We start from the raw sequence: 144179 nt of genomic DNA on the forward strand, positions 1-144179 counted from the left end.
TTTTTGTTTTTAATTTTTTTTTTTATTGAAAGTGATAATGGTGTCTCTAGTTATCTCTTGGTATTGAGCTGTAAATATAGTTTTGGTTTTACCTGCTGTAAAAACTTTTGCTGCCGTCCAAATACAGTGGAGGTGAATGAAATTCCATCAGTGGTGCCAAAAGCACTGAAAAAAAGTGCCATTTTTTAATGGGGAATTGGGCAAACTGCCCTTTTTAGAGTACGAGAGATCCCTGCTGAGATTATGATCCTCTGCAGCAGTTTCACAACAGGTGACCAGCATGTGAACCGGGTTACAGGGAAGTTCTTAAACTCTTATAAAAGACAGTAGGGAGTCTCCAGAATAGAAACCACTTCACATGTTGAGTAAAACAAAACTACAGGATACCGTTGTCAAGGAAGATGATGTCAAGTGCATCTTTGCCACAAGTCACACACGGACACACACTATCATTAACAGTTGCTGAGCTGTTATTTTCTATCAAACAACAACATAATGAATAAACACATATTCTACTGACTGCTTATCTGACCTCTTTGACTTTGACTTCCCCAGAAAAAGATGCACCATCAGCAAAGTAGAGGGGATCCATTCCTTCATTTCCAGTCTCCCCTCTGTTTTTGACGTACAGTACAAACGTTTAAACTTTTCTTTCTGTAATTACCTGTTCCAATTACAAATGCCACTCTTGAAAACAGGAAATCTTCTGCTGTCATTACGACTCACAGCTCTACTCTATACGGGCAGTAATAGACATCAAAGGGATGTTGAAAAGAGAGACACTGACTTCTGACAAGGTTCAAGGTATGTTGATAGTTTGATAAGTGCAGATTACCTGTGCTGAAAAAACTGTCACTTCAAAAGTGCAACTTTGCTGCTTTCATTAGGTGCAATTTCTGTCTTTTCCTTGTCAGACTATTCAATAAATAAACAGAGCATTTCCTGTTTCTAAGGTGACAAGGTGTGTGCATGACCACCCACAAGTCTTTTGGCATGTTTCCCATGTTTCAAGTGTATGTGGAAATTCTGTAAAATCTATTTTCTTTCACTGTCGTGCAAAAACGCCTTCAGGCTAATATATTGTCATCTTAGTGATAATAACACTCTAATTGGTCTGATTGTCTCCTGAGATTATGCGAGTCGTTAGGATTTGGCATCGTGTGCAGTTAAAATAACACAATGGGACAAGGTAAAAGAGAAAATCATGATTGTGGGACTCCCCACAGGAGTTGGGAAATGTAGAACAGACAAGGCTTTTTAATGACTACTTGATTTCTCTGCATCATAACCTCTTCTGCCTTTCCTGTCCTAACGCAGTGAACCAGTGAATCCATTGGAGGGTAGAGCTGATGTTTAAGGCTAATCATTACCTACCTACAAGACAGTTTATTACCCTAGGGTTTATTAACCAAGTCACTATAAACATTGTGTTTATTTGGGTTTACAGACTGACTAAAGATGACTTTGATCACTCAATTTGTCTGACCACAGAAAAGTTGGCTTGTGGTTGATGCAAAGTGACCTATGATAGTCTTTCTTGCATAGTATTGCCTCAAAGTCACCATGAAAATGAGTTATTTTCCCACAGAAAGTTCCTCTTTTTTTTCTAAAGCAAGCGCTATAATTAAGCAGTCTATTTTTGAGAGGTTTAGAGTGAACAATTGCTCGGTTAAGAAGCCTCCTTCTTGCCCAGAGGGTAAGCTAATCTGTAATCATGCTAGAACCAGTCCTTTAGAACTGTGTCACTGAATTGAATATAGAAAGCTATGGATGATCCATTCATGAAGTTGCAGTCTTCTTGCAGTCTATTTAATCTTTTTTTGTTCCTTGAAGGAACATATCCTGTGAATAAAAGTCAGACAGACACCATCTTAAGGCAATCACAAGTCCTTTTAGTCATGTTTGCCTAAAAGGAAGCTGCTTTCAGACTCCATACAATATTTTTCTTTCATTGAAATTTCATTTCATTTCCACCTTACTTCTCAATTTCTTTGGCGCTCACGCTCCCCCCTTTGTTTGACCAAACAAACATAATCTTGCAGACAGGGTTCAGTTGGATCATCAGTGACCCCAGGCCATAGCAGAGAGACACAGGATAAAGTTGTCAAGCTTGTGTCAAGACATTTATTCACCTCAACATAAACATCTGGAACCTTTGTAGGCATGGCAGCATGCTCTGCACAAATGACCCGACCTCATTTCTATCAGCAACCGAGGTTATATGCACAAAATGCTACTATTAGTGAGACAATTGCACAAACCTTCTGCTCCTTTTATCACTAAGCTCCCATTAGCAGATGTTGAGGGTCTCTGTCAACTGATCACATAGGCAGTATGAGAAACCAGTCTGGACAAGAAAGGGAGTCCTGGATTACTGTGTAACCACAGAACACTGAAAACAGGGGTCTTAACTGAATTGAATAATAAATGGCACCGTGTAGAGCAGAGACAATGTATGCAGAGACATGAGGTTTAGGGTGCAAAGGTAAAGAAATAAAATGAGTAATGCATTGAGTTTGAACTTAATGTAAAGACAGTGGTTATGAATTGTTTATATGTATTTTACCATTCAGGATATCATTGTTTCTATTATTGCAGTAGAATAGGACTATTTTAATCCATCAGTGGGAATGGAATGCAGCTCCTTATACTGCAACTATTAACCTTAAAATAGTATTCAAGGGTTATCAGCAAATCACATGACAACAACTTCTGCTCCCACTCAAATGACTACATAGTTTTGGTATAAATAAACTAACAAACTTAATGTGTTCACTGTAGTGTGCACTGTAATTTCTTTAGTTTTTTGCAATTTTTAAAGTTGTGTAGTTTTCTTATTATCATGCTTTAACAAAGAGAATGAGTCAAGGGGAACAAATTGCCCTCCTCTAAAACACTGAAAGCATCAGTATTGTACACTGAAAGGCAAGGCTGCCGTAATTCTAAGGTATCAGTCAGCAGGAGAGATCACTTTTCACTGCTGTGACAAAAGGAGAAGGAGGAGGAAGGAGGAGTTAGGAGAGGAAATATTGCCAGTGCAGCCAATACAGAGCACACCTCCTTCTGCTCTCCCCCTTTACTCTTTTGAATGGGGCACTCCTCTTCACTTTTCCTCTCTGCCTTGTGGAGTCTGTGGAGACAGCTGGAAAGTGTGTGTGGAGTGGTTGTGTGGACATGTCATAGTTCACTCTGGGAGCTTAATCAAGTGGGTGGATGTGGTCAAGACTTAACATTATACCTAAGATGAGGACCCAGTTTGGAGTTTTGTTTTTGTTGGCCTTGTGGGTGGCCTACTCTGATGCTTGGTTTTGGTCCTGGACTGGTACTACAACTTTGCCACCAACAATGGAGAATGAGGGATCTGGGAGCCCTGCAGGTAGTGGAGAACCACCATCAGAGGATATTGCAAGGGTTGGAGCGGAGATAATTGATGAGGGACATGGAATCCAAAAGGTTGTGCAGACTCGGGATGAGACCACTCAGGCTCCTCAACTGACCACTACAACACAACCCAAGAATGAACGTGTATCAGAAAAGGCACCAGCAGGGATTTCATCACGCATACATAAACCTGGTAATGGCACCTCTTCACTAAAGGGTATGGGTTCTGGAGGATCTGATCATTTAAGGTTTACAGAAAATGTTTCAGGACTTGGACCTGGGCTTGGGTCTGAATTGACATCAGACACTGGGTCAAGTCTTTGGCCTGGCTCTGGATTCAGGTCTCAACCTGAAACTAACTTAAGATCTGGCTTTGAAACACAGGGGTTTTCTGAGGAAAAGCAAGACGGGGAAGTCATGCCCACTGATTATAAGTGGTTAGATAGTGAAGGCAGTGCAGTGTCCCAGTCTAATGAGGTAAAATTGAAGATTCAAAAGAGTCAAAAAATTACTCATAATGGAAAAGATGAGGACCATAATCTTAGCACAAAGTCAGATTATTCTGTCAAAGTCCCCAGTAAAACCAGAGTACATAGACACAGTAACGTTAGTTGGAATGCTAATGACTTTAATTTAACAAAGTATACCCATGAAAACTCCACCCCAGGAGATTTACAAACCTTAATTGTTGGGAACAATTTTGTCGACACTACCCAGGTAACGAAGGACAACAAGCTACTGGAAGTTACTCAGTTACTAGATAGTGAATCAATAGCTAAGCACAAAGCTTTGCCTAACCAAGTGTTACAGACTATACAAATTTCTTTGACTAGACAGGCACTTTCTACAGCCCAAATGCCAACCAATACCCCCAAATTAATTACCCAACTACAAACAACTAGCAAGAAACCAGACACCACCTCAAGACACATAGCTACCCAACCTCAAGTGCCAAGTCAGGCACCAGTAGCTAGCCAGAAAGGGACGACCAGACAAATTGGTCACATCTCAGATGCTACTAAAGCATCAATAAGTGAGAAAGAGCCTAGCCAAGCAACTTTAATTAGTCAGACAGCTGTAGAACTGGCTGTAGAATCACCACAATGTTTGTTGATAGATACCGCTCTTCCTTTCTGCTCCTCCATGGTTGGGGAACAGTTTGTTGTCCCCAATTACCTCAACCAGAGCACTGTGGAGGAAGTCCAGGTACTCCTTAACAATTGGGAATGGCTATTGAGGTCACGTTGCCACCATAGTTTGGAGTGGTTTTTCTGCCTTCTCTTGGTACCAAAGTGTGGCTCTCTGGTCTCGCTGCCTTGCCGGAGTTTCTGCGAAGTCTTGCGGGACAGTTGCTGGACACTCTTGGATGAGGGACGCCTCCCTGTGGAGTGCCACACTCTACCAGACGAGGAGGATGATGGGTATCAGTGCTTGTCAGTTAGAAACCAGAAAGGTAATCACTGGTTCAAATGAATCTTAGTTTTGGGATTCATTTTGAACCAGTTTTCAATATCCATACTCCCAGTTTGTCTGGTCTTACCACCCACTCCCTAATACCCACCCAAGAAACTGACATTTATCCCTGTCAGCACAGTCAAAGACATTAACAATATATTGGGTTCCATGCACAGCAAAATGGTTTAGGAGATAAATAAGCATGTTTCATGTTCTGGCTACAGCCTAACAAGCATGGTGCCAGCCCTCCTTAATGTTGCATGTATGTGTTTCCCTTATCCTTTGGATTGCATGTCAATTACTACTTGAAGGTAAATCATTTATACACACACACACACACACACACACACACACAGATAGAGAGATAGAGAGAGAGTTCAGTGGGTTTGTGGTTTATTATAAAACCAACTGAGGTACATTTCCTCTATATACATTCTGTATCTTATCCCAGAAAAAAAGCCAATACATCAACAGACATACATAAAATGTGATGATGATTGGCATGATTGTTTGTTTTGTTTTTTTGATACTGAGAAAATTGTACTGTAGCTGTGTTTGCTTTTTATATTAGCCTTAACACATCTGAAATTGCAAGCAGAAAGAGAGGCCCATCTTCTGTAAACAAGTTGAGCATGAAATACGGTACATAATTTAGCATGTAGAATTGCATGTCTCTTTTGACAGTTAGTTGCTTGCAGGCAGTTTGGTGTGCATTTCATAAGGATGTCATGCATGGGAAGCAGTCATGTTTGTATCAATGGTTTTCATTGGGTTGTCAACTCATATAGCTGTACTAGTTAAAAGTATTCATGACAAATGTACTTGGGTAACATATTTTAACAGGGGAAACTTTTAAAGTAAAAGAAATGAATCACCACTTAATGCACTTGTTTATATCTGATTTGGAGTGATGTAGATAATCTAGTTGTTGTAATTAAATAACTTGTTGAAGAAGCCGTTCATTTGTGGTTTGAAATTAATCTTTCAAACACGAGTGTAAAAAATGAAGGGTTATACATTTAATTAAGGTTTTACATCTAGTAGTTATATGGTAATTTATGGTTAAATTGATATAATACAAAAAAATTTATAGGACCCACGTGCATTTGAGTATGTGCTCCTAAACTAATAAATAAATAAAATGTTTGCCCTTGGTGACTAAAAAAAATGATGGAGAAAATGACTCATATGTTTACTGCTACTGGTGAGTACTGATTCATGTGAGAACCCATATCCTTAGTTCTACATCAAACAATCGAACATGAGAAAATCTATTTTTGCAAATGAACTTCACCCCACAAATTATGAATTGCTTTGAAGCCTAATCCCTTTAACTAGGCTGCTGTCCTGTCCTGCACTCTCAGTTCATATCACTGATAGTTCAAGACTGTCTGTTTACCGCTTTGCTATCTTTCTGACAGGCTGCTTCATTGATAGACATGAGTGGACAAGTTGTCTGTTGTTCCAGAGCTAAGAGACACATCTAGGGTCAAATAATAGTTGTTTCAATGGTTTAAACATGTTTAAACAAGATTTAGGGTTAATATGTTTTAAGTGTTACAAAAGTGTAGTGTTGGCTTTTCTGTTTCTTCCTGCCTAGCTTCACGCTTCAGTTGTTTGATGTAAATGTTAAATAAGGTGTGAAAGGTGTTTTTATCTCTTCCAGAGCTCAAACAAGATCAAGTTATATGTTATAGCTTCTAGACTTTGCAGTATTTGACATTGCACATAGACCTTAGGCAAATGAAAAAGTTATGATCTTGTTGCCATCTTTATACCCCAAAGACAGGTTTTATAGTTTCTCCAGAAGCTGGTTTACCACCAAAACATGCTTGTGCCTCAAGGTATCACTCAAGTGCTTTCAGTTACTCTAAATCATTCTGGGATAGACAAAAAAAACAAAAAACAACACAGTCAAGACCATCTGGTATCACTCATTCAAACACAGTGGTCTTAACAATCTACTAACAGACAGAGTTTGTTACAACGATGGTTGAGATAAAACCCTGAGGGCTAAATAGACTCGTAACAAATTATTTCGCTATCGGGTTACTCTGTCCCTGTGAGGTCTAATGGCCCCACCAAGTCCTGAAGATGACTGATACATTTCAGAGTCAATTAAATGTTGACTATCTAACCCCCACGTGTTTTCTGTCAACAAAATGCCTAATGTGCCTATGCCAATAACTGCAGTAGTCAGTTGTCGTACTGGTAATTTTTGTAAAGTGGTTAACAAGTTAGTGGACTTTAGCTCAAAGTTGAACGAGGTCACACATATATGACCAAGATAAGTGTGTTGCTCACAGAGCTCCGTAAAAATGTGTGCCCTGAAGTCAAAATGCCTGATTTCCCAGTTTATTAGCCAAATAATATTATCTTGGGAATGTTTTCTATTGCATCTACCCACTTATGAGTCCTTTGACCTCTCAAATCCACTAATCAGAACCCCTACTATGCACATCTTGCTTGATGTGTGGGAGGAGGACATATTTGGACCCTTATTCTACGCTACTCCTACATCATTTATATATGACCTGTCATTCAAGAATGTCTCATGATATACTTACATCTTTTTGGTTGGCATTCTGCGGATGAAAGCGGGCCAACGACATGGAAAAAGAAACACAATGAAACAGTTTCTACACTAAAATATTTGTATGTAGCCTAAACATGTGTGTTTGTGGGAGATTACTGTGGGAAGATTGCAGAGATATCAGTGTGCGCATGGTAACTTTGTAAGAAATCTGTTAGATGTGATCCTTTAGCCACAGGGGCTACCCCTGTGGTAAAACAGGATTGTTAGGGCACAATAGGCCTTTTAATGATGTTTTTCCATGGTTACCGGTCTCCTGCTTGAAAGATGAGCAGTCATTCATATCAGGGTCTAGAGGTCAACTGCAATTTATTTTGGTTAGTTCCTGATGGTAAAACTTTATCCTGTATGAGAAACTTCATTACTCTCTGTCAGTTTAGGCTGTTTAATTGAATTAAATGAAATCTTGTCACTGGTCACCTCTGCGGTGGTCTAAATGAAAGGGAAGGGAAAGGAAAGAAATAGAAAAACATGAACATGATGTTTTCCTGTTAAGATGTACACCCTTCTTGGTATCTGAATGCATGTGTACACGTAATTCATCTTTTGTAGCATGTTCACCCTTTTGGTGGTCTGACACTGATTTGTAGCACGGTTGGTTCCATTGAGCCGAGATTGATATTGTATCTCATGACAGAAAAGCCCAAAGTTGGCTTCAGTTCTTCAGTGTGCTGCTTGCCAAGGAATCATTTTGAGCTGGCTCTCCGGGGGGGGGGGTTCCAATTATGGGCACAGTGTAGTCTGACTTCTTTGCTGCCAGAAACTTGTTGCCCCCTCTGGTTTGTGTTGCACTAATCCAAATAAGAACTGATGAGGCAGTGTTGCAAAACAGTACTGAAGCACAGCGATGCTTCAAGTTGGATAATAGGCTAATTCTGACACTCTTAAGATGTTTTTAACAGTTTTTGAAGGAGAGCAGTGCTGTCTCAGCGGTCTGAATAAGCTCTATACCTCTTTGGAGACCTTTCCACTGTGCTGTGAACTATCAGTATGTAACAATGGGTTTGTTTAAACCCTGCACCTTCCCTTAAAAGTTTGTCTCTTACAGGTAGAGAGCTTGAACAGTATCATATTACTCCTTCCCCAAAGAGTAAAGTGCACAGCTTGTGGTAGACCCATCTTCCTCTTTGTGGTTTGAGAATTACAGCTCAGTCTTCAGAGCGAGCCAACATAAAATCTCCTTCCTGGACTATGATGTGGTTTTTTTGGTTTGATATCTTTTTCCAAACATTCTGCATCATCAGGTCAAAGATTCTGGCAAATCTTCCCAGAGGTTCACAGAACATCCTTTGCAGAAAGAAAGGACAGTTTATTCATGGTGTTGAGCACCATTACAAATGACATTCTTCAACCACTAACTAGGCTAGATATACATGAAACCGCAAGATCAAACAGGGCTCAAATAAGCAGAAAGAAAACACAACCACCATATCATGACCAAATTTAATTGACTTCACTTTTAAATCAGTTAGATGACAGACAGTTTATGTTGGGATGTTAATTTAATGTCCCCAGAGGAGAACTCTGACACCCCAAACCCAGGTCAGACCACTGACCAGAATTTTTGCAGATTGAAGGGAAAGATCATTGCCCTTGTCAGCAGGCCTCAAGGGATGTTTTAAATGGTGATGGAGCATAGTCAGAGAAACCACAAGGTTTTCTCGGACTGTCCAGATGTTCAAATGTTTTCTCATGGATTATACAGGATCCTGTACTTCCCAAAGCTGTATATACATTCTTACACTGTATATACAGCTTTAACAACAGGGTATCACAAACTCTGGTACCCCATCCTGGAATGTTAGAAAATGAAAAAGACTAGCGTTCCTGGTCAGCAAGCGGCCTTCTTGACAAGACAAACTAGCACCATAAACCCAGCACCGCTCCATTCATCAACAACCCCTTTCTATGGCTAACTGGCCTTGAAGCTGTCTGTGGCTAACAAAAGCTATTTGGAAAACCTGAATTGAGATTGCACTTAAAATGCTAATGGCGAACTCTTTGTATACCCAACAATTTTTGATCTCTGAGAAGGAATGACTCACTCGTCCTTTGCTGACAATGCAGGCACATTGAACAGACAGCAAAAGCATTCCTTTGCAAGCCTAAAGCAGGTCAAACCTTTTCATATGCTTTAGATCCGGTAATGAAATTGTCTCTATTTATATTTACTCGCTTTCTTTTTCTTAACAGCATCTGCCTCAATTACACTAGGATACCTTTTTTTTTTTTTAGATTTATAGCAAATTCATTTAGTAGATCATCGTCTGGTTCACATGGATGTCTCTTCTTTCAGTTAAATTCTGAACATAGTCTAAAAGAGTGCACATCTGGTTGCCGTGAGTGATGACTAATAGGTGAGATGTCTCACTAATGAGGGGTTTGGGAAGCTTGTAACAGGAGTGCAGATGTGAGGATGTCTGCTGTTCATTTCAGCATTTCATTCATAAGGAAATCAGATGTTTGAATTAAAGGTGAAAGAGGTGGCCATACATGCTGAAGCTGACACACAATCAGGTTCTGTTTCAGAGATGTTTCTTACATTCCAACTTATTACAGACCTTGAAGTTTAATCTGCACATAAATCACATATTTTTATGACCAGCTGCTAATTCTGCGTGTTTCTTGCAAGTTGTTGAAGAAAGTAAAGTGCAGCTATTAGAGACATTTTCTCAGTACAATCATTATTTTTCACAAAATAACTTTTCAAGAGTTATGACACATGCTCAGTCATGGACGGTTTCTATTTAAAAAATGGCTCACGTCAGCTTCAGCACCTGTAATAGGAGGATTACAAATTAAAATGGCGTGCTTCCCCACTTGATAAATTTGACCACTGACTTACTAGAGGTTTTTTTCTCCAAGTGTCTTTTTCAACCCGATTCTGGCAGAGATTGTGCCCCTAAGTGGGAGCCTGGTTCAGACATGTGAGCACAGGCCTGCTGAGGAGACCCATGAGGTTTCTCATTTTGACTTTATCAGAGTTAACATCTGGTTGGCCTGGTGTCTATGACATTATTGGTTACTGCCATCCATGCAGGAGCCAGGGATCTACAGTCTACGTAAAGTGTTCTGAACCCTTTGTATCTTTTTGCATTTGTCATTTCATGATTACGCTTATTTGTTTTATGACAGGCTTTTAAAAGATATTCATATCCAACTATCAGCCATCTTTTAATCTTTCTTTTTCCTGCTAATATATGCCATGTGGGATATTATATAATTTCTACAGTCAGCTAATGTAGGACATTTTGTATCGTGTAAGACTTTTCAACTTTTTTTGCATTTATGTCATACATTGCAGATTTGGTAGGTATCTCTGGCACGTCTTTGTATTTATATATTTTGGTGACAAGTGTATGATTAAATAAGTAGACATTACAATGTAAAAACAGTTTAGTGATGAATCCTCAGAAAAATGTTTTATTGCTGTCTTGTACAGCTTGACTGGGCTCTCTGTTAGCTCAGACTCAAATGAAAGCATCTTTAGTTCTTGGACAGCTGAATATTTAGATTCATGTTTGTGGTTGTACAACACAAAGCAGGACCTCGGGTTCAGCTAAACACCTTGTGTCTTTAAGCTTTCAGCAAAGGCAACTGCAAACCCTGCTGATCTCCAGCACTCAGGGCAGTGGGGAGGCTTTGAACCGAGCAGTAGTGCTCGCACATTAGTCACCAGGTGGTAAACCAAAGCATTTCTTCAAAGCACCAGAAACTATGTCATGTGTTTTCCCAAAACAGCATTTTTTTTTTGTTTTGTTTCTGATTTGTGAACGTCATTTTCAATCGAAGCAGAAAGGTTTAGTCTGAAGTTTGGTGCCTAGTAAAAGAACAACCATCTCCACAATATGGATGTATACACAGCTCTTCATGTCTCTTGTATTCCCTAAAAGCCTCAATTATTATGCACTGACCTCGCCAGAGTCACCCAGGGTGATGGAAGAGTGAGTAGAGATATGCAGGAGGCCCAGCTGTTGGTCCCTGTGTGCCCTGGAGCAGTGACATTTAGCAGATGTCACACAAGTCGGAAGAGTTTCTTTTTTCTGTTGCTTTTTGGTGTCTTCAGGAATTTGATGTATAGATCTTTATGCTTTTCTGCTCGTAGAGGACTGATCACCATTTTTAAATGCACACAAGAAGCTTGATGCAATTTTCTGTCATAGTTTTACAGAGGTCATATATAGTGGCTCGGGCTCTGCACATTTTTGTCTCTCTTGTTTCTGACTTTTTTATTACTACGTTAAATAAAGAGGCTATATCATAATATAATATATATAACTAAATATATATATTTTTTTTCAGATAAATACAACACATTTTATTGTTAACACATATGGACTTACATTTAAGTTTGGAGCTGTTAAAGCTGATAAATGTATCAACTCTCAAGTCACATCTTGTTCTGTATTTTCTCGACTATGTCTTTACATCTCCCTTCAGTTTAGGAAGTAGAAGTTTGGCTGGTTTTGTCTTATACAGGCCTTGCGATGTTAAAGTGATCGTCTTTTATTAGTCACACATGATCTAACCTTTGCCTTTTTTTGGGCATGTTGATATTTTCCATATTTTGGTTTAGAAGTTATAAAACGGTTTGTTTGTTCAAGGTCCCCTGAGCAGATGCTTCGACTTCTCTTTACTTCTCATAAAGTCTTAGTTTGGTCAGAGGTTGTTTGGGTAACTTTGCATTTACGTGTAAAGAAATGTCAAAGGGAACAAATCATTGACCAATTATAGTACAGATTTTGTTCTAGTGCAACAGAGCCATGCAGTAACAGCGGTTGTTCCTGCATCCATCCGGCACATTCACTTTAAGTTAACCCCAACAGTATAATACAGCCTTGTCTAACATTTGCCCTGCCATGCAGCCTTCCCTTCTAACCTCCAATATATTTTATACATATTGTGGCCTCACATCTTCTTTCTCTCCCCTTCTAGAAGACAGTGGTGTCTCCCTGCTACAGCTGATTGGGGATCCTCCTCCAAGTGAGATCACCCAGGTCTACGGGCCCGACAACAGCCCTGGCTATGTCTTTGGTCCTGATGCCAACACGGGTCAGCTTGCCCGTGCCCACCTGCCAAGCCCATTCTACAGAGACTTCGCCCTCATCTTCAACCTGAAACCCACTTCTGACAGGGGAGGTGTCATCTTCTCCGTCACAGATGCCTCACAGCAGATTATGTATGTGGGTGTTAAACTGTCAGCCGTGGAGGGCGGCAGCCAAAATGTCATCCTGTACTACACAGAGCCCGACTCACAGCGCTCGTATGAGGGAGCCAGGTTCCGTGTACCTTCCATGAAGGATACCTGGACTCGTTTTGCCATCGCTGTGAGGGATGAGAAGGTGATGTTCTACCTCAACTGTGACATCGACCCTCAGGTGATGCGTATTGAGAGGTCTCCTGATGAAATGGAGCTGGAGGCTGGTGCCGGGGTCTTCGTTGGGCAAGCCGGAGGAGCTGATCCTGAAAAGTTTCTGGTGTGTACACAGGCTTTGTATGTTTTGAACAAAACAATATTCAGGCCACGAAATCAGATAATTTCATAGAAAGATCTGACATATTTATTTTGAAAGTAGATAAAGAAATGTTTTCAAGACGCTTCTGCGTTCAATAAACCAGAGTAACTGTGTTAGAGTCAGAACACTGCACATCTTACATTCCCAAACTACTGTGATGAGATAGGACTCAAAGTTTTGGCACAGTATAGTGTTTGGATTTTCCACAGTCAGTCACATGAATCACCTTGGCTGAATAACTCTCATATGATTTGATTGCTCAGATTGGCCTTTTCTAAACCATAACATTAATGTCTACATCTCCTCACCATCTTCTTCAGAGTACACAGCAAATAATTGGAAGCCCTCACAGCTAGGATGTAATTAACTTCAGTCATTTGACTGCTGTAAATGTTGACTGCAACAACTGCTGACCGTAGAGGTTATAGCAGTTCATCCACGACTACATGAATGGGCAAAACATGTAACCGCAGACATACTATCAGTGCTGATTGTTAATCTTGCTTCAGTGCATGCAACTAATTGTTTTAAAAAGATAAACTATGGCTGGGCTGTAGGTACAGTACCATTTTTTCTAACACAAATCAAAATAAAAAGGGTAAAACGACAATACTCAACGCAAGCCTTGACTGATTTATGTGAGAAAAACTGCATTTGTAAATGCTAATTCAATTAGAATCTGGAGGAAAATGCTTGATTTTACATCATTTATTTAAAGGTGATACCGGAATATAAAACCCAGGTCCCTTCGGGTAAGGGCATATCTTTAATTCATGCAAAATATGATATAGAAAAATACATTTTTTCATCATACAACCCTCAATATGACCTTGTTGACTTTCTCCTGTTGAGTTATACTTTAACATGATACTGCTTCTTTTCTAAGCTGTTTTCACTGTGTCGGTGTTGCAAAGCACAGCACAGAGTCTTGGTGCCTATATGTACAAAAATGACCTCCTTGTTCTGTTAATAAGGCTGAATTGAGGCCATGAAGCTTTCAAGGTACACGCATGTTTGACCAATTTCACAGGCGAGCCAGACAGATTCAGATATTCCCTCTTTCAATAGCAACAGGTATATTGTTACATAACAAAAAGATAAGAAAAAACATATTTTGATTCCAAATGATTTTTTCCCATCTGGCTTGGAGCATGCAAGTTTTGAATGTTTGCTCAGCTGAATCATCTCCCGCTTCTCTAACACTTGTTGATCTTTTTTTATTGCTGTGTTTGAAGACAGCTGCTTCTTTTGTTGTAAACCTCTTTATAACTCTATAAATCAGACAAGCCCATTTAAGGTATTCCAGATATTTTGTCAGAAAGATGTTTTTAACTGCTTACTTAGAAAAATCTTTTCAGGACTTGTTGACTGTTGACCCATGCATGGCCTTAAGCTAGAGAGGTCTTGTGAATTTAATTTCACTAATCAAATCAAGACTTGGCAAGCTTCCCAGGCATCTAAATATTTACATTATGCATTTATAAAACGGACATTCCATTTTGAAATGGGATTTCTTTAGTAGATGTCCCTTTGCCACCAGCAAAAACATGCTGAGAATTATTGTGAAGATCTAAAGCAGTGAGTTTTAAAATATAGCATGACACATCGACTAAACATTGTACAGAAAAAGTACCGCCACTAAAAGCCTGTGTAGAGTTTAAATGTCAAAGAGCCTTTGCTATTTATCTTCAAAGCTCTTAGAAAATCCATTTCACTTTTTTTTTCTTCTCAGGACATAAATGTGTCCTGAAGAGTCGACTTCAAATAACTCAGCAGCAGAGAAAATACCTCTTCACACAGAGCTAATGGCCCTTTGATAGGCAGTTAGATAGCATTCATGGTATCTGTGCGAGTATCCTGTGTGGGAACATGTATCAGATCTTGCGTGCGGGGCAGAGATAGTGGCACTTCACAGGCTAAGACTGGAGACTTCAATGACCCCTCTGATTTTGTGGAAAGGGGGAATTCCCTGAATAGTATTACCAAGCAGCAAGTTCAGAGATAAGCATCCATATTTGTGTGATGAAAGTAAGACATCATATGTGTGTATGTGTGAGAACAAGTGCTCCTCTGACATTATATATATATCATCAAACATCAATACCCCTTGTCCTTGTTTGCAACAGGGGGTGATCGGTGAGCTGAGGGTGGTGGGAGACCCCCGTGCTGCTGAGAGACACTGTGAAGAGGATGAAGATGACTCAGATGTGGTGAGTCCCATTTTGAAAAAAATCAATACATGTAAATGAAATATTGCAGCTGAAATATTGCATGTTAAAAATATAAAACAGTTTTTGGTGGTTAGACTGTCAGCACATTTTTTATCTAATTGATTGTTGGCAAAACCTACGGTGACCAGACATCCTGGTTTCAAGCTGGCTGTCCTGAGTCCCCACAAATATTCTCTACAGAACTATCCCAGTTTTCACCACAATTAAAGCAAAAATTATAATACTTGTTATAATACTTTTGTCCCGCTCATTATTACCCAAGCTGATATAAATACTGCGCACCATCCATCTGAATTCAACACTTTTTTAAGGCTTGTGGCTGTTTCTGACAGAACATGTCAGTATGTGCAGAAGAAAAGTTGGTCTACTCCTTCCTTTGTAAAATGCTTACCAACGAAACTGTTACGCTCATGACGTTCACAGTAACAAGGCACAGCCTGTCAAGTCGCATGAGCAAAAGTGTGAAGAATTGATTACATTTATCTGTCCTGACATAGCTCCAATCTAGCATAACACTATTATTCCTAAAGCAGTAATAATCAAGTGTCACTCCCAAGGCCCAAGGAGCATAACAGTGTCAATAACTCCTTATGTTTGTGGGGTTTGGGGTTACATTAATACAAAAAAAGACATGTTTCATAACCAGGACTTAAACTGTGTAGCATTTCATCTCAGTGAGAAGCGATTCTTGGATGCTATCAGAGTGCAAGCTAATGTTTTCAACTAATTAAAGGCAGCTCTGACCTATTCTACTACAGATAACTAGTAAGAACATGAAAAATGCTGGTTTTGGATATCTTTTGAAAGGATTATCTATTGGTCAGATTTCCCTTTTCCTGAAACACTTTAGTCATCACGAGGTTATCATTTTACTTTGCCTGAAACAACATTTTCAACTAACTTGCAAAGCTAATGTTAGCTCGATTAGCTAACTAGCTACACCTGATAAAATCGGTCGCAGTTCACTTCAGCTGGCAAAATTCATGGTTGCTAGTTAGAAACATCTGGGGGCTGCTTCAGATGAAATTCTTACTGAAATCTGGGACCACATTCAAATATTACTAAGAATGTTGATGGTTATCATTGTGCCATGTGAGAATGCAAAGCTAAAGGTCAGTTCTGTTCAGATTCGTTCTTACACTGGAAAAATCTGACTAGCAGAGAAAACAATTACTAAGAGGTAACTGTTCCGTGAAATTATAGCAATAGTAAATCTGTAACTGATAAGAGCCATTTCACCGGCTGACCCTGACCACCCACACACAAACACAGGTGCCTCTCTGCAGCCCACCAGCCGCCTTTAGTGTTGTTTAGTAAAACATTGCCTTTGCAGCTGTTCTGCTTGCTGGGACCACCAAATCCTTGTACTTAGTGACAGAATAAAGTTCAAGATTTTACCGCTTGTTGTCATCAGATCTTTAGATGTCGTTTGAATTAGACAAGAAAATCACATTCCAAGTGGAAATAACAGGTTTCCTATTTCAGGATGTGTCTTTTATCTCAAATGATAACCTCACACACAGCTGTTTTCCTGTATAGAGGACACATTGAATTACCAACAACCTTTGAAGTATATCAGGTACTATAGCTACCTACTTAACGGTATTGTACATTGTTTGATACAACAAATATACCAGCATTTGACTTACTGATTTGAGTGCAGAGACCTGGACCGCTGACAATTTAGAGCATTCAGTCTGAGCTGCACCTTAGTTTTAATCAGACAAAAGCCTCACTGAGATTCAGTCTGATCTGTTTTAAGAGGTGTCTGTCTAAAGATAGCACAGACAACTAAAATAATAAGGCAGTAAAACTCTCACACAGAGCACACAGAGCACAGAGGTTATGTAAGTGAATATGTATGTACTGTACACATATTCAATAAAACCATTGCTCCAAATTGCTAAACTCATGAACTGACACACATGATGCAAAGAAAACACACACAGTTAAAAGATGTTACACGTTTGTAATTGTCAATGCACCGAATAAAATAAAAAAAATGACATCTGGTGGATATTAAATTAAATTAAAAATGTATGATTTGTCTCCTCAGGCTTCAGGGGAAGGAAGTGGATATAGGGAAACCAGACCCTCAAATGAAGCCAAGGAGAAACCTAGATGGACGGTAAGGAACTGGAGCTCTTTTATTCATTACAAAATGTTCACCTGCTGTTGTTTATTCTTCCTTTTTAGATTTATTGTCAGAGTATGTTATGTTTACATCAACATATAATAAGAAAATAGGAATTGATGTTTGTTGAACGAACACACTTGGACCGTGGAGGTGAGGGTGAGCTGAATTGGTTGCAATCTGTAACTTTTGGATCTCTGGTATACTTTCTAAGCTCAACTACATGATGCGTCATTTATACCACTACTGGTTCTTGCAGTTATGTGTGCCCCACTTATTGTTCTTGATACTTTATGTTGAAACATTATGGCTGCTCTGGGATAAAATACGTTTGATGTGAAATTGTAACTCTGGAGTGAAAAAAGAATGAGGAATGCAAAGGAGGATTCGAACAGCTGATCAAGCCTGACATCTATACCTGGCCAACAAAGATTATTAACAGCAGACATGCTTCTGCAAATGGAGTCATCCCAGTGTTACCTAGATATGCCACTGATGTCTCAAGTTACTCGGTATAAGTGAGTGAACACTCATCCCTCAAGAGAGATTAAAAACTGCTGAGTTGATGTCTGGAAATTGAGCTGCTTCTGTCTTATACATCTGGGGACAAAGACTTTTTACATAGAAAGTTTCCTCTTGTTAGAACAGAAAGGAAATGACCTTGGAAAGGTAAAACTGAGTTAACAGTAAAATACCTATTTCATAAAATACTATTTTATTTAGTTACAGCTGCCAAAATAGAAAGTAAAGCCAGCAAGAAGAATTATGAGTTTCGGATTGTTATCTTTTAGGAGATTTGCCCGGTGTCAGGTATTCGTTTGCGTGCTCTGGATAAATGTAGCTGCAGATTTATCACCTGGATGAAGGCCTAACCCAACACTTGTCTAACTTCATCAAATCACTGCATGTATCTTTGTGTGTCCTCTGTCTATCCCCCACCCTTTGTCATTCCTCGCCCTGCTTTCTGTCTCTCTCACACTCACACACAATCAGATTCCACAGACACTCACTCACATCTTCCCACCCTCAAAGATAGCCATACATGCTGAAATGTAGCACTACCACCACCCTGCATCACCACCACTACCTCTGTGCGTGCATGCACTCCCACTCACAATTATAGTGGGGAGTTAGAAAAACCAGATGTCTATTTGGACTCGATGTGATCCAAGACAGAGCCCCCCCACTCGCCTCAGGGCTTTGTTATTTTGACTGGTTTCTCAATCAGCTATGTACAGGAACTGAGAGAGGTGGAAAGAAACTTAGAGAAGGAGACAGGGAGGGCAGGGTCAGGTACCTCAAGTCGGAAGTCTCTTCATCATTACTGCCTTATTCCTTATACTGCCTTGATGCCTTGCAACTTTTACAAGGGGCTTTTCCATCTGTTCAGTAGGCATTTATTAGCATCATGTAATATGCAATGTAATGTAAAAGACAACAGCTGGCATCTAATTCCTACCTGCCGATGTTTTTTCCATCTGATGTCAGAGAGAAGAACCTATACTCTTTACGTTTGTCCAACCAGTGCAATTAAAGCAAGTCTGGGCAGAAACAAGTTGGAGGGAGAGAGAGAGAGAGAGAGAGTTGTACAAGTCAAACTTTCCATTTTGTCATCCTGGAATTCATAGTGATAGATGGCAGAGTGAGTCAGTCATCCTTAAGGGTGTCATCGCTGGAAACCAAGTGTGCCCTTCAGCAAAGAGGAAACGGTTCACAGGCCTGATTCTAAGTGGATACGATGCAAAAGTCTGTAATGTCATGTTTAGATATGAAGGTGTTGGACTCTAATCGGAGATGTGGACTTGTGACTGGACCTGGACTCGTCTGACTTGAGGGCAAAATGCTGATGAGACTTGACCTGGTGACCCATAAATATTAAAAAAGTCATCTGTAGTTGTGCCTTTTGGAGCTCTGCCAAACTGTCATGAATTATTAATAGCACAAGCAGGATGTGTGCAACATCTCCATAATCTAATGCACACTTTAATTTGCAGCTACCTGCACCAGAATAAAATAGAGAAAACCAAATGTAGGTGAAACAAATCAGCCTTTCATTTATAAATTAAATGTAAATGTGTATATTGCATATTTTCCTCTCCGCAGCCATGAAAATAACTGATGCACAAATCATTATTTAAGTCATTTGCTAAATATTTCAGGATTATTATTCATGCATTTTCACATACTGAATTCCTCACCAATTATTAGAAATCACATTTTCATTTCATGCCGCCCGCACTGTTTTAAACAAGACTGTGGAACTGTGAACAATTCAAATGTTCTTGCAGCTGAATGATTGATGATCTGCATTGCTGAAAAGACAGTTTGGAGTTACTGTAACATACCCGTCACCTGTGTATAATGGTTCATTCAAGTTGTAAACACAGCGAGGACTCTACAGGGTCACTGTAGGTAGACACTGTAGGTGTCATAATCCTCAGAGTATAATCTAATAAAATCAATCAACATTAGCAACAGTAACTCTTTATCCTCCTATAAATCTGTGTTCTTCTGTCATTTAAAATCCATTCATTTAAAGTTAAAGCCCTGTGTTTGGGTCATTGGTGCAGTGCTCTACACAACACTGAAAATATTCATACACTGTAAAAAATAAATAACTTAATACAAAATGGATGACCACTGCCTTAAAAACAAAAATCACAAGACCTGTGAGTTCGGTTTGACTAGCTTATTTGTTACTAGGCTTAAAAACAGCTCTTACTCTAATTTCTGAAGGCTACATCAATGGAACAAGCCGAGTCAATAAATACATTCAAATTAAATTACCAAGTAATGATTAGAAGAAACGGAGAGGATAAAAATGTTCACAAATCAATGTTGTGAGATTACTTAAAACTCTATTATCCGAATACAGGCCTGGAGAAATGCTGTCGTAGCTCGGTTAGGGGTTTCATGAAAGACAGATGATAGGCAAAGGCAAAGTCATGTTTGCATGTTTGATATGTGATGCAAAAGTTCAGTACTAAACAAGTGGTACCTGATGTGGGTAAGAGTTGTGCATTTAGGTCTTAATGAAAGGCAGCAGCACTTGGGGAAAAGATGTGATAGTTTCTGTTCTGATCAGGATTGCACTTAATTATCAGATAAATTGAGAGTTGCTGCATTTTATAAACAGTCAGGCTGTTTTTATTTCTTCCTTAGGCCAGCCACAAAAAATGTGCAAATTCCCTCTGTGATACTTCACAGGGCATGCAGTGGAAAAAAAAAAAAAAAAAAAACTGCTGCAGAGGTGGAATACGTTCATTGCCAAGGGAGCTGCATACCTGCTCTTAGATTCGGGGGGTCGCGTGGTTCAAATCCATCAACAAGATGTTCTAAAGATCGGAGCCTCCCACCCGTCATCCCCAGCTATGAAGCATGGGTGAAGGAGTGAACAAGCAGGGTATTCTTTATCACATTAATAGATATATCAACTTAGAACAGTCAATAATGGTCTGGCCAAATTCTTAGCATACTCAATGCCATGCAACACAGTAGGAAGAATAGTTCCCCAGAGAGGAAACTGGTTAATTATCAACACTAGCTTCACTTGCCCCTTCAGCCGCCCCCTGTCTTACATTCTTTATCCCACTCCTTTTGAATTCCACAGGTGACAATTCGAGGTGTGTCACCGGTGAAGAATGAGCTACAGACGGGGGGTATTTGTATAATTTCCAACCCCCCTCTCTCCTTTTAACCCAAAGGCAATTCAGGAGCAGAAGTCCCCCCCCCCCCCCCCACAACCTTACTCCTGCTGCTTCCGAAGATTATTGGTAGACTGGAAGATGACCCGTCTTTCTTTTGTCCAGAAAAACATATTCTAAATATACTGAGACATTTTTTTAGTACCACTATTACAACAGACGTTAAAATACAGTAGTGTAGCTTGACCCTATTCACCTACGGACGGTTCACACAGGAGACAGGTTTGCAGATTCAGATTTCAGATCATGGATGCATTAGAAGGAGGTTGCATGGTGTACCATAATTTGAGAACTGACAAAAGACAGTATGCAAGTGACGAAAGGATTATGTTTGTTTTCTAAATCCAACCTGATTGATTTGAGCATGGAGTTTTCTAATTTAGCTGCAAGTTTAAAAAAAACAGGGTTTGGAGTTGCAGCAATGAGATGAGCACACACCAATATGCAAAGATGAATACTCATGAAGGTTGGCGTATGTCATTTCTACTCTGGGTGTCGCTGTAACTCCCTGGAAAAAGACATTTTGCAACAGGGAGTGGAAGCTGTGTTCCCTGACAGCTTCCATCATGTTCTTATAAAGAGTTGAAGGCATGAAGATGCCTGACAGAAATTAACACATACACTGCAATTACCAACAACAATAAACATTTGCCAAAGGAAAAGAAAACTTCTCTCTCCTTGTTTTGCCATGCACACGTTGACTCAATCATGTACGGGAAAACAGTCTCTTCGTTAGGAAACTATAAACACTAACAATTTAATGAAGTACTGAAACAGGAGTTTTTTTCATGGGATTGTTTTGGATTATTTTTAACAAGCATTACATTTTCTCATGCACCGACATGTTTCTTACATTGTTTTCGGGGCTTTTCAGTGCAGTGGGGGTGTATCAGTGGAAACAGATCCATAAAATCTAAAGCAGGCTTAGTGTGGCTTCCAGTAAATGTCATCCATTGCCCTTTTTAAATATGTATCTCTCTCTCTGTTGAATAAATTATTTCCTCCAGACTACCCCTCCATCTTCACGGCCCATTCAGCAGCCACCACTGACCAGGAAAGAAGAGGTGTCAGTTACAAAAGAAACAGGTGAGTTTATCTGGACAGTCAACACTTGCTTTTTAATATGAAATCAACCCAACCATTACCAATCACTCAAGTCAGATCTTTCTGATAGCGGATAGACATCAACACTAACTTCATCTGGAATATTGTTTGTGTCTCTACATTGAACATGAGACAGTTTTGTCAGTCAAACGTTTAGCACACTTTTTTTTTACATGAGTGTTTTTACAGATGCCTTTGGCTCTTACTTGTTTTTCTGTCTTTCATAAATTCATGATGTTACTTTCAAAGGTGGAAAATGGGTGCTGTACCTCCACATGTTGGCACGTGACTTAGCCAACCTGTAGGGTACGGAGGGGAATGTTTCTGACAGCTTATGGAGTTGCAGAGTTCATATTCTTTGAACAGACATAGCAGAGCTAGTCAGCGCTCCCTAGAAACAGATTCACTGACATATGTCTCCATCTAGTGGACATAAGAAGGGTGTGGAAGTTGAGCACTGAAGTGTGTCTGTGTAGGTGTTAGGTTAGTAGTCAGTTTTCGTTCGGAGCAGAACAACGTTCATGTTTGTTGGATGAACCAGTGTTAAAGATGAATTGAGTAAACTTTATCCTCATTTTACTCAGTGATTAACCCACAAAGATGGTGAAACAGATTTTTGTTGACTGTTATGTACAGTAGTTAAATCACACAAGTTATTCCACAACTGGTATCATGTAGGACATAAATGACAAATTAAAACCAAGCATGTTTAATTGGAACAATTTAAACAAAAAAGGCACAAAGCTTTTGAACAAGGTGGGTCAATTCTCCATGCGATATAAAGTGTACAGAAATGTGTCTGATGTAGCATACTATGGAACTTATCAGTCATGATGGGATGGTAATGTCTATGACAAAGATCAGAACACTGTGAACACACTGTACTGTATGTTAAGAACATGTACGCATCAGTTGCAGGGCAAAAGCAGTTTGTTAGGTGTGAGTCAATTTCAAATTGGATAAAACATTACATGTAGTGATTATTACTTACATTTATTTTAATTGTACAACATTTTGATTTGCAGTTACAGATGTATGTTGACATAAATAAGGCACCTGTAAATTACAATATTAATTGACAAGTATTCTGTTGCTACTGTCTAGGTAGAGGTTGTTTTCTAAATTGTCTTGTTACTGATTATAATAAAGAAAACAATGCAGTGTTTTTTTTTAAATGCTTACAAAGTCAAATCTCTTGTTGATCATAGACCAAATTCAAACATATAAATTAAAATAAAATGACCTCAGGAGCGTCCATGTAACTGATTTGAAATAGTATTACTCTGGAGACTCACTTTAACACTGTCTTTTGCGTTGTGTTCAGCAAGCGACTCCCAGCATGTTTCATTTTCTGTGGAGTCCAGGCCCGGACTTCCCGGGTCACCAGGTGGGTCGATGGGGGTTAAAAACACAGAGCCAAGCATCCAGATCTCCTGTGTTTGATTTCCTTTTTATTTTCGGCCTGATCGTCTGCCTACTTCATGTGTACTCCTCACGTAGGACCTCACATGGATTTGGAAGTGCAAGAGTGCATGAATCTGTTTTATGCTTTGGAGTTTTTGCGGGGTGGTGGACATGTTTGTAAATAAGTCAGAGAGGTGGAAAATTGGGCTATTTAAGCTGTAATCCCCCCCAAAAAAATACATGTAAAAGGGAAAAAATAGATGCACTCAACTGAAAAAGAGACAGAAAATGAAATGGAAAAAGGTTAGGAGTAGATTTTGTAAATCTTTATATATATATTAAGGATTGGACAAAGAGGACTAGTATTGCATGCTAGCTTAGGCTAGTAATGCTATGTTATGCGTGCAGCATTAGATTTTTCAGTAAATATGTTATGCTTATACGTCAATTTAAAAGCATGGTATCCATTTTTTGCTAAACTCGAACCCTTAAACCAAAATACTGAATAAGCTGTCTTGAAGCAGACGCTATTTCGCTGTGCATGTCAGCAGAACTGAAAAAAAATTGGTTGCATTTCATACAAGAGGGGGGAAGAGTCTGAGGTCAGCTCAACTTGCACCAGAAAATAAATCTCACGATGGTAGTGCATGCAGGTGTGGGAAGGTGCCACCTCAAACCTTTCACATGGCCTTTAAATTACAGCCGTGCACACTGGGATTCTTGCTCCATCAAGCAAAAAGTCATTTTCTTTTCCTCTTTTCTCCTCTTCTTTTGGGTGCAGGAAATGTCCTGTTTATTGTTTGGGATGTGGGATACGATCATTAATCATTTTTGAAAGGTCTTTTTCATTGGGGTATTAATGACTCTGTCCTTTTTGTCGTTGTTTTCAGGGCCAGTTGGGGCTAAAGGAGAAAGGGGTGACCGAGGGGATAGAGGAGAGAAAGGAGACAGGGGTCCTATTGGGCCGAAGGGAGAATCTGGTTCTGGCTCCAGCTCACGAGGTGGAGCCCGTGGAGAAAAGGTTTGGACCCTTTTTAACATTCTACTCTGATAGTGCATGTGTTAAAAAAGTAATCGTTGTCATGCAGTTTGAGAACCTTTTTTTTTTTTTAACCTAGGTCGTCCTTCTGAAGGTCGTTACGGGCAGTGAGTTAGTTGTTAAAAGCATGAGCAAGGACAAGAGCAGTGATATTAGGTTTGGTGAAATACCCCAAAGTACCACTAGGGGGAGCTGCAAGTCCTAACACATACGTAATACATACAATAACATACTTTGTTATACATTTTGTAACCGTCTGTACAATTACAGATAAACTATGTATGGAGTTGTTTTGTCTTATGAAAATCAGGAAAATCCTTTAAAGTGAGGACATTATTATTGGCCTGACATTTATATAATGATAGATTATTTGTATACAAAAATCTGAGCCACTGGTGCCATTTCAGCCAATCAAGATGTTGACACTGACCTGGCACTGTTTCTTCTTTCAATTTTCAGGGAGAACCAGGAGAAAAGGGAGCAAAGGTAAGTAAAATGTCCTCTCATAATAGAGTCATTTTTAAATAAAGAGTGTTGGCACTTCATCTGTTTCATACATTGGCTCAACAAGTGTCAATGACCTCAATTAGACCAATGTTTCTTGTCATCATGACCATGAGAGGACTGCTGCAAGATTAAAATAGAGGACTTCAGTGGTGTTGATTTCATTGTTTGGATTTCAGTAACGTTGAAAGTTGAGTTGACAGACAATATTGTATTTCTTCTGTCTAATCAGTTAACACTGATGCTTCTTTACCTCCAGGGAAGTGCAGGCTTTGGCTACCAAGGAACGAAGGGAGAGCCCGGCCCTGCAGGGCCGCCCGGTCCTGCTGGGCCTCCAGGGCTTGCAAATGAGTATTCAGTCGGCAGTGATGGATCAGTTGCTTCCGGGGTCCCTGGACCACGAGGACCACCAGGTGCCCCAGGGCCCCAGGGACCAGCAGGAACTGATGGAGAGCCAGTTAGTGGACTACAGTTGATTCTTTATATGAAAACACTAAAAGCAATATTGCTGTGGTTGATCCAAAGATTGCCAGTATTTCTGTTTCTTGTGGGGTTAAGAGTTTCTTTCCAAAGTTTATAAAGATTATCCTAAGTAAAATAAAAATAAAAATAAAGCGTACAGTTATGTGGAAATAAGAATGATCAAGTACATTTTTTGTCTAAGAGGACTTCTTTATTTCAATTTCACAGGGTGATCCTGGTGAGGATGGAAAAACTGTAAGTTCACACTAATCAATGTGTAAAACTTTTTTTGTTGACTGTTAAAGTAGATACTTATTCCTTTACACTTGAAACTTTACTTTTACTTGTTTTAACCTCTAGTACCCTAATGTTATGGTTTCTTCAACACAGGGTCCTGATGGACCACGAGGCTTCCCAGGAATCCCAGGAGACCCTGGACTCAGAGGAGAGAAGGTTTGATGCTCAGTAAAATCAACATAATATTTACAAAGTACACAAGATAGATAGAAATCTTAATGACTTTTGTGCATACAGGGAGATCGTGGAGATGGTCAGCCTGGTGCAAGGGGACCACCAGGACCACCAGGACCCCCAGGACCTGGACTCAGATCTGTGAGTTAATTTTGGCCTCCATCACATGACATGTATCATATCCAACTTGTATCAGACTGACTTTGGATCATGTTTTGAATAAAACTGAATTCAATGTATTTCAGACTTTTATGGACATGGAAGGTTCAGGGTTTCCAGATTTGGAATCTATTCGGGTGAGAATTTGAATTTTAAATACGTCTCTCAACTATGTAATAGATTACATCATCTTTGTTGTTCTACGACTGTAACAAGAATCTAAAAACACCATAGATTGTTGTAAACTTGCTAAAATTATTCTTTTCTTGTTGTTGTAGGGACTGCCAGGCCTGCCAGGTCCTCCTGGCCCCCCTGGTCCTCCTGGTCCTTCTACTGCAGGCACAGGATTTGCTTCTGGGGCATTTGGACCACCAGGAAAGGATGGAGCACCCGGTCAACCTGTAGGTGTCATTATATTTGTGTCCACTAACAAAATAATTCTCTCAACCCCTTAAACTGTCTGAATCGTGAATAAAATGTTCAGTCCAATCAAATCAACAACTGCTGATTATCTGATCTAATTCCTTCTGACTGTAGGGCTTGCCTGGTTTGCCAGGTACTGATGGAGTTCCAGGAGTTTCTGGTCCCAAAGGAGAAAAGGTAATAATCTTGTGAAAATGTAAAAAAAATCTAAAAAAAATGACAAAACTGGATTTTTACCATCCATAGAACTGAATATGGGTCATAGTGTAGACACGAGATGCATCTGTTTCGAGTATTGAAATTATAATTCAGTTTCAAGTAGGGCTGGATATCATATATCATACAATTCCAACAACCACACAGATGACCAACACTGTTAGTTGTTGCTTAGTCCAATCTATGATTTGAGCATTCTCTACATTACGCTTTATGTGTGTTGGATCCATAACAGTGAGACGGCTAACGCCTCCATTCTCTGCAGGCCAAACAGAAAACTGTGTAAGTGGGTGCCACAAATGTCTCAGCAGATGTTGAAAATGAACAAAAACTAATGCCTAGTGGGAATTAGTGCTAACATTACCAATCTAGGCTAACCAGCAGCCACTTTCTGAGCGGACGCATCTCTTGCCAGCTTCTACTGTCAGTCCACTCGAATCTTACTTGTTGTAAAAGGCCACAGTAAATTATTGATTATACAAAACCAGCATGTGAGCTTGGTGAAAATTGGGGGAAAACAGCTTGGATCAACCGCTGTTATCCATGCTAGCCATGGAAGCCGGCAAAGCTTAGAGTTGAAGGAAACCTGAAATTTCAGACTGGCATTTCTGTTGACACATTTTGTCTTTGTCTAGGGTGACTCAGGCGAGTTGGGTCTTCCAGGAGCAGTTGGAGCGAAGGTGCGGATTTCTAACCTTTATAACTTTAACGTTTTCTTTTTTTTTTCTTCTCTTTTCTTTTCTTTTCTTTTCTTTTCTTTTCAATTTTACCTTTACAATGACTAGACCCTACATTTCAAGTCAAGTTTAAGTCAAATCAATTATTTTTATCGCCCAAGATCAGAAATGACAAATGTCACAAGGGTCTTTACAATCTCCAATACACAACCCATAGCGTTGTAACCAGTATTAAAGAATAATTTCTTATTAGAAATAATCCTGAGGCAAAGTTACATAAATTGAAGTAGCGGTGTGCTTCTGGAACACCAGAACTGTGTAATTCTCAGTGATAACTGCCCATTCAGTAACTAGAATCACATATCAACTTTCATCCAGCTATTTTTGAAGCTTTTCTCATTCCTTTCATTTCTCCAGCAAAACTCCTACCTTTCTTTTCTCACCAATCTGCTGCCTCACTATTTATCCTCCTCCTACTTCCCTAAGTCTCCCCATCTGCAGGTAACTGGGCTCCAGCACATAAGCCATCAAAGGAGATTTGTGTCTTCTAACAATATGCAAATGTTTGTCAAATATTCTCAGCCACAGACATGATTTAAAGTTTAATCTGGCTACTGAGTGCTGGCTATGGTTTGGTTTAACGTTTGGTGACATCTGACTTTGATCCCGGTAAAATGAGCACGGGTGTTTGTGCAGTTACATTATCCTATTGACGTACATAGAAAATGATAACTGAATGCTGCATGACACAGGCATTAGTAAGTTTGTGTAGCATGCATGAGATTCCTGACAATGAATTTAAAACATCTACACTATATTTCCAGTGTTAGATACACTTCACTGGAAATATTTGTATTTTTTTAGAGTTTGTATTTATTTATTCTGAACAATGATTTTACTCCTGTCATTCCTTCACACAGGGAGCTCAAGGAGAACCTGGTTTAGCGGGACCTCCAGGAGATACCGGACTGGCTGGTCTTCCTGGACCAATGGGACCAGTTGGCCAACCTGGACCTCCTGGACCTCCTGGATCAAGTTATCGTGTTGGATTTGTAAGTCCTTTGTAGCTTTTGGTTGAGTTGACAAAAAGTGGCTAAATTTTAGCTTTCTAATTTGTCATAAAATCTTTGTTGGTGTTTGAAGGATGACATGGAAAGCTCTGGTGGAGGTTTCATCAACGGACTTCCTGGTGTCAGAGGACCAGAAGGAAGACAGGTCTGTACTATGTATTGAAGAAATACTTCAGGTCCTGTCTCATATGACAAAGTTTCAAATAAGCCACAGTTCCTACTTGCTGCAATTCTTTAGTTGCTGTTTTTAGTCTCTATTACAAGCCAGAGCCAGTTTCTGATCCCAGATCTAATCAGCAGCTTTCTAGTTCTACTGTGGTCAAGCCATGTCATGTACAACAGAATCAGGTGCAAGATGGAAACTATTCCAACAGTTTTTAGTAGCATGTTGCAAATACTGTACATTTGGAAGACATACATGAGCTTGCAGATAACCAGTGTACATGTGTTTGCTTTCAGGGTCCTCCTGGCTTGCCTGGACTACCGGTAAGTAACTGAAGTTTTCAAGCAATCTGTCATGAGTTGGCCCTTTTGCTCCGCCTCTCCAACTCTGCTTTTCTGCTTTGAAAGCAAATTATTAGATGAAAAATGGTTTTGTTGTGAGTGTTTTGATGTGAAATTAGTAGAAGCATGAGGTCCTTCTGCCTTGGACTGGCAACAGGCGAGTGTTTAGCCCTTGTACTCCATCACAGTTTATTTAACATTTAGGTTTGGTTATCAGTGGTAGACTTATCCTTGTTTCTCTCCTTTGCTGTCCTTCCTCATGCCTGTTTTAGTAACCAGGGTTGAGAAAAACAGGATGCGGTTTAATTGATTACTGAGGGGAAATAAGGTCAATGTGCTGTTGAAAGAAAGAAAGAAAGAAACACAAACAGGAAAAAAATAAACAATATAAGCACACAAATAATTGTGGGCAGTAATATAGTAATAACTTTCTTTTTGTGTGTTTCATTGATTTTTGTTTTCCGCTGATGTAACCTGATTGTACCTCTGCAGGGTAAACCTGGATTCCCTGGTCTACCAGGGCCGAAGGGCAATGACGGTTTTATGGGAAGAGATGGACAACCAGGGTTGGATGGCTTCCCTGGACCTCAGGTAAAATCACTCTAGATCTGACAGTCTTACAAAAAAAAGCTATAATGTTACGAGAGTTAGATGTTTGACACTGTGTGATGAAACATCTGGTTTACTCCAGCCAGGGTCAGGTACTTGACTTTAAATGATAGGTTTGTGATGATTTGATTAGTTTCTTTTCATTTGAATTATCTTATTTAAGAGCTTTATCAAATAATAATATAACAGAAGCAGTACTTTCAGGACATATAGTGCTTTCACCTTTTGTTTTAGGCTCTTTTGTCTCATCTCTCTTTAATTTTACAGGGACCAAAGGGTGACCATGGTGACAAAGGAGAGAGGGTAAATATCATTTTTAACTCTAAATATCTGCTCAGTTATACAGTATATGATTGTAAACACAAAGCAGTTGTCTGTATGCTTATCCAATAGTATTGCACACTCGCCCCATCTCACTTCTGTTCATTTCTTTGTAGTTCTCTCAGACCTTTAAAGAAAAAAAACCCACAATATTCTTCAGGTTTAATACAAAGTGGAGAAACATTTTCACATGATTAATTTCCAGTCTTGAAATTCTTACTAAGTGGGGTGGTTATTTATCTTTTTGTTGCGTGTGTTGTCTTTTTAGGGTGACCCAGGACGAGATGGAAGCGGGCTCCCAGGTCCACCTGGCCCACCTGGCCCACCTGGACAAATCATCTACCAGACATCTGGCAACGTAAGTAACAAAAAGCACACACAGTGGAAGACATTCGAAGAAGCAGCAACATAATGAGACCAGCAATATTGTTTGAATTTATATTGGCCAATTTCTTCTAGACTGAAATCCAAAGCTAAGAGCACTGTAATCAGTACATCCTAATCATTTTCTTTGTGCCACTACAGTCGGATGGTTCCATCGGCAGTGTCGGGTCTGAGGTTTGTATTCATGTTTCCACAGTAACACTCAAGCCAAAATACAGCAGGGACATCTAAATGTAAGATATATATAAAGATGATTGTGTGCTTCTAACCATAGAGCAGGATGACAACAGAGACATGACAAGATTTTATACAACATAGTGAAACGTGCAATTAACTTGTGTTCGTGCAATTATGGAGGCACTGTTCAAAAGACACATCAGCGTTGAGTGTGTCAAACTTCATGAGAACATGGGGTTGTCATCACCGTCTGACCGTCCTTTTATCAAATATAAACATAAAACAACAAAACATCTGTTTCCAATTGAGTATAATATTAAATAAAGGCACACTGAGTGAAAGCTGCACTCATTTCACAATCGACACTTTAGAATAGGCTCATCAGGGCCAGAATAACTTGTGTATGTAGATTTTTCTTGGACATTTTTGTCATTTGTAAAGTTAGTTAGCAAAACATAGAACAACAATCTGATGAAGCAAATGTATTGTGTTTTCTTGTACAGGGGGGACACGGTTTACCTGGTCAAGCTGGCTTTCCTGTAAGTTTCCCTGTTATGTGTTACATAATTAATTTACCTTAAACCATAAATGTGAACTGCGTTCACTTGTACATAATTTGAATTTGACTTTCTGGCATTCTGTGTAATTCTCTACAGGAGAAAATTAAGAAACACAGGATTGTGTCCTGCTTTGTTTTGAACCTGTTGTTAATGTTATGGATGGATTTTAGCACATCTCATGAAAAGATCCAAACTGAAAATGTCTCAGTACTTTCCAATTTCCTGACCTTGTCTGGGGCACTCAGGAAGAACATTCAGTTCTACTAATTAAACGAATCTTTAAAAAAAAGGGTCATAAACGCAAAGTTTCACTCTTCATTCTAAAGGCTCTGAAAACCTTTTTTTTTCGTCAATCAGCTTTATTGGAAAATTGTTAATAGGATCAATTCATTATATTTTTTGATTTAATTACTGGTTCAAATAATGTGTGCTGAATTTTGATGAGAGTTTAACATTTAGCATTTGGATTAGGGACTGTGTCTTTAATCTGACAGGTCTTTATTGCTCTTACTTTGTGACACTGTACAGACCTCTTCACATGCACTGCATATCTTCAGGTAAAGATCTGGAAGCAAACCAGATAAGTTAACAGTAGAGTTTGGCATCCACAAAACTATGCTTGTTCTACCGTATTGGCACTGAATCAGCGGTCCACTCTGAAATTGAGCAGCTTTACTTTGTAGACAGAGACTATAGAGACTTATCATGAGGGCTTGAATTGATCAAGGGGAACAAAGACTTTCCTGCAGCCACTTGTTATTTAATAAATCTTATATTTATTGTCTTTATCATGCAGGGTCCTATTGGACCAAAGGGTGACAGAGGAGACCCCGGCCCTCCAGGCTACGCAGTGAAGGTAAAATCTTTATTTGTTTGTCTAGCTATTCATTTAGTCACTCGTCACCATTGAGGTACAGCTGTAATTGAGTCTGTATTGTCTTAATGCTGCTGTTCAGGGTGAGAAAGGCGAGCCCGGGTTAATAATCGGACCTGATGGAAATCTTCTGACACTGGAAGGGCTAACAGGTGTGAAGGTGAGTCTCACTGCAAATAGAGACACATACACACACACCTCTGTGTGCATTTGTCTGGTGTGGTTGTCCATTTGTTGTTAATCTGCTTCCTTTACCATACCTGTAGGGAGACAGAGGACCAGCTGGACCAGTAGGACCCCCTGTAAGTGTTTGAGCCAACATCTCCACTAATGTACCAAAGTGGTTTAAAATTTAAAATGTATTTCTTTCAGCTCACATTGTCTTTTATTTCCTGATTTGTTTCTGTAGGGTCAGTATGGACCTACTGGATTAAAGGGTGAAATTGGAATGCCTGGAAGACCTGTAAGTATCCATTCCTTACTGTCTTACACACTATTCTGTGTTTATTCTACATAATATACTGTACATTCATTTTGCTGACCTGTTGTATGTAATATTAATCAATGATTTTCTCCTTTTAGGGTCGCCCTGGTGTAAATGGATACAAGGGTGAGAAAGGAGAGCCGGGAGGTGGTTCTGGCTATGGCTACCCAGTAAGTGTTATTGATATTATCAATGCTTCAGTGTTTTTTATTATTTTATTTTAAACAAACCAACAACAACTTTTTGACCTTTTTTTCATGACAAAGATGAAGAATCAAATGTTAGTGTTGTGCTATCGGACATTCAAAAAAATGTATGTGTTCTGGATCAGGCTTTTTTAAGACCCACACTCACCTGACCCAACAGTGCACCACCTAACCTGCTAAAATACCCGCTAATCCACGACCCAAACCAGACCCAATCCGAAAAGTCTCAACTTTATGCATCGTAGTAGCACAATTGTTAGAACTGAGGACCATGGTGTTCTCCAAGGGGGTGATCCTGCTGCTGGGACCAGCCAGAAGCTGCCCAAAGCTCTCTCTTTTCTCCCTGACCCACATTACTACAGTAGTGGGAAGATCTCAGCTGAATTAAAATCAAAATAGTTGCATGGGAGAAGGGTACCGCATCAAGCTTGTGTGATTTCGTTTTTAGTTTAAAGATGCTGTTTTTAACTTTGTCAGTGCGACTGTGATAAATGTTGAAATATGTTGATGTATGTAAATACGCCATCCCTCAGAGTATCTTTAATTTTAGTCAGAGCCGTGCATTTCTCAGATTTGTCAGTGCTTGCAAGGAGAATGTCTTAACGACAAAATAAAAATACAGACAAGTCAATGTTATTGTCACAAATATCCAAATACTGGTATTGATGGTTTGACAGTAATGTCACTACTAACTAATGTGAGTCATTCTGTATCTACACACCAAACACTATGAAAGAGTGAATAACGTTGTTCTCATCAGGGAGTCCCTGGACCACCTGGACCCCCTGGACCCCCTGGGCCAGCCGGTCCCTTCGATCGCTTCAATGTAAGTACACAAGACCTCAAATTATGCACGTTGAACTAATTTTTTAACATTTATATGTCAGAATGAGAGCTAAACTGTATCATATCTGAGTCATGAAAACATTCAAACAGTCATTATCTGGAGCATTTTGTTCTATTCTGTTTCTGTGCCGAATAGTTGCTTAGATAATTTAACAGAAACCTTAAACAAACCTTTTTCTTTATCGTGGCTGATGCTGGGAATTGCCTAATTGAGCATTTTTTTCACTCTCCTAATAGCGCTATGATGATTCTTCAAGGAATTACCCAGGTATGACCTCCAACACACACACCGTTTGTCATTTTAGCACTATATTGTAAGACAGGGATCAGAATGGAGAAGTAAAGTACATGTGGCAGTCGAGAAAGAGAGATTTAGAAAGGGTTTAAAGTGTCTGCAGAGATAAACAGTTCTATCTTAATTTCAGTTTGATCCAGCTGCCTCAGCCTGAAGGGGATATAGACTCCATTGTCACGAAATTAAGCTGTCAAGTCTTACTTGTTTGAAGAATGACTTGATAAAACACAGAATACGTCACTATCAGTGACACAGGGTGCTAGCAGTTTTGCAGTGCTAATGTCAGACACACTTGTGGGATGTTATAACTCTAAAAATGATGTCCTGTTGCAGCAACTAAAGGTGAAAAAGGAGATCGTGGTGAACAAGGAGTTCCAGGAATCCCAGGTAAATTCCAGTTTGCATAAAATATACGTGATGATCATACACACACATCCACTGCAGGTTTTTTTGAGTGAATTATCATACTAAAATCACTAAAACATCTTTGTTTTTTTTGTTTTTACAGCCTCCAATATTGACTTTTTCACACTCATGGTAAACAAGCTCATCACTACGCCTCCAGTCAGTTTCATCACTATGGTGAATGTACTACAAGTCACCTAAATAATGTTAAATCTATTTACAACAGAATGAACTGAAGGGAGAGCGTGGAGAAGCAGGTGTGAAGGGAGAAAAGGGAGAGGCTGGTGGTGGATATTATGACCCACGTTTTGGAGGAGCACAAGGCCCATCAGGGCCTCCTGGCAAACCAGGCCTGCCGGTGAGTTCTGAGAAGTTAATGGCCCAGATCCTATATTGCATGAGCACATGAGCCACTATTACACATAAAAAATGTGATGTTCCATCAATTTAGATTTCTCTCTTTCATGTTAGGGTCCAAAGGGAGATGCTGTAATAGGCCCTCCTGGACCTCAGGGCCCACCAGGGACACCAGGCATTGGTTATGATGGGCGTCAAGGTCCTCCGGGACCACCTGGACCTCCAGGACCACCCTCATTTCCTGGAGCATATAGACCCAATAACCGTAAGTGGCTTTCTCTATTTTGAAATATTCTAAAATCTCTGAACTACTGAACTTATTTTTCCTACAACAACTCCATTGGACCATTCATAAGCCAAATCATTAACCAGCTTTTGTTTTCATTTGAAGCCGTCAGTGTCCCTGGACCTCCTGGTCCTCCTGGTCCACCTGGAACTCCTGGTCTCTCCGCTGGGGTAAGTAGCAGCACTGCAGTTTAATAATCCTCAGACTGTGACTATGTGATTGTTAAGCTGGTATTGAAAATAAGTTATTTGTAATGAGCAGTCCACACCCTGGAACAACTGTTGCAAAATGTTTCTTCATTTTAAGAGCAATGGGCAGCAGTTTAGTCATGTCATTAGAGTTGAACCAAAGCTGACCACTGTGTATTTGTTTTCCACAGGTTACAGTGTTGAGGTCATATGACACAATGCTTGCTACTGCCAGACGACAGACAGAGGGCAGCCTCATCTACATCATAGACAAAGCGGACCTCTATTTGAGAGTACGCGATGGACTGCGGCAAGTCATGGTACAGTAATCAACTTTGACTCAAAAAACATGTAATGCAATTTTATTATAGGGCTAAATAACAGGCATTTAAACCATGTACTATACCATAGAGCTTTAATACAATTTTAAGACCTTATTACCTATTGTGTGATACAGTTCAGATGAGGTTATTTATTCATTGTGAGTTGAGACATCAGCAGTAATATTTTTCTTTCTCCTCTCAGCTTGGAGATTACAATCCCTTCTTCAGAGATCTGGTAAGTCCCACAGAAGAAAGATACAAAATAGAATAAACATTCACTTTGTTCACTAACGTTCACTAACGCTCGATAATGTCACTTACATTTTAATTTAAAAGGAGAATGAGGTTGCAGAAGTCCAGCCTCCACCTGTGATCCTGTACCCACAGTCCCAGGACCAGTCCCAGAACAACGGAGCTGGCCATTACTCCCAGGGTGGTTCTGCCGTAAGACCTATTGAGCCTCCGCCACAGCCACCTGTAGACAGATACCCTCCACGGTATGATCCCATATTCCCAGATCCAAGAAACACAGGTCAGACAGATGGAAGATTAGCCACCCATCAAACAGAGAACAGATACCCCGTGACTCCGCAGCGTAGACCCCATCCACCTGTACCGCAGCCTGGTGGTCATGTGGAGGCATCAGGAACAGGAGTGAGTATTTTACAAATGTATATCATCTGTAACTTATCAGTGAACATATATTCAGGGTTGCACACGGAGAGACAGTGGAATACATTTTGCAGAAATGCAAAAATAAGGATGCAGTATTTTATCTGATAGCAACAACCATTAAAATGTGAGACATAAACCTGCATCTTTCTCATCAGCTACATCTCATCGCCTTGAACACCCCTCAAACTGGTAACATGCGAGGAATACGCGGGGCAGACTTCCTGTGCTTCCAGCAGGCTCGTGCTGTAGGCCTGAAGGGGACCTTCAGAGCTTTCCTGTCCTCCAAGCTTCAAGACCTCTACACCATCGTCCGCAGGACGGACAGGGACAGCCTCCCCATCATGAACCTCAAGGTGAGATACTACTACTGGGGAATATATATATATACACACACATATACATATATACACACATACTCTCTCTCTCTGAAACAGACAGCAAAGGTTGTTCTGTTTATACTTCAGTGGGTGTCTGCATGGGCTGAACCTCACAGATGGACAGATTTCAAATTTTATATCACATAGGTTGTAAGGCAATGTGTGATTTTCATTTTAAGTCCGATGTTATTGTTCTGTTAATGGCAGAGGTTTAGTACTGTATTTACAATATGCTTAATGAAGAACGCATTATGTAGGAGAAATTTAATACAAGGCTTCATATTTGCTTCCTTGCAGGACCAAGTGTTGTTCAGCAGTTGGGAGTCAATCTTCGGTGACGAAGCGAGCAAAATGAGGCAGAATGTACCGATCTACTCCTTCGATGGTAGAGATATCCTCAGGGACAGTGCATGGTGAGTCTTTGGGCATCATTTTGATCATCATGTATTCTTAGCCTTTTCTTTCTTTGATGGTTTTCTACCTGTGGGCACACACTGTATTCTGACATTTGCGGTTCTGTTTTCCTCCAGGCCAGAGAAAATGGTCTGGCATGGATCAAGCAACAAAGGACACCGTCAAACAGACCACTACTGCGAAACATGGCGGGCGGGTGACCGCGCTGTGACTGGTCTGGCATCATCACTACAGAGTGGCCACCTCCTGCAGCAAACCTCCAGTAGCTGCTCCGGTTCCTACATCGTCCTCTGCATTGAGAACGCCTTCACGTCACACTCCAAAAAATAAATCCCGTCCATCCATTTTTTTTATTTTTTATTTTGTTCTGGGCCCTTGCTACAATTTTTAATTCCCTGATGACACGCCTTGTGAGTACGTGGCGTTCGATGAACTGGCCCCTGTGGCTCTTTGCCTGGCAGAGACACTTTGCATTGTCTGCTCCTCCCTTCCATAATCGCCAAAGAGATGGGTCGAACAGAGGGGTGTTGGTCCTTTTTCTCGGGGGCATTGGCACATATTTTCTCCAAGGGGTGAAATCAGAGCGGAGAAGCTAAAGGTGTTCTCATATTGTATCCATTTTTTTTTTTTTAAATTCTGTATATTACATGTTTGTGATTTTTATTTTGTTTATTTTTTGACGTTATCAATGTTTTACCTTTTGAACTGTTTATAATAATGCTATATCCATCCTGTTATTGTTTTTGTTTTTTTTAACTTTAGGTATTGATCATTTCCACATTTTTTTTTTCCAATTTCATTTTAGAATTGTGGGTTATGACGGGGTACAGCAAACTTTTAAAGACTATTTTAAATTTAAAGAAGATAATAGATATTTATTTTTAAATGAAGTTATGTAAGGACAAAAAAAATGATTTGGAGAAAAAAAAAAAAAGCTAAATACCCTCATTTATATTCTACACAACACAGACCATTTAATTCTTTTCAATAGAGCTTCTGATCATAAACTGTGCCTTATTACACAACCTGGACTGCTTTACAAAATGAGCTCATATAGTGAACCACATTTTTTTTGTATGCCTTATTCTACAAATATGTAAATGTTACAGCAGTTCTTGCTCAAGTGCATCCAGATGCTCTTACTTCACACTAAATTTAAATGACCTTGTTGGACACAGACACTGCTATAATGAATAATCCCACATTCAGAGGGCAAAATTCCTTCTAGCGGAAATTGAGTCCTTTAAATCAAATGATGGTTTTCCCTCTTTCCACTTTATAAAAACCTATCAGTGAGTAAGCTGGAAGTGATTAGTTTGCTGCTAATCTGTTGGAGTGATTGCTGTCATGGGTGTTAGTGACAGGAAAACCAGTATGTTAAGGAGACAGTTTTTGCAGTAGCCTTGCATTGAATTTCAGAGACTAACCGGGACCTTAGTGCTACCGATGACATTGACTGAACCTGTGGATTTCCATTTTTTACAAATTGTGCTGTACTGTTTCTCCCAGGCACTGAATAAAAGTCTTTTTCAACTACTACAGTAATATCATGTACTGTACATAGGTCTGTACAGTGTGTTAAATTATTTTCTTTGCTGCACCACTTCATGCAGACATCTGACAACACTATGACCTTGATAAGGTTTCACAAGGCAGCCTTGACCTGCAGTTTTATGCCCTCCTCAATGAGATGTGCTGGTGGCATTGACTCCATCACAAATCAGTGTCTCCGGTGGCAATAAGAGGCACTCAACACACCGGTCCATTTATCTTCATTGTGAATCTACACCTCCAAGGTAATTCAATTTAACCATGAAATCATCATTGATAATACCTCATGGAGGTTTATTAAGGGACTTTCTATAACAGTAATAGTGATATCTACCACTTTCATTAGTAAAACAAAAGTACTTTAGAAGCAACTGAAACTTATAGCAACATTGCATAGAAAGTTTTATTTTTTGCATTTTTGCAATTTAGTGCCCCAAATATTACTACTTAGATTACCTGCAAACTTAACTAGCAAGTCCCAGCTTGGCATCTGTCTTTTAGCCAATGACTAAAAGTCAGTCCCAGATTTGCTCGGTCATTCTCTCCTTTTGTCTTCTTAGCTTCCTCAGTCAATGTCCTCTTGGATTTTTTGTCCTTTGTCATTATGTCTATAGAATCTGCTGAGTCCAGTTACATTGCCCACTTGCCTAACGCGGGTTGTGCTCCTTGTCATCATTCACCTCATAAATAAAAAATGCCCTTTCCCTGTAGTCCAGAACACCCGTAAATGTACAAACACTAACACCACTCTGAGTGCTCTGAGTTAGCCACTTTGGCTAACAAACTGAGCTAACATTAGCTAACAGCATCTTTAGTTTGCTGAGGTTTACTTTACTGTCCATTAGGAAACTCCTGGACCCAGAGCATTATGTTACATAATATATGAACAAGCACACAGGGCGCAAAAGTGGTAATTACCGGTACAGAGAAACCTGATTAGTCAGTGTACATATTGTAAAGTTACATATTGTAAAGTTTTAAAATTGTTGTTGTAAGTTTGGAGTTCAGTTGCATTGTTGGTACACTAGGACAACAGTCCTGAGTTGCATGAACTTCTCAAGTTTGATATTTTAAAAAAAATAAATTACCAGGCAATCATGAATACATAGCTGTGGTTTGCAAGTAAAGTGGAATTTAAAAGAAAACCTTAGGTCACCAGTCATTGGTGATGGCTTATGAAATCCTCTTAAATCTCTTCTTTAAAGTTGGGAGGCGTTTAAGATAATATTTGATTAAGTAGATTAATTTGAATTATACAGAGTTGGCCTAATTTAGTAGTTACTTGAAAAATGAGAAAGTTTCTTACATTCAGGGACAGTTAATGTGGGCAGCACATTGTTTATCCCTTGATATGTAGTTGAAAACATTATTGCAAAATAATGCTGGCGAGCTGTTGAAGTACAGAGATGAACGGAGATGACTAAATAATGAGATAAAGTGTAAGATACATCACAGCATTCAGTGGAATAACATAGTAGCATAATAACATGGTTGATCAGTCGCGTTCAACCATATTTGATATTTAACACTGATCTATTAAGTACAGACGGGGTGAGGACCTCTTTGTAGAGACAATGTACTCAAAGTACATAAACACTTTTAACAGCAGTCCTTTACACACTCGTCTCTGCACTTACAGGGTTTTCCTGGCTCAGTAACTGAGGGACTGAGGTAACTGGTGCCTCACTAACCTGACTGGCAACCTTTTCTTGCTCTTCACAAGTCAAGGTTCAGTCCTATCATTTTCTTTCCAAACTAGAAGTCGAGGTCCCTTGGGCGACTCCTTCCTGATTAAATATGAGGCTACAGCGACCAGTCAGATAGCTTAGCTTAGCATAAAAACAGTACGCTGCTAGCCTGATCTTCCAACATCTCTAACACTTACTGATTAATCCATTGCATTTCATTTAATTCATATAAAATAACACATTTACATTTTTTAATGCTATATAGACATGTAATCAGGTGAATTGTGTCTCTGTCATTCCCACTGTGCACCCCATACACCTGTTCCTATACCATGTATCTTTGTGCTTCTGCAAAAAGTATGTAATGCTTTACGGCACTAAGAGACACCCCACTACAAATGGGCAGATCCAAAGAGATCAAAGAGGACATTGATGGAAGAAGCTAAGAAGAGAAAATGAGAGAGTAAAAGCAAGAGGCAGGCAAGAGTTTTGTTAAATAAAAGGCTGAAAGACACCGAGCTGGTCTCCTTGCTGTTGGGTTAGTAAGTAATAATAGCTGGCTGCTATGTCTTGTTTACTTGCTAGTAAAAATAACCAATCGACGTGTACAACTGTCAATGTTTAGGACAGTGGTACTACACTCTACTTTCTACATAATGTTGCTTTAATTGAAGTGTTACATGCAGTTTGTAGGGTCCATTATTTGCTTTCTATTTTTGGTGTTGCCAGCGTGAAAACAAACAAGTTATAATGTGTTAATTGGTGAGCTTCACCTCCATGCCAGTTAGTATGAATGGTGGTGTGATGAAATGTGGGGAAGTTCTTGGCGTGTATTGTTCCGAGCTTTGGAAGGCCGCTCAGGTTCAAGGTTTTGATCCAGTTGGTGTACAACATTCTTCAAAGTCCAACCAACCTGTATTGCCGGGAGCTGGCTGAGACTCCAGCATGCTCCCTGCGTCAGAGAGGAGGAACACTCGAATACATCCTTAGCTGTTGCCTGAAGGCTCTGGGAGAAAGATGCTATCGTTGACATCACAAATGTAGTAGCTGATTCCATCTGCACAGGGATCGACTAAGCCAGACATCAGTGCCCAGCAAGACAGACTGTTGTATTTATCAAGGATGGGGAGAAACCACAAGCTCAGGCAAGGGTCTTGGGTAGGCTCCTCATCACTGCATGTGACTGACAGCTCATAGTCGAGGGTTAGGGTTAGGGTTAGCCCGGGCGAGGGTCAATTGTTTGGTCAATTGTTCAAAGACACAAAAAAACAGATGACCACAGGTTACATCATTGATCTGTGCCATCATAAGATGCATATGATAACCATCATATCAATATGTTCTAACACTGAACATGTTACTTAGCATACCAAGATGGTTAGAGCCTATAAACATAAACATGTGACTCTGCATTATCTTACTATTAATTTTGTTGTTCTGTATAATGTCCTGGATATCTGTACTAAACAACCCTGTACTTTACCACAAAGGACAGTAAACTTTGTATCAACTTTGCTGGGGTCAGTTTCTTTCTAGTTTTACATTTCAATATACTCATGCCAAAGTTACTATTAAATATCAGGGGGCTGATGTCATCATTTCTAGTGACATGTCATTTGAGAATCAAGCATAGCGTATGCGCCCACACCAAAATAAAAAGCCAGCATTCCCTAAAAATAATCAGGCAGTGCAGTCACTTCCCACTCAATTTGATCAAATCTGCCTCTTAAGCATCTCAACCCGCTAAGCAGCCTTACAAGAGCTATAAGACTTTCTATTAATTGACTGAGGGGGGAGGGGGGTGCCGCGTGTCGCTGCAGTGTCCCCGGTTTAAGGAAAAATAAACGAGCATCATAACTCCCGTCCAATTCCTCAATGTCCTTGGTTGAGTAAATCTTCAGAAAAAAAGGGAAAAAAAACACAACTTACTGAGTGTTGCATTATCCATTTAAGTCTTCTTGACTGACTGAGGTTAGAGTGGGTGGGGGGTGGTTGGGATGTAATAACCCACAGCTGGCTTTGCTGCAAAGTGCTATCACATTGGCTGCCTGGGGAAAGCTATATTTAGTGGGTGCTAAGTAATAACTAAGTACAGTGAAATGATCCAGCTACGGTAATGATACAACAAGGTGACAACCAGATATTGGGGGACTTAATTACGTTCGGGGAGGAAGCGAAAAGCCACAGTTGTCAGATCTCTGGTCTGTGTTTATTCGACGCTGGTGACTCACTGTCACATTAACCCAAATCTAACAATATCTTAACACAGCGCGCACAGCGTAGTTACAGAGCCAATTTGTTTTGTGACCTTCTACTGTGTTTTATCTGAGAGAATACCAACCTTATTTTAATGTAACACCAACATCAGCATATATACAGGAAAGTAAATGTGTATAAAGAGACCACTTGCTCTGAATTATTAGTTAATGTCTTCAACTATGATCATTTTAATGCATTCTGCCTTTAAGTAGACCAACATGTTTCCCCATCAAATGAAAGGGTAATAAGGAGGCCTAAAGCAACATTTGTGTAGCGTCTGAAGTACTTAAGGCCGATTGCAAGGCTTTCACATTTCACTGACATTTAGATAGATAATGAGTAACAGTCTCCCAGTCTTAAAATCCCCTTGTGAATCCTCTGGCATTTAAGTCTATTTTTTTTCCTCCTGTCTTTAAATATTTGATGAGGAGGATGTTATCCAGAGTGGATATTCCTGGCATTGTGAAGATGACTTCATCATACCTGCTCTCACCTTTACAGCGACACAGGTATGTTGCTCCCATGCCTTTTATCATCATTACATATGAATTTGGATGTATAATTCAAAGTTAAGGTAAAGACGCTTGCTCTAAAACAGTCCTTGGGGACAGGATGTTTTCTATGGACTTGAAAAGGTCACGCTGGCCAACACTGTTTCTATTACTGATTGCATTTGCCAAAATTGACAGAATCTAATTAATGCAATCTGTGCCTGTGCATTTGGTTTAATGCATATTTTATGTATTTTTTCTGGATGAAAATGTCACCGAGCAGCAGTGACAAGAAAGCTCTTGCCAAAATTATGAGCCAGTCTTATATAGAGCTACTGTTTGTTACTTGCCATCAATGAAGAAATTATGAAGCAAGAATTCATCAGGCATTTTATTATCGACTATCAAATAACCACTAAAACCAAATATCTGCTGTTATTTATCATGCTTCTGTTTTTGCGTCTCCTTCCTGATGAAACCTCTGTGACCGTGTCATTCAGAATTCCCCCAGGTCGAGGGTTCTACAGATCCAGTTCACAGCTACCTCACCAACCTTACACAGCTCACTACCCGTGGTCATCACTGCAGCTGGCTACATATTCGATGTGACATCTCCTTCCATCTTCTAATGAATTTTTTATGTCTCTTCCTCTCCCACTCGCACGCAGATGGGGGCTCGTATCAGCTCCGTTCTGTAAATCTATGCTACTGTAAATTACAGTGTTGCCTTTGGAATCTGTGACCCTTTTGCCCTGCCCTGTTATTGCTATAGATTGTTCTCCTGTAGGTTCCTTACTGATTAGATTTGTCCAGAGACACTGTAACGCACAGCGTGGGCACATCCGCAAGATAATTTACAATCATTATGTTGTTGAGATGCAAACTTGTGCATCCAAAGGTCGGGGAAAATCACGTTAAATATTATTAACGTCCATGAAATTATTTTTCTGATTACGATTCAAGCATGTTTGCCCAATTTTAGTTGCCATTATACAAGCAAGACTCCAGTATGGATATTTTTTCTCATGCATCATTATCTGACGATATCGATTTCTGAGAAGACAAACTTCTGGACGTTACTCTCCACTTAACTGACAGTTTGATGCAACACTTGTGCTGTACATATCCGACAATGTTATAATGCACTCACATATTGACAGTTGTATTGATTTTCGGGGCCTCTGCAAAAGATCATTCAAAGGGGAGTAATGTGATAATCTGCCATTTCTATACATGCGACAGTTTTACCTTGATGGCGAAATAATACATTTTAACCTTATTAAAGAAAATGATTGCGTAGTATGAACTGTATAAAGCATTTTTCTTTATTACAATATTCAGTAAGGTGGAGCTAAATATAGATTTTATCTCAACGGAAAGTTACCAGCACTTTTTTACCAGCACTGTTACAGTACTGCCTTTCGGTACGTAATATTGATAGCAGTTTTTACATGTTGATTTCAAGTCACAATTAATAAGTATCAGACTCTCTAATTTGAATAAATCTGAATTGAATGCTGGAATTCATCACTTCATTAGAAATTAAATGATTGGTCATAGTTTATAGAGATTAGCTACAATGTATCTTTTCAGTCATATCAAGTTGCTAAATAGAGTGCAGAGGAAGTCTTGATATCCACTGATTACACCAAGAAATTTGTTGATATGTCCTGAGGTTTTTTTTTTATAGAATTATTTACAGAGACTCAACAGTTCCCACTATGAGCAAGAACAGTGACAAGGAAAAACTTCCTGCAGACCAAAACCTTCGAGCAGAACACAGCTGATGGTGGGCGATCATCTGTTGCGACCGGTCATTAGAGAAAATAATTGGCAGATTGATACTGAAGATAACTGTTAGCTGCAGCCCTACACAAAAAACAGCATTAAAAAACACTGCATGAACCAAATCCAAATTGTCATAATCATCGTACAATGGAGCATGTCTACTGTAAGTGCCCACGCCCACTCGTGGGAGCGGCCAAGCAGCAATTTTGAATTAACTGAAACGTGTAGGATGAGTTCAGAAAATTACATGACTAATTTGAAATACTCTGAGTCTCTATCTCTCTGCTAGAGGTGCAGGGGTATGCTCAGGGTGGCCTCAGTGTGTCATCGAGCCATGCTTTAGCACTGCCCAAAAAATCCTCTAACTCCACATTTCAGTAATATATCATTCACGTGTTTCCAGCAACTATTTTCCAACATATCTAATGTGTTTTGAAAGATATCTGACAATTGCCTATACACGGACTTTAATTACTAATCACAAATCTTCCTTGGGAAACTACTGGTTGTCATTAGTTTGTATGAATGCCCACATCACATACACATGCAGGTTAGATTAACAGAAAACACTCGTGCCCACGTGTCTGGCCATGGTGTACTCCCGCCTCTTGCGTAATGCATGCAGGGATAGGCTCTAGCCCCACCCCCCCACCACCCTGAAGAGCAGTTTAGAAATAGGTGGATAATATTCCTTGGGGACTTTTCCTTTTCACAGTCAAGCCAAGTTATTGCTGGAGCTTGTGAACATGAAACCTGGAGTTTCACAGTAATATATAAAAACCCAGCGTCCCCCCACAGCTGGCTGCCCCTGAGAATTCCCTCCATCCCTTTAGAAAATCTCCCTTTCAGCAAGTCGCCGAGTCGTGTTTGCTGACAAAAAAGAACAACGGAAAAGTACTGCTTCTTTGCACGGCTTTTGATGTAACATTAGAACTGGTGTTTTCCTTCACTTCCCTGGTGCAGAATGAGGAGTGGAATGGTGATGTGCATTTCATTCCTCAACCTGACAGTTCAACATTGATCATTTATCAAACTGGGTGCTTGCCAGAGCCATCGATTGAGTGGGTGGTGGGATGGTGGGGAATAAAATGAGACTTGTGGAAGTGAAGTATGCCTCTCAGTGAACACACTAACAACAGCGCCTGATGAAATTTCACTTTCGTCACTTATTCTCTGCTCAGTGTTGTAAGATGACAGTGTAAATGTACTGTGCGTGGCAGAAGGGAATTGATTGTGTGTGTGTGTCTGTCAGAGAGAGAGAGAGAGCCTGTTAATGTGAACACGTCATGTGTGCCTGCCTTTGCATGTGTGTCTCCATTTGACCGTACATGAGTAATTCTCAAACTCCAGCTGACTGAAGCCTCTTTGGCTGTCTGGCGGCAGGGTTTTTGCCAGGTCTGCAGAGGAGCATGCAGTGATATTGTGCGGGGGTTAAGTGGCCCAGAATCTAATCACTCTAATGTCTCTTGCAGCCCTAAATCACACTCACTGGCTGGAGTGCAGCGCTCGGTCTGTCCTTCAAAAAAAAAAAAAAAAAAAAAAAAGGGAAGCTTTTCACGACTCCTTCCATATTGTAATTATTTCAACTGGATATGAGCTATTGCACTTATTGGCTGGGGCAAGGCGCCGGCTGCCTCCACTTCCATTGGCTGCTTGGACACCTCTGTGCCGCCTCCCATTGGCTGCCTGGAGGAGAGTGGGAGGAGAGCTCACCCCATCCTCCCCCTGTGGCAGAGCGTGTAAATGTAAAGACTCTTTCTCTGCCTATTATCTGAGTGACTCGGGGTTTTGGTGTCTGCCTCCGAGCGCGTGTGTGTGTGTGTGTGTGTGTATGTTGGAGGGAGAACAGAGATAAAGAGAGAGAGAGTAAGGGAGGGAGAGGCAAGCAGCGTTTCTTCTCCCCCCTTTAGCCTCCCCGTCTCCCTGCTCCCTGTCACTCCATCCTTCCTCCCCTCTCCTGGACCACCCTTCAAGCCCTGCTTCGAGCCAGATCGAGACCCCCCTCCCCTCCTCCTGCCCTACCACCCAGACCACCCCGGGACCCTTTGACTCTCCTCACTTCTCCATCCCACCAACCATAACCTCTGAGCAGGTAAGATTTGGTTTCTTTCAGCCTGCACTGAGGCTTTAAAAAGTACTTCCTGCCCTCTCTTCTTCTTCTTTTTCCTCTGCTTGTTTTTTGTCTTCTTTACACTCACTTCTCTCTGGCCTCTCCGTCTTTCTTGTATGCATGTTTTAAGTTTTCCCTGCAGCACTTTAGTCTCTCTCAGGAAAAGTGACACAGTTGCAGGAGATGATATCAGAGAGGTCACTGTATCTTTCTTCTTCCTCTGATATTCCGCCCCGATATCAACCTCCCCCCCCCCCTCCTCCCTCTCTATCCCACAATCTCTTTATCTTCTCTCCTCGTGTCTTTTGCAATCTCATACCCTCCGGCTCTCAGCATGTGCAAATTCAATATGAAAATGAGTCAAGTCTTTTTATGTTTAAGTCCGCCCCGGAGCACAAGACGACAAGGACAATGTTCCGAATTTTTTAGTTATAGAAAATGCAGCTCTAATTGATTTCTGAAAAGTGTTTACGTTAGTTGTTGATGGCTATTTATAGGCGCTGACGTGCCAGGCACACGTGCTTTAGCTAGGCCACTTCCCTAATGCCGGGACAGAACACAGGACCGTCCACTGGCTACAGAACACATGACATTGCACAAAGTGTAATGACTTTACAAGGCAGTGACTTGCTTGATTGAATCAAGCAATCTTTCCAGCAGGAGCAATATTAACATGGCCCATAAAGCATTCCTGGCAACAGCAGAGGAGAAAAAAAAAAACTGCTTAGTTCTCCATCCGCACATCCTGTACTTTACCAGGAAGGGGAAGTGGAGTGTGTGTGTGTGTGTGTGTGTGTGTGTGTGTATTTGTGAGGGAGACAGAGATACTGCTAAAGTGCTTTAGACATCAATACTGGCAGCCCGGAGTTTTTAAAGCCACTCTATCATATCTGAAAATTTGACCCTACAATAATGTCAACAGCTGAGGAAATGCTTCTCCTGATGTGGTGTTATGTTCTTTGGACGTTTTTTTTGTGAGGATGTGGGTGTTTAAATATGACAAAGATATTACCTTATCGTATTATCTACATTTGTAAACATCGCCGACAAGCTGCGAGTGCTCATTTTATTTTGATTTTTCAGTCTTCAGATGATTACATTTTTGAAAACTGAATGGCAGGTCAGATTTGCATGTTCATTTTTTGCCTGTGACTTTCAACTTGAATAAATAGGCTCTCTCTATCAGACAGCTTGACCTTTCTTTTTGTGATTATCATTTTCCAAATTTAGACAAAAGAAATCTGTGACAAAGCCTCCTGGGTAATGAGGGTCTCCCCAATAGGGCTGCATCGAGGGAGAGCAGCTTTCACTGGAAGCCTTTTATTGTGATAGTTTGTGTGGAAAATCCTTGACACTTTTATTTATTTTTTATTCTGAGCGTCACTTTGATTTAGCATATTTATGATGTTGTTCACCATAAATATGCCAGTGAACAGTGTATTTATGATGTTGTTGGCAGCACGCACATATTCATCCGTTCAGGTGTTGGGTTGTTAGTTTATTAGGACGTGTAAATTGGATGTCTTCACTTCTTGAAGAAACATGCAGGTGTTTGTCTGCACTACCCCTCAGATGCTCAGCTGGCTCTAGGCCAAAGACACAACCGCTCATCCTCCACGTATTAATCCTCTCATTTTCATGTACACAAAAAAGCATGTTTAGAGGAATTCAGGCTGGATGCAAACTTTTACTGCTAACTGAACAAAAATACAAACGAAGGTGAAAAATAAAAAGCAAATTTGGCAGATTGCCTTCAGTTTCTTATGAGCACTCGGCTGTATTTTGTGAATTATGTTTCATTTCCTTTCACCGTCAATGCTTCATAAAAATTATGTAATCATTATCCTTCTTCTGAAATAAGCTAATATATTTAAATGTCTCTGAGTAACATAGTTCAGCTTTGTCAAGTACTGTCACTGTAGATATAAAACTGAGAACTAAAGAGATATAATAAACTGGCCTTGCTTTGCAAACATCAACTAATGTTTTTTCTCACCACATCAGCCCAGCAGCTCTTATGCAGCCAAAGGCACTTACTGCACGTCAACTATTTCCGTGTAAGTGCTCATAAGAATGCATATGTAAAACGTCTTGTAGAACGAGATATTTATGATCCTCGTGACGTGTTTGCACGCTCCTGCATGTCTTCATGAGCCACTGCTTTAAGCTTAAGTTGAGCTGCGTGCAGGCAATGCAGACAAAGAGTGCAGCTGACCACATCGAAGCAATTTTATACGTTCACGTCACATAATGCCACACATGCCAGTTTAGGGCACTGGGTGGTTTGGGAATTGATTTGAACAAAACATACAAATGAAGTGTGAAGCATATGAAATGTGAGCAGGCTTTTGTTTTGAAAGATGTCGTACGACCCACCGGTTGATCAGAACCATGGCTAGTTGATCAGGATTATTCAAGTAAATACTTCGACTCCATATAAATATCTTCCTTTTCCACCACTAATTTTCCATCTGGAACACACACATTATAAAGATGGATCACATGTAAGCAGTATATTCACTAAGCCCTGCTTCCTTCTATGTAAAGCCAATGCTCTGCAAGCAGCTGGCCCTTTGTGCCTTGGCCCTTTCGAGCCTTTCCGGATCTCCCGCTGGCCTGGCTCAGGGTACAGAGTGTGCCGGGAGTTGCCGGGATAGGGACTGGCTTAGTGGCCACTGACACTGACTGGCTGCCGTCTTGGTAGCTGTCACAGAATGATGGAGGGCAAATAGACGCAGACAAAAGGGCTGTAGAGGAATTACTGTGTTTGGTCTGTTTGATGCTGACTTTAAAGTTAACACTCACACCTTTACCCCGCAATAGGAATTGCTTCGAATACATTTTTAATTGGCTAGTTAAAGTTTATGTTAAAGTTCCATGTTGTCTATGAATTAAAAACCTTTGCCACATTTATTAAACCTAATTTGTTTTCACATTACAGGGTTTTAACCAAAGACTGATGCTGCAAAATGAGACAAAGGAAATATCATCATAATGAAAAGTAAACAAATATATCTAAAATGAATTAAAAAATAATAATGATCTTTAATAACTGGTAGCCCAACATGTTTTTCGCATTGATTATTCTCATGGCAAATAATTACAGAAATCTGGAACTTAATCTGCTTTTATATCGTAATATTAACATTTGAAAATAAGATTAAAGAGTCAAAAGAAAAATCCACTATCTATTAAAACTTTTTATTGGCTTTTTAATGACTTTGAGTTTGGCAATTTATGCACACGTATAATATTTTATGAGATTGTTTTTTTTAGATGTTATATATTATATATAATATTGCTTTTTTCTTCTTCTACAGATTGTGATCAGTAATTTGTCAAGTAACTTGTGATAACACTAGTCACTCTGAGCTTTCTGTCTCAAGATTTAGTTCTTTCACTTGTGTAGCATCAAAAACGTGTGCCCATCAGGCACACAATAATACATGCTCTTTGTTTGTGAATAAGGGCGCTCCAGAAAATCAGTCAACATTTAGAATTTCTTTCTCTCCACCTACTAAAAAGTTTAGTGCGTTTGGACTGATGCAGACATGCTATGATCCTGATCTGGTATTCCATATTCTTTTCACATGTGAAATGGCTCGATGTGATGTGATTAATTACACGGACCACCTGACTTGAAGCACACCATATAAAGGTTATCAATTCTGTGCAACAGAAAACAAAAGACATGAAAAGGAGTTTAAAAGCTGCAGCCATAGCTGGATTAAGATCAGATTAAGACATCTATGGAACCCTTTCTGTTTGAGGTCAAAGCCTGCCCTGTCCCACACACTTTAATCAATCACACCATCAGACGAACAGCAGCTTATTATTACATGACTGTTCAGCATTAAAGCCGATTATACAGCAGTTTGTTACCTTTCGTTCTTCTTGTTTTGGTAATCTAGTTTATCATATATTTGAAATGCTGCTACCACTTTTCATCTGTTTCATGTCATCATGATCTAACTCTACTACTGCTTTAGCTGAAGATAGCTGGAATGAATTGTTGTTTTCTAGTAAACATTCATTTGTCACACACATCAACACAAACCTAGTGTTAAACCACGCCGTAGCGGCCAGTAATTCCTTGTAGGAGGTTCAGATACAAACATAAAGCTTTTCGCCTGGCAACTGAAGTCCTTACAGTAAGTCATATTAAAAATTAGACTGGTATTATCGTGAACAGTATGCTTGAGCACACCCTTAGCAGTGTCCATGCTCAAAAGTTTTACAAGCTGTGGTAATATGTGCATGTACGGTTATGAATAGAATAGAGCATCAACACACAGCTGATCAGACTCCGGCATAGCAGACTATACAAACAATCCACTGCCGCCATTGACTGTTTTTTACCTCTCACTCCTTCCTTCACACTCACTTGATTGGTAAGCAGTTCACTGCCACTGAGCTGGGCTGTAAACTTAAAAAACAATCTATCCTGTGTCATAATTCATAACAGAATACGAGGGTTGGGGAGGTGAGGCATTGCCGGAGGCTTAAATTGAACATGGCACCTTTTAGAAGTTGACGCTTTCTGAGAGAATTATGATCTGTGAAATCTGGGAGCCTTTTTTGTCTCTGTGCAATGATGTAATTTAAGCTAGTGAAGGGTTGCAAGATCAATTCCAGGATGAATAGTTGGGAGGGGGAAAAAAAATGGAAGATGCTGTGGGTTAAGAAGGGAAAAGGTGGAGCAGGAATAGAGCTTTAGCCTTCCCTGCTGCTTTCCTAGCATCACTCTGGGTGGTGAAGCAAGGACATAAATAGGCAGCCCCTCTGCCCCTCCCATGTTAGTGCTATTTTTATACTTGCTAATACGAATGGTTTCGAGAACCAGCTCAAGTGGTGATGTGATGAGAAAATATTATTGTTGGCTTGGAGTTAAGAGCGCCGTAGTGATCAAAGAACTATGCACATGCCCATCGAGGAGTGTTGTGGCAGAATTAGCCTTGTGTTGTTTTCTTTTATTAGATTAAAGCTTCAATGTGCTCATTTATGACTCTGGCTGGGATCCAATCTGACATGTGTTTGTATATTGGCTCCATTTCCAGATTGTGATAGTGTTTTGGTTTTGATGTCATTGCAATCTAAAATTAAACTACAGGTTTAACCACCTTACCGCCTACATTGTTTTTCATATTGAGTGCACTAGTACACTTTGATTTAAACAACAGGAAAGGTGTGAGAGTTTCCCACGAATTCTGTGAAAACAGCATGATGTTTGAGCTCTGTGTTCATGGAAAATTAATTAACTGAGTTTTCTCCCAAGAGAAGGATTAAATGAAAGTTGTGTTGTTAAACACAATGGAAAGAAGGCCTGACAGAGTTCAGATCATGCTCAAACACATATTAGCCTTGACAGCTTGTTGGATGTTATGGGTTAAATTTTCAATATTTTCTATATAATTATTTTAACTTTAAACCTTTTCATGTCACAAACTTGGATGCTGTTTTAATCCAGCTGGTGATGGAGGTGCATTATGCACACCTTGTTTGTGTCTGCAACATGTGATGTAATTCATTATTTAAAGATCTGTTTGTTTGTTTTTAAATCCTGCACCCACCTGAGCACTCAGAATATCAGACCACTCCCACTCATCCCTGCAGAGGTTTAGTTCTGCAACAATGTTCGGCAAATCTATCTGCACCATCCTGCAGGCAAAATAATACCCATGAGACCCCTGAAGGTTTTTTATATCTCTGCATGTCTGACCTCTACTGTATATACATCCTGCTGGAATGTACTAGGCATGTATATCATTATTTATACATGCAATTAGTTATTATTTATTTACCCATTAATTGCCATTGTTCTTCTGACATGACTTTCCTAATCTGGACTAAATGATGAATGGGACTATTCTGACCCCGAGTCGACAATGGGGTTAACTCTTTGAGTGTCATTTAACTGTCCTTTAGGACTGAGGAGGGGGTAGGGTCTATTTGTAGACTACAGTATTATAAGGGGGCTACAATGCTGACTGCGTGCACGCAATCATTGTGTTTTTCATTTACACTTGGTGTCCTGGGACGTTTGGAGGTTGGAAGTTGGAAACTCTGATCTCTAACTTTGACTGGGGTCAGGTTATGCTTGTTCAGAGCCAGTTAGACGTCCTTTCTGACCTTGTCGGCAATGAAAAGTGTTTGTATTTGTTCTGCATGGCCACATTGGATGGCAGAGAGAAAAGACGGTCATCATAAAAGGTAATATTGTTGACGATATTATTTAAATGCTGCACATTTCTTTTCATGTTGCACTCACACATGAAATGTTGAGTACCTGCGTTAACACTGGAAACTGAGAGCTAGAGAGTGAAGTTAAAACCCTGGTTCCATTCTCACCTCCGTCCAGCGTGTTGGTTGTAAATGTCGGCTTGTTGGTTCTGGAAAGTTCCAGAAATGTTTGGATGCAGCCTTCCCAGTCAGTCGTCAATAAGGTGCGGGAAGAAGAGGGTTCTGAAATATACTGCCACAGTCAACAGCCAAGCTAGTATCTCTACAACACGGGACTCACACAGAAGACGTAAGCGCAGAGTAACGGCTGTGCCGCGTTTTAGCTCCGTCCTTTCCCCGGCGTCAACTCACCAGGTGCGTGTTGCCTGCGTAACGGCAGCGTAGCAAGCCGGCCGTATTCACACGAGATCACGGGAGAATCATGGACGTACGCGAGACCCCGCGATAAACTGTGTATAAAGAAAACAACAACAACAAACAGCTGACTTTGCTTCTCCGACATGGAGGAGATTATAAAAAGCATCTGTTGTGTCATAAATGATTGTGTGTTGTTCCACTTCAACAATTAGTCTCTCATCGTTCATGTTGAGACCCTTTGATCGATCTTTGATCACCTGGTGCCACCGGTCATGACGTAACGTTGATGTGAAGTTGTAAAAAGCTACATGAACTGCGTATTGTGTTTTAGTTTGAAAGGGGGCGGAAGTTTATTACGTTGATTCTGTGTCAGATTTCCTGTTTGGTGCGCAGTGCTCTGTTGAAATTTACGAGGTTTAGCAGCGGCTCGCATCAAAAATAGAAATGCTACGGAATGCTCGCGCCGTGGCGCGGAGAGACGCTTCTGAGACGCTCTCATTGACTAGTCCGGTGACCACGGCGCAGCCGTTACGCGGCGCGTACGCCTCCGGTGTGAGTGGGCCTTAAGGGTGTACAAGCTAAATGTTAACACTGTCACAATGACAGTTCTAACATGCTGATCAGATTTGCAGGTATTCCGTAATGTTTATCATCTTAGTTCAGTGGGAACATGCTAACATCTGCTCAATTTCAAGGAACTGCATCCAGTAACATGTCGTTAACAAAAATGTCAACCTTGTGGTGGCGCTACCTGAAAAGTCAGATGATCACCAAGGTATGTGTTTCACTGACAGATGACTTTCATCCCACACACAAACAAGAATTCGGCAGATCACACGCACATTTTTAGTGCTGAGAATCAGATGCAACACAGCCCCGCTAGCTTCATTCACGAGAGTCGTTTTCTCAAACTGGAACTCTGCACTTGAGTGAACTTTTCAATCAGCTTCTCAACAGCCGGTTTTCCAATGGAAAAAATGACACATGCAAAAATCTATTAGCTTGGGGCAAATTATGATACATTCTGTAAATGGAGAGACAGAAGCATTTATTTTTCGCCAAGCCAAAGCAGAATATAAAAAGCTGACATCTTCTGAATTTGTAATCAATGTTCATAATCAAAGTCAGACTCTGTGACAGTTGAGCAATGCTGACGGTACGGTCTCAGATATAGTGCGTCGGGTCATGACATGTTAAATGCACAGTAGGCTGGATTCCACCAAAACATATAGATTACACCTTCATTCTCGTGGAATCTATTTGGTGAATGCGCCGGGAATCGTTTGAATACGATGATTCACACTAAATAAAAGACTGCGTCCTCTTTAAAGAAAAAAAACAGACAAACAAAAAAAAAAACAGACATGTCTGCAGCTTACAGTGAAAACGCACGTCTGGTGATGTCAGGAGAAAGTGTAACAGATATTCTAAAGCTCATCTCTCAGCCTGCGCTCTTGGCACTCGCCACTGCCTCTCAGCGTTTTTGCTTGATTAAAAAGCACCCAGGAGTTTGTAAGCGCGTGGTAGGTGCGAGCGCACACCCTGACAGCTTAACATACTGATTATTCAAGCCTCTTAGGCTAAGCCACGGCACTCGAGTGATGAACGTCATCTCTCCTCCCTCCCTCACACAGTTACTCTCTCTCTCTCTCTCTCTGTCACACACACACTTTTATTCTTTATTTGAAAGACTGGAAAGCCAGTGACAGCTTGCAGAAGGCAAACCTGTTGTCTGGAAAGCAGAGGGGATCAGTGACATAGTGATTCTTACACAGCCGAGGCTTTATTTAGACATAATCCACCCAACGTAGGGTCCTCACTTGCAACTTCTTGTATGAAGCTGGCTAGCGGTAGCCAGGCTGTGTGTTGTCCTACACTGTGGACCACAGAGAAAGTCCATCCAGTGGGAATTAATGCATTAGTGGCTGTTTATTGTCCTCCTTGAGGGGGTCAAAATATCACTGAAGCACAACAGTGCTGTTCTGTCGTCATCAGCAAATTAAAACATATTTCTTGCCATGGCTAGTGAATGCTTAATGTGCAGAGAACTGTCATGTAAATATTAGTGCTGTCAAAATTAACGCGTTAATTTTGTCGATTAATTTTAAACAATTAACGCGTTAAAAAAATTAACGCAATTAACGCGGTTTTGTTTACTTCTGGTGGCAGCTGACCAATAACCTTTTTGAGCGCTGAATCGTACGTCGACGTCGACGCCATTTTGGATGTGGCAAAGTAGAGCTTTGTTTCCCAGATATATTAGTGTGTGTGTGAATGGGTGTATAAGAGGCATTAACTTAATGCCCTCACGGAGCCTGCGCCCTGGGCGGTCGCCCACATTGCCCATAGCTAAAACCAGCCCTGCTTGTATTAGTTTACGGGCAGATCTGCCACATCCAATATGGCGGACGTGTTAACGTATCACAGCAACGGACCAACCTGCTCAGTGAGGCGTCTGTGTATATATGTCTATGATCTATCCTAACTAAAGGAGAGTCTGTGCATATATGTCTATGATCTATCCTAACTAAAGGAGAGTCTGTGGTGTAAAGATGGATAAGGACGGACTTTTAGGGGGAACATTTCATTTAAAAAAGTTGCCCGACGGCTCGTTGGACAAAAACACGGCAATTTGCAGTTTGCAAAGCCGAATTTAAATTTCACAGAAGTAACACGACTTTAACATATCACCTCAAAGCAAAACACCCAGTCTACACTACAGGAGTGTGGCACTCGTCAGTATATTTCCTCATTCTGGCTTTTTTCTATTTGCACTGTGCATATGTGCACCTTAAGCCAATAAAATAAATGAATTTAAATATACTTTCTCTGTGTTTATTCTACATTAATTTGATCATTTTACATAAATACATATTCATTATAAGCTTCAGTCTCAGAAAAATGCAATTAATTTATTGATACATTTATTTATAAATTAATCACGATTAATTACAGAAATTTTTGCGATTAATTAGTTAATTTTTTTAAGCGATTGACAGCCCTAGTAAATATACCTTCCACCATCCCTGCCCTATTGGTCTTCTGCACTATGTTGGCATTATAGTCAGTAACATCACTGACCCTGCTCATTTACAGGAGAAAAGCTATTCTCATTTCCGTCCATTCAGACGCTCAGAAATGTTTGTTTACCTTTAAAATGTCATTCTAGATACATACAAACATCTCAAAAATAAGAACAATTAATTGCCACAAGAATATGTTTTATCTGTTGTGCATTATGGGTTGCACTGCAGTGTAAGCTGCCCTTCTCTGTATCTGGGCTGTGTGTATCCCAGCTTGCTGGTGAGGCCTTGGCTACTACCACTGAGCCACACCTGACCAACAGATTGGCCCCAGCTGGAGGCTGAGGCAGGAACAGACACAGCAGACGCTTAGCAAGTGATTCAGCTGCTATTGTGGATTCTGGAAGAGTACAATGGAAGAGTGCGTACAATTCATATTATATATAGTCCAAAAAAAACACTACCTACTGTTTCCAGCAAAGTCACACTACCTCTACTCTGAACAAGAAAAAGATATTGTGTTTGTGGTATTTGCGCTAGCGCCAACTATTTAAGGCAGCAGGATGGTGAACATGAGATTGACGCAAAATGAACTACAGTGTGTGTGTGTGTGTGTGTGTTCAGGACAGGAATCAGACAGGCCACAGGTTTTTCCTGCTTAAAAAATCAAGTCAAACCCGAGTGTGGCCTAACTCGGCATAGGTCTCCCACCAGCTCCACGCTGTCGTCCAAATATGGTCATTTCTGGCTCCAAAAAAACAAGATGGCAACATCCACAATGCCAAACTTGAGGCTTCAGAATGGACAAACAAATGGACGACATTACAATGGGTTCACATTTTTTTACACACTACGCTTTATTCTTTTTGGATGACCGTAGAGCTCTATAATAAACCAATCAGACTTTGACTACACAGGCAAAATGTTGACCAGTTCAATGTTTTCTCCATGCAATTTGAAGAAAAATACTGAGACTGTCCAGATTGTCCTTTATGTGTACTCAGCAAATACATTTTAAAAATGCCATCTTTGCCTTGTTTTTATTTTATTTCATTTTGATCTACTGCAAGGACCGGAATCATATGAAATTATATTTGCATAGCCCTTTAAAACACTATTACAAAGTGCCTTACGGGAAATAAAACAATATAGTGTCAGTGAGATTTAAAAAATAAAATAAAATCTATACAATCCTATTCCAGAGGAAAAGCTAAACTTGGCATAAAAAAATTAATAAAGCAATTGCAACAGCACAGCTATTGGCAGATTTACTAAATTAAGATATAGATTTCTTTCTTCTTTCCTGTTGTTAGATCATTAGGCTGGGGATTCACTACACGGGCAACAAGTATGTTAACCCTGCTGTGAACCTCTTCAAGAATGACATTTATTATTTCTACGTGTTACATCTCTCTCTCGTGTCTTTTCCTCCTGTTTTCATCCTGCCATCTTAAAGGAGAAAGAATGCTATAGCTGTGCTTTCTGTTTCCCTGACACACTTTTCCAGAACAGCTTCTGTTATATATATATATATATATATATATTTTTTTTTTTTTTTTTTTTTTTTTGGTGCAGCTCCTGAAGCATCCATAGAAGAGGCTGCTAAGTCAGCGAGAACTCAGCCAAGTGTGCTTAAGCAGATGTAGAAAACGAGGCGAGCGCTTCAGGAGCTTGAGAAAACACTTCCCCGGGTTGCTGCCGCTGGCATGTACTCAGCGTCTTAGGTAGTGGGTTTGACGGGGAGAGAAGCCGTAATGAAACGGGGCATGTCTGAAAAAGTAGAGCTTAAAATCCCATTAGCCCGCGCTTCGCTATTTCACCTTCCCATATGTACAACCTAATTCATTAATCACTAAAAATTTCAGAGACGCCCCCCACTCAGGGGACACATTTACGAAATCCATTATGTAGTATTAGGAGTAATATTTGGATGACTGGATGCATTGAAATAATGCTGAAAGTGTGCATTATCTTTCGTTAAACTGAGCGTCAAAAGAATGTCACCTAACAGTTGTGCCTTGTTGTAAACCTCCTTTCCCCTCTCCCTTTCATTTCTTTCCACGTTAGGAAAGAGGAAATGCTCTTAACCCTCCCTTCTTCCTCCATTATTCATTTAACGGAATACTGAAACTGTGTCAGTGCAACCGCTCGGATATTGTACCAGACGTGGTACAATAGTGGCTCTCTCTCCCTCTCTCCGGCCTTGTCGTCTTTGCTTTCCTGTTTGCACAACACTACCTTGGTCCTCTTATCTCCGTTCTGTCATATACTGTCACCTGATGATATTAGAGACGTGACATTTTGCAGGCCTGTTCGAGACCCACACCATCTGTTTCAGATCAGCACAAAACAATGGCAACAGTAATTGAGATGGCTAAACCCGAGCATTGTACTCTCGTTGTTGAAAGAATCGGGTGTAGATTCGCTTTTAATTAGTGGACGCAAAACTTCCAGAATGATTTACATTTTGCGACATGTATCCTCTTTGTGTTGACATTGCGACGCCAAGTGAAGCCCAATAACTGCTTGACTGCTCTTGATTTTTTGACATTTTGCAGAGCTTGTGTGAGCTGCCACAATCTGTTTCCCTGCAGGCGAATCAGAAGTGAAAGCAGATTATTTAACCAGCATGGTGTGATCTCCACGCACTCAGATTTGATGGAACTAGATCCATCGGCTAATTCGCTTTTGTCGTTCTGCAAGAGGGAGAGCCGTATGACATCATGATTACCCCCCACAATCATTTCGCCACACTAGGCATATTGCTGTTGTCATGTGGAAACCTTGTAACTCCAATTGTCGGGCTAGTTTCAGTGCATTTGCTTGATGCGTTGCATTAATCTCTGCTGGTTGAGTACATTCTTGGGGAGCCCTTTGAAATATCCATGGGATAAATCATAAATGCATGGATGTCAAGCTACAAAAGCACTATATACATGTCTAAAATATATTATATATTGGTGTGTGTATGCACAATGTGCACAGAATGGAAAACTGCAAAAATTACATTCAAATGTAGGAGGTTCTTAATTTCCCCCCCCCTCTTTGGGATTAAGTGGTTAAAGACTCTGGAACATCAAAGAGTTTCAGTGTCGTCTCCATGTTAAGGGAAAGCTCTGTATGCTGAAGGTGTAAAGACGTCAAATGCTGCTCAACAATGCAGGATATTAGGCTTCCCCTGAGCACACACACGTAGATACATACAAGATGCAAACACACACACATTTAAGCTATATATCACATATGATTTACTCGTTCAGCTAAGTGGTTTATAATAGTTTCCCACCGAGTTAAGACATTCACTTGCATGTAAGCACAGACGTTCACACACTGAAGTCTCCACAAACCACATAACTACAGCATCTGTGAATCTGCCCATTAACCTCCTAATATCTGTTCATTGCAGCGTGAACATTTTGGGGATTTGGACAATTTTACCTTTGATGTGTAGCTCCATTCATTTGCATGTATATCAGAGCAGCAGTGCTGTCAAAAGGTCTTCTTAGCCGCTGACCTCATTAGTGTGGTTAGATCAAACGGTGTTTTATCGCATTTTATCTACCATTTAGCACTGGGGTTCTCGACTGCAGGGTCACAACGCCACAGGGGCAAGACAGTTTTGGAGGTCGTGCCTTTATTTATAGGCTAGCAAAAGTGCTTTGCATCTTCTGGGTTAAAATATGAAAATAAAACAACTTAAAAAGGTGAAGATATACAGTAAATGGCCACTATTATTGCTGCAGATATACTGGTGCCTGTGTATAAGTCTGTGTGTGAAGGTATGTGGAGCATGCACATTTTACTACTGGATCCACTGTTTTGTTCGTAATGTGCATGAGGATGCGAATGCATGCACACGAGCATGTGGCGACGCAATTCTTTTCACAGTTGGTGGTTTTACGTTATTTCATTGTTGGTGCCAGTCATATCTATGGTTGTATAATAGAACTGGATCCCTGGTTTAAAGATGGCACTCATCTGGCGCATACACCAAGATTTACTTAACTAACTGAATATGCACAGTATTGTTTCTTCCACGTACTTTTGAAATTGCGTTTAGTGGCTGCAAAAATTAAGAATAGAAAGAGTAAAAATTGACCTTGTTTGCAGTTTGAGGTTTTCTGTCAACAGTTTTAGTGACATCTCTTTTATAATGCTGATCTATGGGGAAAGATTATCATTGGAATGATCACAAGTGGCCACTTGGCAAAATTAGTAGCAATAATAGGCGCTGACGCCATATCAACCCCACACCCCAAGAAATGTACACAACAATGGAATGGAGGAATCTGACTATGTATTGGCTCTTAATATTCCACACTAAGGATGATCCTGTGGCCTGGGATCTGAGCCAATCCAGTCATTTTTGGATGGATCACAAATACATCACAAGTCTAAAACAAGGCTATTTTTTTATAGTTCCTTAAAAAAAAAAAGGTCAACGTTTAGCAGATACAAGGCTTTTACTGGTTGTGATGATACTATGTTTATGCGAGGGAACATGGAAAGGCATTAAGGGATTAAGGGATCACAAGCAATAGAGGTCACTCTCTAATTGTTGATCCGGTGAGCATATGAACCTGTAATCATAGCTGTTAATGGAACTACTGTAAAATAATGGCTCCTTTGTGTGTACGTGTGTGTGTGTGTGTGTGTGTGTGTGTGGGAGAGAGAGAGCGAGAGAGAGAGAGGGGGAGAAAGAAACTATGGCTCAGTCCCCACGTGAGCAAAACCACTTGGGAAAGAAGAAAGCTGAGTTAGTTCAACATCATTAAATCTGTAACTCACCACCTTAGGGAGCAATCAAGCTCCATTTGCAGTATGTCTTGACAAAAAGGAGAAAATCAGGTAATACGCCCTGTCAGAAAAATTGACTGGTCAACAGTTTGCAACTGGTAATTTATCAGATTTATTAAAGCTGGCACTTTTCATCTGCGGAAAAATTGTACTAGTAAGGGGAAAAACAGCTGTGCAATTTCCATGCACATAAGGACGGCATGTCTCATGATGCATGAAACTCATTTGGCTGACTGTGTGTTTATATAGAATTGGGATAAGTCAGACAGCCTAATATAGCACATTATAGAATTTTAGTTCCCTTTAATAAGAGATATTTAAAACAGAGATATGAATAGTTGGGCTGGACATTAGCAATGAGGAGGTTTGCTTCTTTCGTGCTGAAGATGTCTGCAGGATTAATGAAGCTCATGTCCTCTATTGCAGGCATTACATTAATGTTACGGATTTGGCAATGAGGAATAAGCTAAACTATAATTAGAGCAATATAATGGGAAAAAAAACACATTGATGTGTTTGAATGAATTACATTCATTTGTACCTCAGTCTTCACTGAAGACAAGTCTTAAACAGTTGTTTGGGATCAATTCTGTTCTTGTATCAGAATTTAGAAACAGATGGTAGTGGATGAATAAAAACTACAAATGATGGAAACAGAACAAGTTTCAATTAGAAACCTGTTCAAAAACAGAGAGTCATGCTTGCAGGATACATACCATGGCAGTTAGAAACATACTTGTGCCTGTAAATCTAAGAAATGCTCATAAAATTGATTTAGCAGGCAGCTATTGATGGCTGGTCTTAGAATAAATTGGTGGTGAAACCTGATTTATTGGAGGAGTTGTTTGTCACAGCTGATAACACAGAATGCCTCTGTGTAGCTTTGCAAACAACTGTAAGCTTTGGAGACCCCCCGACTGTTGGCAGAGGATACTGCACAAACTGAGATGGGAAATGTTAAGGTGCGATCATAAACGCGACACCACATCTGATTCTTTAAACACTGACTAATATTATACTATACTATATCTGAAATATTCATTTTCACACAACAGAAGCATTCTGCAGAAGACATGTGGGTAATTGTCTTTGATCTGATTTGATAAACGCGATCAGAGAGGTGTCAGTATGTCAGAAGGATACAAACAAAATGATATTCACTGTTTTTAAGAAATGTGTGATTTGTATTCACAGCTCTGTGTCTCAATGCTCATTCACACAGTCACAAAGGATGAACTGATTTGAATAACCAGTGTAAAATGTAATGTATCAGACATAGCAATGTAACAGCCCATAAAATTATCCTGACAAGCCTCTGTTTGCTCAGACATTCATCTATGCATCTGTACACAGTTTGACTTGGACTTCATTCAAGTCACATTTGCACATTAATTGCACAGAGTTAAGCATCCACAGTAAAGATGTTACTATAGCATAAACACATTTTTGCATATGAATCCTTAAACACCTCAAGAACACCGAAAATTTATTTTAAACAAGAAGAATTACTGGAATGACTTGTGTTGAAATAAACATAAAATAGGACCAGGATCAATAAATAGTGTAATAAAGTAAATATTGTCATGTTACAGTTTATTAGTACTATTACATAAATCTTATTACTTGCTTCACATTAGGTTTATTTGTTGATTTATATTAAACCTATGTAATTCAAATGGATGGAAACTCCACACAGAAAGACCCCAGCCGGGATTCAAACCAGGAACCTTCTTGATGTGTTAACCACTGCACCACCATGCCACCTAATATTATATTATATTAAAACAGCATTGCCGTCACTTCCCAGAAGCTCTGTCCACTAATTATATACTGTCAGTGGTGTTACTCTTTAGATGGACAAAATATGATGAGATAAACAGTAATTAAAAAGTCAGTCCAGTTTCATGTGTTTTGCATCATTATTCATCAGGCTGTGATATTGTTTGCTGCTTCTGTGACAATGTATATTATTTTATTATTATTTTTCAAAATTTAAGACAAGATAGCTCATAAACATTTGGTGAATGAAGCTTAGAGGGAGGAGAGTTCTGTGATGCTTTTTAATTTTGTAGCCTGCATCAAGTTGTGTCTGTAATCTCATCGTTAAAAATTCTTAGTAAATATCATTACAGTATATTTGCAATATCATAATTTGTTTTGGGCTGAGAGTCTTCACGTGCGAGATTAATTTTGGTAAAGAACTCTGGCCGCTCTGTCTTCATACTGACTGCAGTGTGGCAGGAAGTGTTGCTCTATCTCTACCTCTTCCTTTTTGGCAGAACCGACACTGTCTGTTCTCTCTGTGTCGCCAGTTTATCTGCATCCACCATTCTCAATGACCAGATTGTGGTCACACATTATATATGTAGTAGTTGATGCCTTTGTCAGTTTCATCTGTCACTTGTTATAGTCTGCTCAGTGCTTAATGATATTGAAATTTAATTTACTCTCCAGGATCAGCTGATTGAGACTGACTTTTTTTTTCTATCTTCTCCTTTTGGCAGGTTTGGGTTGGTAGATTTTATTCATACTGTAAAAAAAACCTTCCCCTTTAGTGTATGCGCCATAGTGCACACCATTTATCTCATTTACATAATGCATTGTATAGTTAGATTGCAAATCAACAACATGGCAATACTGTACTGCGTATACGAATAAAGCAAATTTAAATATTGTATTACTGATACAATTTTTGCCTCCTATCAAACATGCACATGCACTAGACCTCATCTTATCAACACATGCATATCACATTGCACAAACAGACCCTGCCCACACACAGTTCACCACCTGACAGTAGCTGTGATGAGCAGGCAGAAAGGCGAGCCTCTCTGGGCATAAATATGTCCAGTGTCAAGATATACAACTGGCAATTCCATCTCCGGTTGAAGCCTTGCCGATTGCTTTTTGCCCCTTCCCTGCAACTCATGCAGGCGTGCAATACACGCAGACACAAACACGGGCTTGCACACGTGCATGCACAGGCACATGATACGCACACAATGAAGAGAGCTATAGAAGGGGTTGACCACAAAAAAAACAACAAAAACAGTTTAATGGAGGATTATGCAAACACGTCCATATATCACACATTAATGCTTTGTGAAGTACAGAAACAACTGACAACAAAGGTAACAGTGATCACTGAACAGATATCCATTATACAGTCTTTCAGTTAAATGCTTTCTGTGAAGTGTTTTTACAGTAAAGATGATTTTCCTCCATTGAACCTTTATGTAACCAAGCAACCCCACAGAGATTCTAAATCATCTTTCAAGGCAGACTATAGTCCAGAAACAGAAGTGGAGCGTGATGGAAGGCATGGTGGCTCTATGAATCATGCAATATTCGATTAAATAAAAAGGTCAGTTTCACTCTTTGTAATTCCCCGTATCTAGTTACCTTTGCATTTAATTCAATTTCACTTCGAAGTGTTATGATCCATTTCGGAGTAAATGGACAAGTCGAAAATGAAAGTCATTGTATAATATGTGACCGGCTGGTCATCTAGGTTGTACCTTGCTCCATCCAGCCATGACCCTGCAAAGGATAAGCGGGTATAAATAATGGATTGATGTATTATAAGGGCCACATGTCCAACTCTCAAGCAGTCCCATAGCCATTTTAAATCCAACGTGCTAGACTAGAGGAACGACAACGCAAACGCGTTAATGTCCATCTACTTCCAGACAGTCGCACTCTAATGTGTCATTAAGTACATATAGGTATTATACATAAGTATAATTCTAAGCCAAATAAGCCAGAGAGGGACATGGAAACAGACTCTGGACACACTGACTCATTGAATTACTAATGCTCACAATTTGTTTTTAAAATGATTCATTTTAAAACTAGCGTGCCTCCTAATCGCAGATGAATTATGATGCAATAGTTCCATCACTGGGACCACAGTTGCCTTGCAGGAGAAAAAAATGCATTCTGTGCTAGAGGCTTATGGATCTATTCCTGTGCTCGTGAATGGTTATGAGATACTCCAAATGACCAGGCTTACCAATACACCTCATAGAGAAGCTCAATGTGTATTAAAAATAATGTTTCCGTTGCTGTAATAAAGCTTTATTACAGTATCCAAATTCTGTAGTTTGTGTTTTATCTGATATTTTACAGAATTTGCATCTTAAAGACTTAACATGACTGCCATTTCCTGGTATACCGAAATGTAGCTGTTCTCCACAGATTCCACAAAAATGAATCCAGTGTGTCGCTGTTTGCTTCGCATAATAATTGTCTGTCCAGTTCAAAGATGCCAAGATAGTCTGCCTTTTTACAAACTTCCTTTGTGTTTTTTCACTTAGGATCATCTGGTTCTTTGTCCATAGAATCTATTTACATATTCTTTTGTGATGTTGGTGGGTTAGTCAAACTTTTCATCCCACGGTCAAATAACTTCATCTTCCTTGTCATTGTCTCTAAAACCGATGCCTGTGTGCATGAGAGTAAAATGCAACCGATATTACTATTTTAAATATTATTTATTTTGGGGTGCATATTTGCTGTCCCTATTTGATACGGGTTACATTAAAAAGTGGCAATGATTGCGACCAATGGCCAAGAATTAGTTGCCAGTTTCTCAAAATGGTTATCAATGGCAACCACGTCGAGCCTGGAAGTCCTGGAAGTATGTCTCTCTGAAAATCTTGCGCCAGTGTTTTATCACTAGCTACTGTAATCATATCTCCCATGTCCATTCAGTAAAATATGTTAAGTAGGGGTGGTCGGTAGCGTAGTGGGTTCAAATCCCGCATCGGACAGCCCTTTACTGCGTGTCATTCCCCCTCTCTCTGCCCCCCACTTTCTGTCTATCTTCAGCTGTCCTATCATTAAAGGCCAAAAAAATAATCTTTAAAAAAAAAAAATGTCAAGTGTCAGTCATAATCAAACAGCCACATGCTGTATCGACAAATGAAACCCAAACATGTTGTTGGCGTTAATCAACCCCATACAGTTTGCTAATTAAAACATTATTCTACAATAATTACTAGGTTTGAGTATCAGAGTAAAATGTGTGAATATCCGTTTTCTAATAAACAATAAATATAGGAACTTTTGCAAATAGTTTTCTTGCTATTGTGATCAGAAATGTTTGATGTGAACCCCTGAGGCTGTTCTGTAAATACTTCTCTGATAAATATAGCTACTTCTGATTACCCCATATCAAGTTCAGAATTTAATGTATAACTTCCAGTTGATCCTGCCCATATGTGGTTTAACCCCCCCTTACCTTGAGTAAGGATACAGATACCGATAATGTTGAACTCCCTGATCCCTAATAATTACTGTAACTAGGAAAGGAGATAAAGATATCATTTGAAGATGGCTATATGTTGAACTATAATGCTGGTTGGGCTGGCCCATCTAATTAACTTTATAATACAATCACATCTAGACAACTGACCAGATTCTGAACCTGTTTCTTGCTTTGTAATTTCCAGAGTGCAACTTTACTCTTGTGTAAGAGTTGTAGAGTTTGAAGTTTTCATATGTTGTTGTCTTTCAGTCCTGACAAAAACACCTCTAAAGCAAAAATCCCATAAAGCGGTAGCAGCAGTCAAGAAAGCTGATGCGCACTGCCCAATAAACATAGCATGACTAATCCCTCCTCACAAATGACAAGGCCTAGTCATCCTAAACACAATGAATGGTCTCCCTCGGAATGACTTCAAAGCAAAGCTACAACAGACTTGAGTGATGGAACTATGTTTTTGTCAGCAGCACACAGGGTTAACTAAAGAAGCTATTTCAGCACCACAGCATTTCCTAAAAAAGCTTGATGGTGCCGGTTAAGCTCCTGTGATTGGCCTTTGTGTGTGAAAGTGACCACTTAAGTGCTGCGCAGCCCATTCCTGAGTGTGTTTGTAGGCATAAGCATTTCCTCTGACTTTTTTTTTTTTGCCTGCTCACATTGTGTTTGTTGTGTGTCCTTGAGGATGTATTTGTTTGTGTGTGTACATGTTTACTTGTGATTGTTTTTCTGTGTGTGCATGTGCGTGATCGAGCATGTCTGTATTTTTTAAATGTCCTGTTTTGTTGTGCTATATTGTGTGTATGTATCATTTTGAACAAGTTTATAATTCCTGGTGGAAAAAAAAACAAACCAAAAAACTGAATTATTAAAGTGAAGCAGCTATTAAACTACAGTATATAGTATCCACAAACAAAACATTATGTCAGTGTTTTCAATTTTAAATGTTATACCACCATAAGATAACTGATTATGATCAGTCAGTGTATCATTTTGATGGTGAAGATGAGGTTTTAGGGCAGGGGGCACTGGCGAATGACTGACGTGGAGTGGAGCTAGTGGCATGCCAGTAACAGAGCTGCCCAATCGGGCATTGTAAACAAACTCCACAGTGTCTATAGACATAATGGCTGAGGATAAGAGAACATTAATGGAGGAAGCTAAAAAGATAAAAGAAGACAAAGAAAAGAAAAGTAAATCTCAGGCTTTTTTTTTTAAATGATATTTTTTTGTCCTTTTCAAGCTTTATTCTATATAGACAGCTGAAGTGTGACATGAATGTGGGGAGAGAGAGAGATGGGGAATGACATGCAGCAAAGGACCACAGGTCGGATCCGAACCCTGGGCCGCTGTGGCAAGGGCTGAGCCTTTGTACATGGGGCGGATGCTCTACCCACTGAGCTGACCAACTTGTAGTCTTTGGTGAGAGTTTTGTGCAGTAAAAGTCTGAAAGACAGATGCCAAGCTGGGCTTCTTGCTGTTGGGCTAGTTAGGACTATTATCTGGCTGCTATGTCTTGTGTTGTTGCACTTGACTGATGTTTGGCTGTTGGCAAAGTTGTCGACTCTATAGTTTACGTAATATAATCTTCGCAAATGTCCACACATGGCGACAGGCGTATTGCACTCGGATAGTGGGGGCAATAAAATGCAGAAATACGCAGAAATATTTCTACATAGTGTAGCTTTAAGGAAATGCTCTCAGCAACATTACATGTTAACAATATAGTCAAAAACATGGCATTGCTCTACTTTTCAATGGTTCATGTGGACTGCATATTTCATTTGATACAGCACAGTAACTGTGAGGTTTAAGTGCTGACTCTGAGGGGGTTTAAGTCCATTTTGTGTAAACCATGTACAGCTGGAAGCCCTTTAAAACATGCGTCAGGAGAGATTGCCATCACACATATGATTTGGTGGCAAAGGAATATGCTGCCAAAATGTGTTTTAATTCAATAATTAATCATGATGATGTATAAAAGGGCTACGATCACGCACCAGTCACCCATTTTTTTTAATGTAAACACCCACAACTTGATGATTAAGAACAAGTTGAAGATTTGCCAAAATCAAAATGGTAAATTTACTGTGAGTGCATTCAGACACATTTAGTTAGGGTAGTATCAACAGAAGCTTTTTACACTTCAACATTAGCTTATTGCAGCAAATGAATATGGGCCAATTTAAGAAAAACATTTGACTGACAGAATGTCTGCTGGTAAATAAGGCGTAATTATGCACAGGGCTTCACCTGCTTCCTTTTTGTAACTCATAGACATAGTGTCTTGATGAGTTTTCAAATACGATCTAGTCTTCATTTTTTCTTTAAAGATGGCAGAAAGCCAGCCTGTTTCCTTGAGTTACCACTGAACAGGCCTCATTGAGATCCAAGATGGTGTACAATTTCCTCCTCACTCACTGATTTGAGCACCCACTGCTGACACTGGTGCCTGGGAGTGGAGTCCTCTGCTGATACATTATTATTTTAAATGTATCTCCTAGCAGACGAAAGGCAAAGCTATAAAATAATAACATAGGGCAGAGTTATGTTTTTGTATACACTCTGCATAAAATATAATGATAATTTCCTGCATGCTCACAAGGATTTATTTTTATATATCCATATTCCAATACATGGTCCTCTGCTGCCTCCCCTCGAACACATCTCAAATGCTTCAGTACATTAATTTTGTGTGTGTGTGTGTGTGTGTCTGTGTGTATATATGTCCACAGGAGATACGTTTACCATCAGTGAAGGGCAAGTCCTTCAGTGGACGGGGTCGGTGCTCTAATCTGAAGAGGTGATGATATTGTGAGGATATTTAATGAGAGGAAAAGCAAAAGCGAATGGGGGGGGGTGGGCTAGTGAGTATTAGCCTTTTTAGATATCATTAAACATTAATACTGTCAGGGGACCGGAGCACACTGGGGTCCTTTTCATTGACTTTCATGCTGCGTGCTAATAGAGTTTCACCTCTGGGGACCTCCACACCCCCACCCAGCCCCCAGTGCAGCGCTAAAGCTGAGGGAAGATCAGATCGCCACCCCGCTTCTGAGGATAAGATTAGTGGGTCTGTGTGTGTGTGAATTGCAGATCATATGAGGTCAGGCACTCTCTCTTGCTCCCTTTGTGTCTTTTGCTCATAATTTAGGCATATTATTAATATTATTCTAAAACTATTAAAAGGCTCTCAAGAGACTTGCATACATTAATTCAATACTTAATCCTCAGAATAACTTCAAATACTTTTTTACATAATATTATTTTGATTATTTTGTTTTTCCAGTAATACTTATTTAACACATATTTAGTATCAGTCTTAATATTTTTGTTCTCGTTTCATGTTTAAACTTAAGAAACCATTCTAATACAAGTTATACTATACTCAGTTATACTCAGTATCACTACATCATTGGGTAAATTGTGTATGATTTTGTGTGGATTACTCAGTGTTCAAGTATGACGTTTATGTATAAATTATGTATAAAAAATAAAGATAAAAAAAGACTTGGCTGTTAACGTTCCCATAATACTGCAGTGCAGCATCAGCAAATTATCACAATTAAGAAGCTAGAACAACAACAACAAAAAAAAAGACTGCAAATAATCTACATAACCACCTACTTCATGTTTATTTCTTTAAACCATTTGTATTTGTTAACAATTACATTTGACTGGTTTATAGCCGATGTATGTTGTTGATTTTTATTTAAATGTGTATATTTTTTCACCTACTTGTATGTTCAGCTGAGCTGTCCTTTTTTTCAGCTGTAACTCTATTGAAACTGTGATTCTGATTATTTTTCTGTCCTCCAACTAATTGTTTCATAGATTCATTATTTCAGCTATTTTTTAGGGGATTCATTTGCCGTTGCACTATACACTTATCACATTTTTCCCCCTTCCATAACCTCAAAAAACCAAAGCAGCCAGTCATTTAATCAAAGTTATTTCTAACTGGATGGTGTTTGTCACGTGAAGCACCAACAGAGGGCAGTCATCCCCTTCTAAAGAAAAGATGCTTGGCAGGACACAGGAACTCAAACCCAGTGTATGTGCGTGCGTGTATGCATGTATGTGTGTGTGTGTGTGTGTGTGTGTGTTTATTGTACAGCTTGGTGTGGCTGGGAATGAATGAGCCCATGTGTTCATAATACTGGAGACGGTGATGGAGTGAGCCGTTACTGTACAAACCTGAAGTCACACTGAAACTAAAATGAATATGTTAATCTCATTTACAGGAATTCCTCTCCTCTCATCGCCTGGAGTGCTGTCTGTCTGTCAAACAACTCAACTGCACAATGTAAGAATCGTCAGCAAAACTGATTATTCCGAATCATTCAGTAAATTCTATATTCATAATTCAACCCTTCATGCGTTCATTCATGCATAATGATAATGTAATAATTCATCCTAACAGTATAAGCGTGTGCTTTCACGTAGTCAGTATTGGCTTTAAAGCAGTATTTTCTGTCCTGACAGTTCTGCTGAATCCACTCCCACAACTCATTTGATCTGAATACGCTTCTGCAGGCCAGGCGCAGCCAAGTAAGTCATACTGAATTTGATCCATCTAAACACATTAAAAGTAAAAAGGTGCAATGTTTATCCTAACATCTGCCAGTTTTAGTTTTCACAAATCACTTTTATGGCCTTCACACATAAGGAAACCCCTCAGAGCAAAGCTTTTAATGCACATATTTGAATGCAATGCAGTCCCGTCCGTAAGCTACTTAAAGTGTTTGCATAATCCTTTATTAAAATTAAAAGCAACATTATAACAATGAAAAAAAATATTCATTATTCACCTTTTCATTTAATATTTTTTTCTTTATTTTTGTTACTTTCTACATCAAACCAACACTAAAGACATTAAAACTATGCTAAACTTCATGAGGTAGTCACCTGGAATGATCTTCAATTAACAGGTATGCCTTATTGAATATCATAGTGTTGTTCAGAGGAAGTGTAGGAAGACCAAGAGTGCCTTCTGCTGCAGAGGTTCATTACGGTTACTGACCTTCACAGAGTTCAAGGAGCAGACACATCTCAACATTAACTTTTCAGAGGAAACTGTGTGAATCATATCTTAATGATCAAATTGCTACAAATAAACCACTACTGGGGGATACCAGCAAAAAGAAACTAAGAACATTGTAAGCCAGAGATATGTTGTGGCTGGGTATCTAAAATATAGTCCTCAAAATCTGATAAATGCAACTTTGAGACAACAAGTATTATTGTCTCCGTAACAACTCTCAGGCCTTTGTGTAGCTGCATATGGCTATTCCTTAATCAATTTAATGTCGTGATTCTCTCTTTCCTCTGTCAAAGACTCAGACATTTGGTCTAAGAACATTCCGAATTCCAGATTTCAAAAGCTTAGTCTCAGTCTCTCTGCTGCAACTTTGCCCTGAAACATTTGCCTGAAACATTCTAAAACGTTAACTTGGCCTAACACCACCGCATAAGATTTTGTCTGTTAGATCCCCATAATTCAGCTAGTAAACCCTTGTCATATCGCAATTTATCATGTTTTCATGCCTTAAACCTTTGATCTATTTAGGTGTATTGACCCCACGTCTAGTCTCCCCATTCTGCTGGAAGGCTGCCAGCCACAGGTCACATGACCTGGAAGAGAAAACCTAGGAGACTTTTGGGATCCCTCTTCGGTCAGACACACCTTCTTGTTGTTATTGCTCGCACATCAGCATGATTGATGGGTCGATCTATTCTGATTAAAAGGCCAGTGGTTGTAGAGGCTACTTCAATACTTCTTATCCTCTGCTGAAATGTCTTTTTTTATGTCTGTTGTTTTTTCAATGGGATTTAGCATGGGCTGGCTATCAACCTGAAGGGAAGTCCAAAGGCTGATGAACTGATCTGTGTCTGCGTGAGACCACATTGCTCTGGTGTCCTATATGCCCTGAGAACACCCAGCACAAACCTGGTGAGTAACAACACTCATTCGATCTGTAAAATGTTGGGCTTCCATTACAGAGAAGTTTAAGCAAGCAGGTATTGTTTACTGTTTATTGTCTGCACATCAAATCTCATAACCTCATACTGTACCTCTTCTCCCATGAGCTTTACTGTTTTAGGACTTTTTCCCACTGGCAGTTTGGACTTGATTTGGTTGTGGTTCGCCTGCTCATACACACCTCATTTAAACCTAGTATTAAAAGGTGATCTATATCCAGACAAATTATCTGGATAATAAATGATTTGATCTTGCCTTTAATGTGTTCTCGTTATCCTCATTGAGATTGGATCTTTGTCCTCCAGACCAAAACCCGCGCACAAGTAATTTGAGGTGGCAGCATATCAGCCCCAGACTCCCTTAAAAAAATACAAGTTTTGTGAGTTGTTGAGCTGGAGGGACCTTTATAAACTTTGTGAATTATTGCCCTTAATTATTTCTCCCCTCTTGTAAATTTGGCAAATGTAGTACATTAAGTCATTCCATTCTTTGTATAAAAATATTGTGTCTGTTTCTTCTGGCTTCAGTGCTAAATTGGAGATTTAGAACTGAAGCCGGAAGATTGTACACCAAAAGTGCTCAATTTTTCATGTTTGTCAAGCCTCAAGGACACACACAATGCATTTTGGTGAGAATATAACTGTTTGTTTTAAAGAAAACTCCATGGGGCAACTTTAATCTTCCCCGCAAACAATGATGCCATATGAATTTTAGTTATATGTAGAGTTTCATCTCATGTATATGACCTGTTGGCTAAAACCAGTATGCTGTTCAAAGGGGTTTAAGGAACACTCAACTGTGTTGTATTGGCAGTGGCTGATTACATAGACCATGTGGATGAAGTTATCAAGACAGAAGAACATGTATTCCCAGTCATACATGTTTAAAAATATAAAAAGGTACTGCAGGAAAGGACGAATGGTTGCCAGTTATATTCGCAGACTAAACTCTAGAAGACAAAGGCAGAGAAGATTCCTGTGTTTGGGTACCAACAACCAGTGACAAAAAGCATATTTTAAGTCTACAGCCCTGCATCAGCTACCTGGATGAACCAGCTCCACTCTTTATTCATTCTAGTGTGTGGCAAGTGTGTTGTGCTGACATTCAGCAGGTAAAGATTCAGGATGCATCTCCAGTCCTCTTTAAAAAAGGAACCAGAAAGACTTTCCTCCCAGTCTTATGCCACATGTTGACTGAATTTAGCTTATAATTATTATTATTATTATATAATCAGGATGTGCTCCATCCATTCAATTAGACTGCAAGCTGACATCTACTGTAACTGCAGTCAACTGTGGTACAGACTCTATGTATAAAGCATGTTTTCAGCTTCACTTTTCAGCCATCAAAATACCCCTTCCTTGGATGGTTGAATTGAAAATTGGGTGCTGATGAATGAATACCGGTGGCGACATCAGTCTGTCAACAGACTGCCTTTTTTTAAAGTAAAAGCCAACTTAAAAACTTTAAACTGCTGAGTGTCAGAGAGAATGCCTTGAAGCAGATTTCACCCTTTGTCAATGTAACAGCTTTTGCGATCTCACCAGCAGTCAGGGATTACCGAAGAAAGGCACTACTGACAGGTTTGAAAATAGCACATCAATGTAGTGCAACCAAGTCCTAATGAATAATCACAAAGCTGTAAGGTAAAATAAAAAAAAAGAGACTACATACTTTCAGTTCTTAGAGAAACACATTTGAACACCCATTCTCAACAGTAAAACTGCATTTGTGGTGTTCCTGTCAACTCATAAAGTCAAAAATCCTTACTGCCAGGTACTTCACTGTCTTCTGTCTACTTTCTATAAAAAGTACACATTTATTTCATTGTGTACACAACAGAGGAAGACTTGCAGTGAAATCAACAGTTGGAGTTGTTCCCTGTCTACCAATAATTGTCCTGTGTTTTCATACTAACTCCTTTCTCATGCCTCGTTTTGACTGGTACTCTGGTTCAAAGTTGAGATAGTAATGTCTGCTCTCTCAGATTATTTCGCATGAACATAAGGAAACATTGACCTGTAGCTGTTAAGTCACAATCCATTTCGCTATAAACAACTAAACATTTAACACCAGTAGTCAATGTTTAGAGTCCATTACTCTACACTAGAAGTGGCTCTCCTTGGTGCTGTTGTTGTCATGTATGACATGAATTCACATCAGTGACTGACCTTGTTGTTACAGCATGTTCAAGTGATATTCACCAACTTTCAGAGGTGATGACAAAGTCTGAATGCATCATTAAACAAATAACCAGTGTATGTTGGATTGAAGGATTACATGTACTGCATATGTATGTAAATTAGGCCGTGCCATATCATATTGTTAACAACAAAACCTGTATAGTTTTTCATGTGATAAAAAAAATCATAATGTGATAATGGCAATATTTCCACATACCGCACCAAAGTGAAAGCGTAGTTAAAAGTGAAAGTTGCATTGCTTCTGGGAGTGACTATTGTAGAAATGCTTTAATTACAAAAGATCACTACAGCAAGCTTTATGTAAGTGCAAAAGGAAGGACTGTAAAAACCAAATGGCAATACAACAAGCTCAAACAGAAGCACCTGATTGAGTACAACACGAGGAGAGCTCAACAGCTATCATGAGTTCGAAACCAAAATACTCTTTCAGTATATTTCAGTATTTTGTCAAGAACATTATTGCAGAAATACTCAGGGTATTATTTTCAGTATGTATTTTGGAAGTTGGTGGTGCCTTGGGATATGATAACCTTGGTTGTAATGACATATTCAGCCTTGATATGTGGACAGGCAGCCCTTGCTCAGCTATATGTACAGCTGTGTACAAAGCTGAAAGCTTATTCTCAAACAGCACTTCCTTCATCTGATTCATACAGTAGTAGCAACTTAAAAGTTCCCGTTCAAGCCGAACGCCAGCTGGCTGCCGACTTCCAGCCGGCTGCCAGCCAAGTTCCGTGACTGGAGTGACCCCCCTCCTTCTCCTGGGCGTGTCTATTTTTTACTGTAACTCCACCCATTCATGTAATTACATGGTATGACCGGGAGATGGCGCTTCTCTCACAGAACTTTTTTACAGTTGTTCTACCTGGAGATGACGTAGCTTACACACCTCATTAGCATTCTCGTTGCAGTAATGGGCTTTTTGGTCTCCCAGTGTCACAGATCACAGAGCGGAAAATGCAGCTGGTTTGACTACTGCATACTGTACAGTAGCCGTATGATTTGAGCGTGTTCATGAATTGAAATTAAATTTAAGGTGTTTATATCTAACATGTCAGCATTCACCAAATCAACAACATCTAGTCTGTTCTGTCTTTACTAGTGGTGGGCCGTTATCTGCATTAACGTGCTGCGTTAAGGTGAGACTCTTATCGGGCGATGAAAAAAAAATATCACCATTAATCTATTCTCAAAGCTGTTCCAGCCTCTCAGGTCGCTTTTTGACTTTTTTCTCCTTTGTTCGTTTTTGTTTTCTTCGCTGTAACTCTTTGGAGTCCTGATCTCTCTAGCAATGTTGTTTTAGAGAGTTTTTGAGTTTTTCTCGTGTTTTTTAAAATGCCGCTTCCACCTGGACAGCTGCCTTTGTTTACTCAGAGAAACAGCTGATCGCGCTAATGCCGAAAACGAAATGAGTGAATGAGTGAACGTCAGATTAAGCACAATATGACGTTTGGGTTTTTGTTTTGTAAATAACTTTGTTTGCTTTAAAACCACAGGTCTCTCAGTCCTGACTTCTCCTAAATATATGTCTCTGTCATCACATCATCACAACACATGATGGTTTCGTAAGCGTATACTGCAAACTTTATTAAAACCAAACATACTTGACTTATTTCACACTTGATTCACCTGTAATTTTTTCCATTTACGCTTTACGCTATTTAGCCTATGGTCACTGTTTAAATCAACAACATCTAGGCTATTCTGTCCTCACTGTACATAATTACTGAAGCGTCCATTGCACCACTAGCCACATCACAAGGCTACTGTATAGTACACAGTACTCATACAGTACCAGCTGCATTTTCCGCTCTGATCTGTGTGACACTGTGGGACAAAAAAGCCCATCAAGTGCAAACAAAAGGTTGAGCAATGAGAATGCTTATGAGGTGTTTGTGGGGTTTACCTGGCCTAAAATACGTGCGTGCCTTAAATACCTGCATAACAAAGGGCCTCCAAAGGGCTGTTAATCACCAGGTATTCTCCCTCTTTAAATGGCGTCTCACAACGATCAAACCGTGATCAAATATTCAACAGGATGTATTATTGCTGTTGTTATTCTTCAATTCTTTTTGCAAATGGAGGCACCGCTGCAGCGGAATACACAGACTTTTAGAGAAAAATGCTTGTCTCTGCAGCGAACAGTTTTAGTAACTTTTTTAAGGGTCAGTTTGTTGTTTACATGCAGATAAACGAGAGAGAGGCGCGAGCACAAGAGAAGAGACGCTCCTGTAATTACATAAAGACTAGTGGTGGACATAGATCAGTGGTCAGGAACCTATGGCTCGCGAGCCAGATGTGGCTCTTTTGATGACTGCATCTGGCTCGCAGACAGAGGTGAAAGTAAGCCGGTACTGTCCGGTACTGCGTACCATAAAGCATCCCTCATTCAGAACCAGTCACGGACGCACTCTGGGTCAGAAAATAGATCCACTAGCAATATGCAGTCTTAAAAACTACTTTGTCTGTTTAAAGATTCATTTGAACTCATTCCGAATAGTTTCTGAAGTGTCCGTGCTGTGTTTTAGTCCATGCTGGACGGAGCCAGACCCCGGTGGTCTCCTCTGCGCCCAGCTTTCGACAAGTCACATTAATGTTATGAGGTATTTTATTTATTATTGGTTAACTGTTTACCAAATCAACAACATCTAGGCTATTCTGTCCTCACTGTACATCATTACTGAAGCTCTTCTCCTGCGCACTCTCTCTCTCTGTCGCTAATCTGCATGCATCCATCATACTGTGCAGTATACTGTACTATCAATATGGCCACTATGGCGTTCAGAGGAATACTCAGAAATCGACCGTGTTTCATACTGCAGACTTCAGAAAGCATCACACAGATATAACTCTTAAAAACAGAGTTTTCTTTAATACATAGTTTATGTTGGCCTCAGTGTTATCTTATCAAAACTGTTTTTTTCCCCATCAACTGATCCGCGGAACACTTGGTGCTGTGGGGGGCGATATGAATGGATCATGATCCTTTGCAACACTAGCCACATCCATGACTGTGCTCTGTCTCAGCTGATCGGGTCACCGCTCACCCCAGCATATCTGTCCAGATGTGTCTTTAGACAGTCTACGGTGAGAACATCACTGCTCCTCCCCGTGGACAAATGAGGCATTGCAGCTGGTTTTCACACTGACTGCTTAGGGGCGTTTCCAGTCGGGGCCTCACTGACTACGTCATCGCGGGGGATTACATTCCAGCCACGCGGGAACTTTTAAGTTGCTACATCTGTATGACTTCAGAACAAATCACTTTTCACTTATAAACTATTCTGTTGTGTTTTAGGGGACATTCATTCTTTCTGGACTTATAAAGCATTTCCTTTAGTATTTGGAATCCCTACAAGGGATTGAAGGTCTAAGCAGGGATTACAGTACAAATACCCACCGCAGAAAAAAGTTGGCTACCACAACCAGTCTTGCATGTTGGTCGCTGGGTTTTACACCCACTAGGACAATCTTGGGATCAGTGTCTTACTCCTGAGCAATTCAGTGTTCCAGCCCATGACTTCCCGCAGTGGAGCCCATGTGTGTTGCTGTGACTAATACAGACTATCTTCAAAGGGCACAAGTTTTCTTTCAAGTTTGACAGTGTGGATATGTTGGTCTGTCTGTCTTCAAATCCTTTGAGCATGTTTGTACGTACCTGTGCATACACGTGTATGTGTGATTTGATTAAATTCTTGCAGTAAAGCTTTATAGATTGATCCCCAGAAAAAGAAAAAAATATGTAAGCTGGCTATCTCTAGAGGACTGCTTAGGACTGATAGGGCTAAGTCAGCAAATACCAGTTTCCTTTAATAACCATGTAGGAAAAGAACACTGTGCCTCTGCTACAACTGACCATAACAGCATTTGCCATACTGGAGATTTAATACTTTCTCTTTAAAGACCTCCACCATGTAAACTCTATAAACATCACAAGTGTTTGAATGCCCAAATCAAACATACCAATGTTAATCAAATTATAAAATACATCACTATATGGCACTAGTAGTAATTCTCACCCCAAACATTACATTCTTGTTTAGATTGAAAGAAGCTCTTTGTAGACTCAGTCAGGTCTGCTTAAACTGAGAGCGGTTTGTTTATGTTTTTAATAACCAACCATTTTATGAGAATATTGCTTTTTGATCTTTCAATGTTCAGTTAAATGAGGATAACAAGGAGGCTCGTCTCAGAAAACAACCTTATATTGACATATACTGATACTATACACAGTAGAGTCTCTGCTGGATCTGAGATTACATCTGATTAATAATCCTCAATGAGCACATCAAACTAAAACATAGAGGCTGAGTTGTACATAAAAACAATTCATCCAAGATGGTTCACTGAGTTTATGCTTTCTTTTTTCATGCTTCTTTTCGATACAGTTGCTCACACTGGATCCTCCTCTGCCCATTTCAACTGCTGTGGTCACTGCTGGGGACTAAATGGGATAGACAAGGGCGCAGGGAAAGTGTTTGTGGGTTATCCATTTATCATTTTTTCCCAGACTTCTACCTACATTGAAGTCCCATACAGATTTCATTATAAATCAGCAGGAGTGGGCAGATTGTGGGGTAGATTGAGATCATGATTGAAGGCATGCACAATCTACTTTTCAGGCATGCTGTAGAGATGTCCTCTTAGTTCTGTTTTCATGATATGTGAACAAACGGATAAGATAGCTATGCTGATTGGACGGATTACTTCACAACGTTCCTCCTTGGGTCTTGTATTGTAAACAATACAGTTGAGTACTTAAAGTAAACATTATATTATGATATTTGGGTTTATGTTTATACCTTCAAATTAAAACTCAGGTTTTAAAGCACCATTTTAGAACTTAGAACTTTAAGTATATATTTAGTGTAATAGTGCAAATGGAGAGTAGGCTATTTTAAAACTGTCTGTAGTCTACAGGTCATTTTAAATTTACAAAAAATACAAAAATCAATCATGGATTGTTATTGTGATTAAATAGATCTTGATTTTAAGTAGGGGTATCAAGATTTAAAGTCATAATCAAAAATAGATCCAAATGAGCTTTCAATTACGATTACTAAAATCAAAAGCAGGTATTAGCAGCAATAAGATACATACATGTGACACACACAGCTCACTGAGACCTGCTGATTATACGCTTTACAGTAGCAGATACAGCTTTAAACAACTTTTTATGTATTACAATTTGATATTGCAGCTCAGTCCTCATTATTTTGCTGTTAGTTCAGCACTGCCAAGGAGGAGCATTAAGCCAACTCTGTAGAAATGCGGTGAAGTCAAATATTAATGAGCTGGTTGGAATAAGCTTTCATAATAAGATCAGGGAGACTCGTTACACATATCTAAAGTTGCAGGGACGTTTCCCAAGTGCCAAATGCCAGCTAAACAGCTGTCTGACCTTCTACTTACACAACAGAATACCGTTCAAATTCAAGTAGAATTAAAATTGATTGATCCATGAACAACAAGGAGGTTTACATCATAAACACTACGTTAATGCTTTTACAAATTATGTATGTTATTAAACTAGCACCAAATGACATTTTATAACTGGACAAAACTTATTCACTCACGGTGGCATTTTAAGTTAATAATGTATACTAAAACTTTTTAAATGAGAATCTGTTCCATCTTAAATATCTACAATATGTGTTGTACTATGTACTACTAAGTTTAGCCCACATTATTTGATGTGTGTCCAATGACGCCCATAGCCCTGACAAGATGCGTCATAAGGACAGACAGACCAATTCAGGGAGCAAAGTGGTGTGGGCTTACATAAAAAACAATGGATGTGGATGTTTTGATTGCCATCGTGCGCTGGTGTGTGTTGTCCTTAATTCTTTGCCAAAATATCTAACAACGAGAGATTTAGACCATGGCAAGTCATCCATCAGCATATTGTGGAATCTGTGAGTATAGCTGCATCATACACGAACCAGTAAATTAAATAGACTCCTGAACTAATTCTATATAAATTATAAATAAAAAAATATAAAAATATATAAAAAATAAATAATTAGCGCTAACGTTATCTCGATGCTATCCCATAATAGGAATTAGCATTAACCCTCTAATGGAAATTACCCTAACAATCACTGTAATACCATATTAAATGCGTGCTTGTGCATCGATGAAACATATTTCATCTGCTCTGTGATTAGATTAATCTGCTACTCGGCATGAACGCTCCACACTGACCAGCTACAGCAACCTTAAAGGGTCAAAACTCAAAACTTCCCAATGGGTTTAAATATACATCCACCACTAGGTGGAGAGATTGCATGCCAGGAGAAGACAGCACACATACCGTGTGTGAAATAAAACTCAAAAATACTAAATGATTTGATGTGCATTCTTTTGGGAAATATGACTCATGATATACAATCGTTAGAAGTGTATTCAACTTTTTTCCATGGTCTAGTCTAAAAAAGGTAAATAAGTATGTGATCATATCAATCACGTGTCCTCACAGGCCTAAAGTCCAGAACTGGTAAAATATAGAGACAACAAAAGAACAAAAAAAAAAAAAACTGTTTAGTTTAAACAAATGAGAAAAAGTTGCCTACTGTGCAGGTCCACACTAAAGCTGTCACACTAGACCATCTGCTCCTACCTTTACCGCTTATGAGTACGAGTCTTTTATCCTTACAAATTACATTTTCCTTTTGGCTTAATTAAAATAGTGCCTCAGCCGTTTTGCAGAGAATACATTTTTAGTTTTTGTCGACAAAGTTTTGCTTTATCATCACCTGCTGCCTTTTTCTTTTATTTCGACGTTTTAAACTGTAGCTGTCTGAGCTCAGCTGTCACACAGAGAGACACAGTCTGGACTGCTGCTGACAGGTTGGTTTCAGTCAGATAAAACAGCTGTAGACTCTACACCATGGCCTGCTTTAATTAAACTAAAAGCCACGTGGCTGGTTGGTTTCCATTCAGTTTTTCATCTTTCTATCCACAGTTTCACGGCTGCATGAAATGGCTGCACTTGATTTAGTTTGATACCATTTTTTTTTTTTTTTAATGAAATTATTCCGTCCTTACGAACAGTAACTCAGATCCACTATAATCACATGCTTTGCAAAATTAAATCCTGGCACTGGTATATGTTCATTGGCCCAGAGTGATGAACTTAATCAAATATTTAAATACAAACTGAGCAGTAAAGACTGCATTCAGAGAAAGCTACACTCTTTTTGCTTCTTTCTTTCCATTCGTTTCCTTTCACAGAAATCATCACAGACCAGTCGGACTGGCAGTTGGCAGTTGGAGATGGTTCTGGATTTTGAACTAAAAAAGTGTTTTAAACATTTACCTGCTGCCATTCAAAGCTGCCAACTTAGCTTCAAAATGGATATTAAAAAGGGCAGAGGCTGCCACTTACTTTTGAGTACTCTATCACCAAAAGCAACATTTTTTTTTTTAAATGTAGAAAGAAAAATGAAAATAGCATCTACCAGACAAGCTAACATTAACACATTTCCTGGTATTTACTCTCCTGAGGGCTTGCTTATGCAATAAATAAAGCTACATAATGAGATCCTATAATTAAACATATCCTTTAATGTCTACATTTGGACATAATGATGATGGTTATGTGCATGTTCTGCGTGTGAAAACTGATCATCATGCAGAGTTAGGTGTACGCCACTAAAAAATGGTTTGCTTAATGGTTTCTCACCTCTTCTCACGTCTCTGTGGGCCTGTCTTCACTGACATATCCTTCAGTCTCCTGTTAGTTAGTTGCACCTGTTAGGGTGGAACACCTTAGGGGTGTTCGAAATGAACAATTATTAATTACCGTCACACTGAGGTATACTCGAGCAATATATCCTCTCTGCATCACATGGCTGTATGGATCACAACTTCACCGGTCCAGGCTACAGCTGAATAAAAACTATCACAAATTAAACATTAAAACAATTAAATTAATAAAGAAATCAAAGGTGGACTGGGAGAGAAGAGGTGACTGTGAGAAGAGCCAGGGTCATACTATCTGCTTTGAAGATATTTGAGGAAAATAATGATAGTAATGATTCATAAGGTAAGAGATCATTTCTTCAAATTGTGTTAATTACTAGTCTAATTTCCAAAACTAGTCCTAGACAAGGATATTTGACCACCTTACTCTTGCCTTACTGACTGAAAACAACATACGGAAATTGTAAGAAACCACAGTGTGGCGCTACAACGTCTGCCTCGCAGTCTGCTATTGTCTGAAGAGAGCAAGGAAAGTTTATTGCCAAAGTGTGACCCAAAACTTAAAGGAATCAAGAAGGTATATCAAAGAAACACATAGTAATTTAAAAAGGCAATATGAAGAGAGTAAAGCAAACCTAGAATAGAAGATCGACACACTCTAATACAATAATACAAATCAAATAACAGAATGAAAATGACAGTGCAGTGCACAATGTCAAACAGTCACAAGTTTCACAGCAAAGTCCTGATTTAAAAGAGTCTGAACACATTTTCTGGCAATTTGTTCCAGATATATGGTCCATAACAAGTGAAGTTGTGACACTGGGGACAGTAAGCCGACAACACAGCAGCAGATCAAAGATATATTTTTGACCTTCAGCGCTTTAAAAACCAACAGTATTTCAAGTTTAGGTGTTGAACAGAAGAGGACCAAGAATAGAGACACTTTTGTACGCTGTAATCACCAACACAAACCAGTCTGTGTTATTCAAATAGGATTCAGACCAGTTTAACTTTTGCCAGAATGTCCGTCACAGGTTTCCAGTCTGTTTGGTAATATGCTGTGGTCAAATCCAGCTTTTCTATCATCTACTGCATGTTTAGGTCATAGGTCATCAAGACCTTAACAAAGCAGTGTGTGGTGTGGTCAAAATCAAAATTGTTCAGGGCCAAGAAGGTGAGATGACTGTGCAGTATATACAGTGCAGTATGCTGTTTTACTGTACAATAAATCACAGCACATTCTATAGCTGGAGAGACTTCCTCTGCAGTATCCCCAAAAGCTATAATATGTTTTACAATATGTAAAAAAAGAAGGATTGAATTGTTGGCTGAAATATATCCAGTCAAAGTCAAATTATTTTTTTTTTTACTGAACTTTACTCTTTGTCCACTCGAGTCTGCTAGTGTTGCAGTTTGCTGTCATTTATCACGGCTTGGCTCTACCCTTCACTCTGTATATGAGAGAAAACTGAAGCGTGTAAACGTGAAAAAGTATTTGGTCACGCTAGTGATCGACCATTCTGACGCAGAGTTTGGAAATGTACATGAATTTTCTCTGACAGTGACAAATCTGTTCTTTCTTATTAGCAAAGAGCATTGTACACAACACTCGGCTCTCACTGAGCATCAGCACTGACCGTCACTTTCACTGGTTAAAATGAGTTAAAGTTATAAAAAAAACAATCAAAAGCTGTGGATGTTGATGATGCGTTGCTCTTCGACAATACAGGAAATTAAAGGAAATCAAGAATGTACCGTTGGCTCAAACTATTTAAGAAGTGGTCAGGAAATAATTTGTCGGAGCTCTGTCTGACTGCCTACTTGCAAAATGTTCTGATACAGGATTTAGTGGGCATATGGCCTGTAGAGGTGGGATGCGATTAGAGAGTTCAGACAGTGCTGTGGGCGCTTGAGCTGTAAGGATGCTGCTCTTGGGGAAAGTGGGTTCAACACTTGTGCAGTGTTTGTCTTTTGTTCTTCATGCTGATATTATACGTAAAATAACCATTTGATTGCTCCGATTCAGCTTTGATTTGAATTGCAAATGAAATTGGATTCACCGCCTGAAGGTAATGCGTTATCCACTGAACAACACCTTGCCTGTTGAGAGGATTGTCCCACTTTAAATGTGAAGCTATATCACATCTGATAAAAGAGCTTTTAATAGACTTTAATGCTTCTTTTTTTGGATACAGATATGACGCTGGATCCATGTGCAGGCTAATGATGTGGTTTTGTTTGTGACTGAGCTATGTCTACGCATTTCAGAGGTCTGGAATTCATCAAAAATAATCCTTTGTCCAGGAGAAAATGATATGGTTAAGACTAAAGCGACCTCTCTGCCCTTCCTTTTATTCTCAAGCCTTTGCACTGGCTTTCAGATGAACACCTTGTTAAAATAACTTGGTTTTTTTTCAAGTGGAAAAAAAAATCTATATGTCACTGTGATTATTAAGGCACTTGAGCTTTCAGTTGGATAGTCTATTAACCCTATATGGAAAGATAATAGCTTGAACCCGAGAGGCCACTGGAGTGGGCGCTGTATAAAAAACATGTACTGTAGGGACATGAAGCAGAAACACATGGAGGTTATTTGTCGATGCTACTGTGATATTATACTGATTCCACGAAAATATCGAAGCCTGATTTTTAGTTACAGCATTGTGAGAAAATGATTTATTGTCACTGACACCAAAGCCAAGAGACGACAGACAGTGCTGCATATACTGAAGTCATAAGGGCCACTAAAGATGTTGGTTAACAAAAGTTAGTCAGGTTATTAATCGGGTTATGTCTTTTTTTAGCCAAGCATTTCACATCTTTTGTTTCACTATTTCACCATTTGTTTCTTAGATTGCCAAGAGGTAATTATTCCATTTTTTATTTTGGCACAGCTGGTATTGACAGTGCCAAGATAAAGTAAAGCGCTAAAAAGCCTGTGAGCAGGGGCATAAAGGTGTGGAAAGAGAAGCCACTTTCTGTGTCTGCATGTTAATTCATTACACAACCGCAGCAAGTCGTTTTTTTTTAAAGATAATTAATCATGCAAACACCCAATGACAAATTTAAGCAGATCTTTTCACACTGTTCCAGAAGTGTGGTCAGGCACAATTTTCCTTTAGTGTGACTTTTGGCTGTAAAAGGTTAGTTAGTTAGTGACTTCATTTTCTTTTTTTCAGTATCCTTAAACTTCCAAGACGACAGTACTAATGTAGAAAGCTGTAAATATATAGTGCATTGCCAGTGCCTTAGTATATGCATTCTATATTCTGTTTCTAAGATTTCTAAGCTGTATTTATCCATTTAATCTTAAATACTACACTTGCAAAATTAGCTTAAAATTGATCACAACCATATTTTAGAAAAAAATAAGTAACAATTAACATATACTGTATATGGGAATAATCTCCAGTAAGAGCTATAAAAACAGAAATGTTGAAGAGGGGTGGTGCTAGTTATTCAAAAAGACAACAGAAAATTGAAAATACAGTAAATACATTTTTTTTTTAAAGAAAAGAACAGGACATGTTTCTCTAGTATTAAATGAATAAACAATGAGTTACAATATCCAAGTTTAGCTGTAAACAAACACTATTCATGTGAGGATGGTTATGACACGAGACATGTCCATGCCTTACAGACCCTGACAGGAGAGAGCGCTATTAGAATGGTGGGAAATGAATAAAACAAACATAAAAGCAGCACAATAAGATAATAATAAGTTGTGCAAGTGTTGTTATTGACCTGGAAAATAATTGCAAATGTGTTATCAGTCCATCAAAAAAAAAAGAGAATGTCCTCAGGCAGAGGAATGGAATCATTTCATTTCAGAGTTGATTAGTGGTCACTGTGTTTGCTCATAGCAACACGGTGGCATACGAATCACAGCTGTGTGATCATTTATATTTATGTGTAGCAAGAAAAAGTTACCAGTGAGGCAGCATGACGCTTGTTTTTTAATGGTTTTACCAATAAGACATTTCAATCTGTGGGTGCAGCTGAATGATGCTGTGCTATGATGCTGGGTTTCATGTGTGTAAATGAAGTCAAAGCAGAGACGTGGTGAAGTGGGTTATGAGCAACGTTAAGGTAACAGTTATGTTTAAACATCAAGATACACAAGAATCCACAAAATCAGAGTGGCAACACAGAAGGCGGTTTTAGCAGCAAGCCAACAGTAGCGTCGAGCTACATGTCACTCAGAATATTCAGGCACCCATGAATTGTTTGCCACCTCGAACCCTGTCAGATCCCTCGGGGCATCATAATCTGGGGCACCCATCAGGTCTTCTGTCCATGTAGAGGAGGACCCTCGCCCATGCAATGGTGAAAGGATGACGAAAAGGCTAGACCAGCTGCAGCGCTTGACCAAACTGGGGAGTATTTTCGGGGTTACACGCCAAAGATGACGTCATGAGTTGTGATGTATCGGCCACATGACTCCATGTCATGGCCAATGACTTGCCAGTATTTTATCTTGTCTTACTGGTATGGGGATAGAATATTTCAATCCCATTTTGCTAATCTTTTGTTAACAGCTGAAGTGGTGGTCAACTGTTAGGAGCTGCATAAAGGTAAATACTTTATGAATAATTGCAAACCACCTCACAGACGAGCATTGAATATTTCTGTGATCAAATATTGTGATTCGCGTGGTAAATATCTTATTTTCAAGGCCCTTCTGCATGTCGACTATTCGTGTACATTCAGTGTGACATCGTGGGGGCGAGGTGGGGGGGTAAAAAAAATTGAAACTTTTCCGGTTAATCGCCCTGATTGGATGAGATGGTACCTCTCGTCTTCATGTCTTATTAGAACTGTGGATTTGTTATTTGATGGCTTCAAAAGCGAGACCACCATAGTTACTACAGGGTTATAACATAAATAATGGGGTGCTATCATGAAAAATAAGAAAAAATAATAAACACACTTGCTTACATTGCTTGTGTGTGCTCAGTTTTCAGGTGGATGTGTGGTCCTGAGTGGCAGATTTACTTTGAATGAAGGTCTGCAGCAAGGATTTTAGTTAGTCCTATTTATATGTAAACAGGGAAGACTGTTTACTGTTGTGTCTGTATCATTATCATTCGAATCAGTATTGAATAAATACGTGTAAATCCATTAGTGATTACCAACAGTGTCGTCAAACAAGCATCATCTTTGTATTTTTGGGTCAGCTGAAGAGGAGGAGAAACTGTTAGTTAGCATGGCTTATTAGCTGACATGCACCAATAAACTATGGGAGTCCTCCGAGCTAATACAAAGTGGCATAGGAACAATGCAAGGGGCCGTCAGCTTGTGATCGTAATTTGGGTTGAGATCTCAACCCGGGCTAGGTGATTGGAGATGACAGGTTTCCAGCCCGCTTTTGGGGCAATTGGGTCTGAAAGAAAGGCAGCTTGCTCGTGCTGCAACAAAAGGCTGCTCGGCATGTGTATGTGCTGATATATTCAATCTTCCCTTCCCGCTCACACATTTTCCCATATGCATCAAAGCTATTATGGCCTGAGAGACCATTTTGAAATCTACTGCTCTCCTACAAAAGGAAAGTGCTAATAGGCCACAGTACCTAGCAGGTGATGTTTAACCTAAACAAAACAAAACAAAAAAAACATGACATTTCCTCTTCATCTCAAAGATGTTCTCCTGGCAGGCGAATGCACTTAATTGGTCCTCTGCTATATTTATATTTCATGCTCTGGTGATTTAAACCACAGGAGACAGAAAAGCCAAGTGCTTATTGAAATATGTGAAATAGTGTAATTTTCTGCCAAACTTTTCATCTGCAAGGCTTCATGAGTAGCAAAGAAGCAGCATTTTTTTTTTTCCTGAAATCAAGTACACTAGTCTAGAACAGTTATAATAGGAAGCATCAACATCACAAAAGTCTTATTGCTTTACTAGTTTAGAGACCAAAATGGTCAAAACTGCATGTATACGATGGAGGGTTCATCATGATTTCCACTTTATGAACTGAATTCTGTGCCTTTAGTGAAGGATAGTGGTGGCTCTCCCTTTATACTGAAGGTACAGCACAGTGCAGCATTTTAACTGAGCGCAAAGGGGATTTATCTGACAGCCGGCTTTCCATAGACAACAAATTAAGAATCAGGAACAGATTGAGCTTTACAGAGCCAATACGATCTATTGTCTGTTTGATGGTGCATATTTTATGATGCAGCTGTGCATTTTTCAGGCTGCAAGTGTCCACAACACAGTCTCACATTTGTTACAACATGGGATTTTATTGTCTATTCAACAGGCAAGTCATCATCAATCAGTCTGTCATTTGGATTTTTATTTACTCTCATTCCGCCTGACGTCACTGATTATGCTTTATGCTTCTATTGTTGTGCCTTTGCATGACATGGTTGTCCTTGGAAACACATTGAATGGACACAGGGGATGATAAAAGGGAAATTCAGTAGTCAATCTGAACTGTAAGCATAGCTAAAGATTTTAGGTACTCCTTAAAGAGGATTGGTGATGGACATTGCTGCTTAAAACAAACAAAGTGCCTGATTTTGAGTCTCTGCTTTTATCTCTACCCTTAAAAACAATCCACACTGGGATTTGTCATCATCATTTTACACATTAAAATGTTGAAGCAGGACTAAATTACATAGAATAGAAAAGCATTGTCGCCCTTGTCAGGTGTCAAAGACTAAAACCCCTGATACAATAATCATCTACAGGTTGTTTTATCAAAGCAACTGCAGCAAATTCTGTTGAGAAGAAACAAATTAATTACAATTGGAGTGCCAATGCCTTGATGCACCAGTAACAGAGTATGACAAGAATGGATGCTACCATATTTGACATTTTCTAAAAAAAACAAAAGTTACATGAGAATATCAATTATCACTTTAATCTCTAATATAAATAAATGTTGTTAATTTAATAGTGTAAAAGTAAGGGTATGTATCATTTGAATCATTTACTTTGATTTGTCTTTTCCAAGTGAAAAGTATGCTCTGATATCTGTTGTGCCGGACAAACTCCAGCAAATACTGAGCTTCACTGGTTTTACAGGGGTATTAATTTGTTCCTGAGTCGGCCAAACCAACATCACTGCTGTCAGCACGACTGAGACTGTACTTCCATTCATGGCAAAATAACATGCTTCAACAACTCCAAATTATACAGTCAAGGCTTAACGCTGCTTAAGCCTTGACTGACACAGACACAGTTTTTAAGGGTGAAAAGAGCGATCTTGCTATTTTTCTCATCAATGTCACTTTCATATAGTACTTAGAAATGTATATATTAATGCACACATGTACAATTTGACATATAGATTTTTAAACAAGTCTATTAGGTTATACAATAACACCAGCATAAGGACTCACAGGACTACTCAGTCAGGACATAGTCTTAATATAAAGTGACAGCTAGGTGATTAGTGGAGCACAAAGACTGGAAATGGGAGAACAGCTATCCTGGCTCTGTCAACGGTAGAAAAATCCACCTACCAGCACCTGTATAGCTCTATATATTTATATCTGGTTTGTTTAATACAAGTAGAGAAAGAAAAGGAGGACGTCATTGCTCACTGCTTTCACAAAATGCCAAACTATTCATAAAAGCTTAATGGGCAGCATGAAAACACACAGCACTCATGGTCTTGTTAGACAAGGACACAGCAAGACAAACTGCACAAAAGTCATTATCTTGGCTCAGGGCATCACCAGGGGCAGCAGCAAGAAGCAGATTGTGACATAAATTAAATATTAAGAAAATCATGGTAACAATAATCAATACACAGAATGATGCCAGCCTCCCGTAAAATCACAATCCAGGGTGAACAAGCCCGGACACAAATGCTTTTAACAAGAACAACATTAATATTTGAACAGTCTGTCTCTTTGGAAGTTTACTGATGTGAGCAGATCCATGAGTGGACAGACTCTGGATGGATACCTGACACATGAGCTTGTTAGCACCTTCAGTTGCTCCACACACATCCTGCTGTCTGCCACCTTTCAACAATATTCGACGCGTATAAAGTTTGCACAAGCCAGCACATTTGGATTTTACACTGCTCTCTAGGTGTTGCTAGTTTGTTTGAAAAAATGACATCACCAGGAGGTGCAAAAAGCCTCACACTCAGTTTTCCCTATGAGTAATTTGTTTTGACGCCACTTCGGTGATTTCAGTCACTCTGTTTGACTAGCTTTCTGGCTGAAACTCTAACATGTCAAAGAAGGTTTTTTTGTTTTTTTTTAAAGGAATCAGAGAAAAAAGTAAAGTCACACATATACTTTAAGCACACCACAAGATATTGCTTTAGTACAGAGCAGATTGATATGAATAATACAAGTGATCAATGTTCTCTGGACAGACAAAAACAAACCCTGTGGCTATGCTGTGAGTGTCTGGTAGGGAATACAGTAGCCTACCAAGGTGGTTTTCTTGCTGGGTTTGACTCCTGACATCCCGGGGGAGTTGCAACAGTTTGCGGTACACTACTTAGCGATTTTCCATCAGGAAAGTCATAAAAATAAATAAATCACCTGTCTATTGCAACGTTATTCCCCGTTGGTCTCAGAAGCTGTGCTCAAAACCAGGTCCGCTCTAGCTACTGAGGCTAGTTCTGTTGCCTGTTAATGGCAGAGTCGCTTAGCATCAATTAATTAGCAGTTAGCACATAATTAGGCTAAAGCATATAGAGTTAATTGTAATTGTACAATATGTTTCTGTTGATCTGTCCTGTACACGTGACATCCATTGCACGTCTGTCCGTCCTGGGAGAGGGATCCCTCCTCTGTGGCTCTTCCTGAGGTTTCTTTCACATTTTTTCACGTTACAAGGGTTTTTTCTGGGCAAGTTTTTCCTCACTCGAACCGAGGGTCTAAGGACAGAGGGTGTCACTCCCTGTACAGATTGTAAAGCCCTCCGAGGCAAATGTACTTTGTGACTTTGGGCTATACAAATAAAATTTGATTTGATTTGATTTGATTTGATTTGATTTGAAAACCAAGCAGCTGAAGAATATCAGAGGAAAAACCAACCAATATATTTCACTTATATAGTTTGTGCTTTCATACGGAAATCATTGAAGTCTGACCATATATGCATAATCATTCATAGATTGTGTCTAACACTCTGCTCATAAGAGAGAACACATTGGATCCAAAATTAGTACACGCCCCTGAGTGCAGGATGAGTCATCAAGAGCTTTTATCATTTATCAAGTAATGAGAAACTCTAGAATATCATGAAGGATACCTGAAAATACCTCAGAAATTACTTTATTGTCATTGCTGGGCCTGGATATCGGTGGTGACACACAACGTTAGATACAGGCTATGTGATAAAAACACTTGACATCAAATTTGTCTTCATGGTGACTTTAAGAATTTAAGAAACTACCAGCGCCTCCACATGGTCTGCACACAATCACACACAGTGACATGATGCACCCTGTCCATGATGTTTAGTGTGTGTGAGTACCAGGAAGACACATTCACAACTTCAGCATCCGGGGAAACAACACACCTTAATATGTACAGTACATGCATCAATAACGTCAGACAGTTACCACATGAAGCCACTTAACCATAAAGCTACTAACTATGAGGTGACATACAGCAGGTTACCGGATGTCCACATGTTCACCTTTGTTGCCAGAAGCTACAACTGTTACACCTGTTGGCTCAGTTTCTTGGTTGTTTTTATTTCCATCTTCCTCTATTGTATATTTTGCTTTATTTCAACATTGCTTTCACAGTTTTCCTCCTCTCATTTGCAGTTTTGCAGTAGGGTGACCGTGAATTAATTAATTAAAGCAGGCGGCTTCACCTGCCTCCCCACCAGCCTTCAGTAGAGTAGCATGATTGATGCTGCAAGCGTAAGTGTTATACCTTCGTTTGCCACTAAAGTAGAGGGTATTTATTTATTTATTTTATCAGGACAGCTTTTATACAGCTATTCTGTTTCCTACCATTTGAAATTGCTAAGTGCAAACATTGCCTGAAGTCCATATTTTAAGATACACATGGGATGAGTTATTATTTTTTCACATGAACACAAAAACAACAATAGCCTGAGGTTGTGTCAGGCAGAAAATTAACCAAACAAGCCAACGGAAATATCAGAACAGTCCAACTGCAGATTGGTGATTTATTTAAATTAAATGATAAACTTATGCAGGTAATGATGACGGCAGCAAGTCACCAGGGTGGATGAGGACAGCAGGTGTCTGTTGATGACTTAAAACGAATGCTGTCTTTATAAAGTGACTGAAGCCAGATGCTTAGAGAACAACATTTGTAACCAAATGAAGATATATCTCATGAAATTTTGTTTTAAGTATATGCAATTTGTCTGTTTTAAGTTTAGCAGCTCTGCAATTAAAGTGAAACTGTTTTGTATTATGTGTATTATGCATCATTATCTGCTTGCCTCATAAATCACAATAATTTTGTGTCATTGGCAAAATATATTTTCACTGTGCAGCGTGTTATGCAATCCTAATCCTAATGAATTGCGAGCACCGTAGAGCTATTTAAGAAAGCATTACACTATGAATGAAAGTCAGTGTTAACTTGGCAACCATGCAGAAAGTATTTCTTTATTCCGTCTTACATCATTTCTCTGTAATATAGTGTTTTTGTAGACTTGTAGCAAGATACATACACATTACAATTAACAGAAAAAGGAGTCATGCTTTACTACTTAGACAAAAAGTAAGTTTTCATTTTTGCCACAGCTACCCATGCAAACACACTGTCCTGTTTGTCTTTGCTTTAGTAGAAAAGGCAAAGGGGAGCAAAGTAATTTGACTGACTGTAATGAGGGCACTAAAGGAAACTTTAATGTCTGACTCACGGAAAAGAGCCTGTTACCGCTAAAAACTTTGCCATTAAGGATTCTGCAAGTCATCGTGCTGCACTGCTAAGTTAACATTATTACACAAAGATATTAATTTGCAGGAGTTCAGTCAATGCATTCATTATCATCATTTAGTTTCACCTCTGACACAGTCCTACATGACAAATAAATAGTTCTCCTATCCTAAATGATAAGCTGCAGCATGAAATCATCTTAGTATTTATGTTCTGTCTGTCATGGTGTGTTTACAGGTGACTGGCTGGCTGGAATACCACCCCACACCTTCTCCTTCTGAGGACATCCCATTCCAGGACGGTGCTTCGGTCTCACTCCTCCCCCCCAGCATGGAGCCTACCAAAGTCCAGTCAGAGGGTGGTCTCAATGTCACCCTTACCATCCGCCTCCTCATGCATGGAAAAGTAAGCAAGCACAGGCTGTTATACAGGTCTTTTGGGGAATTTGTTTCTTCATTGAAGGGGTCTTTAAGTTATTTATGAACTTTTGAAGAAATCAAAAGCAACCCTCAGACCTAGTATCTACTTAGAGTACAGGAACCTAAATGAATAAAGATTTTATACTTATGTTAGTCTTCTAGTTTCCTGCTCTGCCTGTGGAGACAGTCGGATGTTTTCTGTGGCTCTGTGACTTCTGTGACTATCACAGCTCGGAGTTGGACCAATTTATTTTTGAGCCATATTACAAGCTAGGGGCATTGATCTGGAAAACCCTTTACATTCACCAGACTATTTGAAATATGCTAGTAATTGCATTACGGGAACTTTATGGATCCAGCAGTTTTTGAAGTTTGGCACGTACTAGAGTAGAAAAGTCAGGATATCTCAGCCTTTGCTGCATCGATTTTGAATATACTTTTTTTACTTTTCCTTTTTTTTAAAGTCTGTTTAGATTAATCTCAGCTGCTTTCAAAATGAACTTCAAATGAATCAAAAAAAAAAAAAGAAGAAGAAGCTCTGCAGTCCAGTTAATTGGTTTTGCTAAAGCTCCATATTCATATTAGAGACTCTCATCTGGTGCATCCTAACCTGGCAGCCACTTTTATTCTGAAAGATCAAAATGAAAACTGAGACATACAGTACGTGGTCTCATCTTATCTCCTTGGTGTTATGCTGCCCCTCCTGTCGCTGTCTCACCATTACAGCAGGTTCTGTGGCATCCATATGCAAATAAAACATGGTCTGTAGTCTTCAGAATGATGGTGCTGAACTCTGTTTTTTTTAGCTCTGTTGAACATCTCAGTAAAGGACAGCAGCTGTCTTTTGTCTTCCCGTGCCACTGTCAACTTGACATTAGATAGAGTCTCTGGAGTCTTGATTACTTGATTGATGCCCTATGTACAAACTCTACCCCCAGACTTAAAGAGTGATATGCTTCTGCCAACTCAGTGTGTCTTGTCAGCGATAAGTGTTTTCAGTTTTCCCAGGACGCAGTGTAGAACCCGTAAGTGGACACCAGAGTCTGCTTTTTTTAGGCACTTATGAGTAACATGTTCTCTCTCCCCTTTCCTTCCTTTCCACTCTTTAAGAGGTGATCAGACTTTATGTGTGTGTTGGCCATATTGGGTTATCATGACCATTGCTCTCCTCTCATACTGCAGTAAGGTGCTAAAAGCTGCAGTCCACAATTATGCGATAACTAACAACTGCAAGCAACTGGTATCACTTTTTCAGTGTCTTTTCACGTCATAGCGTTTCCTAAAGGGCTACCCAAAACTCACCTACAGCATGGCTGATCATGCGGGAGCTCCAGACACCAGGGATAGTTTGTGTAACCCTGCAGCCCAGTCTGGCCCCAGAGCCTGCCAGAAGATATATGACTGCAATGGGGGACTTTGACAGCATGACCCAGATCTGGCTCTGTTGCCCACAGCAAAATAAAGGATGTTTCCTTTTTTTCAAACTGAACAGCCGTTGGGTTGGCAGGGTGAGGTGCTGGAGAGCATAATGGTCTATAAGGTGTTGGTACACCGCCTGCTTGGAGTGACTAGCAAGGACACTGCCAGTCCTCCACAGTTTTGGTGATGGTGCTATCCTCGAGGACATCTGAGAGACTTTGTGGTGGATACATGTGCCCCTGAAGGTGGGGTATGTAGTATGCTGGACTGTGTATGAGTGTTTCAGTCTACCATAAAACTGTGCAGTGTCGATCTTATTGTCAGATGTAAGTGATGCCTCATTGTTTGAAAGCTTGAATAACTCTGTTGTAATAAACATGTTGTTTGTGAATGATGGACAACCATTTGTACAATAAAATAAATCATGACTGATAAAATGGATTTTTAAAAAAGTATTTGAGTAGGACAGGAACAGATAGTGTACTACAACAAATGGAGTGTTGGAGTGTCAATTATATCTTTGAAATGTGATGAAGTAAAAGATTGAACGAAAAGAAAGAAAAACACTCTCTAATATTTTACCGTATTTTACCGAGTACCGTAACAACAAAGTTTTTCTACCCTGTGACTTCACAAAATGCCTAAATATAAATGGATTCAGTGGGAGGAACCTGACACTGTGCAGCAACTGGCCTGCAGCTGAAACGTCACAATGGATGTAACCCTCACAGTCACTGAGGAGAGGTCAGGGAGTGTTTACGCTTGCAGCCAGCGTCTCTGCCTCTCTGCCCTTTCCCCACTGTGACACACCAGACTCATGAAGAGTGATTACATGCATATGGAAAGTGTGTCCCCCAGCAACGTCATGCAGCTGTGTAACCTCTGCATGCCTCTTGTTTGCACATTGTTCAGGATAAAAAAACAGCAAGCAAGTTTTAGAACTGTACATTTATCTATTAGACTCTTTAATGATTATTTTGTGAAATGTTTTTTTTGTTTATTGCAGGAAGTTGGAAGTATAATTGGCAAGGTATGTGATTTTTATTAGATCACATATGCTTGTACTTATGGAAAAAAATATATATAAACATGTTTTTAGAGTTTTAATTACTTAGTTTTACTTTATTTGATTACTATCTTTTTTTTTACAGAAAGGGGAAACAGTAAAAAAGATGCGAGAAGAGGTGAGTTTCAGTTTAAAAAAAGAACACCATTTAAATTATTAAAGGTCTATTTACACAATGTGGCAAAAATGGAACATAATATACATAACTATTTTTTCCTTCATGTATAATCACCTGAAAATGAGATCTGTTATGCTAATGTTACCTTAGAATGAGCCTTTAGTATATGTCACGTTGAACCGCCATGTTTCTACAGTAGTCCAGAACAGACAATGCAAACACTGGCTCTACAGGACCTTTCACTCACACAGTTTTTCACACATTTTGCCACCATCGTAGTTTCTCCTTCAAGCTCAGAGGGAGAGGTTGAGACAGTGTTGGTTGCAATCAGCAACTATGCCACTAGATATCACTAAATTCAACATATTGGTCCTATAAATAATACAAAAATATGTACACAGGCAAGTCACAAAATGAAGAGCATCATATACATAATTTTTTTTTTTTTTTTGGTAGAGATCCATTCCTGGAGTAAGATCTCACTTCAACTGTATTGAATGTATTGACAATATGTATGCATTGTTTTTCCAGAGCGGAGCACGAATCAATATTTCTGAGGGCAACTGTCCAGAGAGGATTGTCACTATCACTGGACCAACAGACACCATCTTCAAGGCTTTTGCTATGATTGCCTACAAATTCGAGGAGGTATGATAAGATTATGTGTGATGGGTGGTGGCATAATTCCTATACAAAGTAAAATGTAGTGATGAATGCACACACGAACCCTGTGGTTTATTAGTGTCACTTTAGATTTTTGTTAAATCTCATTTGATGTTATCTGTCTAAATGCACAGCAGCTGTTTCTCAGTTTAATGTTTCCATTTTACACATTGTAAAATTTGTGTTCCATATTGAAAAGGAATTTCACATATACACAGTTGATGTGTATAAGGCACACAGTCCTTCGTTGTGGTAGATATTTGTAGTGCATGGCTGTTATTCTCTTATCCTGTCTTCAATGTCAATCATCTGATATCCTCAAGGAGACACACTGAGTGTCCTCACTGAGGACAAGCAGAGCAGTCCCTGTTTCGCCAGACAGAAAAGATGTGAAAGAATATTTAAAATGTGTTGACTTTTAAGTTGATTTCTATGGACATTACCAGAAAAAATTGAGGTCATGGATTTTTTATTTCTTTCTTTTTTGTTGTTGTTTTGAGTGGCACTGCGAAAATATTGCCACTGAAATATAAAATACATATTTTTGTTTTTCTAGGACATAATCAATTCCATGAGCAACAGCCCAGCAACCAGCAAGCCCCCAGTCACCTTAAGGCTTGTAGTGCCAGCCAGCCAGTGTGGCTCCCTCATAGGAAAAGGGGGGTCCAAAATAAAAGAAATGAGAGAGGTATGATATGAAACATTTTTTATAGCTAAAACAAAACAAAACAAAAATAACTCTCTGTATGATAAATATAGAATACTGAGCAGTATTTTTTTGTCTCTCTGCTTGTGTTAGTTAGATTTATTTATTAGTTTACAATATCCATGAATATTATAATATTAGGATGGATATGATAATTGATTTATTGTTACTACAACTGTTATATTGTTGTTGTCCATTTGATTATGCAGTATGTGGGAAAATATATTTATGTATGTATAATCATTTCTGTAAAAGATCATTTGTGTAAAGATTTTAATTCATTCAACTCTTAGAGGGTGCATTAAACTTAATCTTTGCATTCTTATTCACCCAATCAGGACATACTCACCAACACCCATACCATTACCCACTGCAGGTTATAGAAATGCATAAAAGTAGTTCAGGTATTTTGAAGTGGGGTTATACTGTATGAGGTACTTCTGCATAATCGGTATATTATCTCCAGTAGGCGGTGGGTCAGCACGCTCCCAGTTTGGAGGAGTGGCCAGTGACATTTGCTGGGCCCTAATGACCACTGAGAACATACTCTGTGGAAAAGAGCTCCACTGTTGGAAGAGTGGGCGAGTGGTTCACTTCTGCCTTCAGGCTGCAATCCAGATGAAGTTTGGAAACTTAAAGCTGTAGAAGAAGATGTGGAGCCAAAAGCAAAGGCATATAGTCCTCTGTCCTGAAGGCAGATGAGCCTTCATAGGCAGCATGGCCCATGTCATAGTTGAGAGAAAGAGTGGCAGCATAGCCAGAGGCCAAACTAAACATCTTATTTAGGCTGGAGCTCTTAATGTTGAAACAGAGAATTATAAAAGGCATGAACCAGGTGGGGTTGGTTGATAAAGGATGATTGGCAGAACAAGTTAATTTAAATTTGAATGTGCCTACCACAGAGAATACATGTAGAAGTCTTCAGAGCGCTGCATATCCTGTGTCATACAACTGAATCTTGTCAATATTGTCCCTCAAAGTACCTCACTCTACTTCAGTCCACAGGGGCCCAGGTTCAGGTGGCAGGGGACATGCTGCCCAACTCCACAGAACGTGCAGTGACAATCTCTGGAACCCCAGAAGCCATCATCCAGTGTGTCAAACAAATTTGTGTGGTCATGCTGGAGGTAGAGTATGCCAAGACTTAAAACAGCTTTGAAGTGCTAATTCTAGTAAGAATGAAGTTATGTATACAGTATATGCTTACAGACTCAAGACAGACTATATTGAATAGTCAGAGGCTTTGAGAGTTGTCTTGCATTTCTGACTAGAAACTATGTCTCCATAAATTCAGTGCTTGTGGTAAAACACACTTTCTCTCAGGAATCGATTTTTGAATGCTTCTTAGTCCTTCACTTTTGCTTCATAGAGAGAAAAATGCATGAGATACAAGCTATTTTATGTCTGGCTCAGAAATCCTAGCTATTGCTGTCCATAAATATAAACTTGACAAGCAATCAACTTGAATAATAGAGGGCAAATTGTGTCTAGTACAGTATGTACTTTCCATTTTGTTGCAAACTTGGATAAGTATGAGAGAGTAGATATTATATATTGTATATGACCTAACTATTATATATAGTGTAACCACTAAAGTTAAATGAGTAAAACCGTCTAATTACAGTTCAGAGGAAGCAGCTGGTAATTACTGGTAATTAATGTGATCAGTTTCTATGTAGCTGAACTGTCATGGAAACCCAAGCCTGATAGTGTCACATTAAGAACACAACTCTGTTTCTTCATATTGCATTTAAAGTCCATACCTAAGTGGATACATCTCCCACTACAGTGCAGCAACTACAGACTAAATCTGATTAGGCCTTCTCGACGGTCTTGAGCAGCTTTCTTGCTTTGGCACGGCAGGAATCAATAACTCTGTGTCAGTATAGTAAGTCTGCAAACTGGCCCTGCCCTGCCTTCCCATTGAAACCACCTTCCTGTTGTCCAAGGAAAATAGAGACCTAGCAACACTGTGTGACTTTTCTTTAATCTGTTATCACCAGGCTTGCCACATGCCAGGTCTATGTAGTTTTGTAATCTTGATGAAAAGTGACTATTAATATCTCTGAGCTCTATAAATCCTTTTTGTTTTCATGAACATAAACCTCCACTTAATAGTTTGGGGTCACATGTTATATAGATGTTTTTTTCATCTTTCCTTCAATAATGTCTATTTTAACATGGATTAAACAATATCATTTAAACACCAAATATATCACTGACATCTGAAATAATTTCAGCCCCCCAAAACCTTCCATTTAGTCATGGCATGACATGGGCAAATAATGTTGTTACCCCCCTAATATCCCTTGATTTTGATTTTTTTTTTCTAGCACCACAATGTTCCCCAACGGTGTAATTGGCCTCTAAATATTTTGGAGACCTGTTTTTCTTCAGGCCCTCTGCAGTCCACTCAGTGGTTGGACTGAATGGGTTTAAATTGTAATGTCAGTTAATAGTATGTTCAGCCGATATTCAGTGATCCACCTTCAATAGACCTTGCCCTGAACTTTTATTTCGTAGTTCTAATAATAGCGACACACCTAATTATTTACAGCTCGTTAGAAGTATTATTGTGTACTTGACGGTGTTAAGTCCAAGATTTTGATGCTGAGCCTCCAGTTTCTTTTACCAATTACTGGTGATTGCTTATATTCTTATTTAACTGTTGCTCAGAGGGATCTTTTCTCTTTCTGCCCTTACAATCAGTCTGTTTGAACTAGTGTACAATGTTTTATTCTACGTGTACAAAGCACCATATTTTCGTTGCAAACTCTTCATACAAAATAACATCTATTTGTGAAGAAGACTTTGTAAAAACCTAAAAATGAAAAACATTTTAAAAAATGTAGTCCTCTCCAAGCTTTTGTGATAGGTGACCCCAAACCCAAAAGCTGTCAGTATTTCTCATAGTAAGAACTCTATGTTACTGTACAAAGACACAATATTAAAAGTGATTTTTGACTCTGATGTAGCTTCAGCATGAATACATGTGAATTACCAAGGCAATGAATGCTTTACCTGTATTTAACCTAAGAAACTATTACTATTTATAATTCAACATTTTGGGAAATGCGCTTAATGGCTTTTTTGCTGAGACTTAAATGAGATACCTGTAGATATGAAGCTACAACCAGCAGCTGAGCTTAGCATGTAGACTGGAAATGGGGGGAAAATGCTGTTCTGGCCTGTCCATGTGTGGCACATAACACGATGTAAATCATCAACCTTAACTAAGCTAAGATAAGCTAACACATTTGTCACACGGATGATATCGATCTTTTTATCCAACTCTCAACTAGTAATCAAGCACATTTCCCAAAATCTTAACTTATTCCTTTAAATGATAAATAGGCTGTTAAATTTCAATTAAAGTAAGAACATGCTGACTCTGCCTCTCCTTTGACTTCCTTTTCTCTTAGTCTCCACCAAAAGGTGCCACCATCCCTTACCGCCCAAAGCCCGCCTCCACCCCAGTCATTTTTTCTGGTGGCCAGGTAAGAGCTGAGCTAGCTTTAGCTTGTTAGTTTTTGCCTACTGCCAACCTGAGGCTTTTACTACAGCATTGGTCACGCAAGCCTTTTAAATTTCAAACTCTTATATATTCCCTTTTACAAACAGGTCTTGATTTAAGGATTAAAATGACTAAATGTTTTCATTTACCTTGGTTTGATATGTGTGTGCAAAACGTGACATGTTGTGGGTACACAGGACAAAAGTACAAAGTACAAAAGAACAGCATTTGTGTTTGCAGGAAGGCAGTGCAAATTACGGAAGCCCTAAAAGGCCATACATACAGATAATTTTCCTCCGTTTTCCCGTGATGACGAGATAATTAATTCGAGATCTCGAGAAAACAAAACGATAGTCTAGGTCAGGGGTCGGCAAATAAGTTTGGACCCGGGCCAAGTTTTTTCTGACAATTCCATCGCGGGCCATGACCATGCGGGGGGGGTCTCAGGACCATCCTGACTGTTCACTCACTCAGTATAAAGCATATTTACTGTATCATTTTTGAGCAATTCAGCCTCAAAGTTCATTATTTTGAACTGAAAAGGGCATTATGTACAATATTTACTCTACTGTAAAATCCCTTTGATCCATACTTTCTGACAAAGGTTGATACACTTTGGCTAATCCTCACTCCAGTCCTGAGATCAAGTGTACAAACCTTTGTCAGAAATTATGGATCAAAGGGATTTTACAGTGGCGTAATAGGTTTGTTCGCTCCGTATCATGGACTACATGCATTTGCCATACATTCTGTAATACGGGTGCACTTGATTTAATACACTAGACTATCGTTTTGTTTTCTCGAGATCTCAAATTAATTATCTCGTTATCACGAGAAAACGGGTGGAATAAAATGTATGTATGTATGGCCTTTTAGGGCTTCCGTAGAAAATACTAATGTCTGTGTATATAATTTAGAAAAGTTAGTTGCAGATCTGTGCTAAAAGCTATTGGACGCATTTGAAAATCCAGCAAATAAAAGAGATAGATCTGTAGAAAGACACCACATAACTACTTGTAATGACTCCAATTTGGGAGCTTTTGTCTGGAGATTTTACCCCCTTGGATGCTAAATGGAACATAGGACAACTGCAGCCTTTAGACAACATAATTCGTGAGTCTGTTTTGTTAGTTTCGTGAACACACACACAGAAACTCGCAGACATCTGTGCAACATTGTACAACCCAATTCAAAAACACCTGCGTAAATGCTACTTTCTTTTTATTCATTCAGTTTTTGTTGGGGCACAATTTGCTGATTTATGGTTCTGGTAATATTTTAAATGTGTTCCCATTATTGTGTCAACTCCAGTCATTTCATAATTGTTCATAATAATGATAATTTTTTGTTCAATTTAAGAATTTAAAAAATGAACAAGAATCATGAAGCAACTCTTCCTGTTTGATTTGATAGAGGACAACATCTTTTGACACTCACAGAAGTGATTCATTTTTCTTTGATTAGTCATATAAAACTTGCATGTTCACATTCATCTACATGTTATGTGCTGTTTATGCTACTGCTTTGAGTATGGTAACAATGACTATGTTTAAGAAGATCATTCACTGGCATATAAATGTTTTTAAATCATAATGCAAAAAGTTATGAAGAAGTTTTGTATAGAGTTTATACTGAACAAGATGATTTGTTTTGTAAATGAAATGCTAAAGTCTGTTATGTCTTTCCAGGCCTACACAATTCAGGGACAATACGCCATACCACACCCAGATGTGAGTTCATAGTCTCTTTCTAATTTAATCAAGAGTTGAAATGTAAATGTGTCTTAATTATATAGCAATAATAGCAGATATGCTGGAAGTTATTTTGAGGCAAGTCATAAGTCACAACTTCCAAAATCACTGGTTTATAGGTTGACTACAGCTCAAGCAGTATAAAGAACTCTTAGCAGTGTTATCTTGTTGATAACACAAACACTGACTGCTGGTGATAATGATAAAGGCAAAGACCGTAAAGGCAGCTTTGATATAGACACCCTTTTAATTCTAGTGGACTATATAGTCTCCATTAATAACCTGCCTTCATCTGTCCTTGTCGTATCTGTAGAGCTACCTTGTGTCATATCCACTAATTCAAAGTTGGCCAATGATTGATGCCACTGAAGGTAGTGGTTGACAGTACAATCACTCAGGTACAGGCTTGACATGCTCTTCCACCCTCATTAAAACTCCTCTTAAAAGGAGAAGAAGGCTTGAAAGCGTCTTTCCCCTGTTCCTGATGGAAATGATACACAGCAAATGATGGACATCCTGCGACTATGAGGGTGGGATGGTGGTGGGAGAGCAGCAGCTCTGACAGGCATGTACAACTAAAGGTTGTCCGGTTCTGAGTCATAAGTGGCAACTCGACACACACATGGTAATTGATGGGGTGAATGGGAATAATTTTTTTCCCCCTGCATTTTCTCAGTGTGCTCATGAGTGGAGTTGTTTCCCTCTCCATTTTGTCAATTGGTAAAAACAACAACAACAAAAAAAAAACTGGAGTATGTGAAAACCCAGTCATGTGTTATGAAATTACAGAGCAATTTACAAGTCCATGACAGACAATCACCCTCTCTTAGTATCTCTTTTCCGTCTTACCTTTTTGTCCTCCACCACCCTCTGTCATGGCCTCCTTCTCCTCACCGTTTCTTCACTCTAGTTTTGGTTGACTTCATTTCTTGGTGTGACCTGTGTAACAGTAACCTCTTAGTTCTACTTTCCCTCCTAACCCTTCAGCAGTTGACCAAGCTCCACCAGTTGGCTATGCAGCAAACCCCCTTTACCCCTCTCGGACAGACCACCCCTGCTTTCCCTGGTACGTACCCACAAGGCCCTTTAGATAATTCCTTCTCTTTGCATCCAGAGAAACATTTTCTTTCCCCTACCTTCCACGTTATCTCTCTTTTGGCACAGCATGACTTGGCCCCTGTGGTTCTTTTCCTTCTTTGATTTTTTCACATATATATTTTTCTCCTGGCTCTGTCTGATATTATGCCAGTGAAAGGCAAAAGAAAGAAAAAAAGACACTGGGCTTGTCTTTAAAATGATGTATTCAAAATGGCATTATCACCTGGCAACAGGATACATCCTCCTCTAACACATTTCAGGTTGTTTTACTTCCATCAACTGTGAAATAGTGTGGCCACATTGTACTAAAATAACCAACTGAGTCTTCCCTCTCCTAATCTGAATTGAACCGTTTCATATGGACATTGGTATGTGGCAAAAGACCGACTGAAAATCTCATGAATAAACATTAAAGTTGTATTATTTTTTCACCATCATGTGGCAATTACTAATTACTAATAATCCAATCAAACACACGTGATTTAAAAAGAAGACAGTAAACTACAGTAAAAGGTTCCATTGAGAAACAAGCGTGCATACTTTTGATACCGTTTGATGAGGCAAATACACTTAGTCAAGTTGTTGACAAGTGTTAAACACCATTCAGTTAGCTTAGCTTAGCAAAAACACTGGAAACTGTAGAGAAACACAGGCTAGCTCTAAAATATATATACGAAAATATGGAGCTGGAGCCAGGAGTTCGCTTAGCTTTAGCTCACATTTATTTGAGCTGTTTCCAGTCTTTGTGCTAAGCTAACCATCTGCTGGCTGTAGCTTTATATTTAAACATACAAGCATGAGATTGAGATATATTGATGTCCTCATTTAATTATTGGCCTATGTCTATTTATTGGAATGGCAAAATATTCCTTTAAATTTTTTTTTTTTTTTTTTTTTTTAAAGTCAGATTTCCTTTCTTGTCCCATTGCTCTCCAATACAGGTTTGGATGCCAGTCCACAAGCCAGCACCCATGAACTCACCATCCCTAATGATGTGAGTCAAGCTTTTTTGAGACAGCTGACTGAGGGATACATGTTTCAACATTTTGTGCGTTTTATGTGATAATTCTGAAAATGATGTGTCTTTCAACTGGCATATCATAAATTTAAATGCTATGTCATAATTTAGTATCTAAAATTATTCAGACTTTTGTTACAGAGCACACTGATCTAATACATTGAAACAATCATGTTCTTTCAAACGTATTAATGTTGTAGGAACAAATAATTGACATTATCAACACCCTGCAAACTGCAGTTTTTACTGCACCTCTATCACCTCCAATGAGCTGAGCTATTAACCATCACTAATTAAACTTTATAATAGGATTTAAGTTAAACCCAGACCATTTCATAATCAATTAAACTTATTGTAGATATTGATATATCAATGTGTTTAGACACAGTTCCTTGCAAAGACATTTGCTTTTCCCCCCCAGCTAATAGGCTGCATTATTGGACGCCAGGGAACCAAAATAAATGAGATTCGACAGATGTCTGGGGCGCAGATCAAAATCGCCAATGCCATGGAAGGCTCATCAGAACGCCAGATCACCATCACAGGAACCCCTGCTAACATCAGCCTGGCCCAGTATCTCATCAATGCCAGGTAACCTTTTAAGTGTAACAGCTAGGCTCCAGCACATTCTAACTGATAAGAGAAACACCTGAATGACATGCTCGTAGTGCACATACAAGATAGCACATATCTGTGGAAAAAAATGAACAAATCTTGCTTGTTTAGTTTTGAAATTCACAACACTCATACTTTTACATTTACTATACTTTTGATGAGTTGATAGAAAATGCACAATGTTTATCAGGTTTTGGCAAGACAGATAAGTCCATAAATAATGTGGCTATTCATGTTATATTCTTTGTTGTTCCTTTCTACTTTTTGTTTCTTAACCCCATCCCAAGTGTAGCCAATTTAAATGCATTCAGTTTCAACCAGCACACTCTTTGCACGTAAGTAGCTCATGGGCAGAATGTCAGCTACTGAGACAATAGGACGTGTCTTTGAACAGAACCTGTAGATTAGTAACCTGGATCATCAATAAATGAACAATCTTGGAGCGTTCATATTATGGTATTAAACAAGACTAAATCTGTTGAGCCCTGAGATGAAATAAACAGGGGCTGGATAGTAAGATATTTAGTAAGATACTAAGAAACTTCTTTTCATTTGAATTTTCTTGCCATGCTCCACTACCCCCTGTCTATGTTCCCTCTCTATGCACCGAAACTACTAATTCACTGTCAGCAGAGAAAGGTATTATCCACAACTCTGGGAAATTAAAGCCTCACTGATGTCCACAGGCTACATAGTACACCTCAAAGTCAAATGTTGTTGTTGTTAGAGAAGGAAAACTCACATACTCAATAAACAGGACTTCTTAAGGGGATTTCAGACAGCAGTCCTCTGAGAAACTAATGGCTATTGCTTTCCCACAACTCCAATGGCAGGTTCAGGGACGTGGCTGCCATGTGGAATGACCCCTCATCCATGACTACATCCTGAAGTCACCCCAAATCTGGTTCTGTTTGCAGAAGCTAACATCAAAACCACCTTCCGCTTCACAATTAACCTCTATGTGTTATCCCATGGAACTTCCCCTACACTCCTTTGGTTTTGCATAACGCTTAATCATTAGCCTGTGGGGACACCTATAGTAAAAGTCAGACTAAAAACATTGGGATTTGTTTTAAGTTGATGTAGCCAGTGTATCGTTAAAGGACTAGTTTGACATTTTGGGAAATATGGTGAGATAGTAATGTCGATACCATCTCTGTTATCTAAATCCAGGAGATGTTTAGGCTTAGCTTAGCAAAAGGCTGGAAACAAGGGAAACAGCAAATTAGTCTCTGCCCAGATCACTAATCACTAACAACCACACACTGACAACAACACTTCCAGGACGTCACTGCTCTGGTCAGAGACATAGTTTGGCAAGCAAACCCTTTAAAACTTTAACTTGATATTTTTACACTTCAGTTTTTATATGAATTCATCAAAATTAAATATATTACATTGAGAGAGAGAGATGTATAGATGCCACTCAGCAGAGGCCAGGCTAGCTGTTTCCAACATTAATGCTATGTTAAGTTAAGATAAGCTAGGCTAAACATCTCCTTCCATCAATATACAGAAGGTGGTATTGATCTTCTTCTCCGAATAAGCACAAAATGTCAAACTATTTCTTTTGAGTATTTATTTAGCATGCCTCATTCCAAGAATAATATTGTATTTTTTATTTATTTTTTTTTGTCATTAGTAAATTAGATACATTTCCCTATTAAGTCCTATTGTGTCACTGTCTGGAAAGAGTAAAATTAATAAAAAATGTAAAATAAACAAAAAAAAGCAAAGAAAAAAAAAAGAACACACGACTGCCACTTGAGCAATGCTGTTAGAAAGAAGAGTGATGTGATGCCTCTGTCAGGGAATACAGCAATTTCTACATTAGAGATTTCATAACACCGCCATTCTTTTCTGTCCACTGCATGGCTTCATGAGGGGGTTAGTACTGCATGGTTATGTTACCATATTTTGAGACATTGAGGTGTTTTATATGAAAGGGTACGATGAAAATATGGTATCAAATCTGTGTATAAAAAAAAAAGAATTGAGCACAAAGCCAGCCATTGCAGCATAACTTTCACTTTCAAGCGAAAGTTCTTCTTTCACAGCTGTTTTTATTTTCTCTGTCTACCCCCTTCCCCCTTCCTCCCCTGCTCCTCCTCCTTCCCTTCCCTGTACTGTTCTAGGCTGACGTCTGAAGTCACTGGAATGGGCACACTCTAATTTCTACCCATCTTCCCTCAGTGCATCACATGACCCTTGAGCAAATGGCATTGCACCTAGTTTTATTTATTTCTCTGTATTTTTGACTGTCCTGATATTTAAGTGAATTGAACTTTTATAATTTCTAGTATTTACTGTAAACATGTCTACCTGCACTGTTACTAAGACTCCTCACACCTATCCGAAACCGTGTTGTTTCTGTTTCTGAAAGGTCAGTTTTACTTTTCTGACACTCTAGTACCTTTCATGGCATCTCACGCACTGCATCGCTTTGTTTTACTTCACGTTTTGACATCTCACTGTACTGTTTTTTGCACCGCAGGCACCTGAAAGTGAATGCAAAGTAAGCCTTTTTGTCCCACATTAGATGGTATCATGGGTCAATGCATTACTGAACACAAAGTTCAATAAGAAAAAAAACTTTTATGTCACACTAATTGAAATCAGTGCTTTACTCTGTGCCTGTAGACATTTGCCTGTTTGTCTTAGTGTTGTATGCACACTATAGATTGATCTGCATGACACATAAATCCTACTACATTTCCAGTTTATTTAAAAAATCAGACAGGTAAAGAAAATGACTGAATGGTCAAAGGGAATGGAACAACAGTGGAATATGTATTTGTCTATTTATGATCTGGAAGTATCCCTCCGATTTGAAATGACCTCATGGCTACATGCCAATAAACATCCACTGTAATGCACAAATATCAGTCTTTCCGAGTTTCATGCGAGACGTGACTCAGATGTTGGGTGGAGAAATGAAAAGAAGCCATTAAGTGACTGCAGCAAAGAGTGAAATCCAAATGCATGCTATAAATAAACCCCAGGTTATTCTGTAATCCACAAACATGTAATCATGTTATCCATGCTGCCATTTCATAACTACTATGTATAAGAGGCATGCACCACATAGAAAGGTCTAAGAACTGTCTAGTGTATATCTGCACTCATGTGTAGCACATTTAAGTTTTTCGCTGGATGTCAACGGGGCTGGAAAGCTCCTGGGTAGCAGGACTCTGTTAGTCAGTCATGTCTGATTTTCAGCTCCTTCCTCACACATTCCTGGTAGGCAACAAGCCATATCAGATATGTAAAACGTGTTTCCAGCATGTATGAATCACTGGAAACATATTTTTTAAATGTGTGTAGATTTACAATCAACCAGTTGTTGGTTTTGCAGGATATATCAGCCAATCAAGCTACATACAAGCCTTACATATACGTGTATGTATGATGCTCTCTGCAGTTGCCATCTAATACAATATCTCATTGATGACACCAGGTTTGATCTGTTTCAGCTGTTCTAATGCACAGACACCCAACCTGTGCGCATATTCAAGCTAAAGCTGAATGTATTACAGAACATGTTTGAACTGCTGACATTTACACGTCACACTCGATTAAAATGCATTCATGGGTGTCTTTTTAGTCAGGCACTTGGATTAGTATGATAGAGTATGATGCCGACTGATCAGTATAGTAGAGTAGAAATGCTTATTTATCAAAAAAAGGTTTTTTAAAGTGGAGCAGGTTACTCTCAAAATGCGGTCTGTTCCAAATGACCTAACTGTAATTTACAGTTTATCACACTAGTTACATGACATGCTATGTAATCTGATTATTTTCTATTATTCTAAACCTGAACTTAAACCAAGACTTTCCTGTATTTTCTGCAAACATATGACTGGATGGCCTTATTAGTATATGCAGCTCTCATTTCAAAAAGTATATCTATCACTTCACTGTCAAACGTGACAGTCCAACAGGTAATATGATGTTAATCTTATGTCTGTGTGTGTTACTGAGTGCAGGTAGCAACTATTTTTAATCCACTTGACCTTAACACAATAACACATTTTACTCCCAACATCTGGATATGCACTACTCCAATAATAATTATAGAAATTATGTTTAGGGAATATGATTTGCTTCATTGCAGTTTAGGCTCAGGTACTTTTGGCTTTTGGTTACAAATGATTATACATATGTTATGAGTAAGTAATCATTGTTGTTGCTGCTTTACAGTACATTCATGCATTTACATCCACATTTACACATTTCTACAGTAACACTCGTCTGGCTGCATTCAGATGTATCTCAAATGAACAAACTGAGGAAAAGGTGATTGAGGGCTAACCGGTTTTTAATGTCATCTACAGCATCTCATTTTCTGCAAAGTGCACATGAATGGTTGTGTTTGTAGGTCAACCAAGATGCAGTCGTGCTACTTTACATACATTTCAGCTGCCTGTTTGATTGTCATAAGTCTATCTTTCATATATCTCAGCGTTCTGCAATGCCGTGTAAGTCAAACTCCTCTTATTGTGTTGCTTTTGTCGTTTTATGGATACATTAACACTTCCGTTACTGTGCTAGAGCAGCAAAAAATGAAAGGTTAGCACTGTATGATGCTGTTTGAGGGGATGTGCCATGTTTATGTTTGGTCATTTGCTTCTTGAAGGTCTGTATTGGATTTATTATTTATTGAGGTTCATTCTGAAATGTTTTGTAAAAAGAAGAAAATAAAGTTTGTGTTTTTTTCCCTTGACTTGGACCTAGCTCATCTTTTTAAATAGTTTCTACTTCTTGTGTTTGGATATGTGTCTTCATTATGATATAATACGTAATCTTGTTCTATTTAATTTGCTAGTAGAGTTGTTAGAGCACTAACAGCTCTCGTCTGAGTTACAGATTAAACTATTTATAAGATAATGAAAGTGCTGAAATATTCAGCTTGGCTGCACGTTATTGTTCAAAATAAAATGAAACAATTATTAATACACATGGCATAATGTTCGCTCTTTAAAATAAAATTGAAATATTTGAGGGAATCAAACCTTCTTCCTGCCAGCAGAGGGCAAGTTGAGTGTATTTGTAGTTTATATTTCAGGGAGGACCAATAGTACAGAGAGAAATAGATTTCAAAGTTCTGACAGAAGTTCCCTCACAGGAGGGAAGCTGTGAGGTAAAGCTGTAACCAACCTGGACGTATGGGCCATCACTAGGGGTTGGCAGAGCTTCATGGGGTGTTGTAAGGCCATCATGTTTTAAATCTTTTTAAAAATATACACAGTAGGCCTATACCTCAGCATTTCAAATTCATTTCTGAAGAAAACATAATGAATGTATAATCGTATTATTTCTGAATTGTATTGATAAAACCTGGGACCCGGTACTGAATTACCTTAAAAATGTGAGCTCATAGACATTGGCTATTGTATAAAGCCTCACAGTGCAAATGAGTATGTGATTTTGTATATGTGTGGACTTAATGTATTTTTTCTAGATGTTTTCTTTAGATGTTTTTGTTTACCCATCTTAACTATGACCATGGTTTATTGTTATAATCCAAGATGTGCTGTATGTTATATGATCTTTGTTAGGTGTTTGTTTTTCTATGTTTTTTTCTTCTTCTTACTCTCTCTTTTTTTATTTTTCTCTTGAAAATCAATAAACATATTTCTAAAAAAAAAACAAAAGAACAATCTCACGGGACAAGGGCATGATGAAGAACCTTTGTTCACAAAACCTGAGCATGAGGGAAAATAAAACACAGAATTTGTCAAAAAAAAACACACCAACAACAACAACAACAAATATAGACAGAATTTAAAATATCAGGACAACACATTTCACATGAAATAATCACAGAAAATAATTGGCTCAAAATTCTAAATTGCCTACAGACTTTTTGCAGTTATGGCTTTCACTGTTTGAGTTAATTGTACAGTGTGTTACTTTTTCTGTATTGTTATTGTTGAATATAAAATTCAATGTGCGTTAAATATAATATTAAATATTCATAAAATGTGCCTTAGTTTACTCATTGAGAATGCCTGGGTTCAACTCCAGCATGCTGCCAGATTGTAGACTCTGATACCTGGTCAGTCTCCTATAGCCTTTAAAAAAAAATGTATTTGTTTTTTGACTCTCATCTTTTTGTTTAGCTTTGTCGCTTACCTTTTGTCTGTTGTGCCCATAGCCACCCTGACCTGCCTCCTGCATCCATTCAACTCACCTGAAGACTCTCTCAAAACCTGAACCCATTCTTTCCTCGGTCGCTGATACTTTCTGCCTGATTTCTTCGCCTGCTCTCCCTCCTGCCTCAGCTCAGCCCCCTACCCCCCCTTAAATGCTAGACTCTCTTCCTTAGTCTTTGATTTAGAATAAAGATCGTTACTCCTGCTTCCACTTCCCTGTGTTTGTATTCTGCATTTGGGTTCATTCTATTAGTCCCGCTGCCACGTAACATCCTTTCTGTGATAAATGATGTCTGTGCAGAGTTTGATGCTCAAATGTTATTTTTAATTAATCTGCTGAAGGAAAAAAAAGTTTTCCTGGCGCTGAACTTAAGTCTCTGTTTAACATGTATACATACAAGATTGGTACATCACAACTATGTTGGAAGCCAATCCTGGTCTAACATGCAACAGTGAATTAAGTATCTTGTGTACAGCAGATTGTTCATAGATTCTGTATTTTCTGTTGAGGAAGACGGAGAAAATGAATTTTTTAAATGAGGTAAGTGACATTTAAATGTCTTCAGGCATGTCTGGAGGGGATATTTAAACAAATGGCATCAGTGATTGTTGCTGTCATGGATAGATAACAGGAATGCCTTGCAGTTTTCAATTCTGGATGTTATAAAAGCATCTACATTCATAATGTATCCATACAAGCAAGGACCAAAACCTCTGTCCAAAGTCTCGACTGAGCAACATTTAAATCTTTGAGCCGCAGAACCGTGCCCTTGTGTCTCACTTAAGAACACTTCAGTAGGTTTGTAAATAGAGGTTTTCATGATGAATCCCACCCTGCTTACTAATAAAGAGATCTAAAACACCAGGTGTAACAGACTCTAAATAAATTGATTAATACTTATGCACAACTTAATGATCATAAAGTGGAAAAAAGCTACAGGAAATCTCTGAAATACAATTCACAGAGGAGCTTTGTGGAAATTAATGCAACAGATTTTTAGCTTCATTGACTCGGCTGCGGTTTCCCACAGTGCCAGATGTTTTCAGCCATTCTCGCAGTGAAGGTTAGTTAAAACAGATGGAAAATGTAGTTTTCTTGTATTCTCATATCACAGTATTGTTGTCAGACTTATAAATGGTTTTCTTTTTTGCTCTTTCAGTGCAGCACTTTGGAGCACTGTGTTTTGATTGAATCTGTCTTATTTTCTAATGTCAGAATCTATAACAACAAACCTTGCAATATGACGCAATCAATTGTAACATCCCCGCAAAAAAATCCTATATTCGTGAAGTTAGGAATGTTGTCAGTATTCTCTGCCCAGACTATGATAAACTGAGTTATCTGTTAATAATCCCATCCGATTTGACTGTTATCAGTCTATTTAATAGGCACACATCAGTCCCATTTATATGGGCTATGGATGATAATCTTAAGGATACTAAAACTTTGGCCTAAAACATCATTATGAGCTCCTTTGGAGACTCTGTAGTGTACAATAAAATAATTAGAGTCTATGTTACTGCAATTCTCAAAATATATCACATCCTAATGCTAAATGGATGGAAGATAAAACGCCTCCATATATCCCACAGCAAGTGTAAAGTTCATCTAAAAGAGTCACTGCTGCTAATTGGATGTAGCAATGCTATGGTCTGACATTCAGCTGGAGTGTGTGCACAAGAGACTGAGCCACACGGGACGCCTTTGTCCACAGGCATGTTGCAAATTAACATCGCCGCTCTTCAGGGGCAGCAAGAGGTCACCTTGTATATAGCTCGACCATCAGTCCACACCAGATCTTTCATTGCTGTTGAATATGCCCAGTTTCGAGCAGCCCTTGATTGCACTCCCCAAGTCCCTGATTGCATTTAGTGGCACATTCACCAAGTCTAAATAAACAGAGATAATCCCTGCGCTTAACAATTGACAACCTTCCCAGGAAGAGTTAAATGTGGGAAACTCACTGTGATTTAGCAATATTCAATAACTTCATCATGACTCTTTTGTCACTGGAACACACTTGCGATGTGAGATGCCCTTTAAAGATTGCTACAGACATTTCAGGTAAGGTATGAAGTAGTTTATATAGCAGTCTAACATTTTTGTTTAAATAATACATAATAAAAATGGGAGCTAACGGGAAATATAAGGTTTTATATATTTTTCTTAAACTTTGCGAAATAGAAGTTTTCATTTTAGTTTGAGATTGTGATAGAAGCCAATTGCAAATACAGTCGTCCCTCGCTATAACGTGGTTCACTTTTAGCGGACTCGCTGTTTCGAGGATTTTTTTAGTGTAATTTTGCTTTTTTTTTTTTTTTTTACAGCGTACTGTACAGTATGAACGCGCATTGTGTTCTGCGTCCTAAATTGGCTAAGGGAGAACCACATGTGTTCTGCGTCCTGATTAACTTAGGGAGTACTGTGCAAAATGCGTGTAAAAAGGTGTATAAAAGTGTGTGGTTAGGGGTTTTACGGCCTTAAAACATGTTTAATAATTGTAAAACTTACTTCGCGGATTTCGTTTATTGCGGGTTATTTTTAGAACGTATCCCCCGCGATAAATGAGGGACCACTGTATAAACTAAATGTCGATGGTGAACCAATAAAAAATAAAACTTTGTGTTTTTATTGTAGTGCTTGATGAAGATGGCGATGTTATGAATATGGTGATTGTGGACTTCCAACTAGTTAGCTATCCAACCTTTTTAGTATTAGCTTTTATGGTGTGGAAATATACATTCAATGCTTATATGAATTTTAAAGTATGTGCAGTTTGATTACTGATGCTTAAAGCTTGCTTAGAATACTGTTGAGACAAAATGTGTTATTTTGAACTGCGCTTTGTAACGATGACAGGATGTGGCCACAGCTCCTTGCTGTTAAATAAGCTTTGTGCAGACTAGTCGTTATTGCACCACAGTTTGAAGCAAACAGGATGTGTCACTAGGCCTGTCTCTGAGAAAGGAGAAGTAGTCACAGGAAACAGGTGGGAACAGCAAACTACAAAAGTGCTATGTGTGACTTGGTCTTAACGACAAAGTAATTATGTGCTATGTGACCATTGGGTAAAGAATGGGGATGTGTGATGCTTACATGTAAGCAGGGCTGGTCCTAGCTATGGGCAATGTGGGCGGCCGCCCAGGGCGCATTCTCCGTGGGGGGCGCACGAACGCCCGAAAAAGCAAAAAAACGGTAATTTCCGATACCGCTCATTAAGTTAGCGGAGCGGGCGCCCTGGGAGCGGGGTGTTAACAAGGCAGAGGGAGACGTCGGACAGACCGATGGGGGCGCACGCATCCAGGGGCGCACGGCGCATCCAGGGGCGCACGGGCGGCCGTTAGGGCGCACGAGAAAATGTTCGCCCAGGGCGCAAATGTGGCCAGGACCGGCGCTGCATGTAAGACTGCCCACTTGTGTGTGTTAATAAAAAGAGCCTAAGAGCTGCGGGGGGCAGAACTCAGCAGACCGGAGTAGAGGCAGACTGCGGAGTCTGTATATGCTGGGTTCTCCGTTTGCAAAGGTGAAACTGAATTGTGTCTTCTTTAAACTGAATATCTCTCTGTGGTCCACTAGGTCAGCAGAACTCGTTGCGGTTAGCCTACCACAACAATGTCTAAAATACTTTAGCTGCGGTTAATACAGTGGTGATACAGTAGTGTGCAGCATGATCACTTTTGTCACTTTTGTTGGTAGCAGAACCCATAATATCAGTTAACTTCAGCTAGGTAGGCAGCTGAAAAGGCTTAGTGTGTTTAGCCCATGTTCCATACCGTGTTCCAAGATGGCACCACGTTCATCCCTACACTGAGTATTTTTCTGGCTTCTGTTGTAAGGGCTCAGAAGAAAGGTAAACTTGTACTCAACACTGACACAAAAAAAGTCTGAGTCTGAGTAAGACGAAAGTTCATGTTTTACTGGAGGAAAATGTATTCAGACCAGATCTGAAGGTCAACAGGCAGAGACAAAGGCTGGAAAACTAGACAAATGGCAAATGGAGTGAGTGGAGATGGGCCATTGTACTGCTATGCTTATTAGGGAAATGATAGACAGGTGAATAGGTGGCCAGGACAGGTCAGGTGATGGGAATGGTGGGAAGGAGGTTACTGCAGGGTAGTAGGGAGTTGCTGGATGACAGGAAAACACAGAGCAGACAACTGAATGAACATTAAAGTGACTGGAGCTGTGACATTGATGGGTTTTTGGACCCGTACAGCATGGACGTCTCCTGCTGATTCAGTTGAAAGCATGTGCATTTTTAGATTTCCCCAGCTGACTTAACGTTAGCTCCCCCCTAACACATGAATGACATAGAAATAATTGAATGATTCATCTCTTGGAATGGAATAAAATGGACTCAAAGAGACAGACACTGTTTGTGACTTTCAGCGTTTTCCTTTTTTAATGGCAGGAATCATTTCTTTTGTGTGCGTCACATGATATTGAAGGTTTGGTTTGGTCTGACATTAGACACACACTCACTAATCATGGCTAATTATCTGACACTTTAATATACTCTATAATTAACAGCTTCTGTGACACAATCTACTCTGGTGTGTTGGGTCCCATCCATCTGGTGCTTGATGTGGGGTAAGAGGTGAGAATTTGCAGCTTAGTGAAATCAGATGCTCTAATGTTTAGCTGGAATGAAAACCAGCATACTCTTGGCTGTCTGGTGGGTATTGTTTAAGATAAATTCATTGAGTCACTGCAGACAGGCTTGAGATAAACACTTGAAATCTCTCTATGCTCATATCAGTGGCGAAACAGGAAATAACCCTGGTATCTTTAATTTTAACAAAGTTGTTTCCAGTGAAGAGACAGAAAAGAATGATAAATTCAATGTGTGGTTCTTCCTGCTAGGGATCCTAAGTGTGCAGTGGAAACAGCTTGATGAAAGTGAGACTGAACCAGTGCAGGCTATGCAACCAAAACAATGAGCTGAAAGACACTAAAATGTTATAAATACATCATGCCAAATAGAGGGCAAACTGCACATTCTCGTGCTAATTCTATGTGTGCTTGCCACACAAACAAACCCATTCATATACACAATGTCATGTGATTGGCCTACACTGTTTATTTAGAAATATTGATTATGGCCGCTTTAAGGTTCCCCTATCGATAAATGTTTGAGTAAGACTTAACACTAATACTCTCGTCATATGACCAGCTTAGGGCTTATTTGGACACATTTCTAATTAGAAACAAACTCCAATCAATGGCTTTGATTAAAGGCCTTTAACTGATGCTGGTGGCAGTGTCATTAACACAAGAGGTCACACAGAAGACGAGATTAGCCTGTCATCAGACAGGATGGTGCTGAGGATACAGTTTTACAATGTTTTTTTTTTCTTTTGTTCCATATACAAACTAAAAAAAAAATGCATCTTAAATCCATAAAGCCATAAATCTTGGTGCATTATGGGAGTGAATGCATTTGGTTCAGTATTCAAAAAAATTCAGGGTCAAACTGTGGAAGGACTCCTCTCATTAGGAGTAGTTTCTTTCATCAAATCGTTTTTTTTTTCTCTTTGCCGTTTGCCTTGTGTTCATGCGACTAGTCTCAGGGCAAATTGCAAGGCATGCTGGGTAGAATATGAATTCATCCTTGGGTTTAGATTAGTTCTCACAAAAAAAAAATGTGTATGAAATGCAATTAGGTAATTTACCTTCTGAATAATTAATTTTTATGGGGCTTTGGGGCAATAAAAATCTGTACTAATTCTACTTCATCTAACCAGAACATCCATACACCCGTTAAAGGTTTATTCATGCTTGCGTGACAGTTAACTGTCCTGCTGCTACATGTGAATTAAATCATGTGCAATTATTTAACATCGTTCATGCAGCAAATACTCACTCTTTTTATTTGGTATATAAAAGGTAGTTTGATACAAAATTCCTCACAAGGTATGCACACCATTCCGCTGCTTTTCATTTATAAGAGAAATCCTACAAGTCGTTTCAGCGCAGCAGTTTATCTGACACGAATGACTCGCAGTCATGAAGCTGCTATTCAGTGTTCGAAGACACTGAAATATCCTTGACATCCATGTGGGAGTCATTTTGATTGGCAAATGCTTTCAGCCCACACAAATGATGTTCTAATTTCAAGGATTGACTGGGCATCTTGGTGCCTACGTCAGTCTAAGCTTCTGTTACTCAGCCTTGTTTTACTTCCAGTCTATCTCTGTCTGACAGCTCCATTTGTTTTCTTCAGAAATATCTGTCTGATCAAAATTGGAATAATTTAGAGTTCCTCTAAATGCCAAGTCTATCAAAAGTATAATTCATCTACATGTCGACAAAAACAGGAGTTTTAAAGAAAAGTCTTCTTCTTATTGGAATCCCCCCCAACAAAACAAAACTTTTTAACGTGTGTTTTGAAATTCAATTTGAAGTTTTTTATTTATTTATTCTTGTAAACTCTTTCTAATCTATTATTATTAGTAGTAGTATTAGTATTAGAATTAGTTTCCTGTAATCTTTAGTATTAAAGTTGGAGCTGAACATTGGACTGGTGGCTCACCAAAGGCCTTCTTCAGCTGCCATCTGCTGTGACACCTCCAAAAAGAGAAAACCAGAGGCATTCTTTGTATTTTTATATTTAATGGCTGAAAACAAGTCTAAATGAAAAGATGGAGTGTGGTAATTGAGTTTTGTGGCACAAAGACACAAGTTGTTAGTTTGGGAACTTTTTTTTGCCATGAAATTGTTTGCCAGGAGGAAGATGTCCACAAAGGTACACGGCAGTCCATTAATAGTGCTGTGTTCAAAAGACTGGACAAAGGCTGGACAAACTATTTCATTTTTTTTCGCTACTTGGCTGTCCAACTACAGTAGTTAACATAACTTATAAGGTTGATGCAAAGGATTGACACACACTACAAATACACCCACATAATTCAATCCATCGAAATGAAACTGTGAGTCAAGGCGTTTCAGGAGAGGTAGGGCATTGTTTTTACTCAAACAAGGTTTTATTTCAGTCGTGAGCGCTTGATAAGAAAAACACAGTGTCGACTTCATTGTAACCTTGTTAAATGTTGATGTTTTATTCCTTTCTTTCCAACAAAAGCACAGGACGATAAAAAAAATGATTTCATATCAAAGCTAAAGGTCACAAATGCCACAACCGCATTGCAAATAGGCTATAACGCTATGTTGACATCAAAATGTTTGACTTTTACTATTTGACTGTTATCCCTGTCTAAAGTGTATATGAGCTTCTGTAAACAGTTTACCCCTCATTAGACCCTCAGCTTAATTTGAAGAGCATTCACATGGAGCGGTGTTGAAACGCTGCAGAAAAAAAACAAGAGCTGAAATTGAGGTCATTCTCTCTGGTGAAAGCTGTGTTTACAACTCTCTAGCACTTCCATTAAAACATGTTTACCTCGGGTGTGACTCATGTTGCATGTTATGAGGGAGGAATAAAATTCAAAAACAATCTAAGGCCTTTTTTTTTTTTACTATGACGGAGTATTAGTACGACGGAGTATTAGGGTCACATTTAAATGTTAAAATATTTTGGAATGAATTACAAGATTAAAGTCGTTATCAGTTATGACGAGTAATTAATTCTCTCACTGCCTTATTTAATAACGACTTTATTCTCATAATTAATTCCCAAAAAAATGTTTTATTTAAATGTGGCCCTCATACTCCGTCATAATAAACAGTATGATATAAACTAAAACAAATAATACAATCAACAATAAAAAGCAGATCTTCTTCCTGGTTCAGCAATTAGAATTCCAACTCTTAAAATGACTGCAGTTGTCTCTGCATGAACTTTTATAATGCAATAAATTATTAATATGAGATGGACATGGTGGTGGAGCAATAGCACCGTAGCCTCACAGCAAGAAAGTTTTTAGGTTTGACATCAACCTGTTCAGGTCGCCCCAATGTCAGCTGGGATCATTAGTTACAGAAATAGGATGGATGGATTGAGACACATATACGGAAACAGTATCCAATATTGGACAAAGGCTTAACCATTTTTTGTTTTCCCACTGTAAACATGGAAAACAGATTGTATGTTGTTTACATAAGAAAGGCCATTCTTCCAGCCTGTCTTAAAATAATAGTCTGGTGTCTATCCGAACCCTGAAACAGGCTCTGCTTGCTGTAATGATTTGTGATGATTTGTACCCATTAAGACTTCCTAATGTGACTTCAGTGTATGTGATTGGTCGCTGTTCTGCGTTCTATTTAAAGAACAAACAAACAAACACACAGAAAACTTCTGTATTTACTTTTTAGTTAAATCCATACATGTTCGATTTTTTACATTGTATACATAGGTCCTATAAACGCTGTTCATAACTATGTAATAAAGAATAACATGGTACAATCAATGACAGGATAAAGAATGGACAGGTGAGTGACGTCACCTGTAGATTTATGAAGTGCTGCTTTGAAGCTGAAAATATGTGACACTGGACGCCACCATGTTAGATGTACTGCTTCTTCCGAACCTGGACAGTTTAATGCAGGGGGTTATGAAGAGTGACTTCTACAGCCTGTCTCAAACGGCCGCTCGAGGAATTACAGTACTGGAGGCTGCCACTTGGGTACAAAGTGTTATATGATGCATCATGTTCTGCCAGGTAGCTTCATGCTATGCATCAATACAATCTGTGTTTTATTAAAAACCAACCGGTCACGCACAAACAGTTCTAGATTCATAACAAGCAGCTAATCAGACACGCTATGTCCACTCATGCTGATGCTATTAGCTCTTAATGCTCTGCTCCCTTGGACAGCACTACAGTAAATATGTACTTGTGACCCCCTTCATAAGAGATGAATTTACTTTGTCAGAGGAAATCCAAAGTGATACACTTGGATAAGTAAGTAGGTGACAGGGTGTTGATTCGACATGGGTAATTTGTCTCTTCTAAAGCATTTGGAAATCCATTAAGGGGCAAGAGGACAGGAAAATGAAAGGAAAGACCTCCTGGTGACAAGTAGACCTGTGTTTTTTGCCTGCTGAGTAAATGCAATCATTCCAACACACACAAATGCCATACCACATAATAGTCCTTTATCTTCAATGTCACAACCAACAGGTCATACATCATTCACCCATCTCCTCTGGCTTTTAGCAGAGTTGGATGAATGTCTTTTGTGTTTGGAGCTGTTATTATTTGTCCCAGGGGCAATTACAGGCAGTGACTAGTCAAATATCTCCTAAACTGTGAGTAATATAAATAGATGGTGATCATTAGAAACACTTCACCAGGGTGTTAATTGTGGGACAAATGTGGAATAATGGCATCTTATTCACAGCATCTCACAAACCAGCTTCACACCCTTACAAAGCATTTAGGACAAAACACGGGGGGGAAAAATCCTGACGTAGAGGAAATTCTACTGTGGCTACATTAATCACGATAAATTTATATGGAGGTAAACCGAGTGCTGCTGTTCATCTAGATGAATAGCCACTTACTCGCACCTCCTCCAACCCCTGCATTTCTCTGCCCGGTCCCTTATAGTGATTGAGGAAGGTTAGTCGAAGTCGCTGACATGGAAAACCCGCTGCTTCTCTCTTGGCAGAAAATGCGTGGTATTTCTGCTGCTGCCGTAACAGCTGTGCTCCAAATTCCTGACCTTGGCGTTCTTTTATCTGACTGCCACAGTCCTCTCTTTTTTTTTCTGTCTTTGTAAATGTGTGTTTTGTCAGAATGGAACCACCAGTGAGCCCTATCATGACCCTTTATCTAGTCAGACAAAGGGTGAAATTTGTGTGTGAATTATATGCTTGTGTGAGAACCATCAAACTCAGCAGATGTATGTCAAGATAAAATCCCACCTCTAGCTGCTTGTGTTTGCCCTGAGTAATGCTTTTTGTGTTCAACTTAAATATCTTTGGGCTTATTCGTTCTAATTTAACGTAGCTGCTGGAGTCTTCCTTTGTTGGGACTAAATGAATGGATGGATGATGATGAACGGGCGTGTGTGGCATGTAAAGGAGGAAAAAACTGCTGTGTGCCAGTCAGAGCAAGTGAGTTCTGGGTGTGAATGATTTAGCTAGAGTTTCTTGTTGCGGATACATTTAAGAATTAAAAAAAAAAAACAAAGTCAAAGTCTTTAGGGGTGGTGACATGGCCCCAGTTGAGAGCAACACCACTGTTATATATATGGACATGTGTACATGTTTATTTGTATGATTATATTAATTCTGATTAAAAACAACAACTAGTAAGTCAACAACTTTGCTGACAGCCAAACATCAAGCAAGTGCAACATCACAAGACATAGCAGCCAGTTTTTATTATTTACTGGTCCAACAGTAAGAAACCCAGCTGGGTCACAAAGCTCTCATCAGTGACTAAAAGTCAGCCCCAGATTTACTCTCTGGTGGCCTCTGGCTCAGTCACTTTCTCATTTTCTCTACTTGCTTGCCTTTGTCAACGTCCCCCACAGCCTTTTCATCTCTGTAATTAGGGGCTGCTAAGCCGGGTTATGTTGCCCGCTTGCCCAGCTCTGGTTCTGCCACAACACTGGCTCCACTTGCTGTCAGCATTCATCTACGTACCAGGGCTGGTTCACGGTGGACCAAAACACCTGTGGTACAAGCATTAACACTCCCCTGATGCTTGGCTCCAAAACTAAACTAACATTAGCTAACAGCAGCTATAGTTTGCAGCAATTTACTTTACTGTCCATGAGGAAACTCTGTAAATACAAGAAAGTTGAGACGAGCCAGCAAACATCAGAGAGAAAACCAGAAAAAAAAAATTCTATAAAACTTGATCCAGTTACCAGCGGATGATTAAAATTACATAGTGCAAGAAGTGACGTACAGGACGCAACGTGGGAACCATTGACCTGATTAAACGTCTTTGTTTAGTATGCCGCCAGTCTGTGGCTGTGTCATTGGTCTATTTCTCAAGCGTTTTACAGCACTACTTAACTCTGCATCTTATGGACACTATATCTAATAGGTTTTAGCCTCTTGAACCCCCCCCCAAAAAAAACTTATGGTTATGGTGTATCAAAAATAATGGGTCCTTAAAGTCTCAAAGTTGTTACCTAAGTGCAGGGTCCATGCATTTTCTGCCCATAAACTGTCTGTAAGGCATCACATGAATCTCGGGGAAAGTTCATTATCCAAGCAGTGAAATTCATTTTGCACGCTGCGTGACAATCAGGGCTTACTTCTGCTGTATAGAGCAGATAGGTAAATTTCTCATCTTATCTAAGCACTTGCATTTTCACTCCAACCACACGACTTCAACTACAAAATGCAAAGAATAGGAAGTAGATAGCGTCTTCTTGCAGCCATGCTATCTACAGCTGACTCACTTGATACAGCCATAGGCTGACTCCTCTTCATTTAGATATCCTGTGACATAAAACTCACAAATATTTCGAAAAATGCCCAAGAAATCTAATCAAAACAGAGCAAATTTTCAACAGAGCTTATCTAACTAGTTATCCGTTTTTGCTTCGCAGATTTGTTTATATTTGGACATCATTTGCACAGGACTGATTCTCTAGTGGATTTCCACGATAACTGCTGTGACTAGCTGTGACATCTGTGATATTAGATTGGTGTTTTAAGGCTTGAGTGTTTCATAGTGCCTTTGAAAAGATACATTTTTTTATTCTGTTGCCTGCTGAGGTAATAGAATTTCCCAGATGAAGACAGTAAATCATGGAGATATTGTAACCTGAATCCCAATATCTTGCCTGCCTATTTGTCATGGAACACTAAGTGAATAACTAATAGCAGAAGTTGATGCACACTATGGTGCAGTAACCTTATGATGGTCACTTTTTGATGTCAAACACTAATGCTTTTTTTTTTTATTATTTGCAAGGTGTTATCAAGAAGAAGAAGAAGAAGAAGACTCTAATCTAATTCAATCTTTCTAACAAAGATTCGCCTTTTGTCCGAGGCAGAGCACCGGACAAGGTCAGCGGAGAAAATGTATTTGAGCCACATGAAAAAGACCCACCTAGAAATAATCAATGTCTGTTTAAGTGTACACTATATTCAAAATATTTTCACTGCTTCACCTTGCTGTCAGATATCCTTTTTCAGATGGATTGTTTTTGAGCAAGGCCTTTTTTATGTGACTTAAGTATGTATTTTTCTGCTGACCTTGCCTACAACAATGCATAGCTCTGCTCTTGTGCTGGCATCACTTTTTCTGTCCGCGTTGTTAATATAAGACCAATATTCAGTCTTTTTAAAACTTTGTTTGATCTCCACTAGCTTTTCAGAGAAACACTATCCGACTGCTCAGTTGGTAAACGCTGCACTACGTTCACCAGCTTGTCTCCTGTTTGATGCAGGTCACATACCAGGGTGTTTTGGTCTTTTTTTTCTTTTTTTGCTGAACCAAAACATTAAAGTATAATATAATAGTTTCATTCATAAGTATAATAAATGAATTAGTACTGCTTTAAGGTCCAGTATGTAAGATCTGGGGGGCTCTATTAATGGAATATAATATTAACATTTATGTTTTATTAGTATATAATCACCTGAATCGTTATGTTTATGTTTTTTTTGTTGTCTAGAATGAGCCTTTTTTTATCTACAGATGCTGCGTGTCATCTTTGACGGAGTCTGACATGTTGAACCACCATGTTAATACAGTAGCCCAGAGCAGAGAAACTAAACACTGGCTCTAGATAGGGACATACATGTTTTTCGCTTCACCATCATATGTTTTTTCCTTCACAGTATGAAGGAGAGGATGAGGCAAAGGTGTTGCAACCTGCAACTGTATCACTGGATGCCACTAAATCCCACACACTGGCTTTCAAATATATCATTATTCTGACCAGCTAATGCCACACAGTTTGCCACTCCACTGCCAATATAATGTATTGTTATTTTCCTTGATGTTCTTGTTGCCTAATTATTTTTGGTATGATTATATCATTATGAGACAATTACACAGCTAATTACCAAAGTCATATAAATGGACAACCTATATATCAACCTATATATTTGTAGTGAAATTAATGAATACATCACATGACTAACAGCCCCCTGGTCATCTCAGATCCAAAATGCATTATCGTGTACTATCCTACATACAGTATAGCATAATTTATCACGCAAGCTGGCACACTGTGGGATTGAAAGTGTGGCAGGACTGGCCACATGAAAAACTTGTACTCCTGCAGAGCTTACATGACACCTGGAACACTGGGACCAGCTTAACCTAAATTTGAATCACATGGGGAAGTGCAAATGTAATTGAAGTGGTTGGTTAAACTTAACTTTTTAGATTCATATTTATTGGCCAGGTATGCGTACACATGCACAACTTTTCCCAAAGCTGAGCAAATCAAGGTAAAGAATGTACAGGACTGAGGGGACACATGTATTTAAAATAGGTGGAAATATAATGTTCTGTAAGTTGTTGATATAAAAATAGTTAAAAGAAATAAATGGATGGAGTGGATGTTTATAGTACAATAATCATACTGATTGCAACCCCATTGCCTCACCCTCAACAGAGTGATGACCTGTAGGAAGCAGAACTGCAAAAAAATAATAAATTAATAATAATGGACAACTGGTTTTGATAATCAATTAATCTCTAGAAATTTTTCATTCAAAAATGCTGTTTTTTCAGCCTCTCAAATATAAAAGATTTCCTGCTTTCCTTTGTTTTATATCATATTAAACTGAAGATCTTGCCACACTGAACTTTGTGAAACTGGAATGGATGTGGGATGTCTGGTTGTTTTGCCGTTTTTTCGTTTTGACTAAAGTGCTAAGTGCTAAATTACAGGCAGGATGGCATAAGTGATTTTCTCTGCAGTCCTGACTGTTCATTTCCAGCCCTGTTTGGTGGCTAAAAAATCAGTCAGTGATGGATGTTTTCTAAGCCCCTTGTAAGAATGTGTGTTGCTCTTGTCAAGGTTAACTAGAAGATTAACATGACAGTGTTTTCTTTTTTTTCATAAACTACACTAAATTGTAACACCAATACATTTCATTAAGACACTGAGTAGATTTAGGCTCAGTTCACTTTGCAGTCAATCCATCAAGGTTACATGGGAATTTACCTTATTTACCATACGGATGTAATTATGCTCACTGTGTGTTGTCACTCCTCCAACAAGAGGTGTAAAAAATGTTCCTTGTATAAGAAGTATAGGTAAAAATAAACCTTGCATCACATTTTTAAGACATTGCCTTTAATGAAACACCACCAATAGCTTAGAGAATGTGTTCACATTTGCTGTTAGATGATGCAGACATGCACCGTGCTTGCTTTCAGTCACAGGAAGTCATGTAGCATTAAGTAAAAAAGACAAATCAAAAACACATGGCCTACTTTGCATGCAGTTTATGAGTGTGGAATTAAGCCTCTGCAATTTGAGGTCAATTAGCACCAGAGGATAGCGCAAAATCCAAAGCTAAATCCCCAGCATCATCATCATTTGTCAGTTTGATTACAGTGTTGAAAATCGATAGTTCACAGTTCAATGTGATGAGGTTTTACACGAGAATTATGATTTTGTCAGTGCGTTTTAGAATACTTAGTGCTATGATGCAACTATAATCCTTGGTTTCATCCAGGAACAATTTTCAGATTTAAATGTTTTTTTTTTTTTTGTTTTTGTTCGGTTCATTGTCTGAGAGGAGAGAGAAGGGTTCAGAACAAAGGGGAGATGTAGGCAGAGCAGCCAGAGGAGGACAGACAGACAGACAGTCAGACAGACAGACAGACAGACAGACAGAGAAGAAGCAGGAGGGAGGAGAGGGGAGGGGGGGCGCACCGGAGTACGAGGAGAGCTGCCAGCCGGAACACGCGCCATGCGCGCGCGGTTCGGACAGAGAGGCGCGTTACGAGTCGAGCTGCTCCTCGAGACCTTTCCGGAACACCACCACCACTATCACACTATCATCATCATCATCATCATCATCATCATCATCATCAACAAGTGTGACTGTGGTGTTTTTTGAGAAGACGTAAAAAAGAGCCACATCTGGAGAGATGAATCATTCCACCCGGAGATTTAATAACTTCACCGAACTTTACCGTTCTGTTCTTTATTTCCCGGAAAGCGTGGATGCGTTTTTGTAGCTGACTATACTTTTTCTCTTAAAAAAAAGAGTGTTTATTTTCAGACATGTTTCAACGATGATACAGATGTGATCTGAGCGAACTACTGCCGATGTATGGACGATATCTCTGCTTTGGTATAGACACAACATAAAAATGATATTCATGCGCTCTTTCCCGGTAAGTACCTCTGCAAGAAGTGTACTTAATGAAGTTACGAAGCCATGTGTATTTGTATTTGCAGCTGTAATATTTTAGCCACATGTTAATGTGATTAAAAGCCACATTATTAGGCAATTATAGCTCTCTGTTTACTCTGCACTTAGGCATCATTATCTGAATTAAATTTTAATTTTTGCCCAAGGTTTTCATGCTCCCACAGCTTCACCTATTATCCTTATGTAGGGTAGACAGCTGTTTACTTTCCTAGATTTTGTGTCCAGCTGTGTTCAGAGTGAAATTTCCTTGCAAAACTGAAGAAAACATCTGTTGATGCGTAGGCTATAAGCAGAAATGTAGAGATGATCACACAAATATGTTCCAGGAGACACATCAGAAAAGCTGCAATAGCACGATATGCATGTGTAAGCCTTAATATGCACACCATTACTTAATGATATAGCGGTGTCATAACATAACCGCAGGGTGTAAGTGCCTCATCTTGTCCACACCTCCTGCTGAGCTCAGACTGACGAGAACGTGTTTATTTAAGACTGTGTGTGTGTGTGTGTGTGTGGCCCTCAGCTATGCAGCCCTTGCCAAAGACAAAGGGCTAAAAAGCAAAAAATAAATAAATAAATAAGAGGAAAGACATGGCTCCATGGGGTGGATGACCTCGAACACAGCGAGGGGTTCATTGTGTGATCAGTTTAGCCCAGCAGAGGGTGCGCATGCAGTCCTAAAGTGGTGATGCTCCTGCAGGATGGAAGGAGTCATTTTTGGACCCCACAGTTATTCTCATCATGTGTCTGTGATCGAGAGACAGCAGTCCTTGAAATGAGGGAGCTGTGAAAAAAAGAAGCTTTTCCTCATTGTTGAAGTCAAATGGAAAAGAGCTGTTTTATTGTTTTACTGTTATGGAATAATGTGATTAATATTAACAGGCACTACTGTGCAGCATCGCAAAATGATTCCATGTGACGGTTGTAGAAGAAAATGATGAATTGAATGAGAAAATGTTGGTGACGACCCATGTGTGCGTCTGCTGATTTATGAGATTAGCTCAAGTGAAATAGATTTTTCTCAATAATTACATTATACATTTGTAAACATTGTGCGCAGAGTGTTTGTTCAGCTCAGTTTGGGATGATAAAGGCTGCACACTTAGAGGAAGGACTTATCGTAAAGAGTTGCAGTCTGGATGATTTTGATTGTTATGTACACTGGCTGCAACCTTATGCAATCTCCTGCTGCACCAAAGAGCTAAAAAAATCTATTTTTCTGCTCAAGAATAACACTGTTCTTTGTTTCTTTCAGCGCACCACGTGACATGTCGATTCCATTGTCGCTTGATCCGCTCTTTACTCTCTGAAGCTTTCCCACTAAACCTGATGTTACAGTTCCCTGCTGGAATATTCTTTTGGATTAGCTTTGAAAATCTGACATCTGATTGACTCAAGATAAGCCCTAATGTTTGTGCGAATTAACGTAATTTTGGCATTTTGAAAGATAATGAAGCTGCAATTTAATGCCAAGAAACAGGTGGAACTATGATTGTTTTTACCTGACAGGACTTGTGGGAGTTTGCTGCGGAATATGCAGGACACAGCTGGGTCTGATATGCACAGGAAAACCTCTAACTTTGATAGCTTTGCCCTCTTGTGGGGCTTGCTCCTTGGATTATTCATGGCACATTCACCAGTGACAGCTTGTCCCACAAGTTGTCACTGTATAGAGAAGAGTGGCATGACCGTGGTCCAATGTATGTCTCGCAACTTGGAGAAGATACCATCAGACCTTCCAAGAGATACTGTGGTCTTACTTTTGGCATCCAACCAGATCACTCACATCCCCAATCACGCCTTCAGAGAACTGCACTACCTCCAGGAGCTGGATCTGTCGAACAATGACATTGAAACTGTGGACGTCGGAGCTTTTCAAGGCGTTTCGGACAGTCTCCTTGTCCTGGATCTATCAAACAATCGCATCCAAAGTGTCCCCAAAGAGGCGTTTGCACGTCTACGAGCAAAAATCAGCCTCTCAAACAACCCATGGCACTGCGAGTGTACGCTGCAGGAGGTCCTGAGGGAGTTGCGGCTGGACCCAGAGACAGTCAATGAGGTGATCTGCCACACAGCGCAGCAGGAGGAATATGCAGGCAAACCGGTAATCCAGGTGCTGGACTCAGGGATCAACTTCTGCAACTTTCACCACAAGACCACCGACGTAGCCATGTTTGTCACCATGTTCGGATGGTTTACCATGGTGATCGCGTACGTCATCTACTATGTGAGACACAATCAGGAGGATGCTAGGAGACATCTGGAGTACCTGAAATCACTGCCCAGCAGCTCTCAAATCAGCAAGGAATTTGACACCATCAGCACTGTTCTCTAGCACGGCCGGCGGCTCAGAAGATGTGGTGTGTGTGTGTGTGCGTGTGTCTGTAAATACGTGAGTAAATGTGTGATTACACCTGTACACACCTGTTTCTTAGCACATTATCTGAGGTTTTTCAGTGACTAAAAAAGGCCATTTTGATTAATATATTTCAGCCTCACAAATGATCTTTTGTAATATTCCAAAAAAAATATTTTGATTTGATTAAATCTGAGTAAATATGTCTTTACAACCAGATAGGGCAATAGTGATAGCACAAAATTAACAAAATGCTAAAACTCATATTCAACTCACAGAGATGAAAGCACCAGACGGGAGGATAAATGTTCCCACTCTGGTGTCGATCCACAGTCTGATTGAATTTGGACTGAGACGAATGAGGAGGACGAGTGTGTCTCCCTGTTACTTTGTATTGATTGATTCATGTTCGCCATGTCACACTCTCAAGGTAAAGGACATTTTTAGACTTCAGCTAATGCGTTTAAGATGTTAAGATTCAGTCAACATTCAGTTTGCATAACAGCTCTGCCTCCAACATACCTTACACAACTACTGATCCAGGAAATAAGGTTACTCTGTGCAACCGCTGCATCGTGTCACCTGAAAGACAAAGTGTAGTCAAACAAGGAAAAGTTGCCATACACCTGCAGCTCTGATGTGTCTTTAGTAAATGGCAAAAATGATCTAAACATGTCAGCATGCCATGTCAAAAACATTACCAGGTGATATTCCTGCAATGAAGACTAAGATCTGCATACTGTAATAAGTAATAATATAGAGGCAGTAGTGAACATGAATGTTGTTTAACACCATACAGATCGCTATATCTCCCAGTACACTGTATGAACTTAATGCATTTCTGCAGATAAATATCATCAACTTATGAATTCATAATGGTTAGCATATTAACGAACAAATGGCCATTTATGCAACAAACATGCAGTAAAATGATCATCTTGTTGTTGTGCGCTCGTCATGTGGGCCTCCACATCATGTAAGTTGGCTGGTTGAACCAAACCAGCTGCAGTCCTGTGAATTTCATGGTGGTTTGAGAAACACAAGACAGACAGACAGACAGACAGACAGACAGACAGACAGACAGATCCGTCAGCCTAATGACAGAATGCAGGTGAGCATTCAGTCAGTTTCACCCCACCATCGCTGGGAGGAGTTGAATAACTGTACGGCCCCAGGAGAACAAAAGACTTCCTCAGTCAGTCTGCAGGACTGAGACAGCAGTCCGCCACTGAACTTACTCCTCTGCTTATTAAATGTGCTGTGCGGAGGGTGGCGGGCATTGTCCATGATGGACAACACATTATTTCAGGTCCTTTTCTCATAAGGGAATCTAGCTCCACGCCAGCCACAGAGTCAGCTCTCCTCACCAGCCTGTCCAGCAGCATAGTGTCCCTCCTCCCTCCCCAGCACACAATCGTAACAATATTATGTTCGTTACAAACAAAACCACTTCCTGTGTAGGACTACAATTTTGATGAAAATATTTTATTACTGGACAATGAATAAAAAAAAAAAACTTACAGATTAACAGCAGCTTTGTGTACTTTTCATTTTCAGAGATAGCAGTTCCAAAAATTCCATTTGTATGTATGAATGTATTCATGTCAAATGTCAACATGCTTAATTGTCAAACACATAGTGTGTTATTTGTGAACCTCGAACAGCTGAATTAACACACCACAACCATCACTGCTATTGATCTGTTGATTTGAATGTAGCATAACGTGTTTGATTTGACACAATCTGAACATTTATTGTATTTCTTCTGGGTTACTTTAATGGTCTGGAGTTGATTGTGTCCAAGTGCCTACTCTCTGGGACTTCTACGCCATAGCACTGTGTATCAAGTCGGACAAGTTCTTTCCCTGTCTACCCTTGTCATTGCAGAACTCAGTCAGTTATAACGTATGCCTAGCCAGCCAGTGCTGGGGATCTGAGTCATAACGATGTGAAAGTCCAATTTTACAGAAGGACAAGAATGGGTGCCAGAAGACAATGACAGAAAAGTGTTTGGAAGCGTTACATGCTTTTCTGTGATTGACCATTCACTGTAGCTGTCCTCATATGGTGATTCCCACTCATCTAGTACTTTGAGCAGGTTAAAATAAACGCAAATAATTATTTGCAATTAAAACTTGACCTACTCTAGACAGAGACTTGTTTTTAATTTTGCATACTGTATTTGCATCTTTTATATACTAATGTAGGTTTATTTGTTACAGAAGTGTCTGTCTGTGAGGTTTTGTTATATAACAAAGTTTGTGGTGGCCAATGTGTGGACAACTTTACAATTAAAAGGAATGCACATGCCATTTGTGTTGTTATTTTGTAAAAAAAAAAAAAAAAAAAAAAAAAATCCATATCAATATGTCTGTATGTCTTTAAGAGCTTGTAATTAGTCGTGTGGCATTGGTCAGTCTTTTCGTCATCTATAGAAGAACTGGTCTATAAGCGGTGTAGTTCTGAGATGGGAATGAAAGGGCTCCAATAATTTTGTTTGTGATAATCTTATTAATTTTCTATCTGTTTCAGTAAATACTGTGTGTTTGTTTTGTTCTCTGGATCTCACTAGACAGCATTACCAGCATTTGAAAATAAAAATTCTTTTCCAAGTCAGTTCAGTCTCCTCACCTTTTTGCATTTTGCTGCTGCAGAAAATGAATGGCAAAATATTTTTTGGAGAAAGCCAACTTTCGCTATTACAAGTGCATTAGTTGGACCTTCTTTCTCTCAGATGTTTCTCAGCTATACTGTGGTTTCAACAATTTATCTGCAGAAAAATGGATGTCTCCTTTTTGATAGCAGCTATATTTTCACTCCATGTTGATGTGAAATGTTACTGACTGAATGTTACTACCGACTATTCCTACCTAGAAAATTGTAAAAATGTGCACAAAAACATGAAATTCCATTTGTTGTAGTGATTCCTCTGCAATCAAGGACTTTGTCTGATGTTTCATGATGGAACACAGTGTATGATGAATAAAGAATATAAAATCATCCAAGAATTACATTGTGTCCAGACAAGCCTATTTTGTAAGGCAAGCTTTAAGCTTATCCAGACAGTGGTTTCAGTGCACAGTGCAGGGATCAATAAAAGAGTCATTACTGAGAGAAACTTGTGTCTGCGGCATTGGTTTTAAAGGCCAATGTCACTAAAGCTCTGTGACACACTGTAGCAATCATTCCAATTGGTGTTTCCTAAACCTTTAGCACTGCATTATTTTTTGTCGAGGCTCTTCATTGTCAACTTTAGAGATTCTGCTGATGAATCTGAGACGCAGATGCTGGCAAGGGAGCTTATTACCACAGTGGTGTATGGGTGCTCTCTCTGGACCTGTAATGACAGAGTCAAACTTTCAAGCAGTGACTCAACAGAACCAATCCACTTAATCTCCTAATAACATTATCTGCAAAACAATACTTAGTCATCTCATTTTATTTTGATTAAAAAAATTGTAAATGCCAAGACAAAGTCAGGCCATGAATCCATACATCTTCCATCATTTATCATTTTCTTGGTCATAGCTGCAGCAGTGCCAATTGGAATGCTCCACCTGTTGATCTCACACTCTTAGCCTACCTTACAGTCACTGGTTTCAAACCTGGGGGTCCTGAGCAATGACAGTAAAAAGAATGGACAGCGCATGAGTGAAGTCATCCCTAGGTTTCTGAAACTCCATTTTGAAGCTGAAAATGTGTGGCCACCGCCATGTTGGCTGTACTGCCTCTTCCGCCCCCCCGGCTAATCTAAAAATCGGTGGATCGTTGGCGGAAGTAACGCAGGCCGTCAGCCTACACCATGAAGGAACCAACCCCAGACAGCCAACCCACAACCAACTGATCAATCCCACGTTAGCTACGTTCCAGCTGCCTTGCAACGCCAGACAGCAAAATAAATGGCAAGCCAGCCAATTCACCAGGCAGATCAGCCCAACTCCACTCCAACCTCGGTCAAACAGACACAAAGACATGCAACTCTTAATACATAGCTAGATGTGTCTCTACACTTTAGTACTGTGCCAGCCTGTGAAAGCAGAGGGGAGAAACAGAGACAGCAATGTGACCTGCTCACTACAGAGTGATTTCTGGTCCGAGACAGAGTAGTTGGTACACTATACTATGGCGCAGAGGTAGAAGTTCACCAGGATCTGAGGATAGATGGACCATTTTAAGTCTCCTCAAAAAGAATTATGGAACCTGCAATAAAAGAAAACGAAAATGAAAAGAAAATGCCTCAAAAGGCACAAATAAGATATAAACTAAAATCTCAAGGGCTCAATGGAGACCTGAACACAAGCTGTATTCACAGAGGCTTCACTCTTTTCTAAACAGCCTTGTCCTGCATTAGAAAAGTACAAAAAAAGAAAGAAAGAAAAAAGCCTAATAAGACAAAACATAATACAGAGAGACAATTATATAAATTATACGTATGCAATTTATTTATTTTTTATTTATATATATAATATATATATATAATATAGATATATATTATATATATATATATATATATAATATATATTATAGTTCCAATACAGGAAAAAATCATCTCTAATGTCATTATCACAGCAAATTGCACATACACACTTTCAGCAGTTATAGCATTCACTATTTTAATTATATGGACAGTTTTTATGTATTGTTATTGTTAATATGAAATATCCATAAAATATGTCACTTAGTCGGGGGTCATAACTCACTCAATGATAGAAAAGGCATATAATAATGAAAAAGTTTAGGAGGCACATCCCTACACCATCAGCAAGACTTATAGTAAAGACAGTCCCTGATATGGGGTATGAACTTGCTCCCAATCAGAAGGAGGCATTCTGGCTTCAGATTTGAAGTTGTTGGTTCTCATCCCCAATCACCTCAGTGAATGTTGTTGTTTATGTTGTTGTTAGTCTCAACTCTCTTCTTGATTAATTTTTTGGCATGCTACATCACTGTCCTTTTTGTGTTGCCTCCATTGAGAACACAAGGCATTGTTCTCATCTGGTGATTAACATGTAGAACGACACACTTGGCTGAAATATGACCCACTTGTTTGACCCCCTGTGTTTATTCGTCCAGGATATTTGCCCCTTTGCACCATCTGTTCATTGAAATATCAGTAATATTTTAATGAAAGACCCAGACTATTCTTATGAGGGTGACAAGAGAAAGTTGGTGTCATTCCTCTTTGTTCCGAAGTCTTTGCCCGAACATCGCCGCCACTTTTTCAGGACTACGTATCGATACAAATCTTGTATGTGACTGATGAAGCTCAGTTTATATTTTATAATCTATTTTTTAGTTTTTAGATCATCTGTAAGTACACTTCCTTTAGATTGCTTTTAGGTTTGACTGACAATTTTATTCTGACCCACTGCTGGAGCAGTGACTACTCATGCTGTGCTGCATGCTCAGATACACAGAACTTTATGTTAAGTTGCAGTGGAATACCAAAACTGGGCTGCTGAATTGTGGGGACATGAATAAACTGATGCAGAAGAGAAGATATCGATGTTTCATATATGATATATGTATATGAGTATGCATAATATGTCAGTGTGTGCAGACAGTGTGGAATAATGATCTTAACAACCTTAAAGGTAGTTAAGGAGAAACTGTCACATAGTTCAACCTAAATACCAGACAAGTAGGTAAGGTAAAAAAAAATAAAAATCAAGTCTTTATTACAAAAATAAAGGCAGGAGAGATGATGGCTGGTTGGAGTTTGTGGTGTCTGGGGTGAGGTGAAGGCTTGGCGGTGAAAATCCTGCAGATGTGTGCTGGCTGGCTGGGCTTGGCAAGATTGTGATCTTTAAAACAAGAAAAGCTCACAACAGACAGACAGGCAAACAGAGTAAGGCTTTATTTATAATGCACTTATAAACACAATTATAAAGTGTTTCACACACACATGCACACACATAAATATAAATGATAGAGAGATCAGTTTTAATGACCCACTTAAAACAGTCCAAAGATTAATCAAAGACTGAAAAATAAACTAGCTCCTGAGCAGGAAGCATTGACCATGGCCTCCCACACAGACAGACAGACAGACAGACAGACAGACAGACAGGAAAACCTTTCATTGTGTTTTTTGCAAGATATTTAAAAGGCAGCATTTCACTACCTCCCACACTGAAGATTTTTTACAGTTAGATTGATGTAATAAAACTTGCAATGCTTACTTTCCAAACTCTCAGTAGCGGGATGTCAAGTGGTCACAAAATAGCAGTGGGATCACATGTTTATCCACGTGGCATGAGGCAGATTTTGATGCGTTTTGATTGTAATAAAATCAAAATGATGCTGGAATAACTACATCATGATGTGATTTGTTTAAAGTCTTCTGGAATGCTTGTTTTCTCAGTGTAGTTCAGATCAATCAGGGCTATGCTGACGTAGATCACAAAAGGAAAGTCAAAATGGTGACACTTATTCTCAGCATTTTTATAGGTAGTCCAATTTCCCTGCTTACTTTTCTGCTTCTTTTTTTTTTGTCTGGTGTCTTTATAAATATGAAGTAGTATCATAAAGCTCTGTGTTCCCACACATGCATACAGTAACAATAGCCAATGCCTGCACCTCCGCAGGTTGAGAAGCGAGAGTGAAGATAAATTAAAAAAAAATAAAAATAAAAATTCTGAGCTCTCCTTCCATCAGTAAACAGCTAACATCAGTAAAACAGTGTTACTCAAGATGCTCTCTCCTTTACAGCTCCCCTGGGGTGCTCAGCAGCTGTCTGTTGGCTAGCAGCAGCTAGTTGAGTGTGCCTGAAAGTGCAGACTATATGTTATCCACCGCGCTTAATCTTCTTCAACTTATTATTCTTTCGCCGTTTTTTTGGCTCGCATCTACTCCCAGAGTTTTTGTTGCACACACACACAAAACGGGTATCAAAACGTGCGACTCGGCTGGGATCGGTGTGCTGTGACTTTTCTAAAAGTTTCGGCAAACAGTTTTGCCAAAAATCGCCAAAAACCACGCCAAAAAAATGAATGGGTGTGTATTGCGAGAATGTTCGAGGGCTAGAGTGTGTGATGTCATTGCTAGAGTGGAGAGGAGAGACAACGATCAGTGAAAAAATAAAACGTATTCGACTACCGTGGCCTCAAATGCCATACTATAGACACAATTTATAGCTAGAAACGTGGGAAAGTTTGTCGTCTCACTCACATTCGCCTGCTGAAGCTGTCAGATATATAGTTTTGGCAGGAAACGCAAAGATGCGGCAACAACACCCATCGACAGCCTCATAGACTGCCATGTTAAAAAGGCGGGAAATTTTCTGGAGGAAAGCAGAAGTAACGTTTCTCTGAATTGCTCTCAAGGGCACATTTCTTCACTTTATCAACACAAAATGCCTATGTAGACGATCAGTAAGGGCTCAGCATGCTCAATGTTAAGCCGGTTTGGCCAGAAATCCTTCCGTTCGAGGGATGGTCTCAGCATTTTCTCTCTCTCTCTCTGTCAGCATTCCCAACTTACCAAAAATGTTTTTGTTGTTTATTTTTTAGATGCCTGTTTCTAGACGCCTTGTCTTGCAAATAAAAACCTTAAGAAGCAATTCCTGTTTGTGGTCTGCATTGTGGGTTCACTGTTCTGCCAAAGCTCAAGAGGATGGACCGATACAGTGCTGTGATGTCGTGGCTGGTGGAATTTAGTCGTTACAGTCATGTCGAAACCATGTCCTTTCTTTAGTAAGAGTTTTTCATGAAGGGGCTTTTAGTGTAACCAGATCAACAGTGATGGTGCTTTACTTGGTTATGGTACAGCAGGTCAGAATTGTGTGATATGTATGACTTCTATGAGTGTTCTATGCCATTTCAGATGAAACCTGTACTTTCACCTCAGCAGTTCTAATGTAGATACCAGCCTTTGCTTGGGTGTAGTGTATACGATTCACATTTCATTGTGTATTGATAAGTTGGAAGACAAAACGGATTAGCTAAATCACTTCTGTGTTACCACAGAAAGTACAACAACGAACTGCACTGAAAAAACTGATTCTGAACATTTGTAAATATAACAAATAAAAATCTGTGCAGTCAACAATAAAAATCTCTTGAAATTAATATGCATTTGTTCAAAATACAATATATTGTGTGTTTTTTTCATTTACAAGCGTTATTTAGTTATCCCAGTCGATCTTCTCAAGTACAAACACTCAACAAACAATAACTTTGTTTCATTTACGTTGTTTTGTAATCCAGCCAACTGACACCTGTATTCTGGTTACATCCTGCATGAAAACAGCAGAGTGCCACATTGCCAGAGGCTGAGCTTATAGATGAGTTGAGTGAACTGACTGAAAAAGGACAGAGGGTGTCACTACCTGAACAGATTGTAAAGCCCTCTGAGGCAAATGTATTTTGTGACTTTAGCTATACAAATAAAATTTGATTTGATTTGAACTTTAAGGTAAGAGTAAAGTTTGCCAAGTAGGTGGTTAGATTAGATATTACTGTTTTTTCAGTTTTCATAATGTTGTAGGCTATGTGGTTTTTCCGTGTTCTGGCTCGAAACACCAGCCAAAAGGACGGCCAGAAATAAGACGGTGCAAGCTTGTTGGGATGCTAGTTTCTAGTTTTCATAACTTTCCTTCATAGTCTTTTCACTGAATTTGAAGATGAACGTTAGCAAGTGGCTTTATTCAAGGCCTTGTGTGTGACGTTAGCTGATTCTAGTGTAATTTAAATCTAACATAAGTAGAAAAACCACACTCCTGACCATGAAACTGAATATTAAAATCTTGTTCAATTGCAAATGTCTCTTGTAAAATATTCTTTTGTAGTAGGAAAAAAAGAAAATATCTCATTTCATATTTTTGTAGGACAGCAACATTGAGGAGAAGTTGTGATGAGAGGCCTCACTCTCTACCTTGGTGAAAACACTGAAGAGTTGATCAAGGACTACCAGGTGAAGAAAATATAACTTTAACCCACTATAACCCACTGACTGCTGGATTGAGGAACGCCATTTGACAGACATTGGGCCTACAGCCGGGTTGACGGAGGAGACCTTTGGTTTTCCAGGGCAAGGGGCTGCTGGACAACCCATGGTATTGTAGGACGACTGACTGCTGGATCGACAAAATAATTACGGAGAATGGGACTGCCGAACAACCAAAGGTACTAGAGCCCCACTGACTGCCAGATCAACATAGGGGAAAGGGCCACCGGACAACTACAGGTTATAGAATAAAAAACAAACAAGCAAAATTAGTAAAACATATCCACGTTCAACTCTGAAATTAGAGAAATTTAAACAGAAACAGTATCTGCCACGTCATTCTTGCGGTCACTAAGTGTGGGGTTGGAACGTAGATGGACTGGAAAATCGAGAGCCTCGCCTTCTGGCTTAGCTCCCTCTTCCCCACCACGGTCCGGCACAACATCCGCAGTGCTGCAGATGCCGCACCAAACCGCCGATCCATCTCACACTCCATTTTCCCCCCACTCGTGAATAAGGCCCAGAGATACTTGAACTCCCTCGCTGGGGGCAGTAAGTTGCTCCCATACCGGAGAGAGCATTCCACCGTTAATTACACAGACTTATTGTTGACAATCAATAACTTACGTCTGGTCCAACAACCTAAACTAATAAAGAGAAACACAACAAACAGAATTAGTAAGACATATCCACGTTCGACTCTGAAATGAGAGAAATTTAAACAGAATTTGGTTAATGTTGTTAAACAATATCTGAGGTTTGACTTGAGAACCTAACCACATGGAGAAAAACATAAAAACAAAGTTAGTGAAACAAATTGACATTCAAATAAGAAATTTAAACAGAAATAAAGATCCATCCATCCATTCTGTTCTGCTTATCTGTGGTCGGGTCACGGTGGCAACAAGTTTAGCAAGGCACTCCAGATGTCCGTCTCCCCAGATCTAACCTCATTGAGAAAAAACACCTCAAATAAACAGTTTTGGCACTTAATTTGAACTTGTCTGTCTAAAATGACAGACAGAGACGCTATTTGTTGACATTAGCGACTAATGCTAAAATTAGTGCTAATTAACATTAGCCACTAGGAATTAAATACATGCTAATTGCTAACATGTTAATGATAACATGCTAATGTTAACATGCTAATGTTAATTGCTAGTGCGTCAGCGCATCAGCACTAACATGTTAATGCTAACATGTTAATGCTAACATGTTAATGTTAATTAACATTAGCCACTAAGAATTAAATACATGCTAATGTTAACATGCTAATGCTAACTGCTAGCGATCAGTGTTAACATGCTAATTGCTAACATGCTATTGCTAACATGTTAATATTAACATGCTAATGTTAATTGCTAGTGCGTCAGCGCATCAGCGCTAACATGCTAGTGATAACATGCTAATGATAACATGCTAATGATAACATGTCAATGCTAATTGCTAGCGCGTAAGCACTAGCTGCTCCTGTGTCTAAATAAACATGTTAAAAATGACTGTTTGAGGTGTGCTTTTTGAATACAGACCCCCGGCAACAGCCCACTCATCACTCTCAAAATTTCTTTTGAAATTTTCTAGTTCTTGCTATATCTTGCTCCTTATGTTGTCCTGAATGGACACTACAGTAACTTATGATCGCCTCTCAAAGCACAAGTGATATCAGTAGACGGTATGGGCCAAAGTTAGCTGGTTAGCATGCTTATTTCATTCAGTAATTATCTCTGCAACACAATACACATATTTGACATAACGTCATACCTGTTACCGCTTGACATTCTGTTGAAAATGTTTATGTGTGAACATACATTCAAATAGAATTCTGAGCATTGCTCCTTTAACCATTTTTTTGTTCAATCTTAATCTTGAAACTTGAAAAGGAGTGACGGGGTGCAGTTAGTCAACCTAAGAGGATCTGTAGTGTTCTGCGCCTTAAACGTGGTGCAAGATGAATGTGACCCATCCGCAGCTTCAGTAGACTGCAAAACCCCACATTGCCAAGTACTGTAATACCATGTGTCAGAAACTAAATTGCCTTCTGTAAGCTGTGCCTGTGTTCATGGTATAAATCTTGTTTCAGATGTTATTCTCTCCAGCCAGCCAACATCTGGCAGGGACATTGTTTTTTTGTTTTTTTTGTTTTTATACTATACTGGCATTTTAAGACCCAAATGTAATTCCATCGACACTTTGTTTTCATAAATCATCTCTTAGTGATTACATTTGTTACATGCCAGAATTTTAATGGGTACTATTTGTTTAGTTTTAGACAAGATGTCTAAAATGTGTTTTGTAAGAGCTACTTTTTTCTCTCATGTTGTTTGTGCAATGAAGTACTACTCTGCTAATATCTTAGATGGAGAACGAATATGCACACTGAAAGGACACTCTAACAGAACGAGGATTCACTTTACGACAACAAAAAGGCAGTACAGGCTTTGCAGAGCGTTGATGCTGTAAAATCAAACCAGACAATTCAAAGGGATGCGTAGGTATGATGCGTCTAAAATCAGTTAATATCTAGATGGAAACATCATATAGACGTTACGCTCCATACTCATTAAAGTTACATTAATTGTTTATTTGTTTTTTTAGTCACTAGGGGGCCAGAAATGTATGATTGTGGATTTATTGTGGATAAGTTTTTATAAAAACAGCTGCCTGCTGTGATTAGAGCAGTAAATTTGCAGGCTTGAAAAAACAAAATAATGAGCTGAAAGATGACTGAATGTTCCACAGAACTCAACTGCAGCAGGTGATTTAATTACCTTGGGGTTGACCTAGGGCTATTGATGGTGACCCAGAGGGTTAATTTGGATATTTAATTGATTGTTTGCATAAAAATATTGATCATGAAATGGTCACAATGATTTTAATGCTGATTCAAGATTAGGCAATTAACGTTTGATGATGACTTTTGTGACAGGACCTCCTTCAAAAAAATGTATGCAACTTTCCACTAGACTTAAATGACAACACTATTTATGAGAAATGACAGTTTGGGTCGTCCTAAATCATTCCTAACAGTTACCCCTCCTGCAGTTCAAACTCTCAGTTCTCATAGATGTGGACAGTTTGGGCCATTTGGAGGGCTTGTGTAGCAGGTGGCAGAGAGACTGCATTGGAAGGTCACAGTCGGAATCTCTGAAATGATGAACAACACAAGCGACATCAAAGTGTCCTTGAGCAAGGTGACAACCAGCCACACATCAAAATCTCTCTAATTTCACGGATATGCTGAATCATTTTGCACATTTACTCTGCTACCATATCAGTAAGTCATATCCACAAAATGAATTATGCTACTTTGACAATCAAAAAAGGATCAAATGCAGCTTTAGAAATCATGGGAGACTTTTTAACTTATTTTTATGGCTCAGGCACCTAAAAAGACAAAGCAGTGCAGTTTCTTATTCAAAGTGTAGTTATCTGCTCTTTTAATAGGATCTGACACCACACCACTGGTTACCGGTAATATGGATGGGAGCACTCCATCATTACACCATCTCTGAAAACTACAATCATCATAACTCCACAGGTGTTGGTTGGAGAATGTTTTCAGTCAAACCCTACACCGTATTTTTACACTGACTGTTGTGGAAATTTCTCTGCTGCTGGTGAAGAATGAAATAGAGACTTCTGCCGGCTGACAAGGTTTTATTTTCTTTGCAAATAAAAGATCAATCAACATGTGAGCGGTCAGAGATGAAGAAAGAAATATGGGGAGACCTAAACATTTATACCTGAGGGACACCGCTTTCACATCCCTCTGTCTGCTGCAGGAGTCGGCCCCTCCAGGAAGTGTTTTCACACTCTTTTGTTGTCTATTGTACAGTAGGTATTGGCGTCGACCACCCGTTGGTTTGTTTTACACCTGAGGGATCCTGCAGGATCTTGTATTTAGGTGCAAAGTTGAGTCTAGGCATCACAATTTACAAAGACAAAAGGACCTGGTATCTTATGTTAAGAGGGGGGAGGTTGTGCGTCTCTAGTGGCTGAAACAAAGAAACTAAATTTACTATTACACTGACACAGTGGCCACCGCTACAATTGGTTCCAGTTCAGGCTCAGGTAGTCACCCTCACCCATCATAATTTCCTCTTTTGTGGGTGGTACTTTCTGACTTGATTACACCTGACTTCATGAGAAGTGATATTCCCATTTGTGAATAGTAATGACTTTTGAATCAGCAGTGTATATGCGTTTCCAGTTGCATGAAGGGTATTGATTTAAAGACACTGAGAAGTGTGTTTTTTTGCTAAGCCTGTCAATCTCATCTGCACTTTAACACAAATTACTCGTGCATTCTCAAAGACTCCAAACACTCATTTTCTCTAAGTAAAGATTAATGAAAGGCTATTAAGGGCATTAATGTTCATCCATCCATACATGACTCCTGGTTTTGGAGGGCATCGGACTTAAATCAATACCAGACTTTCAATAACATGATGTCGGGTACTGACAAGTAGTGCAGCGTAGTAAATCAGGTTTTCTGTGTAGCCAATAAAGGAGGTGACCTGCTTCAAGAAATGTTTAGTTAATGGATTCTGAAAATGGGGACAGCAAGAGCTGCAGTGGATGCCAGGCCAGGAGACAGGCAGGGACATCACAGTATGTAGGTGTATCAATCACTGCACCACAGCAGCACTCTATCCTATCCTACAAAATATGTTTCTATAAATGTAATTTTTTATTGGCAAATTCCTTATGGAGGAATCAGAAATTAATTAACAACACTCTGTAGATGAAGATAATTCAAAAAGTTTGTTAGGGTACTTGAACACTAAACACACATTCGTTTGTGTGAGATGGGACGATTTATACCGCTCATGTTCGTTTACAAAATGGTGGACTCCTCCACTATCAGTGAAAAATACAATACTGAATGTAAATACATTGAATAGTTAACGCGAAAAAAAGGTCTTGGTAAGAAATGAAGGTTTCTGTCCACTGTGACGTTAAATGGCTTTTAATTTGAAACAGACACAGATATATTTAACAAACTACTTACTAGCATGAAGACACTGCTAACTCTGCACCACCTGCTCAGCTGTAACACTGCTCTGCTAACGCCACATGTGCTTCGAACTGATCTGAGAGGATTGTAGTGATCGATCACTGAGGTGTCAACATCACTGAGAGCTGCTTCTTGTCCCTTTTAAATTTGCTAAAATGGATCATAATGACAAATACAGTTCAGTTTGAACAAAATCACTATGTATATTTTTGAAAGATTGGGCCGGACCTGGAATCAACCCTAATTATAACTTTAATTTTGTATTCTGTTCCTCGGTATTTCTTTATGACATTAACTTAATGACTGAATAAGTTACATTCAAAGTTAAAGCTTGGAAAAAAAACACCTTTACCTAATATTTATTAAGAGAGTTCACCTCTCACAGTGAGAAGCTAAGCTAAAGGTTTTCAGTGGCCACTTGTTTTATCACCACTGCACTCATTAGGAAAAAAAACTATTCATACACTATTTTTAACTAGAGAGCGGAGAGGATAAGGACAGTTAATTTAACATAAAAATGCTGAGTGTTTAAATCTTCAATTAAAGCATTTTGCCAATTTATTGATTACATAATTTTATTATATAAATTATCTTGGTTTATGTGTTTTGATTTGAAAACACATAAGGGATGCAAAAAAGGGGACATGGGATACAAAAAAGAAAAAAAAAGTCAGTTTGACAGACAAGATTTGGGCTGACAGAAAAGATTGCACCTTACCCAGATTCAGGGTTGCTCAAGGCACACTCTTATTATTCTTGGGATGACATTGCACCATCTCATCCATGACACAAGAATGTATCTTCCTCCTAAATTATGTATTTCTGTCCACCCCAAGGCCATTTGTGGATAGTATTGGCATAGGCTGTCTATATGCCTCAGACATACAGTATGTCCCTGTTTCAA

The 144179-nt window shown here is 39.2% G+C and overlaps 3 protein-coding genes across 10 annotated transcripts in view; all 3 read left to right on the top strand.

Annotated features, from left to right (window-relative positions):
* Positions 1 to 38365, top strand: part of col18a1a (collagen type XVIII alpha 1 chain a) — a 75139-nt gene extending 36774 nt beyond the window's left edge. Inside the window, exons 1-42 of one of the 5 annotated variants that reach the window (XM_010745215.3) lie at positions 3085 to 3574; positions 12365 to 12906; positions 15072 to 15155; positions 17233 to 17304; positions 22022 to 22100; positions 23443 to 23505; positions 24413 to 24543; positions 25021 to 25047; positions 25325 to 25522; positions 25756 to 25782; positions 25918 to 25980; positions 26062 to 26139; positions 26244 to 26294; positions 26436 to 26558; positions 26695 to 26757; positions 27432 to 27476; positions 28394 to 28525; positions 28617 to 28688; positions 29003 to 29029; positions 29540 to 29638; positions 29924 to 29959; positions 30246 to 30335; positions 30503 to 30535; positions 31042 to 31077; positions 31895 to 31954; positions 32055 to 32132; positions 32239 to 32274; positions 32382 to 32435; positions 32555 to 32626; positions 33423 to 33488; positions 33746 to 33776; positions 34137 to 34190; positions 34312 to 34340; positions 34435 to 34566; positions 34680 to 34830; positions 34957 to 35021; positions 35231 to 35359; positions 35565 to 35597; positions 35699 to 36016; positions 36193 to 36390; positions 36712 to 36827; positions 36945 to 38365. In XM_010745215.3, the coding sequence (XP_010743517.3) occupies positions 3214 to 3574; positions 12365 to 12906; positions 15072 to 15155; positions 17233 to 17304; positions 22022 to 22100; positions 23443 to 23505; positions 24413 to 24543; positions 25021 to 25047; positions 25325 to 25522; positions 25756 to 25782; positions 25918 to 25980; positions 26062 to 26139; positions 26244 to 26294; positions 26436 to 26558; positions 26695 to 26757; positions 27432 to 27476; positions 28394 to 28525; positions 28617 to 28688; positions 29003 to 29029; positions 29540 to 29638; positions 29924 to 29959; positions 30246 to 30335; positions 30503 to 30535; positions 31042 to 31077; positions 31895 to 31954; positions 32055 to 32132; positions 32239 to 32274; positions 32382 to 32435; positions 32555 to 32626; positions 33423 to 33488; positions 33746 to 33776; positions 34137 to 34190; positions 34312 to 34340; positions 34435 to 34566; positions 34680 to 34830; positions 34957 to 35021; positions 35231 to 35359; positions 35565 to 35597; positions 35699 to 36016; positions 36193 to 36390; positions 36712 to 36827; positions 36945 to 37158 (4368 nt within the window). In that variant the 5' untranslated portion in view covers positions 3085 to 3213 and the 3' untranslated portion in view covers positions 37159 to 38365. Of the gene's footprint in view, positions 1 to 3084; positions 3575 to 12364; positions 12907 to 15071; positions 15156 to 17232; positions 17305 to 22021; positions 22101 to 23442; positions 23506 to 24412; positions 24544 to 25020; positions 25048 to 25324; positions 25523 to 25755; positions 25783 to 25917; positions 25981 to 26061; positions 26140 to 26243; positions 26295 to 26435; positions 26559 to 26694; positions 26758 to 27431; positions 27477 to 28393; positions 28526 to 28616; positions 28689 to 29002; positions 29030 to 29539; positions 29639 to 29923; positions 29960 to 30245; positions 30336 to 30502; positions 30536 to 31041; positions 31078 to 31894; positions 31955 to 32054; positions 32133 to 32238; positions 32275 to 32381; positions 32436 to 32554; positions 32627 to 33422; positions 33489 to 33745; positions 33777 to 34136; positions 34191 to 34311; positions 34341 to 34434; positions 34567 to 34679; positions 34831 to 34956; positions 35022 to 35230; positions 35360 to 35564; positions 35598 to 35698; positions 36017 to 36192; positions 36391 to 36711; positions 36828 to 36944 lie in introns of those variants that run through there. The other 4 variants (XM_019267006.2, XM_027285317.1, XM_027285314.1 and 1 more) reach the window with 4 other exon arrangements.
* Positions 38366 to 46352: 7987 nt separating this feature from the next.
* On the top strand, positions 46353 to 109547 carry pcbp3 (poly(rC) binding protein 3). 4 transcript variants are annotated; one of them, XM_019267012.2, is made up of 17 exons: positions 46353 to 46697; positions 70640 to 70701; positions 70881 to 70946; positions 71965 to 72070; positions 72232 to 72348; positions 93374 to 93541; positions 95981 to 96004; positions 96126 to 96158; positions 96690 to 96806; positions 97378 to 97509; positions 98526 to 98654; positions 100950 to 101024; positions 102730 to 102771; positions 103780 to 103858; positions 104832 to 104884; positions 105330 to 105499; positions 107659 to 109547. In XM_019267012.2, the coding sequence occupies exons 6-17, from the start codon at positions 93467 to 93469 to the stop codon at positions 107693 to 107695; spliced, it is 966 nt and encodes a 321-aa protein (XP_019122557.1). In that variant the 5' UTR covers positions 46353 to 46697; positions 70640 to 70701; positions 70881 to 70946; positions 71965 to 72070; positions 72232 to 72348; positions 93374 to 93466; the 3' UTR covers positions 107696 to 109547. The 4 variants fall into 4 exon arrangements, with proteins under 4 accessions (XP_019122557.1, XP_019122558.1, XP_019122555.1 ...); XM_019267013.2 differs by having other exon boundaries at positions 103783 to 103858; XM_019267010.2 differs by lacking the exon at positions 107659 to 109547 and adding an exon at positions 106357 to 107513.
* Positions 109548 to 126417: 16870 nt separating this feature from the next.
* lrrc3 (leucine rich repeat containing 3) lies at positions 126418 to 131928 on the top strand. Its single transcript, XM_019267008.2, has 2 exons — positions 126418 to 126915; positions 128212 to 131928. The coding sequence occupies exon 2, from the start codon at positions 128491 to 128493 to the stop codon at positions 129289 to 129291; it is 801 nt and encodes a 266-aa protein (XP_019122553.2). The 5' UTR covers positions 126418 to 126915; positions 128212 to 128490; the 3' UTR covers positions 129292 to 131928.
* The last annotated feature ends 12251 nt before the right edge of the window (positions 131929 to 144179 follow it).

The sequence above is a fragment of the Larimichthys crocea genome, chromosome I (assembly GCF_000972845.2).
Source record: "Larimichthys crocea isolate SSNF chromosome I, L_crocea_2.0, whole genome shotgun sequence".
Lineage (NCBI taxonomy): Eukaryota > Metazoa > Chordata > Actinopteri > Sciaenidae > Larimichthys > Larimichthys crocea.

Excerpts from the sequence above, each read along its gene's own strand:
- pcbp3 (XM_019267010.2), top strand. The coding sequence starts at position 93,467 with ATGGAGCCTACCAAAGTCCAGTCAGAGGGTGGTCTCAATGTCACCCTT. Across the intron at positions 96,807-97,377 it reads TTGCCTACAAATTCGAGGAG|GACATAATCAATTCCATGAG; the intron begins GTATGATAAGAT and ends TTGTTTTTCTAG. Across the intron at positions 101,025-102,729 it reads TCATTTTTTCTGGTGGCCAG|GCCTACACAATTCAGGGACA; the intron begins GTAAGAGCTGAG and ends ATGTCTTTCCAG.
- lrrc3 (XM_019267008.2), top strand. The coding sequence starts at position 128,491 with ATGCAGGACACAGCTGGGTCTGATATGCACAGGAAAACCTCTAACTTT.